Source organism: Pelodiscus sinensis, chromosome 30, assembly GCF_049634645.1.
Source record: "Pelodiscus sinensis isolate JC-2024 chromosome 30, ASM4963464v1, whole genome shotgun sequence".
Classification (NCBI taxonomy): Eukaryota; Metazoa; Chordata; order Testudines; family Trionychidae; genus Pelodiscus; species Pelodiscus sinensis.
Window position 1 is genome coordinate 6,900,842 of NC_134740.1, and position 119,231 is coordinate 7,020,072.

Below are 119,231 nucleotides of genomic sequence, written 5' to 3' on the forward strand. Positions count from 1 at the left end.
AACCGCTCACGAGGCAGCCTGATGAGCTAGATGGCCTGGAGGAGGAAGGTGCCCACGGCTCCCAGGAGTCGGACAAGACACATGGAAAAGAAGCCAAACAGGTAAGTGAAAGATCGAAGTTGGGGCATCATGGGGTTAGGAAACCGGGATTTTGTAAACTTAAAAAAAAATGACCAGAGCGTCTTACGTTATTTCTTTCTGGCAATCTTTTGACAGCTTGACAATGCCTTTCTAGCTGACCCTCAGACCCAGGACAGCATTGCATCGGACAAGGCAGACGAACCGGGCCCACCTTGTTTTTGCTCAACACCGATACAAAGCATTGAAGAGAACGCCAAGGATGACGGCCATGAAGAATTCAGGCGGTGGCTTGGCATTGACCTAGATGAGCCAGTGCCACATCATAAGCGTAAAAAAGTCGTGTGCTCCATTGTACGCATTGGTGTTTATACCGTCCTTAGTCACTGTCTTAGGGAAAAGCTTTTTGAGGACTGTGAGGGTTGCGTCATAGATGCGCCAGCCCAGCGGCACCATGACTGTGTGATTTGGACTCCGGAGGATATAAACTGCAAGCTCCGGGGCCTATGTGCTGAACTGTGTTTGGAAAGCTTATTAAATACTGTTATTGCCGTCGGTTATGCTATGCAATGTCTGTGCTTAACTCAAGAACACTTAGCACAAGGGGTGACTTTGGTAAATGCAGTGCAATTCAGTCAAGATCCTCACAGTGTTTTAAAGACCATGACCAAGCCAAAAGACGCCTGCTTAGAGCGTTATATTGAACGTCTGGTGCGTACAAAAAGTTACAGAACCCTGCTTAAGAAAAAGACTATTTGTAAGATGTCTAAAAGGATGAAGTTAGAGAATGGTGAGGGGACACACATGAGATATAAAACTTGGTAGCTGTAAAAATCTATTGAAAAGGGGCTTTTGTGACAATCTTCTCTCAGAAGGTTTGTGTGATCCTTACACGAGTAAAAGTTTTGGTGGAACACATGGTCTGTATGTCTTTTAAATAAAATCATTTAAAAAAATAAAGTTTGTGAGAATCCATTTTGTATAAAGGGGCCCATTTACTGAAAAACCCCTGAAAGATGTATGGTAGAAACTCGAGGGAAGGAAAAACCCCTCAAATATTTTGTTTTTTAAATAAAAGGAAAAAATTACCACCACCACCCCAGTTAGGATTTATTAGACATGAACTCAATGGTTTAACCGCACCTCGCTGAATAGCCAGGGGCTCCAGTCAATGATTAGGTTTAGGTGTGACCACTTACCCTTGTTGAGGGTAATGTTTAGTAATTAAATTTGATGGGTTGGATGGGTGGGCTCTGATGAATATCTAATTAAATAACACCTCAGGAGTTTGCAGATGGTATTGGACAGTTTAAATATAACCCCTGGGGCTGGTAGAGCACTATTGGACAGTTTAAAGGACACAGGCGTTGGTAGAAACGCTATTGGACAGTTTAAATATGACCCAGGAGTTGGTTAAATGCTATGGGCTACTTTTTCAAGCCATTAAAAGTTAAAAAAAAAATTAAGGATCTAACCCAAAACTGAAATGTTTCCAACTTTTACCCATACTTTAAAACAAGCATTTTCTCTAAAGACAATCAAACATTTAAAAGCATTTTATTTAAACCCCAAGCCTTAAGCATGAAAGAAGCATGTTTAAAAAAACCAAACCCCAAGACATGTATTGATATCTGCAAAGGGTCTCCACATGGAAATGGGTACAGCTGCATTAAGGATTGGTGCTTTTACTGTTAATACTGTAAGAAAGCCCTACAAAAAATGTATTTTAACTAAAAGAAAAAAAATGTAGCCAAAAGCAACTCAGGTGTGGAGACAGCTTAATTCTTCCACCCCCAGATCAGAAAAGGCCATGCTAGGGAGGGGTGCCTATGTCTTTAAGGATCTATTATTTCAGAGCTGCAGTGATCAAATTCACCTGCTAGCTACTACATTGAAGTTGTTTGAAACAATGGGCTAGGAGGGTATAAAAAACCTAGGTAGTTTGGAGACTGTCCTTTTCAACAGAAACTTTCTTGAATGGCTGCTGGACTGCAACAGGAGAAGGTATGTTCCCGGTTTGTAACTTTGAAAATATATATTCTATAATGCCACTCTTTGGCCATGCTCTCTCAGTAAAATAATGGTGGCTATCTTTATTGCAGTGTGATCTGTTTAACATGGAACCAGTCATTTTAAGCTGCAGTTCCCCACCAGGCCAAGGTAAAAACCATTTTTAACTGTAGTTGTGCTTAATACTGTTGAAAAAAAAACCTGGGTAATACTAACTAATTTTTGTGCTTATTCTTTAACCTTAAGGCCCAAGCACACATGGGGGGGAACAGAACAAGCATGTGCCTGCAACACTGTCCCATAGTGAAAGGTAACTTTTGCAATTGGCTTTTAAATGTATGTGGGGTTGGGGTGTGTGTGTGTGTGTGTGTGTGTGTGTGTGTGTGATGAGGTCTGTGCAAGACCTAGGTGTGTTTTTAAAATGGGGTTTGAAGCATTTGGGGGTAATCCTAACTCACATTTTTTTTGCTTGTTTTTTATTCCGTAGTCCCAAATATACATAAGGGAAAACAGAATAGCCCTGTGCCAGCATGCCTTTACCCTGTGGTAGAAAGTAACTATCCATAATCATTTTTAAAGCGTGTGGGTTATTTTTTTTTTCTTTTAACTAATTGTAATGTTTAAATTGTGAGTTGGTTTTTTTTCAAAACTTAATTGTGGGGGAGCTTATTGCTGTTTTTAAACTATATGTTGGCAAACTGCTGGGTGGTGGGTTGTTCTTTCTGTGCCAAATGTGTTTTCAAAATAAATGTTCAATTCTGAGTTGGGGGAGGAAGCGGTGCAGTTAGGCTAACAGTATCTGGGATGGTTACAAAAATGTGTGTTTTTACCTGGGGTTTTTATTTTAAAAAAAGCTGGCTGGGGTTAAGTTGTGGGTGATTCAGGGGCTTATGCTAGAGATAAGTGGTTTTTAAAAAACAGTTTGTTGCATACCCCTGCTTTTAAAAAATATAGTTGCAAATGGTTTTAAAACAGCTGTGGGGAGTTTTTGAAGGTGTGTGTGATGGAGTTTGTAACAGACATAGGTGTGTTTTTAAAATATATGTTGTCAAACTGCTGGTAAGGTGTGTTTGGTGGGTTGCTTTTTCTGTGCAAAATGTGCTGTGTTAAATGCATGTGGGTTTTGAAAAGTCTATGGCTGCAAACTTGGTTTGGTGTGTTTTTTAAAGCTGCTGTTTAGTGTATGTGTGTGGAGGGAGGGGAGAGGGGCTGTACAAGGCATAGGTAAAGGGTTTTTTTAAGTACTTGGTTTGTTTAAACTAACAAGGGGTTTTAAAAGCAGTCTTGGCTTTTATTCTGCAAAATGAGATGTATTTAAAAAATTGTGTGGTTTTTTGTTGCTTGTTTTTTTAAGTGGTAGAAACAAACTCAAAACTCATGTTGGTTGTACAGCCTGAAATGGATTATTTTGTTTTTAAAGCTATAACTTTTTAAATTTTACAAGAGGGTTTCATGTGTTTTATAATAATGTTGTTTGCTCCACAGTACAGTAAAAACATGAGAGGTCCTTAGACTAGAGGGAAAACAAGCTCAAAAGAAAAAGGAAAGAGACAGCTGAAAAAGAAAATTCACCAGCATCAGTGACTGATGGATCGATGAAGCCCAGTAAATATATTTTGCTTATTGGTTTGGTTGCTCTATGAGGTTTTAAGTAAATACACAGGTGTGGGTGAGAGAGATGGTAAAGTATACGTGTGGTTTTTTTTGTAAAATGTTTTTCCCCCACCTCACAGGCATGGACAACTTTTCTGACAATGCTGTAGACAGAGCTACAAGGACACCTCCTCCAGAACGGCCAAAGAACCAGGAATCTGCTTTGAGACCCTTAACAACGCAAAACAGCACGAGCGCAGATGAAGCGTCCGGGCGGTCGGAACCTCACATACGTCGAACCCAAGGACAAAACAAAAGACTCTGGTAAGAAACAACCATGCAACCACAACTCCAGTTCCTCAGCGGCCACTGCCACACCATGCCCTGAGAACTGTGAGCAAAAACGCCCACATTCACAAACCCGGAGCAGGCGCTCTAGGGGTTCTGAACGTGCGCAAAACCACACACATTCACAAACCCGGAGCACGCGCTCTAGGGGTTGTGAATAAAACACCAAGGACTGAAAACTCTTGCAATGCCGAGGTGCTGCAGCCACACAAACACAACTCCAGTTCCTCAGCGGCCACAGCCACACCAAGCCCTGAGAACTGTGAGCAAAAACGCCCACATTCACAAACCCGGAGCAGGCGCTCTAGGGGTTCTGAACGTGCGCAAAACCACACACATTCACAAACCCGGAGCACGCGCTCTAGGGGTTGTGAATAAAAAACCAAGGACTGAAAACTCCTGCAATGCCGAGGTGTTGCAGCCACACAAACACAACTCCAGTTCCTCAGCGGCCACAGCCACACCAAGCCCTGAGAACTGTGAGCAAAAACGCCCACATTCACAAACCCGGAGCAGGCGCTCTAGGGGTTCTGAACGTGCGCAAAACCACACACATTCACAAACCCGGAGCAGGCGCTCTAGGGGTTGTGGAAAAAAAACCAAGGACTGAAAACTCCTGCAATGCCGAGGTGTTGCAGCCACACCAACACAACTCCAGTTCCTCAGCGACTACTGCCACACCAAGCCCTGAGAAAACTGAGAGCAAAAATGCCCACATTCACAAACCCGGAGCACGTGCTCTAGGGGTTGTGAATAAAAAACCAAGGACTGAAAACTCCTGCAATGCCGAGGTGTTGCAGCCACACAAACACCACTCCAGTTCCTCAGCGGCCACTGCCACACCAAGCCCTGAGAACTGTGAGCAAAAACGCCCACATTCACAAACCCGGAGCAGGCGCTCTAGGGGTTCTGAACGTGCGCAAAACCACACACATTCACAAACCCGGAGCACGCGCTCTAGGGGTTGTGAATAAAAAACCAAGGACTGAAAACTCCTGCAATGCCGAGGTGTTGCAGCCACACAAACACAACTCCAGTTCCTCAGCGGCCACAGCCACACCAAGCCCTGAGAACTGTGAGCAAAAACGCCCACATTCACAAACCCGGAGCAGGCGCTCTAGGGGTTCTGAACGTGCGCAAAACCACACACATTCACAAACCCGGAGCACGCACTCTAGGGGTTGTGAATAAAAAACCAAGGACTGACAAACCATTCTCCCAAAACGATAAGCTCATCACAGCTCCCCCATATTCTAGTATGGGGGAAGAGTTTGATGCTTCATTCAGAAAACTGGTGCACTCTGTATCCTCGGGGCCTGAAAGAAAGGGGCCTGGGCAAAGGGGTCATCCTCAGGGGTTCCCATCAGATAAGGTGTAAACAAAAGGGGGGGCAGCATTTGGTGGATAAATGGGTGGCTACCAAAAAGTTCCAGGCCAAGATCACTGCAAAATTTTGAAAAAAGGCTAAAGAGGTGATGAGGAAAAAATACCAAAAAAGGATGCCCCCTACTGGAGGCTCACAAAATGGCTTATCTGACCTGCGGGGTGGTGATGAGCAGTGGCTTTAAAAAGCCAGAGCAGTGCAACCAGGGGAGCAAAGCGGACAGGGGACTGCAGACAGGGGAGTTGAAGAGGGAGAGCAAAGCGACCCCACCGCTGAAGAGGCTACCCGGTGAGTACAAGCTGTAGTGTGTGTGTGTGTGTGTGTGTGTGTGTGTGTGTGTGTGTGCGCGCCTGACGGTTTGAATTTTATAGTTTGAAGTGTGAATTGAGTCTGATTCCATGTGAGTGCTAGCAGTTTCAGCTTCTGTGGCACTTGGGACAGAGAGAGGTGCATCCTGGAGGTGAATGCCTGGCTGCGAAGATGGTGTTGCCAGGAGGGATTCGGCTTCCTTGACCACGGGGTGCTCTTCCAGGAAGGACTGCTTGGCGGAGATGGAGTTCACCTTTCCAGGAGTGGGAAGGCCTTGTTTGGACACAGACTGGCTAACCTTGTGAGGAGGGCTTTAAAGTAGGTTAGACGGGGACAGGTGAGCAAAGCCCACAGGTAAGTGCTGAATGTGTGAGACTGGGAGATGGGTTGGAAATGGGGGGGGATGGGACTACAGCCTATAATGGCAAGGAGAAAGGAGGGTCAGGGCACAACAGGGAGGCAAGATCAAATCAGTATCTTAGATGCCTATATACAAATGCAAGAAGTATGGGTAATAAGCTTTCTCGGCAAAAAAATATACAAATGAGATCGCGACTTTTTTGCTGAGCTCTCATGTTGCTGAGAAAACTCTTCGTAGTGTAGGATGGTGAATCGACTGATCCCCTTAAGAACCGCGTTCTCCGAGTGGCTCGGAGCCATGTCCTGCTGGGTTCACTCCCCACAGGGGGGGCCAGACCTACACGAGTCTGCGCTCCCATATCTCCACCTGACCGAGGGCCGGAGCGTAGCCATGTCCCAACACGGAGCAGCTCCTCTTGTCACCGTCAGGTCAGATTTACCCAGCAGCCCAGCCCCGACAAACCAGTTCTGCCAAATCTGACTCATATTAAGAGTTTTCCTAGTTCCAGCCCAAATGCGGCAAAGGGCACCTGACATGGACAGTCTAGATAACACGGATCCCTTCCCGGCGTGCGTGGAAATGGCCTCTCTAAACCCCTTCCTGTCCCGTGAGTTTATGTCCTGAAGAACAATGAGTTTAACGCCGGGTGTTCCTGTCCCAGTATCTCCTGCGCGCCGGTGGGTGGGGGTGCTCGTGCCGGTCTCTCTAGCAGGGACCCAGCTCTGTCAGTGTCCGTGTGGGGCAGGGAGGGGCTCTGGGCTCAGCTCTCCCTGCTGCTCTGGCTTCACTGCCCTGCTCTGAATCCGCTTCCCCTTTTTGTACTCCCTGCTGAGCTCCGTGTCACTGTGTCTCTGGCACAGAAATACGTGGCGGTGTCTGCAGCTGTCAGCGCGCTGAGCCGCAGATAATACTTGGTGCTGGAGGAATCCACGGTGATGGTGATGCGGCCTTGCAGGGACGGGTTGTAGCTCGTGCTCCCGCTCCAGTATCCCATCCACTCCAGTCCCTGGCCTGGAGCCTGCCGTATCCAGTTCCACACGTAGCTGCTGGTGACGGTGCCCCCGGTGACAGAGCAGGTGAGTGTGAGGGTCTCTCCGGGCTTCACCGCGCCCGGGCCGGACTCCTGGAGCCGGAGCTGGGACAGGGCACCTGGAAAAAGCAGAAACCAGTCAGACTCCAACCTACCTTTACTCTCCCCTCCCCCATTCCCCACAGCCTCCCTCAGACTCACCCGGGGCCAGGGCCAGGAGCAGCAGCGGGAGGAGCGGGGAGTTCATGGTGCGCGAGGAGGGGACAGCGAAGGGCTCTCAAGAGGCAGATCAGGTCCTGGGAAAACAGCGGCTGTGGGCGCCCCGGAGGCCGCTACTTTAGCCCAGAGCCCGGAGAGGTGATTTGCATAAGGAGGCAGCGCCCAAGGGAGGAGCTAGAAGGAACCGATCAAAAGGCCCCTCTGCCTCCCTGTCACCTTCCTGGACAGACATGGTGTGTCTCACACACACACACACACACACACACTTTGCTCGTTGCTGCAGAAGAGAAAAACGCAAAAGCCCAAGTGAATTAACCTGTCCCACCCCGCTGCTGTCTGTCTCCGTGGTGTCTGGTGTCTGTTAATTCATGTGAAAAATTCCGAACAAATGGAATTCTGGGCCCTGGGACTCCAGTTATTCCGAACCCTTCCCTGTTCCAACCGCCTAACACTTATGCCTGATGCGTCCCGAACTCAACCGTTATTGATTATTGACGTCTGCTTATTGATTATGGATTGGGGGCAGAGGTAGGTAGCTAGGTAGGCGGTTAGGTGTCCCTGTTGCCTTATTAAGGGGGGGGTCTTGACGCCCAGATCCCCTAGAGATCTTAGCAAATCTCAGCCTGATATTCCCAAGGACAAGGCGCTCCGTTTCTGGAGGGGTTTTGGTCGCTGCTCTTTCTCCCTCCCCCCCCCCCCCCCCCCCCATAACCACACGCTGGCACAATGGTTTGTGACACTGTAAATGTGCTCCGAGTGCTTTGATTGCATTCGCTGGAGGGAGGTGGGTCACGTTGGGTGGGCGGAGCAGGGGAGTAACCTGGAACTGGCACCAGAATCTCGGATCCGGACACCCCGTTTTGAAGGTGAATAAATGGGGATTTTAACCGCGGATTCCAGCTTCGTGCTCAAACGTGACACTTTGCTGCTGTCATGTGGCTCTGTCCCATTGGTGCGCGTGTGAACTATTTCGCTCTTCTGTTCTTAAATTGCATGCGACACACAAGCAGAACAGACACATGCGATTACTTAGTCGTTCTTAATTCCCGGAATCTCTCCCTGCCAGATCCCACAGGAATGTGAAGGGGCGGAAAGGCCTTTGTTTAACCAGCGAGTGTGCCAGCGAGTGTGGCAGCCTGGGACAGGCGGGGAGAGCTGGGCATGGAGCGAAGCTGCGGCTTTCGGGCTCACTCCGAACCAGGCCGGTTACTGGAGCTGGAGCAACTGCGGAGGAGACGGACACCGGAGAAACCAGCCCTTAATGCGGGGGCTTTTCAAATAGTCTGGGGGGGGGGAGGGGTGCGGTGCGATGCTCCTCTGGCCAATAAGTCTCTCTCCAAATCATTCTTTAGTGCTGCTAACTACAAAGTGCCCCGAGAACCACGAACATAGTTCTCAAGGGAAACCCGCGCCTGGCCAGTGAGAGATGCGAGTGTTGACTATCTAGGGATCGGACCCCAAATGTCTCGGGTAAGTGTCCAAAGCCTGTGTTACCTCAAACGCTCCCCCTGCCCCGTTGACTCCCTGGAGGCACATTTCTGGGCGCAGCACGAGCAAGCGGAGGGTTTGGAATTCCTTCGTGGGGGGGGGGGGGGGTCCGAGAGGCGCGCGGGGGTGGGGTGGGATACAGGGGAGAACCGGAGCTGGCAGCGCCGCGTCTGTCCGACGAACCAGGGCACAGACCGAGCGCTGCAGCTGTTTGGCTGTTCAGAAATCCGCTTCCCCTTTTTGTGCCAGGCCGGGTGTTGCTCCGTGTCACTGTGTGTGCGTGTCCGGCACAGTAATAGGTGCCGGCGTCTGCAGCTGTCAGCGAGCGGAGCTGCAGCAACAACTGGTTCTTGGCGGTGTCTGCAGAGATGGTGATTCGGCCTTGGAGAGACGGGGCGTAGTCTGTGCTCCCCGCGCCAGCTGGATACAACCGCCCCATCCACTCCAGTCCTTTCCCGGGAGGCTGCCGGATCCATTCCCAGCTGTAACCGCTAGCGATGGAATAACCCGACACAGCACACCTCAGGATGAAGGTCTCTCCCGGCTTCACTACGCCTGGGCCGGACTCGACCAGCTGCACCTCAGCGAGGACACCTGGGAGCAGGGAAACAGATCCGGGAATTAATTAATCACTAAATTAACCCAAGGGTCCGTCCCTGAGTCCCCCACGTACCCCACGGACACTCACAGCTGGGGGCGGCGAGCAGGGCGAGGAAAAGCAGCAGCGGTTCCATTCTCGGTCTCAGGAACTGAGAATAACTCCCCAGCGGGCAGGGCCGGGCCGGTCTGTGTCTGGGCAGAGACGGGAGGTTCCTAGAACCAGGGGCTGGTATTTCACCAGGCAGGCGGGTTTCCAGGCGGATATAAAGGGAGCGACACCCCCAGGCAGGGAGCGGTGCATGGTGGGAAGCAGGTTCACACATCCCCTGCCTGTCCGGGCGTGTGGCTCTGAGTTAATTGAAGCTCGGAGGGCAATTGTCAGAGGGCAGCTCTGGTCTGTGGCTCCAGCCTCCCAGCCGCCCCTGCTGCCTAGCGCCCGGTCTGCCAGCAGTGAGGCGATGGCCCGAGAGGTGGCTGCAGTTTGTCCCCGTGCCAAGGAGAGAAAGAATCTTCACTACCTCACAGAGGTTCGTGGCTTTGAGGCTAAATGAGCCCTCGAGGTGCTGCGGTGCCGGCGATGGGTTTGGGCGATTCTCCAGCTAAAAAACTGAATTGAGTATTTGACAGACCAAACCAAAAGTCCGCAGCCCCGTTGTGCTCGGCGCTGCACAGACCCAGAGTCAAAGAGAGATCGGCCTTTAGGAAGGGGCCACATCCCCACGCTGAGGTGTCTGCTAGGGGCCTGCGTATATGGGTGAGCCTCGGGTGGGGAGTGTGTGTGTGGAGGGGGGGGACACGATTTATTACAATTTTATTGTTTATTCATTGCGACCAGAAATCTCTGCTGGGATCCTCCAGTTTGGCCTGCAGACCCGTTCGCGCCACGCCTGCACTGCTGCGTACGGAGCCGGCTGGTCTGTGAGGACAAAGCACCAAGCGGGGCCCAGGAGATGTGGATGCGGTTCCTGGCTTTGCCCCTGGCTCACTGCGGGGAAGTCTCTTGTGCTCTCTATACCTCAGTTTCCCCATCTGTGAAAAGGGGATAAAGCACTAAGTGCTCCTTAGAAAGAGCTTCCAAGTCTGATGAGATGTGATGACACATTGGGGTTCCCCGACTCCTGGACCCCCTTAGTGGCATGAACAGACTCCAACAGCCAGTAGGATTGAGGGAGTTTATTGCTTCTCCAAAGATGCAGCACAGCACAGATGTAATCTGGTTACAGGGCAGGCCTAGGATGCCTCAGCCCCCCCTTGAGGTGGGGGAGACTGGGACCCTAAATCCCAGGACCCCTTGCTTAGGCTGCTTCCTCCATGATTCCAGACAGGAAACTGTCCAACTTCCAGCCCTGCCCCCCAGCTAGGGCTGCACTTCGCCTTCCTCCCTTTTTTCCTCTCCCTGGGAGGCGACCGGTCAGACAGGTTGGGAGACCCTTGCCTAGTGACTAATCTTCTGTCCTGCTGGGCCCAGCTGCCAGTGGAGGTCACCCACAGCCCGCTGCCCAAGCCCAGCAACCAGCAAGGCCCCCACACTACACCACACCAGAGCTCCTAGGGATAGACATGTAAATGGGACTGGTCCATGGACACATGAGGGAGGTAAATACCTCACCTGACCTGCTTGTGATGGGGGGAAGATGGAAAAGAAAGGTAGGAAGAAGTAGGAAAGACATGAACCCCAGCCAAGCAAGCCTGGTTCGTGCCCAGAAACAGGCTCCCAGAGCCCTTTGGGGAGAGCATGGGTTCACTTTTTTCAGTTTAGAAAAACGGAAAGTAAGGGGGGATATGATAGAGATCTATAAAATCATGACTGGTGTGGAAAGTATGATTAAGGAAAAGTTATGTACTTATTCCCACAATATAAGAACTAAGGAATCAACAAATGAAATGAATAGGCAGCAGTTTCAAAGCAAACAAAAGGAAGCTTATCCTCACCCAGCACACAGTCAACCTGTGGAACTCCTTGCCACGGGAAGGGGTGAAGGCTAGGACTTTAACAGCTTTCAAATAAGAGCTAGATAGATTAATGGAGGATAGGTCCCTCAATGGCTATGAGCCAGGCTGGGTAGCAATGATGTCCCTAGCCGCTGTTTTTCCAGAAATGGATGACAGAAGAGGGATCACATGAGCATTGTGTGTTGTGTTCCCTGCCTTTGGGGCAGCTAGTATTGGCCACAGTGGGCAGACAGGATACTGGGCTAGATGGACCTTGATCTGACCCCGTCTGGCAGTTCTTATTCTGTTCTTGTGTTCTCTCTGGCTGCACTTTGCACTTCTGCTCGCAACAGTGTCACTGGCTGTAGGAGTCCCAAAGAAATATGTGTCGTGTCCCTAGAACACAGAGAGGTCCCGAAATATTCACCCGCTGCTCTGGCACCGACCTGCCCGTTCACACCGATCCCTGCGCTGACCGGACAGAACAACCTGGAACTGCGAGTCGCTGCTGCCCCCTGCCGGGCGCTGGCAGAGCGGCTCCCGCTGCAGCTCAGTTTGTGTTCGGGGCTGGGCAGCTTTCTGCTCACTGTGCGCCTGGCGCAGTAATAGCGGGCGGTGTCCTCGGGCTTCAGGCCGGTCAGTTGCAGGTGCAGCAGGTTGCTGGGGTTGTCCCTGGAGATGGTGAATCGCCCTTTGACTGAGTCTGCGTAAACTTGGTGGCTCCCATCAGAGTAAATATGTGAGACCTACTCCAGCCTCTTCCCAGGAACCTGCCGGAACCAGCTCATCTCGTAGCTGCTGAAGGTGAAGCCGGCGGCTTTGCAGGAGAGGCGCAGAGATTCTCCGGGCTTCTTCACATCCCCCCCGGACTCCACCAGCACCTGGGACCTGGCACCTTTGGAATAAAGACCGGGTTTTAATAGGGGGATTAAAGCTGCGATAACACAATATTATCCCGACTCTTCCCGTTATTCGGAGGAAGAAAATACCTCGCAAAGGTGCTACGGCGAAAAGCAAAAGCAGAAACTTTTTCATTTTTCTGCTATTCAAGGACCTACGAGGGAACTGACTGGTTCCAGCCTAGACCCCTGCGGATTGTCCCTGCGGGTGCAGCCTGAGCAGAGACAGGGACAGATATAAGCAGGACACTGAGTCCCTCATTTGCATACACCCCCTTATAAAAGATACGCTCCTTCCCCAGTACGTCCCCATATCCCCTCGCTTGGGGCAAAACTTGGAAAGGTCTCAATTCTGCCTTCTTCCTGTTCTACCCCTATCATGGTACTGCTCTGCTACCTATATATGCACCAGCAGCAGACACAATTTTCTACACTCTGGGTCCTAGTGGTGCCCCCCACCCCCTCAGTCTGGCACCTGAGGTGGCTGCCTCAGTTCGCCTCATGGTAAGACCAGCCATGAGACCGGGAGGGAGAGAGCAAGGGCAAGTGAGGGCAATCCATCTGCCTCCCACCGCCACTTACCTGTTGCCAGCTGACTGATGCTGGGACTTTGCTGCTCACACCTAATTTGTAACAGTAGGGAGTAGGGAGGGGACGGGTGGCTGGCATCACCCACAGAGACAGGCTCTGCCGGTTCTTTGGGGCGGGTATATAGGATGCCAGCAGTGAGCGCTCAGTACACTGCCATGCGTCCTCAGCAAAAGGTGTCTCCTTTACCCCCCAGACACCATGCGCTGAGCTCAGCACACTTGTACTGACAGGAGGTGGCTGTGAGACGGTGGGAAGGAAGGTCCAGGGGGTAGGGCCCTCGCTTGGACCAAGGAGAACTCCACGGGCTAGAGACTGACACTGGGTTCCCCAAGGTGCGAGAAACAGGCCGGTCTGAGGGAGATTCAAATACCCCCTTTCGTGTCTTTTTAGCGAGGGGCCTGCTGAACTCAATACCTGACTCGCAAATGCAAAAGTGGCTGTTGCGAAACGTGCTGGGACTGGGAAAAGGCCCGGGAATGAGATTCCCCTGGGATTGCATCATCATCAGAAGAAGGAGATGGAGCTGCAGAGCAGGGATGGTGTTAGGTATCAGAGCCTGATGCGGCCCTTTAGTGAACGAGTAGAGGACGGGAGAGGCCAAGGCAGCCTGTGACTGCAGGGACACATAGAAAGCGACACCAGAGGGACACGAGATGCTTGGATTTGTTAGAAGCCAAGTAGCACAGAGCAGCCGCTGGCTCCCGCCCCTTTGGGAGCTATTAAGCTTTGAGGGGCGAGTTGCGGGGTAAAGGTGCAGGCTGATCCCCTCTCCTTCAAGGAGACCTTTGTGCAGAGAGCCAAGCGCCTGCTCCCTGTGTGACTGCGCATCGGGTTTTTCCGTCTCCTGCGCCCCCGTGATGGCACGGACAGACTCCACCAGCCAGTAGAACAGAGGGAGTTTATTGCTTCTCCAGGATACAGCACAGCACAGATGCAATCTGGCTACAGGAACTGGGGCTAGGAGGCCTCAATGCCCCCCTTGAGATGGGGGGTGGCTGGGCCCTACAATCCCAGCCCCCTCCCTAGCTCCTTCTCCCCTGCTTCCCAGACCGCAACTAAAGACCGTCCCTTCCAGCCCTGCCCCGCCAGCCAGGGGCAGCATTCCACCTTCCTTTGTTCCTCTCCCTGGGGGTAACCGGTAGGACAGGTGACCTTCCTGTCCCATCAGCTACTCGGCTGGGCCGTGGTACAGACAGTAACCAGTGAGGGTCACCCACAGCCCAAGCCTAGCAACCAGCAAGGTACCCACACTACGTCACACCCTGCACTCATCCTGAGCTGCTTGGTTTCCTGGATTAACTCTGTGTTTCCCTGGGTCGGGTCCTAACACCCGCTGGCTGCGAGCAGAGAGATTTATTTCCCGGCTCGGTTCCCTCCAGCCCGGCACGGTAAACGGCGTGAGGGAAACTGGCAGCTGCCGGATGCATTTTGAAAAGGGCTGTGATTTTGCTCGGGTTCCCCGTTCGGCTCGCTGCTCGCTTGCCTCTGTGTCGGAGCGATCCCTGCTCATCTTGCCCCGCCAGGCGACATCGGAGCATCCCCTTGTTGTACCTGTCCCGCCGCCGTTCCCTGTCACTGTGTATCTTTGGAGCGGCAGTAAGGGGCGGTGTCCGCAGCTGCCAGCGAGCGGACCAGACTGGACCGCCCGTGGGTCTGGAGATAGTCTGGAGGCCCTGGACTGGAAATACCGAGCGGAACCTGTGCCCCCACCCGCCCCTTTGTCTGCGCTGCGTGTGGGGGCGAGGGAACTGGGCAGTTGGAGACGCTGCAGGTTTTGGGAAGCAGGGGAGTCTGGACCAAGTCCTGGAAAGAAACGGGTGTGTATGTGTGTTTGTGTAAATCTGGCAGAGACACTCCCAGGCCAACAGACGTGTGTGTGTGTGTGTGTGTGTGTGTGTGTGTGTGTGTGTGTGTGCTGGGAAAGGCCGCTGGGACAGGCCGCAGACTGCAGCTTGAGGTTTGGGGCTTTAATTGTCTTTCTCGTTCTAGTCTCCCTTTGCTCTTCATCTTCCCATCCGCTTCCCCGTTCTGTGCCGGTTCCTGCTTTGCTCTGTAGCACCGTGGTCCTGCCGGGCGCAGTAATAGGTGGCGGTGTCTGCAGCTGTCAGCGAGCGGAGCTGCAGCGAGACCTGGTTCCTGGCGGTATCTGCAGAGATGGTGACTCGGCCCCGGAGAGAAGGGGCGAAGTCTGTGCTCCCGCCGAATGAATACACATGCCCCATCCACTCCAGCCCTTCCCCGGGAACCTGCCGGATCCAGTGCCAGTCACCGCTATCGACGGAGTAACCGGACACAGCGCAGCTCAGGGTGAGGGTCTCTCCAACCTTCACCTTGCCCGGACCGGACTGGACCAGCTGCACCTGAGCGAGGACACCTGAGTACAGGGAAACAGAGCAAGGAAATAATTAATCTCTGAATGAACTCAGGGGTCTGACTCTGATTCCCCCACGTACCCCAGAGACATTCACAGCTGGGGGCGGCGAGCAGGGCGAGGAACAGCAGCAGAGGTTCCATTCTCGTTCCCAGGCACTGATGGAAACTCCCCAGCGGGCAGGGCCGGGCAGGGCTGTGTCTGGGCGGAGACTGAGGATCCTAGAACCAGGTACTGGAATTTAACAGGAACTCCCCGGGCAGGGATTTGCATGATGGTTTCACCCAGAGGGTATAAGCGAAGCAGACCTTTAGCAGGGAGCGGTGCGTGGTGGAAATCTGAGTCACAGTCCCCTGCAGCGTGCGACTCAGAACCAATTCGGGTGGATTGGAGGTCCTCAAAGGGAATAATTTTTCTTAGTGTCTGTTCCTAGGCGAGTTGGGTTTCGAATCCCAGCGACCATCTGCACCTGTTACATAGAGCAGAGATGTTCAGAAACCGCTCACGGGACTAGTCTGGGAGTGTGTGATGGAGAAGGAGCCACAACAATCCATGTCCAACGGGAGTCGCAATCTCTAGGGAGAAGGATCATTCTCCCATTGGACGGAAACAGCAATCCAGGGTAGACAGGAGCTGTAATTCCCCTACCTGCAGAGGTAAAGTTAAGGTCACCTACACTGCACCCTACACTGGGAATATTGCAAAGATTTTTCATTTTATTTTGAAATTTGAAATGTGATGCATCTACATGGTGCCAAATGTTGAAATAAATCACTATTTTGAGCCATCCCTATCCCTCGTGCAACGAAGTTCACTGGGCTGGCCAAAAAGCACACCTGTTATTTCAAAAACTGCTTCAAAATAATGAGTAGGTGCAGAGTAGCATGTCTCAGTCACGCAGAGAGAAGGTGACAGAAAAGTCCCCTTCCGGCCAGGCAGTGGGTCCTGGGGAAACCTTGTCCCCTCTGCAGCCCCTGCCAGCCTGGCCCTAGGGTGCCCCTCACACCCAACTTGCAGCTCCCTATTGCCTGCTCAGATACCTCCCAGCTTTACCATGCTCCCCACTCTCAACCTGCAGCCCCTGCTGCCTTCTTAGGTACTCCCCAGCTCCATGGTGCCCATCACTCCTGACCTGCAGCCCCCTGCTGGCAGACAGAATCCCTCCCTCACTTTGGTGCCCTTCAGTCCCAACCCTCAGCCACCTGCTGCGTGATCCATGGCTCCCCTGCTCCACCTTGTTCCACTCTCTTGACCCACGGTCTGCTGCCTATTCGGCTATGGTGCCCCTCACTCCTGACCCAGGGGGGCCAAGAAGCTCTTTCAGGAAAACGTCCTGGGAGCTGACAGTATTTATAGGGTAGAAACTAGGGGTGTAATAGTGCAGTCGATTCGCGGATAAGCAAGAGCTTACAAGCTAATGTTATAGACTACACGCATTCCCCCTCCCCCAACCTTGCCAACACATGTTTAGCCGGCTGACCAGCAGCCTGTATCAATCTTAGCTCTCCATTTAAATTGTATTAACAGCCATTGCTCTGTCCCGGCGCATGCAGGCTCCCCCCCCCCCCCCCCACCTCGGACAGGGGCTGCTGCCACCCTGCACTGCTGCTTTTGTATGAGAGGCCTCAGCACAGGACAACAGGCAGCTGGTCCACTCACTGCCCCAGACCCAGGGTGCTGCGGTTTGACCCTGCGGGTGCATCCTGGGCAGATACAGGAACAGATTTAAACAGGAAACTGACCCTTCTATTTGCCTGTCCCGCTCCTTGTAAGAGCTACTCCCGCCTTCTCACACTCTGAAATCCTTCCGCGAGGCTCCAGACAGTTGTGCTCGCCCCGCCCTTCCCGTGGGACCCTGCAACACAGCGCGGGGGGATACCGAGTGCGTGTTTCGCTCCAGGGAGCAAGAAACAGCTGCCTTGAATGGGTGAAGGTCCGGGACAGGTGTTAATGGTACCGGGACCAGCAAATACCGGAGTCAAGGCAAAGACATCCCAGTCTTCGGGATCAGACCCCCAGACAACGATTTGCTGCTAGAACCTGGGAGTTATGGGAAAGAAAGTCCCGCAACTTTCTCTGAGTATTAGGCTGGTGAGTGGGTGAAAATTGCCGCTCGCTGTCGCTATTGGGTTAGGAATGTGGCTGCGAAATGTTTCCTCCTAGACGCCCAAGGCCTGTGGATACACAGCACCCAGCACATCCGCTCTGATTGTAGCCCCTCTGGTAGCTGCCCCTGGACTGACTGTATCTGTCCGTTTCTCTCCCCGGCGTCCTCCGCCTCACGGGCACTAGCACAGAGCCAGGGGCAGAAGGAACCGCTGTCACCACGCCTGACTTCCTGCAGAGCGCAGGCCACCGGACATCTCAGTCCCGGGCAGGGCCGGGTGCGAAGAAGCTGGGGTCGGGTTCCTGCGGGGGAAGGGTCCCATGAACCACGTTCTATATCAGCGCAAGTGCCCGATCTGCAAGCCGAGCCGGACCGTGGGAACAGGGCTCCCGCCTCAACGGGACTGGCTGAAGCAGCCGGCGATGTCTGCCCCGCAGGCCCAGGGAACCTCCTGCAGCAAAGGGGGATGTTACTAAGCAGTGAAAGGGTTAAAACTTTGAGGCGGGTTTGTATTTCATCCACCGCAGCGTGTTCTGAGGTCTGTGTCCAGCGCCCCGTTGTGTGTCTCTCTGCTGCCCCCATGCGACTGCAGCGGGGTCTGCAGGCTGGATTTTTGCAGAAGCGTCAATAGGTTTCGTGTCGCTGTGCATCTCGCACAGTAATAGCGGGCCGTGTCCTCGGGCTTCAGGCCGGTCATTTGCAGGAACAGCAGGTTGTTGGGGATGTCCCTGGAGATGGTGAATCGGCCTTTCACGGCATCAAGGTAGAATGTAGTATCCCCATAGAAATAAGAGACCCACTCCAGCCCCTTCCCGGAAGCCTGTCGGACCCAGCACATCCGGTAATCAGCGAAGGTGAAGCCGGAGGCTTTGCAGGAGAGGCGCAGAGAGTCTCCGGGCTTCTTCACGTCCCCTCCGGATTCTACCAAGATGATCTGGGGCCGGACCCCTGGGAACCAAGACGCGATAGGAACATTAGTATCAAAATATAAAATACAAAATCTCCTTCTGCTTCTCCAGCGTGTTTAGCTAGAAAATACCTGGCAAAGCTCCCACCACGAAAACTAAATAGACCCAATAATCCATTTTCCCCGTTGCTGGGGGGCGGAGCTGGCTGGTACCTGCACAGACACCGAAGCTGCGGGGTGTCTCTCCGGGTGCAGCCTAGGGAGAGAGACACCGATTTAAACAGGCACCGGTCACTACCATTTGCATATTCCCCTCCTTATCAGAGACACAAACGCCTTCCCTTAATGAACCGAGTCACTACCATGGAGTCTGCGGGAACTGCAGAAAGAATCTCCTTCCTCCTCCCTGTGCGTTTGTGCAGCGTCTGGCACAGCGCGGGGGGACCCGATTGGGCTCTCACAGCGCTGGGGAGATAAGGAGAAATGACGTCACTTAGCTCGCCATTGACGTCTAAGGGTTGCCGGGGAAGGGAAATATTTATATCGGCGTTAGGGGCGTCGGCTCATGGTGCGAAGGGGAATCCGTGTTTCTTGTGAGCCCGGAGGTGCTAACATGTTTCGGTGGAAATTGTAGCTCCAGGCCTGGGGGCCAAAAGTGATGCAATGCAATTCGGTGCCTGGATCCGACAGATGCTCAATGAGATTCTTGCTCCTGCATGTCCCTTGGGCCACTCGAACCCCAGTTCGCACCGTGTCTGTAACTTTCCCCCGATCCCTTCCCGCTGCGCTCGGTGAGTTCGATGCGGTGAGGGGCCGAGGCCGCTGGCCTATTTCTGGCCGCTCACCCAGACCGGGATGCTTCCCAGCTTCGCGAGGCCCCTCAATCCCGATCTGCAGCCCCCTGTTGCCCTAACCCGATTGTGCCCCTCACTCCTGAGCCGCAGGAGTCAAGAGGCCCTCGCAGGGGAAACCCTTGGAGCCGGTAGAATTTCTAAGGTACAAACTGGGAGATCAGTTTTGATCTCTCCTGATTGGCTGTGGACAGACTGGAGCGGGGCTCTTGGCTTTAGCGGCCTTCCAGCCCGGCTGCTCTATTCTTAATTCCCTGCTCTAGGGAAGCGACCAAAGCTTTCACCTCTGCTCAGGACGAAACCCTGAGACTAAGAGCCCCGTGTGACGGCGCGTTGGGGGTTCCCCGTCTCCTGCACCCCGAAATGGCACAAACAGACTGCACCAGCCAGTGGAATTGAGGGTGGTTTATTGCTCCTCCAGCACAGCGCAGCACAGATGTAGTCTGGTCACAGGAACTGGGCTAGGATGCCTCAGGCCCCCTTGAGATGGGGGAGACTGGGCCCCTAAACTCCAGCCCCTTCTCCTAGGCTCTTCTCCATGCCCTCCGACAGCCAGCAACCAACTCACTAACTTCCAGCCCTGCCCCCCAGCCAAGGCAGCATTCCACCTTCCTTTGTTCCTCTCCATGGGGGGTGTCTGGCCACTGGTTTGCATAGTGACTCATCCTGTTTTGCTGGGTCGTGGTACCCACGGCAGCCAGTGGGGGTTCCCCCAGAGCCAGCAGCATAGAAACCAGCCAGGTACCCCCACTACGTCACACCCCGCACCCTGGATGATCCATGTTTGCTGCGCTTCTCCTTCCCCCTGCACCTGCCATACCCCAGGCAAGGCCAAATTTCTCCTGGGAAACGAGCCAGAATGTACCTGTCCGGATGCCCCGAACTCACATTCCTAAGCGCGTGTTCTTGGAATGACAGGAGGGACATGGAAATCAAATTACTTCTCCATACAGCAAGCAAAGGCAGTGACCGGAGCGGGCTTTGAACCCCAGGCTCGGTTTGGAGACCAGAACACCCAATGAGAGGACAGATAGGCCCTGGAGTGGCCGCTTTGTTAGACCACTCGGCCGCACTGACAGCGCCCGCGGGCAGTTTCTTTCTAGCTCCGTTTTCTTAAATGTTTGCGCGGCTCGGGAGTGGCCAACATCCAAGGCAGGGGTGGCTCTAGGCACCAGCAAACCAAGCCCGTGCTTGGGGCGGCACATTGCCAGGGGCGGTGTTCCGCCCCCCCCCCCCAGAGACGCTGGTCGGAGAACTCCTCAACTCCTGACTCTTACGGCCCGACGCGGGCCTGCCTGTAGCCATTGGAGGGGGGGGGGTGTGACGTAGTGGGGGTGCTTGCTGGGCTGTGGTGACCCCTGCTGTCTGGAGCAAGACCCAGCAGGGAAAACCTCATTATGCAAAGCTAATGCCAAACTTGTTGAACCAGTGGCCAGACACCCCCCCCCCATGGAGAGGAACAAAGGAAGGTGGAAGGCTGCCCTGGCTGGGGGGCAGGGCTGGAAGTTAGTTAGTTGGTGGCTGGCTGGCTGTGAGCATGGAGGAGACAGCCTAGGGAGAGGAGCTGGAGTTTAGGGGCTCAGTCTCCCCCCAACTCAAGGGGGCCTGAGGCATCCTAGCCCAGCTCTGTGACCAGACTACATCTGTGCTGTGCTGTATCCTGGAGAGGCAATAAACTTCCTCTATTCCACCGGCTGGTGCAGTCTGTTTGTGCCATTTCGGGGTGCAGGAGACGGGGGACCCCCAACGCGCCGTCACAGGGGGGGCGGAGCGCGATGGGCCAGCAGCGAACCACCCTCCGCAGGTGGGGTGCGAGGGGCAAGTCGCGCTCGCAGCCCCGCCGTGATTGGTGGAGGCGCCATGACATCACGGTTCCGGGGCTGCCTCGCTGCCTTCCCTGGCACCAGGGAGAAAAGTGCGCCCTCTGGTGAGCGCGAGAGGGTGTCGCAGCGGGGCCGGCGGGGAGTCGCGGGCGGGGCGGCCCCGGCAGGAGCGCTGGCCACGCGCCCATCCAGTCACCTTCCCGGCGCAGCTGCCGCTGCCCAGCACCCAGCGGCCGTGGGGCGGGGAATGCCCGAGGGAGCCTCCCATGAAGCAGACTCCGGCGCCCGGGATCGTTCGCGCTCCTCTGACTGGCACCAGCCAGCGCGGCCCGACGTGCAGGGGGCGCACCCTGGGCTCTGAGAACAGCAGCGGCGCCCGAGAGCTACGGCCCTGGTGGGGAACCGCTCTCCCCGGGCTGTGCGGGGCAGGCTGCACAGAGCGATCCGGGGCCGGGCAAGGGGCAGCCCAGGTCACTGCAGCCAGGGACCGCCCTGCGAGCCAGGTGCCTTCAGTCATCGCTCCGCCTGCCTTGCGCTTACTAGTGACCCCTCCGGCCGGAGCGGGCGCCCGTGGCCAAGGCGTATGCGGGAGTGTGTGTGGGGGGGGGGGGGGAGCGCGCATTGGCAAATGGGGGGCGACTCTCCCCCCCTTTTCTCTGCCTCAGTGCTGGGCGCGGGGGGAGGGGAGAGCTGTAGCCTTGGTGGGGGCGGGCAGAAGGAAAGCCCTGCCTGGGCCAGAATGATTCAAGCAGAGGTGCGTAGGCTGCGGGGAGGGGAGAGCTACTTTGCAGCCAGATCTGGTTGGTCTGGCGGCGAGGAGCCGCTGGAGGGGGCCGCGACTCAGAGATTGAGGGGGAGAAGGTGTCCCTGGCCTTGCCCGTTATGTTTCCCAGCTGTGTCCCTACGCATCCCCTGGGGGACCCTTGCCACTTTCTCCCCTCCCCTAGGGCGCTCCGACGTTTCCTCGCGTGCTGTGGGGAGGGGACATGAGGGTTTGGCGGGGAGAGAGAAAGGAGACAAGACGGAGTTCGGTCAGTGGGGGGGAGGTGGGAGAGGGGAGCGGACTGGATCTGGTCAGGGGCTGGAATCGGATTTGTCTGGGAGGGAACAGAGGACGCAGGGTGGATTAGATGGGGGACAGAACGGGGGGGGGGGGACAGACTGCATCCAGTCACTGCGTCCGGTCTGGAACGGGAGGGGGGATGGAAGGGGTACCTTAGTGCCAGGAGCTCTGCTGTAGCAGAGACACGACTCCAGACAGCCTCCTTCCCTTTTTTTACCAGGGAGGAAGAGGATGGGGTGCTCATGTCAGGGTGTCCCCTCCTACCCTGTATCCTAACTCCACAGAATGGAAGGGGGCACAAGAGAGTTTGGGATGGAGTTTTCTGGTTGCTTTTGAGAGTGGTACAGGGCTAGGCCAGGGTTGAGCCTTCCTTAGCCCCACTGCACCACCTCCCCGGAGCCACCTGTGGTAACCAGTGTCCAGCTGGAGCCAGCTCTGAACACCAGTCTCAGTCATGAATCCCCTCCTGCACACCAGCTCCCTGCCCCAGGCTTAGCTCAGAGCTCATCTCACACTCTAAATCCCTTGGCCCAAAACTAGATCTTGTGCCCCAACCTTCTTGCCCTGTCGGGTGAAAAGGAGGAAGGATGGCAGGGAGGGGGAGAGGGAGGATGGAGTGAGAAAGGATGGGGCTTTGGAGAAGGGGCAGAAAGGAGGTGGGGCAGGGGTATCTGGCTTTGAAGTAGAGCCTGGATTACATATAAATTTGAAAAGCGATCTTGTGCTTAAAAATGTTGGAGACTCCCTGATTTAGGGGAATGAAACCTACAGCAACTGTGCTTCCTCAAAAAGGGACTGGGAGACTTGCTGGGTGAGAGAGAAAGAAAATCCTTTGTGGTGACTGTGACGTAGTGGGGGGTACTTTGCTGGTTGCTATGCTGGGCAGTGGGTTGTGAGTGACCTCCACTGGCTGCTGGCTGCAGCACTGCCCAGCAGGGCTGGGGATGAGTCATTATTCAAGGGGGCTTCAAACCTGTCTGACCAGTTAGCTCTGCTGGAGTGGAAAAATGGGAAGAAGGGGAGTAGAGCCCTGGCTGGGGGCAGGGCTGGAAGTGAGGGAGTTAGTTTCTGTCTGGGAGCATGGAGGAGACCGCCTAGGGAAAGGGGCTGGAATTTAGGGGCCCAGTCTCCCCCATCTCAAGGGGGGGCTGAGGCATCCTAGTCCTGCCCTGTAACCTGATTACATCTGTGCTGTGCTGTATCCTGGAGAAGCAATAAACTCCCTCTGCTCTACTGGATGGTGGAGTTTGTTCGTGCCATTACGGGGTGCAGGAGACGGAAAACCCCAACGCGCCGTCACAGTGACACCCCTGAAACATAAGAAGGAAAGAAAAACCCTTTACTTGTGGGGCACGGCCTGGAGGTGGCACCCCCGGAAACCCTCACAGCCCCGGGGCTGGGCACTCACCCGGGTGCACTGGATCTCCCTGGCAGTCCCTCCTCTAGCTGCCGGGTGAGGAGAGAGTCCGGGCGGTGGGTTCGAAGCTGTAAGTTCCATGGGGAGCCCCCCGTTCTAAGAAGGAGCCTCAGCCCCTTGTGAGACTGGAGGCGCAGCGCGCTCCCGGGCACTGGCATAACCAGGGCTGCCCCAGGGGCCCGTTTGTGTCTCTAGCACAGTAACGCAGGGCGGGGTCCGCCGCTCTCAGGCTGAGCTCTTTGTGGATCTGCTGCCCCCTTGTGGCGAACGGGGAAACGCAGATGCAGTAGCCCGGGTTTTTGTCTGATCACCAGCCGGTTTCGTGTCTCTGTGTCGCTCACACAGTAATAGCGGGCGGTGTCCTCGGGCCTCAGGCCGGTCATTTGCAGATAGAGCAGATTGTTGGGATTGTCCCTGGAGACTGTGAATCGGCCTTTAACCGAGTCTGCATAGCGCTTGGTGCCCCCATCCGCACTAATGTCAGAGACCCACTCCGGCCCCTTCCCGGGAGCCTGCCTCACCCAGCTCATCCAGTAGCTGCTGAAGGTGAAGCCGGAGGCTTTGCAGGAGAGGCGCAGAGAGTCTCCGGGCTTCTTCACATCCCCTCCGGACTCCACCAGCTGCACCTGGCACCGGGCACCTGTGAACAAACACGCGACACAAATATTAATATCAAATAGGAAAAACAAAATCTCCGTCCGCCTCTCCAGCGTTTTTAGTTACAAAATACCTGGCAAAGCTGCCACCACGAAGATTAAATAGACCCAGAATTTCATTTTCCCCGTTGCTAGGGAGAAGAGCTGGCTGGTAACTGTACAGACACCGGGGCTGCGGGGTGTCTCTCCGGGTGCAGCCTAGGGAAGAGAGAGACACCAATTTAAACAGGCACCGGTCACCGTCATTTGCATATTCCCCTCCTTATCAGAGACACAAACGCCTTCCCTGAACGAGCCGAGTCACTGCCATGGAGTCTCCGGCAGAAGGAATCTCCTTCGCCTCCCTGTGCGTTTGTGCAGCGCCTGGCACAACGCGGGTCCCGGGGCTCTCACAGCGCTGGGCAGTTAGGGAGAAATGACGTCACTGAGCTCGTCATAAATGTCTAGGGGTTCCTGGGGATCGGTTGTGATGAAGGGAAAGATTTTCACTGGTGTTCGTGGGTTTCGGCTCACTGGGGGCGGGATCCGCGTTTGTTGGGAGCCCGGAGGTGCGAACATGTCTCCGCTCTGGTCAGGTTCGGTGGGAATTGCAGCTCCAGGCCCGGGGGCTCAGGGCGCTTTAATTCGATTTGGTTCCCGGATTCCACAGACGCTCAATGCGATTCCTTTACGCCGCTTGGAACACGCGAGCCCCAGTTCGCACTGTGTCTGTGTGACGGCGCGTTGGGGGTCCCCCGTCTCCTGCACCCCGAAATGGCACAAACAGACTCCACCAGCCAGTGGAATTGAGGGTGGTTTATTGCTCCTCCAGGATACAGCATAGCACAGATGTAATCTGGTTACAGGAACTGGGGCTAAGAGGTCTCAGTGCCTCCCTAGAGATAGGGGAGTCCCAGCCCCCCTCCCCAGCTCCTTCTCCCCTGCCTTCCAGACAGGAACTCACTCCCCCTCTTCCAGCCCTGCCCCCCAGCGAGGGCAGCATTCCACCTTCCTTTGTTCCTCCCCATGGGGGGTGTCTGGCCATACTCATTTGCATAGTGACTCATCCTGTTTTGCTAGGTCGTGGTACCCACAGCAGCCAGTGGGGGTTACCCCAGAGCCAGCAGCATAGAAACCAGCCAGGTACCCCCACTACGTCACAGTCTGTAACTCCCCCTCCCCCCATGCCATCCCTTTCCCGCTGCGCTCGGTGAGTGGCCAAGGCCGCTGGCCCATTTTTGGCCGCTCACCCGGACGGGGATGCGCAGCCGGAGGGAAGCTTCCTGCCGGCAGCCAGGCTATCCGTAGGCAGAGAGGCAGGTTACCGGGGCTGGCTCAGGGCGTCCCTCCCCCCCCCCCCAGCCCCACCCCACCTCACTCCCCGTGTCCCGGCAATCGTTGGGCGGGGGAGTTGCAGATGCCCGTTCCGAGCCCTGGGGGGGTTGTTTCCGTGTTCTCTGAGCCTAGGGAGCGAGGGGAAAGTGCTGCGGAGCCTGTTGCGTCCCTCTGCCCCTGGGCATCCATTTGCCCTCGGTCCCTAGTCACAGCCCCAGGGAGACACCCACGAGGGCCAGGTGAGAGCAACTGCAACCGCCCAATAGTGCCCCGCTCCGGTCAGGGCGTGGGGCGGTAACAGGCCATCGCGGAGGGGCCGGACAGTTCCGACGGGAGGCGCATGCGCGGTGACAAATGCATGCCCTGTGCGGACCCTGACTCGTCAGCGCCCCCGGTGGATAATTTCTTCCTCCCGTCCCCTCCCCCCAACCTCAGGTGGGTTTTGTGCAGGCGGAGGGCCCAAAGGCTAGGAGTAAGAGGTCAGTCTTCAGGAGTAAGGGCTCCCCTCCCCTTCTATCCTCAGCCAGCGTCTGCTCTGCCAGCAATGGCCCCGCTTGATTTGCATGTTCCTGGACCAGCGCCATTTTTTTTAAATTTACAAGCTCAGGACTAACTGCCCGCATCTCCACCTAGCAGGGAAACAGGGCGTTTGAAATAAAGCCCTAGTTCTAATGACCTGTTATTCCTCCTGCAATGAGGTTTAACAGGTAGTTCGAAACAGGGCTTTATTTCCAACTCCCATTTCCCTGCCACATGTTGACTTGGGCAATTAGTCCAGGCTTGTAAATTTTGAAAATGGCGCTGGGCTGGGAACATGCAAATCAAGTGTGGGATATTTAAATCCCAGGCTTGATTTGCAATTCTGAATTCCTACATTTGCAGCCCTAGTTCGAATCAGTCTGCAGGTGTAGACATACCCACAGGGTATTTAGAAATAATGTTGCTGTGTAAAGATTGCCTCTTCTCTGCTCCTGCCTCTCTCTGAGAGAGAGGAAAAGAGGCGTTAAATGTCCTGAATGGCTCCAGGGAAAGCCATTTTTGTATGGGCCCTGCTGCGCTCTGTGTCACTGTGTGTCTGGCGCAGTAACAGGCGGCGGTGTCTACAGCTGTCAGCGAACGCAGCTGCAGGGAAACCTGGTTCTTGGCCGTGTCTGTAGCGATGATGATTCGGCCCTGGAAAGCAGGCGCATAGTTGGTGCCCCCATTGGGTCCATAGATTTTCCCCATGTATTCTAATCCTTTCTCAGGAGCCTGACGGTTCCAGGCCCAATGGTAGCCAGAAGAGATGGTATAACCAGACACAGAGCAGGTGAGAGTGACGGTCTCTCCAGGCTTCACCTCCCCCAGACCAGACTTGAACAGCTGCAGCTGAGTGAAGACACCTGGGAAAATCAAAGCTGAGGAAAGCAAGAAATAGTCACATAACTAATGTCTGGTTCTGCTCTGAATTCTCTTACGTGCCCCCACGGACACTGACAGCTGGGGGCGGCGAGAAGAGCAAGGAAAAGCAGCAGAGGTTCCATTCTCGTTCCCAGGCACTGAGGGAAACTCCCCAGCGGGCTGGGCCCAGCGAGTCTGTGTCTGGCCAGAGACTGAGGCTCCTATTACCAGTGGCTAGAATTTAACAGGAACCCCTGTGACGTAGTGGGGGTACTTGCTGGGCTGTGGTGACCTCTGCTGTCTGGAGCAAGACCCAGCAGGGAAAACCTCATTATGCAAAGGTGACTCAAAAACCTGTCTGACCTGCGGCCCCCCCATGGGGAGAAACAAAGGGAGGTGGAATGCTGCCCTGGCTGTGGGCAGGGCTGGAAGAGGGGGAGTTAGTTCCTGGCTGGAAGGCAGGGAAGAAGGAGCTGGGGAGGGGGCTGGGACTCCCCTATCTCAAGGGGGCACTGAGGCCTCTTAGCCCCAGTTCCTGTAACCAGATTACATCGGTGCTGCGCTGTGCTGGAGGAACAATAAACAACCTCCATTCTACTGGCTGGTGAAGTCTGTTTATGCCATTTCCGGGGTGCAGGAGATGGGAAAATCCCGACGCCTCATCACAACCCCCAGCAGAGATTTGCATGCGGGTTCCCCCAGCGGGTATAAGGGACGGCAGAGGAGTGTGTGTTGGGGGGGGGGGTTAATGAGAGCTCAGTACATCGCGATGTCCCCGCGGCATCCTAGAGAGGCCTGTCGCTAGGCTCAGCGCACAGGGAATGGCAGGAGCGGGCTGTGAGATGCAGTTCGGAGGGGGCAGAGGACTGGGTCCCGCCGTGGGTCCCAGGATACGCCTGTGATCAGGTATTTGCTGGCGGGGACTCCTGTAACCCCCTTCATCTGTGGGGGGAACACTTGTTACCAGGCGGTGTCTCTGTCTTGGCGCATTGGCTGCTCCAAAACGTGCCGGGCACCTGCCATGCTACAGACGATGCCCAGTTGGTGCCCAGAGGCGGGAATCTGTCCTGGGAGGGGCAGTTGGGGAAGGAACCGCAGCTGCAGGGAGAGAGGCTGGTTTCTGCCCCAGAGAGGGACAAACCGCTTTCTCGAAGGGGAGTCGGGGGGATTAAGTTGTGTCTCATGGAAGCTGCGGCAGAGAGTCGTAGGAGTGGAAGGGAACCGAAGGTGTCCCCTAGGGCAGCGCCCTCTGCTCCTGGAGTGTGACCAATTATCTGGTGTTCTGCGATTTCAGGGGCAGAGCCACTAGGGGGAGATGGACCTGCTCCCGCTCTCTCGGAGGAAGTCAGAGCTGGGTCATTAGCAGGAGGGGCCGGGGTGCACATAGGGAATGTCTTGGTGAAATAACCTCACATTGGCCCCGCAATCTCTGCTCCCTCCTTGGCACTGACGTGTCCGTTTGGAATCTCCTCTGAGCGGGAGGGTCACATCCGGGAGCAGCTCAAACATGCAAAGGGTCTGGCCAGCGGTAGACTGGTGAGTCTGCACCAAGGGGACCAGCGGGCAGATGGCCTACGCCCAACTCTTGAAGGCAAAGGTGGAGCGACAGTGACATCACAACGGCCTTTGGCTGATTGGCTAATGCCATGTCAGGAGATAGTGACCTCACAGGGAGACTATGACAACAGCCAGGTGGGACAGAAGCAATCTGAGACCTTCGTGGCTTTGCAACAGGAAAGAGATGGTCCCAGATGTGGGCGCAAGCGAAGAGGTGCCTCTATGGAGATTTCTCCCCCCTTTTCCCAGGCGAGTGTGATGAAGCATCGCGCTGTTCTGTCTCCTGGCAGGGGGGTTCCAGAGTCTGGCTGGACACAGAATGTCCCGCTGCTGTTTCCTCCGCCCACTGGCCAAAGGGCAGATGCAGTAACTGAATGGAGAGTGCCCGTCTGTCTATCTTTGTCGGCCTGTCAGTCTGTGTCTGTCTGTTACATATCCTATGACACAAACACATGGGAACAGATATGCGGTGCTAGTGTAGGATTTCGCGAGTCTTTCCCTGACAGGATTAACAACCAGGGCCGGATTAAGAAGGGTGAATTATCTCCCCACCGTGGCTGTAGTGTGCAGAGGAGGGGTGGAGGTCTTTTTCCTTCTCAGTCAGGACCCACATCACTGAGGATTTCTTTTTTTCTTTTTTTCTTTTTTTTTTGCTTCTCACTTGTGTGCCCCTCCCCCAGCTGATTTTTTGTGGGTCAGCAACCCCTGACCCCCAAAAAGGTTTCCCAACCATATTGTAGGCCTATAGTCTTCTCTGCTCATGTTTTCCTGTGGCCCTCTGGGAAACAGCAAAGATCTGCGTTCCAAGCCGTTGCTAGTTCAGACCTGATCGCACAAAGACACAGGGAGCTGGACCCAGATGACTTTGTTTTTACTCCGCTTGCAAACCCCGTTGCTGGGCGCGGGATTCCCTGTGGAAGTGCTGCCCCCGCGCGGCGCAGGGGAGCACGACTCTGCCGCTGGAGTTTTTGTATCAGCTTCTCTCGATTCCCCTCGCTGTGCGTCTCTAACATACAGTAATAGCGGGCGGTGTCCTCCGGCTTCAGACCGGCCATTTGCAGGTGCAGCAGGTTGTTGGGGTCATCTCTGGAGACGGTGAATCGCCCTTTTACCGAATCACTGTAGTATGGGCTAGACCCGTGAATCCGGGCGAGCCACTCCAGCCCCTGCCCGGGAGCCTGCCGGACCCAGCCTATCCAGAAGCTACTGAAGGTGAAGCCGGAGGCTTTGCAGGAGAGGCGCAGAGAGTCTCCGGGCTTCTTCACATCCCCCCCGGACTCCACCAGCTGCACCTGGGAGCGGGCACCTGGGAAGAAAGAAGCGATACGAACATTAGTATCAAAATGCAAATGCAAAACCTTTGTCGTTCTCTGCGACGTGTTGAGCTGTAAGATACCTGGCAAAGCTGCCAAAACGAAAACTAAATCGATCCAAAACTTCATTTCTTTCGTTACTGTGCGGGGCAGAGCTGACTGGTGACTGCACAGACCTCGGGGGCTGCGGGTTGCTTCACCGATGTAAATAGGAGCCGGTCACCGTCATTTGCATATTCCTGTCCTTATCAGAGACACAAACGCCTTCCCGTAATGAGCCGAGTCACTGCCATGGAGTCTCCTTCCCCCTCCCTGGCTGATTGTGCAGCGCCTGGTACAGTGCGGGGTTCCGATCCAACAGACGGTCAATAGGATTCTTGCTGCTTTATTCCCCTAGGGCAGTGGTCACCAACCAGGAGATGAGGGTCTACGAGTAGATCTTGGAGCCTTTGACAGGTGATCAGGACTGGTTGGCCAAGAGGCTCTCAAGCCCAGCACCACAGCTACCCCTCCCCTCACTGCTGTGCACCTCCTGCCCTTTCCCTTGGAGCCGCCTCTCCCGCCAACTCCCAGGAGCCTCCTGCTTGATCTTCGGAGCAGGGAAGGGAGAAGAGGGGGCACTGATGTCAGGGTGCCCCCTTTCTCACTCTTTATCTTCACAGAATGGAGAGGGGGCATAGCAGGGCTTGGGATGGGTGGAGTTTGCTGGCTGCTTTTGAGAGTGGGGTAGGAGCAGGGTAGTGATGAGCCTGCCTTAGCCCCACAGTGCCACCACTCAGGAGCCACCTGAAGTAAGCAGTGTCCGGTTGGAGCCAGCTCCGCACCCCTGCCCCAGTCATGAACCCCCTCCTGTACCCCAAATCCCTGTCCTAGCTCTGAGCCCCCTGGACCTAAACTCTTACAGATCCTGTACCCTGAACCCCCTCCTGCACTGCAAGTCCCTTCTCCAGGCTTAGCTCAGAGCCCCTCTCTCACTCCAAATCCCTTAGCTCCCCCTTCCAGAGACTGTGCCAAAAGCTTCTGCCTGGTGAAAGGGAGGGATGATGGAGTGAGCAGGGGCAGGGCCTTGGAGAAGAGGCACAGAGGAGACAGGTGTGACGACGCTTCGGGATTTTCCCATCTCCTGCACCCCCGAAATGGCATGAACAGACTTCACCAGCCAGTAGAATGGAGGTTGTTTATTGTTCCTCCAGCACAGCGCAGCACAGATGTAATCTGGTTACAGGAACTGGGGCTAAGAGGCCTCAGTGCCCCCCTTGGGATAGGGGAGTCCCAGCCCCCTCCCCAGCTCCTTCTTCCCTGCCTTCCAGCCAAGAACCCACTGTGACGGCGCGTTGGGGGTTCCCCGTCTCCTGCACCCCGAAATGGCACAAACAGACTGCACCAGCCAGTGGAATTGAGGGTGGTTTATTGCTCCTCCAGCACAGCGCAGCACAGATGTAATCTGGTTACAGGAACTGGGCTAGGATGCCTCAGGCCCCCTTGAGATGGGGGAGACTGGGCCCCTAAACTCCAGCCCCTTCCCCTAGGCTCTCCTCCATGCTCTTCCACAGTCTAACTAAATTCCCCTCCAGCCCTGCCCCCGCAGTCAGGGCAGCATTCCACCTTCCTTTGTTCCTCTCCATGGGGGGTGTCTGGCCACTGGTTCAACCAGTTTGGCCTTATCTCTGCCTAGCCAGGTTTTCCCTGCTGGGTCTTGCTCCAGACAGCAGGGGTCACCACAGCCCAGCAATTACCCCCACTACGTCACAGTTCTCCCCCCTCCGAGAGCGAACTGAGCAGGGTCACTCCGCTCGTGACCTAGGGAAGTTCGGTTCCTCTGCGTGGGAACCCGCCCCGGGGACATGGGTGCTCCCCTTGACTCAGGCCGGCCGTGGCAAGGCCCCACATGAGCTGGCTTCCCTCTGTCCACTCGCCGCCCCGCTCCAGGGCGACTGGCGCAGGCCTGTCCTCGGGGGTCACACCCACCCTTCCGCTGGCCTTGATCTCTGGCCAGGGTCTCTCGGGCCGGGGCCATGAGCCCAGTGAGCCTTCTCTGGACAGCCAGGGCGGCTTCCACCCCCGAAGCTCCATCCAGGGAGGTCTTCCCCTCCCATAACTCTCTCAGCAAGCCCAGAGGGTCTATCTGGGGTAGAGACCCCCAAGCCGCTTTCCTCCTGTCTTGGGCCTTCCCGCCCCTCTGGCAGGAGTCACAGGACCGGCAGTACCGCTGCACGGCTGTAAAGATTCCCGGCCAATAGAAGTGCTGGAGCAGCCTCAGCCGGGTGCTCCGGATCCCCCGGTGGCCCCCAACGGGGACATCGTGGGCCAAATACAGCAGCTTGAGGCGATACTTTCGGGGGACGACCAGCTGCCGCTGGACACCCCATGCCCTCGCCTTCCTGGGGGGGAGCCACTCACGGAACAGGAGCCCACGCTCCCGCAGGAATCTCTCCTGGCCACCTCTCCCCCGGGGCTGAGCTGCATGGAGGCCAGCCTGGTCCCTCAGCCTCTGCAAGGAGGGGTCTGCCTGCACCTCAGCCTGGAATTCAGCTGCTGAGGCAGGGATCGGGATCTGTCCCCCACCTCTGCCTAGGTCCGGAGTCCCAGCCTGGCTGGACCCCGTGTCCACTGGGATGGGACCCTGAGGACGCTGCCAGGAGTCCTTCCCTGGACCCACGTTGTCGGCCCCCCGCTGGCTCTGGCTCTGGCTCTGGCTCCGGGTAGTGACTAGAGCCCGCTGGGATCCATGGGGCCACTCCTCTAGGTCATTCCCCATCAGCACCTCGGTGGGCAAGTGCGGGTGCACCCCCACTTCCTTGAGGCCCTCCTTGGCCCCCCATTTCAGATGCACCCTGGCTACAGGCACCTTAAACGGGGACCCGTCTATGCCCTTCAGGGTCAGCTGCGCGTGGGGTAGTATCCGCTCCTGGGCCACTATGTCGGATCGGGCCAGAGTCACCTCCGCCCCCGTGTCCCAGAAGCCCGTCACCTTCCTACCATCCACCTCCAGGGGTATGAGGCACTCGCTCCGCAGGGGCCGTCCTGCCCCCACCCGGTACACGGAGAAATCCGCCTCCTGAGAATCAGACCTCCCAGGGGAGGTGCACTGAGCATCCTTCCCCTCTCTCTGAGCTGAGGTTTGCCTGCCAGCCCCTGCCTCTGGGGCAGCCTGCCCTTCCTCCCGCCCCAGCCAGTTAACCCTGGAAAGTCCCCGGTCCCGGGACCTGGTGCACTGAGTCCTCTTGTGGCCTTTTTGCCCACAGCGCTGGCAAGTTAGGCTTTGGGCTGTCTCTGTCCAGGCCCTGGCTGGTTCTCTGGGGCGCAGACGACCTGTTCCTTGGTCTCGCCCCGTAGTTGACTCCCTCCGTCGCTCAGCCGAGATCCGGTCTCTGCGCGGTTCCCTTTCTCTCCGGGACTCCCGTTCACACCCGGACCGGCTCTCCGTGAACTCATCCGCCAGCCTCCCGGCCTCCTGGGGGTTCTCTGGTCTCCGGTCCTTGAGCCACAGCCTCAGTTTGGGTGGGCACGCTTCATAGAACTGCTCCATCATGACCAGCTTGAGCAGCTCCTCTGCGGTCTGGGCTCCGACTCCAGACACCCACTTGCGGCAGTATTGCGCCAGGCGGGAGGCCAGATCCACATAGGTCTCCCGTGGCCCTTTCTGTACCCCCCGGAACTTCTTCCTGTACATCTCGGGGGTCAGCCCGAACTTGTGCAGCAGGGCCTCCTTGACTCGGTTGTAATCCCCGGGCTGTAGGTCCTCCAGCTGACTGAGCACTCCGGCCGCCTCCTGGCTCAGTGCGGGGATGAGCTCCTGCAGCCAGTCAGCTGGGGGAACCCGTTGCAGTCCACAGGCCCTCTCAAAGGAGCTGAGGAACCCGTCTATGTCACCCATGTCCTTCAATTGGGCCACCACGGGCCTCTCCAAGCATCTGGCAGTCCTGGGACCCTGGGGCCCATCCGCACTTGGCGCAGCCGGTGCCCCGCCGGTTCTCCGCTCTGCCATGGCCAGCTCATGCTGCCGCTGCCTCTCTCGATCTTGGCGATCCCTTTCTCGGTCCTGGCGGTCCCTCTCTCGGTCCTCTACTTCCAATTCCTTGATCCGCAGCTGGATCTCCAGCCGCCGCAGCTCTGCTTGGCTGGCCCCTGCCCTAGATGGGCTGCAGCTTGCAGGCCTCCTGGGGGAAGCTGTCTCATCTCTCCTGTGGGTTCCAGCGCTCCTCCCCCTCTCTGAGCCTGACACACTCTCAGGGGGGGTCTGGCTGCTTCCCCTGGGGACAAGATCCTGGCCCTGTGGCTGGTCGTTCTCTTCTAGCTGAGCAATCAGCTGGGCCTTGGTTGCTTTCTGCACAGGCAAGCCCCTCTCTCTGCACAGCCCCACCAGCTCTGCCTTCAAGAGTCGGGCGTAGGCCATCTGCCCGCTGGGCCCCTCGGTGCAGACTCACCAGTCTAGTGCTGCAGCGCCCCACGATTCCCAGGAACCGCTTCGCTCTGTCTCCAGTACGCCTGGCTCCAGGGCTCTTGCTTCTACTGCGCCTTGTCGCTCGCCGCTGGAAGCTTCATCCACGGGGTGCCGTGGATCCCACTCCTGACACCAGTGTGACGGCGCGTTGGGGGTTCCCCGTCTCCTGCACCCCGAAATGGCACAAACAGACTGCACCAGCCAGTGGAATTGAGGGTGGTTTATTGCTCCTCCAGCACAGCGCAGCACAGATGTAATCTGGTTACAGGAACTGGGCTAGGATGCCTCAGGCCCCCTTGAGATGGGGGAGACTGGGCCCCTAAACTCCAGCCCCTTCCCCTAGGCTCTCCTCCATGCTCTTCCACAGTCTAACTAAATTCCCCTCCAGCCCTGCCCCCGCAGTCAGGGCAGCATTCCACCTTCCTTTGTTCCTCTCCATGGGGGGTGTCTGGCCACTGGTTCAACCAGTTTGGCCTTATCTCTGCCTAGCCAGGTTTTCCCTGCTGGGTCTTGCTCCAGACAGCAGGGGTCACCACAGCCCAGCAATTACCCCCCACTACGTCACACCCACTAACTCTCTTCCAGCCCTGCCCCCCAGCCAGGGCAGCATCCACCTTCCTTTGTTCCTCTCCATGGGGGGTGTCTGGCCACTGGTTTGCATAGTGACTCATCCTGTTTTGCTGGGTCATGGTACCCACGGCAGCCAGCGGGGGTTACCTCAGAGCCAGCAGCATAGAAACCAGCCAGGTACCCCCACTACGTCACAGTGCAAGGGTATTTGGGTTTGAGGTAGATCCTGAGTTGCATTTAAATTCAAAAAGTGATCTTGTGTTTTAAAAGGTTGGAGACCACTGTCCTAGGGGCACATTACTCCCAGTTCGGTCTGTAATTTGAACTCCTATGTCTTTCACCCTGTTTTCTGGCTTCCCTGGGGCCGGCCACGAGTGGGCCGGGCTGTTTACCGCCCTCCTGCTTCTCCCAGAGTTGGCCCACCGGACGGGACCACGCCCCCTGCCGCAGGCTTATCCCTGCAGTAGGGGCAGCTCTCCCCATTGGTTTCTACGCAGGGGGCAAAAGGACTGTGTTTATTTTTCTTTTGGGACTGCGGACATAATTAGGTCACCTCGCAGGAAAGCAGCTAGTTTCTGTGCCTCTGTGTTTCGAACATACTGTTACTGATACTGTTTTAAGCGGAGGATTTCTCCTAATGAAGATGTCCCCGCAGCCCTGTGATGTAGTGGGGGTACCTGGCTGGTTTCTATGCTGCTGGCTCTGGGGGAACCCCCACTGGCTGCCGTGGGTACCACGACCCAGCAAAACAGGATGAGTCACTATGCAAACCAGTATGGCCAGACACCCCCCATGGAGAGGAACAAAGGAAGGTGGAATGCTGCCCTGGCTGGGGGGCAGGGCTGGAAGTTAGTTAGTTGGTTGGGGTGGCTGTCGGTGAGCATGGAGGAGGCAGCCTAGGGAGAGGAGCTGGAGTTTAGGGGCCCAGTCTCCCCCCAACTCAAGGGGGCCTGAGGCATCCTAGCCCAGCTCTGTGACCAGACTACATCTGTGCTGTGCTGTATCCTGGAGAGGCAATAAACTTCCTCTATTCCACCGGCTGATGCGGTCTGTTTGTGCCATTTCGGGGTGCAGGAGACAGGGGACCCCCAACGCACCGTCACACTGGTGTCAGAAGTGGGATGCACTGCACCCCGTGGATGGAGCTTCCAGCGGCAAGTGACAAGGCGCAGTAGAAGCAAGAACCCTGGAGCCAGGCGTGCTGGAGACAGAGCGAAGCGGTTCCTGGGAAGCGTGGGGCGCTGCAGCACTAGACTGGTGAGTCTGCACCGAGGGGCCCAGCGGGCAGATGGCCTACGCCCAACTCTTGAAGGCAGAGCTGGTGGGGCTGTGCAGAGAGAGGGGCTTGCCTGTGCGGAAAGCAACCAAGGCCCAACTGATTACCCAGCTGGAAGATAATGACCAGCCACAGGGCCAGGATCTTGTCCCCAGGGGAAGCAGCCAGACCCCCCCTGAGAGTGTGTCAGACTCAGAGAGGGGGAGGAGCGCTGGAACCCAACGGAGAGATGAGACAGCGTCTCCCGGGAGGCCTGCAAGTCATAGCCCATCTAGGGCAGGGGCCAGCCCAGCGGAGCTACGGCGGCTGGAGATCCAGCTGCGGATCAAGGAATTGGAAGTAGAGGACCGAGAGAGGGACCGCCAGGACCGAGAAAAGGAGCGCCAAGATCGAGAGAGGCAGCGGCAGCATGAGCTGGCCATGGCAGAGCGGAGAACCGGCGGGGCACTGGCTGCACCAAGTGTGGATGGGCCCCAGGGTCCCAGGACTGCCAGACGCTTGGAGAGGCTCGTGGTGGCCCAATTGAAGGACATGGGCGACATAGACGGGTTCCTCAGCTCCTTTGAGAGGGCCTGTGGACTGCAACAGGTTCCCCCAGCTGACTGGCTGCAGGAGCTCATCCCCGCACTGAGCCAGGAGGCGGCCGGAGTGCTCAGTCAGCTGGAGGACCTACAGCCAGGGGATTACAACCGAGTCAAGGAGGCCCTGCTGCACAAGTTCGGGCTGACCCCCGAGATGTACAGGAAGAAGTTCCGGGGGGTACAGAAAGGGCCACGGGAGACCTATGTGGACCTGGCCTCCCGCCTGATGCAATACGGCCGCAAGTGGGTGTCTGGAGTCGGAGCCCAGACTGCAGAGGAGCTGCTCAAGCTGGTCAAGATGGAGCAGTTCTATGAAGTGTGCCCACCCAAACTGAGGCTGTGGCTCAAGGACCGGAGACCAGAGAACCCCCAGGAGGCTGGGAGACTGGCAGATGAGTTCACGGAGAGCCGGTCCGGATGTGAACGGGAGTCCCGGAGAGAAAGGGAACCGCGCAGAGACCGGATCTCGGCTGAGCGACGGAGGGAGTCAACTACGGGGCGAGACCAAGGAACAGGTCGTCTGTGCCCCAGAGAACCAGCCAGGCCCTGGACAGAGACAGCCCAAAGCCTAACTTGCCATCGCTGTGGGCAAAAAGGCCACAAGAGGGCTCAGTGCACCAGGTCCCAGGACCGGGGACTTTCCAGGGTTAACTGGCTGGGGCGGGAGGAAGGGCAGGCTGCCCCAGAAGCTGGGGCTGGCAGGCAAACCTCAGCTCAGAGAGAGGGGAAGGATGCTCAGTGCACCTCCCCTGGGAGGTCTGACCCTCGGGAGGCAGATTTCTCCGTGTACCGGGTGGGGGCAGGATGGCCCCTGCGGAGCGAGTGCCTCATACCCCTGGAGGTGGATGGTAGGAAGGTGACGGGCTTCTGGGACACGGGGGCGGAGGTGACTCTGGCCCGATCCGACATAGTGGCCCCAGAGCGGATACTACCCCACACGCAGCTGACCCTGAAGGGCATAGATGGGTCCCCGTTTAAGGTGCCTGTAGCCCGGGTGCATCTGAAATGGGGGGCGAAGGAAGGCTTCAAGGAAGTGGGGCTGCACCCGCACTTGCCCACCGAGGTGCTGATGGGGAATGACCTAGAGGAGTGGCCCCATGAATCCCAGCGGGCTCTAGTCACTACCCGGAGCCAGAGCCAGCGGGGGGCTGACAACGTGGGTCCAGGGAAGGACTCCTGGCAGCGTCCTCAGGGTCCCATCCCAGTGGACACGGGGTCCAGCCAGGCTGGGACTCCGGACCTAGGCAGAGGTGGGGGACAGGTCCCGATCCCTGACTCAGCAGCTGAATTCCAGGCTGAGGTACAGGCAGACCCCTCCTTGCAGAGGCTGAGGGACCAGGCTGGCCTCCGTGCAGCTCAGCCCCGTGGGAGAGGTGGCCAGGAGAGATTCCTGCGGGAGCGTGGGCTCCTGTTCCGTGAGTGGCTTCCCCCCAGGAAGGCGAGGGCATGGAGGGTCCAGCGGCAGCTGGTCGTTCCCCGAAAGTATCGCCTCAAGCTGCTGTATTTGGCCCACGATGTCCCCGTTGGGGGCCACCGGGGAATCCGGAGCACCGGGCTGAGGCTGCTCCAGCACTTCTATTGGCCGGGAATCTTTACAGCCGTGCAGCGGTACTGCCGGTCCTGTGACTCCTGCCAGAGGGGCGGGAAGGCCCAAGACAGTAGGAAAGCGGCTTGGGGGTCTCTACCCCAGATAGAGGACCCTCTGGGTTTGCTGAGAGAGTTATGGGAGCGGAAGTCCTCCCTGGATGGAGCATCGGGAATGGAAGCCGCCCTGGCTGTCCAGAGAAGGCTCGCTGGGCTCATGGCCCCGGCCCGAGAGACCCTGGCCAGAGATCAAGGCCAGCGGAAGGGTGGGTGTGACCCCTGAGGACAGGCCTGTGCCAGTCTCCCCGGAGCGGGGTGGCGAGTGGACAGAGGGAAGCCAATTCATGTGGGGCCTCACCACGGCCTGCCAAAGTCAAGGGGAGCACCCATGTCCCCAGGGCGGGTTCCCACGCAGAGGACCCGAACTTCCCTAGGTCACGAGCGGAGTGACCCTGCTCAGTTCGCTCTCGGAGGGGGGAGAACTGTGACTTAGTGGGGGTACCAGGCTGGTTTCTATGCTGCTGGCTCTGGGGGAACCCCCACTGGCTGCCGTGGGTACCACGACCCAGCAAAACAGGATGAGTCACTATGCAAACCAGTGGCCAGACACCCCCCATGGAGAGGAACAAAGGAAGGTGGATGCTGCCCTGGCTGGGGGGCAGGGCTGGAAGGGAATTTGGTTAGTTCTGTCTGAGAGCATGGAGGAGAGCCTAGGGAGAGGAGCTGGAGTTTAGGGGCCCAATCTCCCCCCAACTCAAGGGGGCCTGAGGCATCCTAGCCCAGCTCTGTGACCAGACTACATCTGTGCTGTGCTGTATCCTGGAGAGGCAATAAACTTCCTCTATTCCACCGGCTGGTGCAGTCTGTTTGTGCCATTTCGGGGTGCAGGAGACGGGGGAGCCCTAACGCGCCGTCACAAGCCCAAAGAACGCCCCGGGCACAGAGTCACTGACTGACTGCTAGAGTCACTAACATGCCTCCCCTCCATGGCGCCTTGGGCAGGACACACACGGGTACCGGCAGGGGGGGAACAGGACCAGAGTCGCCCCCAGGTTCACAACTTGCTCTGAACGCAAAACCCCACCGCGCTGGGGCAAAACCGCTTCCCCTTTTCTATCAGTCCCGGAGTGGCGCTGTGTCCCTGTGTCTCTCGGAGCAGCACTAGGGGGCGGTGTCCGCAGCTGTCAGGGAGCGGAGCTGCAGCGAGACCTGGTTCCTGGCGATATCTGGTGAGACGGTCACTCGGCTCTGCAGCGCTCTCGGATACTCAGTGAACCACCTACCAGACCGGTACCATGAGCACCCAGCCAATCCGGCCGCGGGCTGCCGGGCCCAGTCGCAGGCGACTCTGGTGCTGGAAACCGAGTCTCCGAGATGGTGCAAGTGAGTGTCAGGGACTCCCCGGGCTTCGCCGCTCCCGGCCCGTTTCCTTCAGCTGCACTTGGGAGAGGACACCTGGGAGGGAAACACGGAAATGACAGAGTGAGCCGGGCCCTGTCCTCTGGGAGCGGGGAACATGTGAAGATCAAACATCCTGACACTGCACCTAAGGGAGTGAGGCACCCAACAACCACAGAATTGCTTTCGAGTCCGGGCATCTCATTCCCTTAGGCTGCTTGAACAGCTTCTCTTCTGCAGTCAGTGCAGCAGGGATCAGCCCGGATCCGCAATAGTCACGTAGCTGAAGAAGCCTCCAGCAAGAAGAGGAAAATCAGTAGCAGGTTCATCTCCAGTGAAGGTGCAAACGGGCCCCCAAATTTAGGACCCGGCATTTTTCTGCCTAGGGGGAGACTGAGGCTCCACCCAGCAGAGGCCAAGGGCTCCGGGGAAAGGATTTGCATGCAGGTTTCCCAAAGTGACCATAAGGGATGACGGGGTGTGAACTGTGTCCACGGGTGGGGATCTGTGTCTCGGACGCGTTTTCCGCGGGGACAGGGAGCTCAGCTCAGCAGCGGGTGTGTGAAAATGTTGAAATTGCCTCAGGTACCTGGGAATCCGAATTCAGGGTGTGTAAATGGAATTCTGTAGTTTCACACTAAAATTCTCAGCCGCAAAGGCAAGCGCAGGAAGGACCCTTGTGCTGCATGAAGGTATTTACGGTACATGCCACCTCACTTGTGATTTTCGCTCGTGTTGGGAAGGAACACGGGGGAGTTAGGAACCCTGCGACACACAGTTAGAGTTCGGCCACCTAATGCACGTCTGTGGGCGCGGGGCGGGGAGAAGGATGAGGGGAGTGACAGAAATCAGGGGGGACATCACAAAACGGGTGACGTCACCGCAGCGACTCAGCGAGTCTCCTGCTTGTGCGGTGGATTTGCCGAGAAACCCCCCGCCCCTCTGCCGAGCCGCCGTGAGGAAAAGTCCCGAAGTCTCATTGTCCCTGCGGTGCGGGAGGGGAAAGTTCTGGTGGCTGCACAGAGCCAGGGGGCTGAGGGTTGTCCCTGCCGGTCCCTCGTGGGTAGGGAGCGAGAGCGATTCCGGCAGGAAACACGCACTGGCCAGGAGCACGCTTGGGAGCCGCCCTGGACCGGGCTCTAGCTGGCGGGTTAGTTTGCCGGGCTCACTAGCAGGTGTAGAATGGAGGCCGGGAGGGCCTTGCCGCTAGAATCGATCAGACATGGACAAGGACGGATCCGAGAACTGCCTGTGTCCCGCGCCGCGACAGCGGGCGGGGTCCTCGAGCTGCAGGACGGTCAGGGCCGGGCACGGAGGGGTTAACACGGGCGGGAGGTTTTTGTGACATTCACACCGGTGCCTGGTCCCCTGCCAGAGCTCGGAGGGGCGGTAATTCGGAAGCCTGAGTTTTTGCATGATCGCAGCCTGGTTTCGTGTCGCTGTGTCTCTCGAACAGTGATAGCGGGCGGTGTCCTCGGGCTTCAGGCCGGTCATTTGAAGTTGCACCGTGCTCTGGGAATTGTCCCTGGAGATGGTGAATCGGCCTTTCACGGAATCCGCGTACGCGGTACCTAAACTGGGGTTTATATGAGCGACCCATTCAAGCCCCTTCCCGGGGGCCTACCGGATCCAGTCTATGTTGTAGCTAGTGAAGGTGAAGCCGGAGGCTTTGCAGGAGAGGCGCATAGAGTCTCCGGGCTTCTTCACATCCCCTCCGGACTCCACCAGCTGCACCTGGCACCGGGCACCTGCAAATACAAACCGGTTCTTAATATCGCTATAAAATCAGCCCTAACGCACCATTCCTCCAGCTGGGCCAGTGACTCAGAGGCAGAAAATACCTTCCAAAGCTGCTGCGACGAAACACAGAAGGCGCCAAAGTGCCATTGTCGCTAGTGCTGGAGGGGAAAGTTCTCAGCGTGGTAAACGCACAGACCCAGGGAGCTGCGGATTGTCCCCGCGGGTGCAGCCTGGACAGAGGCGGGACAGATTTAAACAGGACGCCGACTCCCTCATTTGCATACCCCGCCTCATAAAAGACGCACGCTGCTCCTGCCGGGGATCTGAGTGACGTGCCCAAGGGCCCGGGTGTAGGAGTCAGACCGCCCTGGCCTGGGTGTGTGTTCGTAGCGCAGGGCACTGGGCGCTGGGACGCTCCTGACGCTTTCGGACCTGGAGGAGCGAGCAGCTCCCTGCAGTGACTGTGTCTCCTCACGCAAGGGAGGGAGGGACTGGTGACTCTCAGGGGTTGGGGGGTGATCTCTGGAGCCCCCTCCCATGCGCAGAGGGCCCATGGAAGGCCGGGCGGTGGCTCTGTGTCCGGGAAGGAGCCGTGCCCACGGAGCCACCGGGCCGACACCCCGCTGGAGAGGGGAGATTTCCAGCCCCACGGAGGCATCTCATTCCCGTAGGCTACCTGGAACAGCTCCTCTTCTGCAGTCAGTGCAGCAGAGACGCCCAATAGCCACGCACTTGAAGGGGCCTCCAGCTTAAAATGAAAATCAGCAGCAGCTTCATCTTCAGTGAAGGCGCAAACTGCTCAGCAGCCAGGCCCGGCCAGGTCTGTGTCTGGGGGAGACCGAGTTCCTAGGGCCAGGGGTTGGTATTTAAAGAGGAACTTCCCTGGAAAGGTTCCCCACAATGAACATAAAAGGGGGCAGGGTGTGAGCTGAGTCCACAACTGGGGTCCGTCCCTGGGACGCGACCTAGTCCCAGCCACTGTGTTCAGGTCAGCGCAATGTGAAGCCACGTGAGGTATTTGGTCGCTCAAACTCAGTTAACAAACATTTAACCCTCTGAAGAGTCTTTGAAATTTTCCCCCAAATGTAAGCGCTGGGGGCGACTTCTTAGGAATGAAGGACATTTCTGAGAAGAGAAATTACACCCCTTCTCCTGTGGCTTTGGTGGGCATTTCAAAACGTCCCACGGAAATTAAGGACCCAAATGGCATCGAAATTCAGTAGGATCTGGGACTTCAACTCTCAGTCTCAGTTTTTAAACATTTTGTTCAAAATGTCTCCATTTGTGCATCCCAAAATTTCCAGGCAATTCACAATCACCATTCGGAAGTTTTGGCCTCGGGTCCTTATCTGATCCCTACCGCTACGGGATCCGCACCCTTCACAGGCTGTTACGGGTGCAGGCTCGCTACAACCCCAGCCTCCGGCGCGCTGTTACTTCCCTTCTGCGGGGAACTCCTAAGAAGAGTAAGGAATCGAACCCGAGAGCCTATTTCATGCACTAACCATTAGACGGTTCTCCCTCTCCCCAGGGCAGGGCAGTGCGATGGGAGCCGTGCGTTCTATGCATGCTGGAAGAGGCTAGGACAGACATTTGCCAAGGCAAACAGTGTTTATTTGGAGCTGTCCGGAGTCTGCGCTTACTTTGCGCTCCAGTCACCTGATCCAACGCCCGTGGAACAGAACGGGGGTGCCTGATTCAACGCCCGGAGCAGCTCCCAAGTCGCAGAGGAAATGTGTGTGAACAGGTCTCTCCCCGCAGGGCAGAGCGGAGCGGAGCTTCCCCTGCAGCTGCCTGAGAGGAAACAGCCCGTGACTCAGCGATGGCTCTGCCAGGCAACGCGGGTTTGTGTCCTAGCCCGGCGGGGCTGTCACTCACTGTGTCTCTCGCGCAGTAATACAGGCCCGTGTCTTCTGCCGTCAGGCCGGTCATCTGCAGGCTCAGCAGGCTGTTGGCGTTGTCCCTGGAGATGGTGAATCGCCCTTTGACTGCCTGGGAATAATATATATATGTTCCGCTGGTGCCACTAATGTAGGCGACCCAGTCCAGTCCTTTCCCGGGAGCCTGCCGGACCCAGTGCATCTTGTAGTCTGCGAAGGTGAAGCCGGAGGCTTTGCAGGAGAGGCGCAGAGAGTCTCCGGGCTTCTTCACATCCCCTCCGGACTCCACCAGCTGCACCTGGGAGCGGGCCCCTGGGAACACAGACCGGTTATCAGTATTGGTATCACGAAAGGAGAATGTAATATGCTCCCACCTCTGCCGTTATTCAGAGGAAGAAAATACCTTCCAAAGCCGCCACAGCCCAAACTACTAGGAGCAAAAGATTCATTGTCCTCGGCGCTAGCGGACAAAGTTCTGCGGGGAGTAGCCGGTCACTGCCCAGACCCAGGGGGCTGCGGATTGTCCCTGCGGGTGCAACCTGGGCAGAGAGAGGCTCTGATTTAAACAGGAACCTCTCTCCGCTATTTGCATCCCCCGCTGCTTATAACGGACCCAACCTCCTTCCCTTAACTCTGAATTTCTGGCTCGGGGCGGAGTCAGACCCTCCCCCGCTGTGTCAGAGCAGCGCCAGCTCCGGGGCGCTGGGTTAAAGGGGAGAGAAGCAACTGCCGGGTGTGAGCCCAGTTCCGCGGTATTGAATTTAGGGCCCGAATGTCAACTAATTATCCCGTCGTGGGGAGTGAGTCCAGGACTCTGCCCGTGTGCTCATGGCGTCAGGGGGTCAGTGCCTGACGATGGGGGGTCGGGTCACTGGGTGGCACGGCGCTGGGACACTCACCGGAGGGTTACAAGTCAAGGGCTGGCGAGCGCGGTGTGTCCGGCAGCCTGTCCCCAGGTGCGGGCGGGGAATGAGGATTTGGAATCATTCCAGGGGAGTGACCCGGGTTCTCATAAACCGCCGGGGAAGGCAGCGAAGGGGAAGCAGCAGGAGTCGGTCACTGGAGCGGGGATTTGTGCAAAGGGGATTCGAAGGGGGAGGGTCTGTCCAGCTGAGAGGCCGCCTAGTGCGACGGGCAGAGCGAGACAGCCTGGATTTTTCCCAGTCACAGCAGCGAACAGCGGGAGGGAGGGGCGCTGTGAGGCTGGAAAGTTCTGGGTTGTAGCCAAAGGAGGCCTGGGATTGTGGCAGGTCATTAGCGGGGCTGGGACACACACTGCGGGCTTGGGGGCTTTTGCCAGGGGTGTTAAACCTTTTCCTGCAGGGCTCGCATCTGTAACAACGCTCAGGGTTTCAGAAGGCAAATTAGCGATCAGCACTGCCCCAGCGAGCCAGTCTTCTGAGAGACGGGACATGTATATATAGAGAAAAATATTGATATTGAATATAATAATGTATATTGCCCAGGTCCAGATTAAGAAAGGCGCTTCAGTGGCTTCATCCCAGAACCCTGGAGTTGCGGGGGGAGGGAGGCGGGGAGAAGAGACATTGGCTGGGACTCATGGAGCTGTCCCGGGAACCACCTCGCACCTCAGCACCCTATCCCAGCCCTGAGCCCCCTCCCGCACTGCAAACCGCTTGGCCCCAACCAACCTTGGCCCCGTCTGCACATTAGAAATATCACCCCAACCTCAGTGCAGAGCGTGCACCCCTAGTCGGAGAACTCAGCCCCTCCCTCACACACCTTCTGAGACAACACGGTTGGGGTTCCCCCATCCTGCACCCCTATAGCAGCGAGAACAGGCTCCATCAGCCAGCAGACTAGAGAGGGGTTTATCGATTTTCCAGAATACAGCACAGCATAGACTTGATGTGGCGATAGGAGCGGGGCTAAGATGCCCCAGACCCTTTAAGGCAGGTGCCTGAGCCCCTAGTCTCCAAGCCCCATCCCTAGGGTGTTTCCATCATGTTTCCAGCCCCAGACTAACTCTTCCCCCCTCACATACTTCCTTTGTCCCAACCTCCTTCCCTCCCCGCAGCCAGAACCGGTCAAGCCAGTGTCTGGCCCCCCTGCTGGGCGTGCTCACAGACAGGACCAGGAAGGACAGCCCAAGCCTAGCGACAGCAAGACACCCCTCTACATCGCACCCTCCTCCCTCCAGCCACAGTCCGGTCTCTCTGAACCCCGCATTTTTTGGCCTTCCCCGCAGAGCCTAGGAGCTCCCGGGAAATCGCATCGCCCCGGGCCCCAGAAGAGTTTTTCCTGCTCTGCCTGCGCCTCTCACGTTCTCACCGCCAGTCCGTGTATCACGTGGTGCGAGTGGGTAACTGGCCCGACCAATCAGCGAGCGAGATCATCCGGGCAGGTTACCCGGGTTGGTAAATAATCCGCTCGCCCCGCGTTCTAACAGCACGTGCTGCAGAGGGCGCCGGGAGACACGTTTTGGCGCCACCTGCCGGGCCAGCCCCGCAGTCTGAGCGACGCTGGTTTCAGCCGGGCTCTGTGGGAGACCGGGCCAGGCCCGATGCGCAGGGCGGAGCGTCTCAGTCAGACCCTCCGTGCGGGGCCCTGCTCGGAGACAGGGGATTGGGCTCCGCGGAGCTTGACTCGCCTCCTTTCCCTTCCCCTCCTCAGCCCCTCGGCCAGTGTCTCCCCGCTTCTGATGCGGACTGAGTGTGACCGGGCCCCAGTGACCCCAGACAACGCGCCTCCCCTTTCGCACTAGCCCCGCTGCGCTCTGTGTCCCTGTGTCTGGCGCAGTAACGGGGCGGTGTCTGCAGCTGCAGGGAGACCTGGTTCTTGGCGATCTCTGCAGAGACGCTGGTCCGGCTTTGGAGAGACGCGGCAAACCACTTGCTCCAGAATATCCAAGCTACCCACTCCAGCCCTGTCCCGGGGTTTGGGAGCTGCCGGACCCAGTTCCATGAGGATAGAGACCCGGTCACAGCACAGGTCAGGCTCAGGGTCTCTCCGGGTGTCCCTGCGCCTGGCCTGACTCGACCAACTGCACCTGCGAGCGGACACGTGGGGACAGGGAAACAAGACCATGGAAGAAATGAGCCAGCCCACGAATCTCTGGCCCTGACCCCAGTTCTCCTGCTCCCGAACACACACTCACAGCCGGGGGCCGAGAACCGGGAAAGGAAAAGCCACAGAAATTTCATTCTCGCTTTCGTGCACTGAGGGAAACTCCCCAGCGGCCTGTCCCGGCAGGTTTGTTTTTGTTCATTCCCTCTGGGGCACCTCGAACTGGCCACTGTGGGCAGACAGGACACTGGGCTAGAGGGACCTTTGGCCTGACCCAGTCTGGCCCTTGTCGTGTTCTCAAAAGAGAGAATCTTGTCGCAGCGCGTATCACGGTGGGTCCCAGCTGGGGCAGTGATACGTGCCGGTGTCCCCAGCGCTCAGCGAGCGGAGCTGCAGGTAAAACTCGTTCTTGGCGTCATCCTTGGAGATGGTCGCTCGGGATTTCAGGGCCGCCGCGTAGTTTGTGCCCCCGGAGAAATGGACGCGCCCGACCCATTGCAGCCGGTGGCCGGGCAGCTCCCGCACCCAGTTCCACCAGGCTTGGGTGGAGATGGAGTCCCCGGATACCGCACAAGTCACTGTCAGGTCCCCGCCAGGGGCCACCAGTGCCGGGGCGGACGGGACCAGCTGGATCCCGGAAAGGACACCTTGGAGAGGGGAGAGACACCGAGAAGTGAGGCCTCAGGGAGAACCCAGATCATAAGCAACAAACAGAAAGAAGGTGGAATCTCTCTCTCTCTCTCTCCTCTCTCTCTCTCTCTCACACACACACACACACACACACACACACTCCCTCACACACACACACACACACACACACACACACACAGACTCACAAGGCCACAGCAGGGGGAGGACAAGGGCAGTGACCGGAGCTTTCCTCATTATTCCAGATGCTGACGGAGAGAAACCTCTGGGGGTTTCTGTATAAACAAGACCCCAGGTGGCTGATTTGCATGAAGCGTCCGTGCTTCAGTGGCGGGTACAAAAACAGGCCAGCGGCTCTTTGTGGCCGCACCCTCCCCCCCCCCCCTCTGTGTTTTAGGGGACGCATCTGTGCAGCTCGGGCCGGGCCATTCCTAGGGAGCCAGAACCGGCGGTGACTGGAGAAGGGGGCGGGGTCTCCTCTTTTCTCCCTGTGGAACCGGTCTGGTGGCTCAGAGCCGGGGGCCGGGAGTCAGAACCCAGGTTTCTTCTCCCGGTTCTGGGTGGGGCTGGGGTCTGGCATGTGAGCGCAGGGGCAGGCGGGAGCCCGGACTCCTGGGTTCTCCCCCAGCTCCGGAGGAACGTGGGATCCAACGGGTTAGAAAAGGGGGCGGGGGTGGAGATTAGGATCAGGAGCGCACAGAGCAGGGGGCCATGCGTGTGGGAGTCCTGGCCCCTGTCCCAGATCTGGGAAGGGAATCGGCCCCGCTGGCTCCTGGCAGACGGTCTTTGAGAACCAGGAGCCCGTGGCCCTGTCCCCGGTTTGGGAGCAGATGAGGGTTTATGGGGTAAAGCAGAACGGGCTGGAAGATCTGGCTCCTGAGTTGTTACCAGCTCTCAGAGGGCAGCGGGCGGGAGCGAATGGTTAGAACAGCACAAGGGACTTGATGGGGCTTCTCTTCTGAGTGAGGCACCGACTGTATCTGTGACCCGGGCAAGGTCCCTTAAAGGAAGATTTTTCAAAGGAACTGAACATTCCTATTAAGTTAGGCTGGAGTCTTATAGAAACCTGGCGCCTAACTCCCTAAGGTCCCTGGGAAATTCTAGCTCTGATTTCAGAACACCCCCTCCAGCACCCTCAACCCCCTGCCTTGGAGGATCTGAGCAATGCTGGGTAAATCTTGTAGTATTTAATTACACCCAATTTTCTTTTCTTTTCTCCTATTGCACTTAGCAGCACACTCTGCAGAGCCTAGGTTTGAAGGAGGAATCGAGACCACTGAAAGCAATGGATTTTGAAGGCAATAGATAATTTATTCCGTGAAAACCCCTTAGGCCATTGCCCAAATATACACAAATCTAAAGTAAAAATCTCAAAAGCACCTCATAAATTACAAGCCTAAGTCCCATTTTCAAAAGTGACCTTTCATTTTGGAAGCCCTCAGTGACCCAAGAAACTTTGCCCCATTTTTCAAGAGTGATTTTAAGGATTTAGGGCTTTAAATCCCGTTGACTTTACAAGATTTAGGGAAACCTTCTTCCGAGCTCCCCTGTGACTCAGTGCTCAGTTTGGAGGGCATGAAAATCTGGGGAAAATGGCCTATGGGGCCCAAGTTTGAGGCAGGGGTGGTTGGGCAAATACCAGCGTCGAGGCCGGATCTGGTCCTACAGGGCTAACCACTGCTGTATTTACCTGCGCCGCTGCAGGTCTGGGGGAATCCGAGCTCCTATTGGCCACAATCGGTCCTTCTCAGCCAATGAGAGCAGCGATCGCTCGTAGCGCAGCAGCAGCGGCCCACCAGGGGCTAACTCTGCTGAACCGCTGGTTTTCTTGGTCCACTCTTTTCCTGAGGCCTGTTTTTGTGCTAAGGCGCATCACTGGGGTTTATTCTGCCGGTAGGTGCTCCTAGCGCAGTAGTAGGTTCCTGTGTCTTGTGGAGTCAGATTCTCCACTCGCAGGGAGAACTCGTTCTTGGAAGGGTTCACAGAGATGGTGGCTCTTTTGTGAATGTCAGGGAGATAGATGGTGTTTCCATACCTGTCTATCAATGCCAGCCACTCCAGCCCTTTCCCTGGGGGCTGCCTGAGCCAATGCCACCAGTCTGAGCCAGTGGAGAGGGCAGACTCCGAGACAGCGCAGGTCAGACTGAGGGACCCTGAGACCGTCACCTCTCCTGACCCGGACTGGGTCATCTTAAAACCCAAGATGGGGGCTGTCAAGAGAGGGGTAAAGCGTCAATGGAAGAGGTAATAAACTGAAGGGTGGTTTTGTCTAAGAGACTCCCAAGGTCCCACTGAGATTGACTGGGAACCGGGCACCTAACTCCTCGACACCCAGCCCAAGTAGAGTTCTCCCCACAGTCAGCCCCCAGATACTCACAGGCCTGGAGGGCTGAGATGAAAACGCAGAACAAGGGCAGGTTCATGGTGTTTCTTCACTGGAAAAAACCCACTTCGGCGCAGCGAGTAAGCAGCTCAGTTCCCTAGAACTGACTCTGGTCTTGCCGTTCTGGAGTTTCTCTTTAAAGAGGGACCCGGGGAAGCGGTTTGCCTGCATGTTTCACAGAGTGTCACACCCCGGATGGGGTGGGGCTGAGCAAGAGAAATCGGTCGGTAAATTCCTCCAGAATCTCAGTTCCTTGTTGGTGCATCTGTCCAGGGGGTGAAACTGACTCCCGTGTTGTGTGCAGAGGGACAGCAACATGCTGGGAAAGGGGGGAGGGGTAACGCGCTGACCCGAAATCCCACATCCCCACTGTTTCCTATCGAGACGGGACCAGGTCCCACGTGGGTTTGCTCAGGGTCCAGAAGAAGGGGAACCCGGCCTGCCTGGCTCAGGTAATTGGCTGTCAAAGCAGAACGAGAGGGACACGGGGGCGGGGTAACCTTGACATCAAACTAAGCCGCAGCCCGCGGACAGTTAAGCGCTTTAAAGTCACCATCGCGCTGTTCGGACTCGGTCCGACTTCACCCACGAGTAGAAATCACAGAGGCGCTTCCGCTAGTTCCTCATCTCTGGCCAGGGGGTCCGGGCGCCTCCCGGTCTCGCAGAACCCTTGTGACCGCAGCGCCACTGAGAAAACTGAAACTTGCGGGGGCCCCTGCTCCCGCCAGCTGCTCCGAGAGAACAGCGACCCCTGCAGGGTGACTGGGGGTGTCACTGCGCGCGGAATGTGACGCAACCAGGGAATCCGAACGGCCTGAGCATCTGGGCTCCAGTGCTGAAGCCCAAGGGGGGTGGCCCGCTCCGCCCCTTGCCCGTGTAGACAGAGGGCCCCTGTCTGAGTGTTTGATCTGGAGAAATGCCCCGGCCAGGAAATGGCTCAGATGCTGTGGAGCTGGGGACTGAATTCCCACCGCTAGCACGAGAGCGGGACCTGGGCTCTCCAGCCGGCACCGGATTTGCAGCCTCCGGCTCGGTCTTGCCAGCCCGAAGAGGAAGGCGCCGGCCAGTGAGCCCGGCTGCAGTAGCCAGAGCTCGGAGTGACCCTCCCTGCGGCCTTTCCCCGCTCGGAGGAGAGAGGCCCGGACTCGCAGCCCCAGGGGTTCTGGGGCTCGGTGTCAATGGGGGGAGATGGGGTTTGTCCCACAAGTGCAGCGCCTGGCCGGGGGATGGGGATGAAGCCACCAGGCAGGGAGACCGCTGGGCGGGCAGTGGCTGCCCCCTGCCGCTCGCTCGCTGAGCCTGGTTCTGCGCACGGCTGGTTTTAGCGCTGGCTCCGGGATGTTTCCCCTCACTCTGTGTGTCTGGCTCAGCGATACTTCGCGGTGTCTTCGGGCTGCAGACCGCTCAGCCGCAGGGACACTTGACTTCTGCTGTGCCTACACTGGCTTGCACAAGAGCAAGTCCTAGGGACCGACCGCAAAGCCTTATAGACACCGGCTGTTCCAGCTGGGCTAGGGATCGGTTTCTTTCTTTCTTTCCTTCTTCTCTCCTCCAAATCCCACCCAAGCCATTCACGGAGAACTGGATTTTATTGACTAATATCATGGCAAGATCCTCGGAAGTCCGATACATTTAATTCCCAGGAGTGCTCTCCGCGGGTGACCCGGTGCGTGTCACTGAATTTCGGAACTTCTGTTTCTGCAGCATCTTGCTCAGAAAAGCAATCACGAAACTGCCTATCTGCGATTCCTCCTCTTCCCGTTTTTTCCCCATTGACTGGGAGGTTGGTTCGGGAAATCTCTTTGCTCCGAGCCTGTCTGCGCTGTTCGGAATCCGCTTCCCCTTTTTGTGCGAGTCCCTGCTGGACTCTGTCAGGAGTCGCAGGGTCGGGTCCCAAATCACCGCCCTCCGCCCCCCCCCCCCCACTTTCTCTTTGCTGGGGCTCTGTGTGCGCAGGCTGAGGGCAAAGGCTAAGCCAGGAACCCGGGACTGGCAGCCTTGGCAGGCGGGGAAAGCTGGGCATGGAGCAGAACCAGGCCGGCTACTGGAGCAATCAGCGAAGGAGCCAGACACGGGAGAAAACAGCCCTTTATGCGGGGTCTTTTCAAATAGTCTGGCGGGCGGGGGGGGGGGGGGGATGCGATCTCTGGGCTCCTCTGGCTAATGAGTCTCTCTCCCGGTCACTCTTTCCTGCTCAGATCACCAGGACCCGAGCCCTGCGAGGCAGGTGGGTGCGGCAGTGACAGCAGAGTCCCTGACAAGGGCCAGGGTCGGTCTCAGCTTCGTGTATTTGCCACGTGAAATCTCCTCGTTGAGGTTTCGCTGGGAGGGCCGAGAGAGGATTTAGGGCCACAAAGGTGAGCACAAGGAGCAGAGTTTTTGCATTTTGCTTCCTTCGGGAGGCCTCGGTTTGAAGGAATTTGTGTGGAAGCAGCGTTGGGTTCTGGCTCGGCTGCTGGCTCGGCTTGTTCTCTGGCTCCCAATTGGTGCCAGGGCGGGGACACAGAGAAGGGATTTATCCCCCTTCTCACAGGTACAAACTGCCCTTCTGACCCCTAGGGGGCAGCACGTGACCAGGCCGGGCTCTCCCGCCCACCGCTGCCCCCACCCAGCCTGCGGTGTGCGAACCTGAAGGTTTATTACCAAGGGGGGAAAGACCATGGCGAGTCACGTGCCTCCAGAGACTCCAACATCCATCGGATTCCAGGCCGGGCACCAGGCCTGTGCTGTTCTCGTGCAGCTGGCCGGTCGCTGCTGCTACTGACCCGCAGCCCGGTGTCTTGGGCTGCTCACGGCACCTGCTGGGTTGGCTCTCGGCGCAGAGCCCGCCCAAGGCACAGAGCACGCGACCGACCCCTGCACCTGTCTCTGAGCTCAGTCTCCCCAGCTCTTTTCATTTCGAGTAGCCACCAGTTCATGCCCCCTGCAGCCCGTTGGTACTTCCCCGGGGGCATCGGCCATTGGCCCTAAATATAATGGAGCAAGGGTTTGGAAAAGGTCCCTTCAGCCCCGCTGCTCCCAGGGCTGTGACTCTGCAAGCGCAGGGCAAGAAGCTCACAGAGGCGAGTGGAAATAGAACCTTCTATTTGGTAGGGTTTGATTCTGGCCCTACCCCCGCCCATGCTGCAGCTATTCCATTTCACCTAAGCAAATCAATGGGCCTGTATCTTGGAACCCTTAATGGAATACTGTGCACAGCTGTGGTTGCCTCATCTGAGAAAAGATCTATTGGCATTAGAACAAGTAAAGAAAATAGCAACAGAAATGATGAGGGGTTTGGAACAGGTCCCATGTGAGGAGAGATTTAAAAAACTTGGATTTTTCATCTTAGAGAAGAGGAGACTAAGGAGAGTTATGCTAGACGTCTATAAAATCATGACTGGTGTGGGAAAAGAGACTAAGGAAAAGTTATTTATTTATTCCCAAAATATGAGAACTAGAGGTCACCAAATGAAATTAATTGTCAGCAGGATTAAAACAAAGAAAAAGAAGTTTTTCTTCATTCAGCACATAGTCAACCCCTGGAACTCCTTGCTAGAGGATGTGGTGAAGGCTAGGACTTCAAAACGGTTCAATAAAGAGCTAGAAATATTCATGAAGGTTAGATCCATGGATGGCCATTTGCCAGAATGGGTAGGAATGGTGTCCTTAGTCTCTGTTTCTCTGGGAATGGGTGAGAGGAGAGGGGTCAGTGAAAATTACCTCATATGTACTCTCCCTCTGGGGCATCTGGTATTGACCACTGTTGGCAGACAGGATACTGGGCTAGATGGATATTTGGTCTGACCCAGTGTGGAAGTTCTTATGGTCTTAATTCTCTGCAAGCTTTGCACAAGGCCTCCTGGACCTCTCTGTTTCTCAGGGCATAGATGAGTGGATTGACCAGAGGTGTCAGGACGGTGTAGGAGACCGAGAGAACTTTCTTGAAGTCGCTCAGGAGGTCGGTGGTCGGGAACATGTAGGCAATCATGAGAGCTCCATAGTAAATGCTCACCACGATGAGGTGGGAGGAGCAGGTGGAAAAGGCCTTTTGCCTCCCAGTCATAGAGCGGATTCTCAGGATGGTCCTGAGGATGCAGATGTAGGACCCCAAGGTGAGCACGAAGGGGACTAGTAAGAAAATCAAGGCGACTGTGAATGCCAACGTGTCCATCAGCAGAGGGTCATTGCAGGAGAGTTTTACAAGGGGAATAAAGTCACAAAAGAAATGGTCGATACCGTTGGGGCCACAGAAGTTTAACTGGGATATTGACACTGTGTTTATACTACAGCCAAGCAAGCCACCTATCCATGATCCTCCGGCAAGCTGGAGGCAAGACCTGCCACTCATCCGGGCTGTGTAGTGCAGCGGGTTGCATATGGCTAGATACCGGTCGTAGGACATCCCCAATAGGAGGAGGCATTCTGAGCCTGCCAGAGCACCAAAGAAGTAATATTGGGTGAGACACCCTGTGAAGGAAATTGTCCTATCCCCAGTCAGGACCCCAGCCAGCAGCTGGGGCAGGAGGATGGAGCTGTAGCAGATCTCCAAGCAGGACAAGTTGCCCAGGAAGAAGTACATGGGGGTGTGGAGGTGTCGATCAGCCACAACCAACACCACAACAAGGATGTTCCCGGCCATGGTCACCAGGTAGATCATGAGAAAGAGCAGGAAGAGAGGAACCTGCAGGCCAGGAAGATCCCCAAATCCCAGGAGGATGAATTCTGTGACAGATGTTTGGTTTCCTTGTTCCTGGCTTGCCATGGGGTATGTCTGAGGAACAGAAAGAGGGTCACTGTGAGCAATAACTAACATTCATTGCAAACATGTCAGCCTTGTCTTCATCGCCTCCTTCTACTGGTCCTCCACAGCAGCATAGTAGGGAATGGAGGCTGGGGAAGGGAATTACCATCTCTTGGCCTCAGGGACAGGTTCGATATCTGAGCCAAGCGCAGGTGAAAAATCCAGTGTTTCTGCACCCTGGGGAGGGTCTAAAGAGATGGCACTGGACACTCAAACCCTCGGGTGCTGGGCTGAGACAGGGGGTACAGACACCCTGACAGATGTGACAGATGCTGGTCCAGACAGTCACTCCCGTCACTGCCTGCTGGCTAAGAGCCAAACAAGGGAGGTGCTGTTCCACTGGGGAGCTGGGCCAGGAGGGAATATTTGACATGGAGCTCTAGCAGAGAAACCAACCAAGCAAGTGCGCCTGGGACTTGTAAGGGCTGGGTGAGGAGCTTCCCTTTGGCCTGGCCCCTGGTTCTCCTCCTTTAGATGGAAAGCAGCAGGGCACATGTAGGGGAGCCTGGACGGCCCTTCCTTGAGCAGAGCAACAATGTCTCCAGTGCCAGGCCTCATCCGGTCCTTGGATCTCTAACAAAGCAAAGCCGAGGTCTGACTCAGCTCTGGTGCATGCAAATAAGGTCAAAAAGTGGCAGGGGTGGGGAGATGTAGCCAGACAGGAACCCCCCTGTAACATCCATTTTTGTTTGCCTGGAGCATGCAGGGCACACAGAACAGTGAAAGCCTTGAACAGAAGGCCCAGGCTGTGTGACCGTGAATGGCTGTAAACAGAGATATGCCAATTGCTGACCAAGAGGCTGCCAAGGAGTGCCCTTGACTCAAACCCATATTGATACGAACACACAGCCGTCCGCGGGGGGAGGAATCTCTCGCCCAGTAAAAAAATGCCCAGAACTTACAATTTAGTTCTCTCTCTTGCAAGTGTAAATTAACTTGAAACTTGCTTGTAAGAACTGGTGCCACAAAACGGACCAGTAAATTTGGCATCTTAGATAAGAAAGAGGATACGGGCCCCCAGGGGTATAAAGATGGGTCCAGCAGCACATTTACTCTGAGGCTACGTCTACACTGGCACCTTTTTCTGGAAATGCTTAAAACGGAACAGTTTTCCGTTATAAGAATTTCCGGAAAAAGCGCGTCTACATTGGCAGGATGCTTTTCTGGAAAAGCCCTTTTTCCGGAAAAGGATCCATGGCCAATCTAGACGCGCTTTTCCGGAAAAAAGCCCCGATCGTCATTTTCGCGATCGGGGCTTTTTTTGCGGAAAACACTACTGTGCTGTCTACACTGGCCCTTTTTCAGAACAGTTTTTCCAGAAAAGGACTTTTGCCCGAACGGGAGCAGCATAGTTTTTCCGGAAAAACACTGACAATTTTACGGTAGATCGTCATTGCTTTTCCGGAAAAGCAAGTGGCCAGCGTAGACAGCTGGCAAGTAATTCCGGAAAAGCGGCTGCTTTTCCGGAATAAGTGGCCCAGTGTAGACACAGCCTGAATGTCAATCTACCATCTAGCTGCTGGTCGGGTTAGGTGTTTGACCTCCCGAAGTTCCACGGGGACGCCCACCTCGTATTCGTCTTTCCTAGGAATTGAGGGACCGGCCCTAGCTTGACCCGCTGGAGTCGACAGGCACAGAAAGGGGTAAAAATTGTACCTGGATGTGGTCCTTTGTCTTAAGTATACACATAGACTTCGAGCTCTTTAAAGATTAATCTGTCACTTGGTACCATTATTTCTATTTTCTATCTTTATTTTCTTTGTAACCATTTTTAAGATCTGTTAAGAAAGAGAGCAATAGCCATTGTAACCATATGCTTTTTATAAGTTTTTTTTAATAAGCCTGTAACTGTTTGGGCTCGTCTACACTGGCCCCTTTTCCGAAAGGGGCATGGTAATTTCAGAGATCGTAATAGGGAAATCCGTGGGGGATTTAAATATCCCCCGCGGCATTTAAATAAAAATGTCCGCCACTTTTTTCCGGCTTTTAGAAAAGCCAGAAAAGAGCGTCTACACTGGCCCCGATCCTCTGGAAAAAGCGCCCTTTTCCAGAGGATCTTCAAAGTAGGAATAAGATCCTCCGGAAAAGGGCGCTTTTTCCAGAGGATCTGGCCAGTGTAGACGCTCTTTTCCGGCTTTTCTAAAAGCCGAAAAAAAGCGGCGGACATTTTTATTTAAATGCCGCGGGGGATATTTAAATCCCCCGCGGATTTCCCTATTACGATCTCTGAAATTACCATGCCCCTTTCGGAAAAGGGGCCAGTGTAGACGTAGCCTTTAAGTTTTAACCTGACTCCTTCAGTTGCTGTAACAGAATCAAGCACAATTTAAAAGAACTTCAGCCGGTCATAAGGGATAGGTATAGGGAGAGCTTGGGCGTTTGGATCGTGTCACTCCCAGGTGACAGATCCGTTGAGGCATCTCTCAGTCTTCCCTAGACTGCCCACTGCGAAAGGATCCTGTATCCTATCAGCTAAAATCTGAGGTGTAATAAGCTCTTCCTATAAACAGGGGCGCCTGTCAGCCTGTTGGCTGCCCTCTGCGATGGGACCCCGGTCCTAGCAGTAAAGTCACAGACGTTAAACCTTTTCTCAGCACACACACACACACTGCCCTGACCGTCGGCTGACAGGAGAGCGTCAGGACGGCGAGACCAGGGCAATTAACAACCTAGTTCTAGTACATGCAATTTTTTATAAGAAATATTCCAGAGCCAGTCGAAAAACTATTCATTGAGCACTTTTGCAATATTTTGGCACAGGAGAATGTTTCCTAAATATTGGCATAATAGGTATCGTACACGATATGCAGTTGATGGGTAGATATGACTAGAACCACCAAGTCTTGCTTTGCTATAAATTGGGTTTAGTAAGAAGAATCAATGGCAGGAAATAAGCAGGATGGACCCACAGGTCTTGCTTTGGATGTAACTAGAAATAATGGACCCCCTCACCATGCCTGCTGTTCAAAGGGACCACTACCTCCTGCCTGGTTCTGTAGGTGGTATATGGATGAAGTGTAAGCAAACTAGGCTTAATTATTGTATTATAATAATCTTCTATTACTTACTTTTTATCGCTTTGGGCTGTATTGTTTTAGAATTTAGAGTACTGAAGGTTTAAAGAGCACAGTCATTGGTTTTAAGGCTGTAAAACTTAAACAACTGCATTAATTGCTTAGAGCTTGCAATAAATAAGAAAGTGCTTTAATCTTCCTGGGCTGCGCTGGTTTCTCTTGGATCTAAAATAAATGGAACCACAGGACAAAAGGATCATTAACAAGGCCGTGAATACCATGATGCCACAGTATAAATCCATGGTACGGCTCCACCTTGAATATTGCAAGCAGATGTGGTTGTCCTGTCCCAAAAAATCTCTATTAAGTATGGAAAAGGTCCCGAGCGGGTACTAAAACATGAGGGGCTAGGAAAGAGTTTCAAATGCGGGGAGAAGAAAAACATCAGAATTGTGCAATTATGGATGGTCTGTGAAATCATAATCATGTACTGCAGGGGTGGGCAGTAAAACCGGACCGTTTCACCAGGGTTAGCTCCTGCTGGGCTGCTGCCACCATATTTACCTGCACCGCCCCTGGTCCTGGTGATTGCAGCTCGCAGTGGCCAATGGATGAAGTGTTCGCTGTACCTGAAGAAGTGCAGGTAGATGTGGTGATGGGGCCTGCCAAGGCTTAATCCTCTGAGATCGAACCCAGCCACAGGACAGTACTTGCCCACCTCTGCCCCAGAAAACCATCCACCTTTTATTTAAACCTGACCAGAGAAGGAGAATCTCCCACAAGACTGGGTGGGTTCTTCAGATGGCTCACTCCCCTCACTATCAAAACTGGGAACCTTTGATGCCGTCTCTCTTTTTCTTGCTTCCACTTCCAGCCATTTCAATACATGACATTTCTGTCTGCTGGACCCAGCTCTGTCTTCCCCAAGTAGATACCTACAGGCTGTGCTCAAGTTACCCAGCCAGCTTCTCTTTGCTAAGAAGAGCATACGGAAACTGTTACTGTAAGGAAACTTTCCAGAGCTTCAACTGTTCTCGTGGCTCGTTATGAATGTGCCTCTGTTTCTCAGTAGCTTCTTTCAGCTGGGCACTTCAAAATGGGACATGGGATTTCAGCATGTGGCAAATACAGGGGAGAAATGACACCTCTTCGCCTAGTAACTATTCCCCTGATTTTACAGCCAGGAGTTATGTCAGCCTCTTGGGTCACAGGGTGACCCCTGCACCTGCTGGGTGTGGTTCACTGTCCCATCTAGTGGCACTGACACCACCTAAAGTGAGTGAGAGAGAATTTGCTAGAGTTTGCTCTGCAGCCTGAGCAGGGAGCCAGCTGGCTTTTTATTCAAGCAGTAGAGCCTCATGCCCAGGTTCAATTCTGCCTCTGGGCGATACAGCAGCACCAAACTGGAAGCTCCTGTTCTGCTGATTATTCACCAGGGATCTTGAGATTTTTTTTTCAACCTCAATTTTCCATAAGACTTCTCCTAGAATATCTCACACAAAGCACTTTCAAATGCAGATGGTCCCCATTGCCCCTCATGTGCAAGACACAGAACAATATTTTTTAGCATTTCAAGCGGGGAACCCTGACATGAAAATCTGTTCACAATCCCACCATGGTAGATATAAAGAATAAAATATTTTATCAGTGACAACAAGAAGCCTGTTTAATACAACTACTACGTGTGAGCTCAGAAACTTTGAAGCTTTTAATGACCCCAAATTTATTCTAAAATATGTATTTTCATTGTATCAGAAATATACCATATTTTAAAATGTCAGTGCCTTACATCTACCCCTCTCGGATTGCCTCTCATTTCACCACCCCGAAAACAGTTGCCAAAGAAAGATCTAATCTGCTCTCAGCATCACATAAACCATACAATTGTATTACAATTTTACCAGTCAACCCACAACTTGAATTTGAAATAGAGGATATCTTTAGGAAAGGTATCTAGATTCAATTTAAAGATTTCACGCGATGGCATATTTACCACCTCCCTAATCCCAACCCTAACAGCCTTCATCCTTTAAAACACACACCTTACCTCTTGTTTCAATGCGTCTAACTAGACACTAATTTCTGCTAGATTAAGCAGTTTTCAGCTATCAGAAATCTTTTCCTCACAAAGTCTTCTCTCCACCCGTTCTTCAATAATCCATTTGGATTGAATTTAATTGCTTTTTTTTCTCTCCATCATTCTGTATTCCTTGCTAAATTCTTCTTTATCCCTTTCATAGAGCGACAACATCAACACAGCAACCAGCCAAATTCCCACTTACATCTGCCTTCTAGGGATAGACACCCAGGAACTCAATCCATTCACCGTAACACAGATACGTTTCAGAGATGACTTGGCTGCACGCCTGTGGTACCTACATGAGGAGCAAATGGACTCTTCAATCTAACAGAGACACTCAAACATGTCCCAATGAACGGGTGCTGAAAGAAGACAAATTCACACTGGACATAAGATGCACATTTTAACAATAAAGATAATTAACAATTTACCAAGTTTTTTCTGTGAAGTTCTTGGGCAGTGTCACACAGTATTTCAGCCTAGGAGATCAAAACGGTCCCTTCTTGTTTGTGAAATTGTGAGCCATGGAACATCAAAGCGTAGGAATAGGTGTGGATAGTTATACCGATCTCACCTTTTCAGACTGGCTCTACCGAGCGTGTTGCCTTTGCCCATCTGGGAAATAAACTTTGCCTGCATCTATTCTATAAATAAAGTTTTGAAAGTGGGATGATTTCATCTGAGCTCTGCCAATACCAGTGGGAAATTACAAATGCAAAAAGTCTCCTAGGATCTGTTGAGCTATGTAAACACATTGAATAGAAAAATGGTCATCTTCTTTATGGATGACATTTAAAAAAAAACCTAAAGAACTTAGGTACAAACCTCCTATGGAATTCAGATGCTCAAATCCCATAGGAATCTTTGAAAATCCTACTCTGTCATTTTAAAACAGATTTGGGTAATTAATTCAGCTTTTTTGAATTTCGAATTTTGATTTTTTTCAATATTTTTCCCCCATCAAAGTTTGGAAGGATGCTCTGAAAACACACTGGAAAATATTTCCTTTCAAGAGTCGCCAATTCTTTATCCATTTTCAAGCACTTCTATTGATTACATTCTTAAACACACTAGAGACTGTAGGGCTACATCTAGACTGGCATGATTTTCCGGAAATGCTTTTTACGGAAAAGTTTTCCGTTAAAAGCATTTTCGGAAAAGAGCATCTAGATTGTCACGGACACTTTTCCGCAAAAGCACTTTTTGCGGAAAAGAGTCCATGGCCAATCAAGACACGCTTATGCGCAAAAAAGCCCCGATCGCCATTTTCACGATAGGAGCTTTTTTGCGGAAAACTTTCGGGACTTTTGCACAAATAGTATTTCTGCAAAAAGCACTAATTTCTTACAGTAGGAAGTCAGTGCTTTTGTGGAAATTCAAGTGGCCAGTGTAGACAGCTGGCAAGTTTTCTGGAAAAGCAGCTGATTTTCCGGAAAAATGGCTAGTCTAGACACAGCCTAGGAGTTGTAGCAAATGAGTGTGTGTGAGGGTAGCGGTGTGAATGAAGGTGTTCAGTGACCTTGCAACTGAAAACAATATGTGAGGATGAAACAAAAATTAATTTACTTTTGTGAAAGCAAAAGTAAAAACAAACAAAACTCACAAAACTCTTCTTCCATCAAAGTCACTCTTGAAATGAATTACTTCAGGGCTACGTCTACACTGGCATGATTTTCCGAAAATGATTTTAACAGAAAAGTTTTCCATTAAAAGCAATTTCGGAAAAGCGCGTCTAGTTTGGCAGGATGCTTTTCTGCAAAAGCACTTTTTGCGGAAAAGCGTCTGTGGCCAATTTAGACGCGCTTTTCCGCAAAAAAGTCCCAATCGCCATTTTTGCGATCGGGGCTTTTTTGCAGAAAACAGTACTTTGCTGTCTACACTGGCCCTTTTGCGCAAAAGTCTTTTGGAAAAAGACTTTTGCCCGAACGGGAGCAGCATACTATTTCCGGAAAAGCACTGATAATCTTACATGAGATCATCAGTGCTTTTCCGGAAATTCAAGTGGCCAGTGTAGACAGCTGACAAGTTTTTCCGCAAAATCAAATGATTTTGCAGAAAAACTTGCAAGTCTAGACATAGCCCAGTTGTTACTATTTTAGAATGTTTCTAGGTACTCCACTTAAGAAAAAACAATCAGTTTCACACACACTGAGGGTATGTCTACACTACCCCGCTAGTTCGAACTTCATTTGCATGAAGCTGGCCAGCACCATTTTTAAATGCCAGCTAGTTCAAACCCCATGCCGCGCGGCTACACACGGCATGGAGTAGCTAGTTCGGATTAGGCTCCATGAGGAGTACAGCTAGTTCGGATTAGAAGCCTAATCTGAACTAGCTACTCCATGCCACGTGTAGCCGTGAGATCTCGACCCCCTACAGTCGGTCATGGAGTTGACACAGTGACAACTTGTGACGTAGTGGGGGCGTGCTGTCTCCTCTATAACCCAGTGTGGTATGGAGGTACCTTGCTTGTTGCTGGGCTTTGGCAGTGGGTGACCTACAGTATGGGGCTGTGTCTAGACTGGCCACTTTTTCTGGAAAATCAGCCACTTTTCTGGAAAAACTTGCCAGCTGTCTACACTGGCTGCTTGAATTTCTGGAAAAGCACTGACGATCTCATGTAAAATCATCAGTGCTTTTCCGGAAATACGATGCTACTCCCGTTCGGGCAAAAGTCTTTTTCCAAAAGACTTTTGCGCAAAAGGGCCAGTGTAGACAGCACAGTACTGTTTTCCGCAAAAAGTCCCGATCGCGAAAATGGCGATTGGGGCTTTTTTGCAGAAAACTGTGTCTGAAAACTTTTTTGCAGAAAAAAGTGCTTTTGCGGAAAAGCATCCTGCCAATCTAGATGCGATTTTTCCGAAAATGCGTTTAACAGAAAACTTTTCCGTTAAAATCATTTTCAGAAAATCATGCCAGTGTAGACGTAGCTGCTAGCCAGTGAGGGGAATCCCGACAGGCTGATATAGAAACTCAGGCGGCAGAGTCGTTCTCCCCATATGTGTAGATGCTGGTGGTGACAAAATTGTCTTGTTCTGTGAGGATGTCCACATTAAAGCAGTGAATAAGCTTCCTATTTTATTAATAATCTAACGTTTTTATACTGTGGGCTGTACCATCACACAAAGGTCAAACAGCTGTACTCCTTAAAGTATTAGATACGAGTTTGTGAAAGGAAGGTATTGAGGCCTACCCAGAATATGTCAAATGAGCACCAGTTTAATTGTAAGTGGAAAGGAAAGGCAGCACTCTCAGATGCAGGAGATAAAAATAAAAACAAAATTTGATTGGTTGACCAACAATAACCCCGCTTTTAGGGAAGTAAGTAACTCAGACAGCAGTATGCAACAAAGTGCTGATTACCCCAAATGGAGCAGACGAAAGTTTTTTGTAAGGGCAGAATGAGACAACAAAAATCTAACGTCAGCAATTGTCAGGCGAGTGGAGGAGTACCAAAATACCGAAACAGGGTATATAAGGTGGGCTGAAACAGACCACGAGCGGACGGGTTGCGAATCCGAAAAGCCAGGTCTGATCAACCAGGGCTCCCTCCCCGGCGCTGAATCTCGCTGCCGCACATAAGCTCCGAAAGGGGAACAAATACCGGTCGTAAGTTGCAACGAAAAATCCAAAGAAAGGAAAAACATAAAGAAAAGAATATCTCCTGAATCTAAGCAATGCTTCTATCTTTCTTAACGTGAGTATTATATAACAGTTAACTCCATAAATTTCTTAAAGGTAACTCAGGAGGGTATATCAGTAGGAGAAGTTATTATTTCTTGTTATTTTTAACTGTGCTGTTTTTCTACTTTTTCTTTGTATATTATATTGTCTTAAAAGAATCAAAAATAATGAATTGATTTAAATGGAAAATTGATTATAAAGTAAATAGAAAAAATAAATAATCTTTGTTTGACCCTAAAAAGAAGTATTCCTCTCTCTGTGGTTTCAAATCCTTTAAAGAACCAAACCCGGTTACCGAAAGCACCGACCTGCCCTTTCACACGGATCCCTGCGCTGACCCGGCAGAACAGCCTGGAACCGCGAGTCGCTGCTGCCCCCTGCCGGGCGCTGGCAGAGCGGCTCTCGCTGCAGCTCGGTTTGTGTTCTGGGCTGAGCAGCTTTCTGCTCTCTGTGCCCGGCGCAGTAACAGCGGGCGGTGACCTAGGAGATAGAGGCAGGAAGGGCGGGGGGGAAGAAGAGGGGTACTTCCAATTGTCAGCTCCCTCCCCGCCCTCCTGGCCCAACTCGGCGCCTCCAGCCACCGCATCTACCTGCTACCAGCTGATTGCTGCTCACACCTGGCTTTTGACAGCGACGGGCAGGGAGGGGACGGGCAGCAGGCAGTACCAACAGAGAGAGGGTTGTGCTCCCTCCTGCCCCCAATCCCTGGCCCCGTGTCCAAAGCCTGAGCTATCCCAAATCCTCCCCCAGCTCCCGTGTCTCCCTGGGGGCACATTTCAGGTCGCAGCATAAGGAAGCAGAGGGTTGGGAATTCCTTAGGGAAGGCGGAGAGGAGAGGGGAGCTACAGGGGAGACCCGGGGGTTGCAACGCTCTGTCTTTCCTATCCACGGTCCCCGCAGACACCGAGCGCGGGAGCTGTTTGGCTGTTTAGAAATCCGCTTCCCCTTTTTGTGCCAGGCCCGGCGTTGCTCCGTGTCACTGTGTGTGTCTGGCGCAGTAATAGGTGGCGGTGTCCGCAGCTGTCAGCGAAGCAAACTGCAGATAAACTTCCTCCTTCGAGGTGTCCCTGGTGATGGTGACACGAGGTTTGAAAGCCGAGTTATACTCCGTGGTCCCCCCGTTCGCTGTATCTCGGATAAACCCGATCCACTCCAGCCCTTTCCCGGGGGGCTGCCGGGCCCAGCTCCAATAGTAGCTGCTGACAGAGACACCGGAGACTTTGCAGGTGAGACTGAGGGTCGCTCCCGGCTTCACCGCCCCGGGGCCGGTCTGGACCAGCTGCACCTGGGAGAGGACACCTGCGGAAAGGGAAACAAAGGGAGGAATGAATCACAGAACGAATCTGCGGGTCGGGACCCCATTTCCCTCCTTTCCCACAGACACTCACAGCGGGGGGCGGCGAGCAGGCAAAGGAGAAGCAGCAGAGGCTCCATTCTCCGTATCCAGCAATGAGGGAGGCTGGTCTGTGTCTGGGCAGAGACTGCGGCTCCTGGAGCCGGGGTTCGTATTTACACAGGAACCGCCGGGGCAGGGATTTGCATGCGGGTTGCCTCGCCAGGTATAAAGGGAGGGACGCAGCTGTGCAGGGAGCGGAGTGCGGGGGGCGGAGTCACACTCCCCTGCATGGCCCAGGGTGGGACCCAGAGTCAAGTCAGGTTCATTGGAATCCCCAGACCTGCCATTGGTAAGAATGTGCCTGGGGCTGCAAACACACGAGCGCCGCTAGGCACGGAGCATGCGCACAAACACACTGTGGATTGGCCAGCTCCAGGAGCCCCAGACGGGCCACTGGCCCGGTAGCTGCTGTGACGAATCCGCCGGGACCCCTTGAAACTGCCCAGGCGAGCCGCAGGCATTGGCGTGTGGGGCGTGGGTGGAGCCCCACTCCCTTTCGGGGAGGCCAACTCCCAGCTCCGCTCCTTCCACCCGCACCCTCCCTCGGGGGCCAGAGCTGACCCAGCAGCCCGCTGCACCTGCACGCAGGTCCCGAGGTTGCCAGACCAGGGCGGTTCAACCTGCGGGTTCTTGTGAAGGGTCTTTGCGATCCTTGCGGCCAGAGGGGTTTTATGTTCTAATGAGAGTGGAGGTTCTGGACACAACACAGAGCCTGCGGGAAAAGAGCCAATCACCGAACCGCCCGGAGTTCACTCATTGCCCTAGAGCAGGGGTCTCCAAACTACGGCCCGGGGGCCGGATGCGGCCCGCGAGGCCCTCTCATCCGGCCCGTGGAGACCTTTTTGGATTCAAAGGCAGAAGAAGTGAGATTGTTTCAAAACCCATTTGAAGCAGATGTGGCCAGTTGCCCAGATGAACTGCAGCTGGAAGTCATTGAGTTGCAAGCAAATGACCTCCTTAGGGACAAGTTCAAAATAGGACTGGTGGGTTTTTACCAGTTTTTGCCCAAGGAAGACTTTCCTAATGTCAAAACTTTTGCATCAAGGTACCTTTCAATCTTTGGAACAACATACCTGTGTGAACAAACATTTTCAAGAATGAAATACGTGAAGAACAATTTGAGAACAAACTTGTCCGATGATAATCTCAGGTCACTGTTGATGTTAGGGACAACAAATCTAAAGCCAGAAATGTCTGCTATTTTGGCATCCAGGAAACAATTTCACCATTCACACTAATACAGGTGTTCATGTGTAGTGTATGAATGTGTTATTAAATAATAACTGAATAAAATAATATTAAATACATAATTAAAAACAACATCCATGTTTTGATTGTTTTTTATTTGGACCTCAAGTGTGTAGTCGGCCCCCGAACTGCTGTTTGATAGTTAATGCGGCCCTCGGGCTGAAAAGTTTGGAGACCCCTGCCCTAGAGGAAGGGGCTTTGCTTCATTCGCTTTGGTGAGAGACCAATTTACCGAACAAACCACTTGCATGTGTCTGGAGTTAGGGGGCAAGAGGAGTTTTCTGTTGACAGCCTCCTTCCGTTTGCCTCTCTTGGTGGAGACGACCTGGCCTTTGTCTCTGACCCAGGGTTCGGTTCCCGCGATGAGGGACCTTTAAGGAGAGAGGTTTCAAATCGGGCGTGTTTTTAGATATAATTTCTAATCACATCTGCAACAAACTGCAGCTTTTAAAAAACTGATTTTGACAACGTTTGGGAAAAGTCACTGTAGGACATGACATGACTGTGATGGCAACTGCTAAATTGTTTAGGATTGGGGAAAGTAGCTATTTATGGGACAATGTCAGACTGGAGGAAGGTCTCTAGTGGGGCTCCCCAGGGATTTATTTTGAGTCTGGTGGTTTTTATTGTCTTTAGGAATAACCTGGATGTAGCAATAAGAGCATAAACCATTATAAAATTAAAGACATTCAAGAAACCATTTGTCACAGGAAACGGTTTATAACACACTGGAAAACCTGAGTTTCCACAAAACACGAGAAACGAAAGGCTGCTTTGGAGCTTTCAGTACAGAACTCTACATTAAGCCAGCAGAAACCATAAAACGAACTTAAAGTAAAGTCCGGTGACATAGCCAATAAGCAATATTATTACAATCACTACTTTTTTCTTTTGTTGAACAAAGCTGTCCAGCCTCCGCAGAGACCACCAAAAATTGCCGATGCCGACTGTATTTCAAGTCGTCACAGCGGGGTATTGGGCAAAGTTTTCAATTAGCAATAATCGCACCTCGGATTAACCTCATCGGTTACGATATTGCCACTGCGCAAAGATAATGAAACAATCCCCGGCGCGGTGACCCCGGGCCGGCCACGGGCTCCCAGCTTAGGGCGCGGCCCGGTACCGTGGCGGGAAGGCGGGTACGAAGTGCCCCAGCACCGCTGCCTCCGGAGCCCGGCAGCCCAGCCAGACCCAGCGGGCTTGCGGGGTTCAGCGCTTCTGTGCCGCCCAGAACCCTCAGCTGGCCGCAGAGGCCTCTGGGAGCGCGAGGAAATGTGAGACTGACGTCACCAGGCGGGAGGGGTGAGGGTGGGAGAGGCTGTTTTGTCTCATTGCAGCTGAAATGCTTGGAAATCACAACACCACGTGGGGGCTGCTGGGTGATTCCCGCCAGATTTTCCAGGCAGTTCGACATGGACGGAAACCAGCCCCCACTGCGCGTGCGCAGAACAGTCGCCTCTGGGGCATCAATGCTTTGTGCTCAGCCTGGCACGGGACATGGGAGCTGAAAATCGCAGGGCGCTGGGCCATTCCGCAGCCGCCCGGAGACTGACAGCGCGTGCGGATCGGCCCCTGCAGTGGGGGAGGGGAAACACCCCCTAGAGGGGGGCGCCATTTACACACACAGCAGCTGTCCCCAGGGATCGCTGCCCCAGCGCCGCGCAGGACATTGCTCCGCCTGCCTGGGGCTTCCCATCGCGCAGGGGCTGGACGCTTCCGAGGGGAGGCGCCCGGGCGGTGATCCACTGTCGGAACCGTCCCTGGCCGCCCCTTCCGCAGGACACGCGCGGGGATGGCCGCGCACGGGGAGCGGGTCTCACGCCAAGGGCAGCACCGACCCCATCGGACTCCAACCTCCAGTTCGCAGCGCTGCGCCGCCAGTTCCCATCGACCCGCCTCTGACCAACGCCCCTTTCCCATCCCCAGCGCACCTGGCGAGCCGGTGACCGAGGGAGCGTTCTCGGGAATGGCGTTTACAGGGAGGCGATGCAGCATTTGTGAGTTGTGGGGGGTGCGCAGAATGCACCAGCCCGTTTGTCTCTGCGAGTATCTGGGAGGAAATAAATAAATAGACACCAAACCTCCCTCGTTCTCGGCATTCCCTGGAATGTGACCCTGCTCCGCCAGCACCGCCCAGCACAGAATCCGAACACAACTCCTGCAACCCACCTGCAGCAACAAACCAGGCCACGCTGAGTGCAAGTCTCCAGTCCCACTCCCAACGGATCGGGTAGTGCTCGTGAATTATATAATACATACTCCTTGGCAGAGACCCACAGTCCATTTCCCGCAAGTGTCTCTGCATTGGAAATGACTAGAGAGAGAACAGCCACAAAGGGGTGCGTGACCGGGTGGGGTCATTTATGCGGGGATGCCCTGTTCACACCTGTGCACCATTGAACTGTTCACTCCACCGGCTCCCCAGAGGGGCTTTAGAAGTCGGAGAGTTCGGGTTAGTGGCAGCTGAACAGAGTCAGGGACATTCGCGTGACAGGTTAGGAGAGAGACAAGGTCACTTCTGCAACATTAGCAACCAGGGTCGCCGATTTCCTACTTGCCGTGTGTGTGCTGGGAAGAATGTGCAGCAGCATCTGCCCCCCACCCCCCACCCCGCCCGCACACAGAGCCGGAGGGAGCGACACGGGCTGGGCGTTGGGAGGGGCCATGGGACGAGAGGACGTAAATAATCTCTGCTGGAGAGGAAACAAAACCTCTGCCACAGGTGCCCTGAACCGGCAGATTCCTAAGCGCGTGTCCTTGCAATGACAGGGGGACATGGACATGCGGTTACTTCTCCGGAGAGGAAGCAAAGGCGGTGCCCGGAGCGGGATTTGAACCCACGGCTGAGTTCGGAGACCAGAACACCCATGAGGAGACAGAGAGGCCCTGGAGTGGGCCGCTTTGTTAGATCACTCCCCGCCCTGACAGCGGCCCGGGCAGTTTCTTTCGACCTTCGTTTTCCTAAATGTTTGCGTTACTCGGGGGTGGCCAACATCCAAGCCAGGCCCAGAGCTGCGTGGGGGTGGGGAGCTTGCAGCTTGGACCACAACTTCCCAGAGGGTCGGAGAACCACGCGGTTTCGGTCAGACCATTGTCCTACCGACAAGAGAGATACAAAGGAACAGAAACAAGCAACGAGCCCAACCCAGCAAGGAAATAAACTGATGATGCTTTACGGGGATGATAAACTGAATCTCGAGGGCAAGTTTCAAAGCGGAGAAAACACAACCCCCAGCATCAGACACTGCCCCGCTTTACAGATTCTGACAGGGTTAGCTTTTGGGGAAATCTATCTCACAGTATTTATCTGCAACGCGTACAGAATAGATAAGAACTGTTTCTCTCGATTTAATCCTGTATTCCTGGAACAAATTATCTTTTTTTTTTCAACAACAATATCAGGGGAAAGCGCGCACGCAGTCCCCCACTACCACAAATTGTGCAGTCGAGTTTTCTCTACTTGAGAAAATCGCAGGGGTCAGCGCACCCGTAGTGCAATGGATGGGCCTCACCCTGGGAAAACCACCTTCCTGAGCGTGGTATTTCCCCTGCCAGGTAAGTATAAACTCTTGTCCCAGAGCCCCCGCCAGCCCTCAAGCGCCCCGAACTCTCACATCACGGTGGCTCCCACCTCCACCTCCAAACAACCCCGCCGGCACCGCTTCCCGCTGCTGCCAGCTGCCCCACCCCTGTCCCCAGACCCCACCCAGAGCCCCGCTTGCAAATTAGAGCCCCGCTCGTCAGCCCGCTCCCACTCCCACAGTGCTCCGCTCGCACACACATCTGCATACGTGCACACGCGGCTCCGCCCTTCCGGATGGGCCACGCCCCTGACTGCCCTTGGTCCACACTCTCCAGTCCAGCCAGACCCGGCTCTTCAGCTGCTCAGCGCCCGATAGACAGAGCCCAGGCCCCTCTCTCAAGTGCTGCCCGAGGGGCGGGGGGTTAAGGGAAAGTAGCAGGGCGGGGGACAAAGGGGCGCAGCAGGAGAGGATGCACCTGGCCACACGCCCGGGCGCTCACTGTCACCGGCGGGGAAGCCACGTGGCCGCAGGTTTCCCGCCGGTGTGGTCCTGTCCCCTCCCCGGAACGAACCACTAGAGGAGCAGATGGAGCCGGGGGCGTGTTGCTCTGCTGCTCCCGCCGGGGCCAGTGAGTGGTGTTTGAAAGACGGAACCAATCGATGCGGTTGCCCCTTTGGAAATATAAATATTCACAAGTTGGGGCGAGTCTCAGCTCTGCAGCTCCGGCCCATGAGCAGGGAGGGGGCTGCACTGGGGGTGGGGCTCACAGGGTCCCTGAGGACGGGGACACCCCTGGCTCTGGCAGGAGGCTGGGAATGAATCCCCGGTCCAGCACGGACCCGCCCCATTGCCCTGTGCAGGGACAGAAAGAAACACTGTCCGGCAGGTGCAACCAGAGGGAGACGGGGCCCCTCGCGCCTGGCTTCGCTCCCTGGGATCCCTTTAGCTTCACTGAGAGGAGCCGTTTGCAGAGGCTGCCGCGCTCGGCCAGGCAATGGAGTCAGGACATGAAAGAGTTAATCCTCAACATCAGAGTGTTGTATCCTGCCTGGCCTTCGCTCAGCGCGCCCAGGCCGGGCTGTTCGGCGCGTGTCTCTGCTGCCCCCGTGCGGCAGACGCGGGAAGTTCCGCAGCTCTGGTTTGTGTACGAGCAGCCGCAGGGTTCGTGTCGCTGTGTATCTCGCACAGTAATAGCGGGCGGTGTCCTCGGGCTTCAGGCCGGTCATTTGCAGGTGCAGCAGGTTGTTGGGATTGTCCCTGGAGATGGTGAAGCGGCCCTTGAAGGCCTGGGCGTAATTGATGGAAGATGAACTTGGATTTATTTCCCCGATCCACTCCAGCCCCTTCCCCGGAGCCTGACGGACCCAGCTCATCCAGTAGCTGCTGAAGGTGAAGCCGGAGGCTTTGCAGGAGAGGCGCAGAGAGTCTCCGGGCTTCTTCACATCCCCTCCGGACTCCACCAGCTCCTGGGACCGGGCACCTGCGAATAAAGGGATAAGAACCGTTAAAAAAAAAACCAATAATTGTCTGGGCTTCTGGCTCTGTCATTTCATCAGGGGCACAAAATACCTTCCAAAGCTGCTGCAAGGAAAACAGCTGTGACCCAAAGTCTCATTGTCCCTGGTCCTGGAGGGGGAGGTTCTCAGGGAACTGGCTGGTCACTGCCCAGACCCAGGGGGCTACGGATTGTTCTTGCGGGTGCAGTCTGGGCAAAAGGGGGGACAGATTTAAACAGGAAACTCACTCCCTTATTTGCATATCCCCTCCCTGCGACACATAAAACCTTCTCACTGAACGAGCCCAATTCACCTCCGCAGAGATGCAGAAGGGAGCAAGCCAGGATCACTCAGCGGGCAGGGCGCTCACCTGTTACCCTGCAGGTCCAGGCTCGATTCCCTGCTCTGGCCCAGACTCCCTGTGTCGCCCAAAGCAAGGCGCCTGGGCCCTATCTGAAACACCCAGGCGCCCAACTCCTATACACTGATGCCAGAACACCCCGATACAAGGTCCTGGCGGAACCGCCCCCGCTGGAGAAGACGCAAGGACACCCCAGCCCCTCGTACCGCTCAGGGGATGGTAGCAGGGAGGGGATAGGGATGGTTGGATTGAACCAGCCTGCACAAGGCGGAGGGCGAGGACTTTCCCCTTCTGCGTGGCGACACGCGACTTGTTTGTGTCAGTGTGAAGAAGAGGGGCCAGAGGCGGAGCCTTGTCTGGCTGAGAGGAGACCCGGAACTTTCACGGGTCTCTGAGCCGGGCCATACTCATGGGCCCGTCAGGCCGCCGGGGCCCTGAGCCAGGCACATACACTGGAGCTTTGAGAGCAACAATCCCGAATAAAGGCAATGGAGAGTCACAGCCAGAGCCCCGCCCCCAGTGTGACCAATGGCCCAGTCCCCAGTGTCTCCGCACTGTTGAAAACCCGCCTCCCTCCCTAGTGCAGGCCCGGCTCTGCCCTGTCACTGTGTGTCCGGGGCAGCACTAGGGGGCGCTGTCTGCAGCTGTCAGCGAGCGGAGCTGCAGCGAGACCTGGGTCCTGGCGGTGTCTGCAGAGACGGTGACTCGGCCTTGGAGGGCGGGGGCGGAGTTCGTGTTCCTGCTGCTCGGTCTGTACCACGTGCACCCCGCCCAGTCCACCCCTTCCCCACGGCTGCCGGACCCAGCCCCAGGCGGCGCTGGCGGTGCAAACCGCGTCTCCGGAGATGCTGCAAGTGAGTGTCAGGGACTCCCCGGGCTTTGCCGCTCCCGGCCCCTTTCCTTCAGCTGCACTTGGAAAGGGCCTGAAGGTAGGAATAAGAGATCCTCCGGAAAAGGGCTTTATTCCGGAGGATCACGCCAGTCTAGACGCTTTTTTGCTGGCTTTTCCCCAAGCCGGAAAAAAAGCGGCGGACATGTTTATTTAAATCCGCGGGGGATATTTAAATCTCCCGCGGATTTCCCTATGCTGACTTACCTGATTTGCATCCCTTTTCCGGAATTTGTGGCCAGTCTAGACGTAGCCGAGGGGAACAGCCTGAGCTGAGGGCTGAGGATTTAAGGGGGGAGAGGGGAGATAGATTCCCTGACGCAAAGGGTCTGAGGCATCCTGACCCTGACTCCTGTAGCCACATTAGGTCTGTGCTGTGCTGTATCCTGGAGAAGCAATAAACCCTCCTCTCTACTCTACTGGCTGGTGGAGTCTGTTCTGGTTGCTACGGGGCTGCAGTATTGTGGGGAACCCTGACGCGGTGCTACAGTGTTGCACCCCCAGGGGTGGTGCACCCCAGGTTAAGAACCCTGCTCTAAATAATTAATGAAGCAAATCATCCAGTTCAGTCCAGCTCTGACACTCATACCAACAACCCACAGAACTCAGCTGCTGCCAGCCGAGTGTCACGTCTGGGCCTGGTACCCAGCACAGTGAGTTCCAGCCCGGGGACTCGTTAGCAATGGCAAAGTTTTAATTAATCCCAAGGCCCCTTGAATGCCATGGAGTGCTGGGCTGGGACTGGGGATAACACATCGACAGAGATTAATCACTACATCTGCCCCCGCATCCCAGCTCCCAAGCGAGGTGCCCACCAGGGAAGGGCAGGGAAAGAAACCAATTAGCAAAATCTCTGGGGGCCTTATTAGACCTGCAGGGCTGGGACACCAGCAAACGGCTGGATGAGCTCACTGGTGGAACCCCCAAATGTAGGGGCCTGTCCCGCTCCCCTCCCTCTGTGCGGTGTCTGTGGCTTTGTATCCATTACACGGCGTCCCCCCATGGAGCCAACCCCAGGGTGCAGGTGCACAGTGCATGTGTCTGGCGAGGCCTGTGCCCACCCCACTGCCCTGGCTAGGGAGGGAGCAGGTTTCCTTGAGTCCAATCAGCCATAACGCGCTAAGGGCCCTTCCTCCTGGATCCTGGCGGTGCAAAGGGGAGGGGAACAGAACCCGCCCATGGCTCGGGAAGATGCGGAGCGACGTCTCTCCCAGTGAAGATGGGGTGGAGGTGGAGAACCCTTCCCCCGATGGGTCACTCAGACACAAGCTCTGCAAGGCCGGTCTGGCTTGCTCTGTGTCTGCTCAGAACAAGAGTGTCAGGGTCTGCTGGGGGAGGTTGGGGGAGGGGCGGCTGTCCTGCCCAAAATGGCTCAGTTCTTTACACTATTCAGCATCTCTGCTGTCCTGCCACAAGGGCTGTGCCATATTGTACGGGATGGTTGGTTTCTCCACCTGCACAGCGGGGGATGTCACCCCCACCCGTCCCCACCCCGCTGCACGAACACATCCCTGTGCGCACAGAGAGGGGCCGGGGAACAGGCGGACACACACCCAGGGGAAAGCTCAGCTGGACTCAGGCCTCCAGCCCAACCTCTGGCCCAGCTCCCTGCTATTTCACCCCATGAGGGGATTCTCTGGCTTGTGCCACAGGAGGGCAGAGCCCAGACGAGCATCAATGTCCCAACCCCCTTAACAGTGCAGGGTGTAGAACAGGCATCTCATGGCTTCGTCCTCTGCTGGAAAATTACACGGCTCCTTCAGTCCCAATGGTGTTTCTCCTGACTCACACCCATGCGCAGGGTGGGCAGAAACAGCCCCGGTGAACCCAACGGGACCCCCAGGAGTCAGGCCAGGGGGCCGACAGCAGAATCCAGGCCCGGTGGAGCTGGGGATTGGGCCCTGCTGGCTCCATGCCCGGACAGTAGTTACCGGTCTGAGTGCCTGGCCCCGGGGGTGTCTGGGCATCTCCAAAGCGAGGCCGAAACTCTGTTACTTAGCGACTCTGCCGAGGGCTCAACCAGGAGCCCAGTGGGGTTCAAAGCTGGTCCCGAGGGCCCCAGAGGGGATTTAAGGCCCAGGCAGAGCCAGGAGACTGTAGGAAGCTTTGGGCTCGGAAGCAGCACGGGGCGAGACTCAGGGGCAGCCCTGGCCAGGTTGGCAGTGGATTAGGGTGGGTCCTGGGTGGGTCCCAGCTGCTGTGGCAGAGGGACACTGGGCAGGGATGGGAAGGACACGGGATTGGGACACAGGAGTCCCGGCCGGGGCAGAAGGGAAGAATCCCAGTCAGCTGGAGCTGCCTCTGCCCATGCAGCCAGTGTAAGGCACCTGCTTTGGTACCGATCCACTCGTGCTGCCCTCAGTCTTCACCTGTCTGTGGCCTGGCCCCACCGCACCCCCAGGGCTTGTCAGCCAGGGGTGTCCTGTAGAGAACCATCCACCCAGCTCCCTGGCCCTTGTCTGGGCAGCGCCTGCCTCAGGGCTGCATCTCTGTGTCACTGATCTCTCTCTCCTCGTCGGCCATAACCCCACCACCAGCCTCTGCCCTGCAGCCCTGGCTCCCGCCTGGGGAATCTCCCTGCGAAACGCCACCAGACACTTCACCATCGCCCCTCAAATCTCACTGTAAAATTCCCATCCGGGGTGACATCTGCACAGCCCAGCCTGCCGACCGCAGCCAAGCAGATGAGAAGCTGGAGCGGGGGTGGTGGTGCCTGGAACAATGTCTATAGTGAGGGTGGGGGGAGAGGGCTGAGACATACTGAACCAAACTGAGAACCTGTGTATGACAGGAACCACATTAACTTAGCGTCTCTCTCAGCAGCCCTGGATTCAGCCCCCCCTGGCTGGGCTGCCCCCTTTTCCTTCTCCCTCCAACCCCAAAATAGCCCCACGACTCCCGTCTTTCCCACATTCATCACTTTGCATCTCTGAGGCCACATCCCTGCTCACTCCATCCCTTCCCCATCCTCCCTCACTTGCACCAGTCTGGGGCAGAGGGTTGGGTGCAGGCTCTAGTCTTGGATTAAGGGATTTGGAGCATGAGAGGGGCTCTGAGCTGAGTTTGGGGCAGGCAGTTGGGGTACTGGAGGGGTTCTAGGTGCAGGCTCTGGGTGGGTGTTTGGATGCAGGGGTGCTCGGGGCTAGAGCAGGGACTTAGGGTGCAGGGGGGTGGTTCACGACTCGGGTAGGCCTACAGGATGTGGGCTCTGACTGGGCACCACTTACCTCAGGTGGCTCCCGGGTGGTGGTGCAGTGGGTCTAAGGCAGCCTCACCCCTGCCCTAGCCCTGCACCACTCCCAAAAGCAGTCAGCAAACTCCCTTCCAAGTCCTATTGTGCCCCCCGCCCTGCTCTGTGGAGATCGGATACAGGGTGGGAGACAGGGCACCGTGACATCAGCGCCCTCCTCTCCCTCCCCTGCCCTGCACAGCGAGCAGGAGGCTCCCGGTTGTGGGAGGAGGCAGCTCCAAGGCAAAGGGCAGGAGATGCGCAGCAGTGGGGGGAGGGGCAGCTGAAGCGCCGGCACTTGATAGTCTCTGGGCCAAATCAGTCAGGATCCCCTGTCAGAGGCTCCAAGATCTACAACTAGATCCCAATCTACTGGCTGGTGGCCACTGTCCTAAACAATCCCTCCGCTGCGCACCAGGGCCAGCCCTCTGCAGGGAGGTCCCAGAGGGGCAGCTCTGTTGCTCTGTGTCTGCAAAAATGAGGAGCCCTGAGGCACCTTGAAGTCCGGCCGATTTATTAGGGAATAAGCTTTTGAGGCAAAAACCACTTCATCAAACACATGCAGCCCTTGTGGGTGTTTTCACTGTCAAACATTGGATTGGAGAAGATGCCGTTGTACCTTAGGGCTTGGCTGTAGACAAAGGGTCTTATGATGTGTCCTGGATGGAAGCTAGAGGCATGTAGGTAAGGAGAGAGGTCACAAGGTTTCCAGTGCAGGCTGGTATTTATATGACCATCATTTATTTGTTCTGGACACCAGGCATTTGAAAAAGTGATTTTTATCCCCAAAATCCAGGTATGTCTACACTGCATGACTATTTGGGGATACCAGAGGTATCCCAAAAGAGCAACCCCACATCTGAAGAAACCACCCATTTTTTCAAAATATTTTTCAAAATAATGGGTGCACTACTTCAGAATTCCTTAAGGGATGTCTCAAAATAGGATGTTGTTTTGAAATCTGGCATTGTTTAAATGAGACAAATTTCAAAATAAGCTATTTGCATGTCTTGTTTTGAGTTTAGAGTGCTGTGTAAATGCACCGTAAAGTGTCACTGTCTTCTAGTTTCTGAAGAGAGGGTGAGAGAGAACCACTCCCCAAAGGTTAGCCACAAACAGAAGGCTCCGTGTTACTGTGGTGAAGAGGCTTAGAGAGAAAATGCCTGAAGAAATTGTCATTGCACAAGGAGAGAAGAAGCCTGCGCAGAGCAGACCAGAAGAGATTCTCAAAGAATCGGATGATCTCCTTTGTCTGGTCTGTGTTGACTCCCCGATATCCATGGCAGGCACGTTCTCTCACCATGCTCAGCAACAGCACAGTGAGGCCAGGCCCCCAACTGGCATTACAAAGACAAGGAAAGTGATTCCTGGGGGTTGTGGATGGAAGGGGAGTATTGTAGCTAGGATATGTCGAGTCTTTTTGTTCTGTAGCTCACTGGCTGTATTTCTCTCCCTTTGCCCCAGGAATGAGATCCAAATGGGGCTGGTGAATCGCACCCAGGTGACTCATTTCATCCTCTTAGGGATCCCCAACACTGAGGGCTTCCAGACCATCCTCTTCTTCACCTTCTTAGCCTTCTACCTCTGCACCCTGCTGGGCAACCTGCTCATCTTCTCAGCCGTCCTCGCTGACCCCCACCTGCACACCCCCATGTACTTCTTCCTCTGCAACCTCGCCGTGCTGGACATTGGCATCTCTTCCATCAGCATCCCCAAATTGCTGGACAACCTCTGGGCCAACAGTAGAACCATCTCGCTGGGTGGGTGCATGGCCCAGATCTTCTTCTTCCACTTCCTGGGCAGCACTGAGTGCCTGCTCTTCACCGTCATGGCCTTTGACCGGTACGTGGCCATCTGCTACCCGCTGCGCTACCTGCTCATCATGAACCGCAAGGTGTGTGCCCTCCTGGCCACCAGCATCTGGATCGCCAGCTCCTTCCACGCCACCATCGTCACCAGCCTGACCTTCACGCTGCCCTACTGTGGGTCCAATGTGGTGGACTATTTCCTCTGTGACATCTTCACTGTGGCCAAGCTGGCCTGCGCGGACACGTACATCTTGGAGACTGTGACCTTCACCAATATTGGGGTAGTGCCCATGAGCTGCTTCCTCCTCATCCTCATGTCCTACACACGGATCATCTCCTGCATCCTGAAGATGAATTCAGGTGAAGGGTGGCACAAAGCAGCCTCCACTTGTGCCTCCCATCTGGCCGTGGTCACCATATTTTTTGGGCCCTGGACTTTGATCTTCTTTCCCCCAGAGATGAGCAAAGTGCTGGTGACCCCTGTGAACACTTTTGGCAAGCTGGTCACGCCCATGGTGAACCCGGCCATCTACACGCTGCGCAACAAGGAGGTGAAAGCAGCTCTGAGAAAACAGAGGGGGGGTCAGAGGCCTGCAGGTTGATGTTTGCAAACTCACCTATAAATACATTGGCATGGCCCATCAGTGGCTTTTGTGACTCTCCCTTCACCCATCCCAATACAGCCCTATGTATCTCCCTGGAGCTCTGTCTGTCATAGAAATGCTTCGACAATCCCAAAATGTCTGCCACGCTGCCAGGCTGATATTTTCAACCCTGCCTGAGGAACAGGCGCACCCAGTTTGCACTGGAATGAATCGGAACTGGAGCCACAAACTCTGCAGAGGTCTCTGAAAGTCTCAGTCTCATAGCACAGGTCTGTAGAGCTTGAGCTCTTTCTGTGTGTCATTATAAGGCAGGATTTCCACTGCCAGGATTCTCATGGCTGCTGTGTGAGTCCTCTCCAAGCAATCCGCTCCTGGCTTGAGTTGTGGACGCTAGACCCAAGCAGAGTATTCAACCAGTGCTGGCACCAGAGGAGGAACCGCCTCTCTACTACTCAGAAATCTTCCTTTGTGTGTCCCATGGTCACATGAGCTTTGTGGCCCCAGTTTTGTCCTGGGAGCTCTTGCTCAGCACAGTCTACAACTCTGCATTGCTGGGGGAGCTGGAAGGTGATGCCCTTGCACTGGCCCCGGGAGCCAAAGTCCAAAGAGCCACAACCCCAGACTCTGGTGCCTGGGAAAAGCAACGCGGGAATAGAAGGTCGGTTCACACAAGGTGCACAACAATTTTAAAATCAAGGCAGCTTCTGATGCTCAATGGGACACGTCCTTTGATCTCCAAGCCGTGGGGACTGGGTGGCCCTAGAATGAAAAGCAGGGACAGTTGGTGCTTATAGTGTTGGTGCTTAGAGTAACTGAAAGCCCCAGGAGTGGATGAGAGTTTTGCGAGGCCCAGGGCAGCACAATTTCATGGGGCCTCCCTTTGGAGAAAAAATTAGAAAAAAAGAGTCAAATGCACAAATTGAAGGCTATTTTCATATTAAATGTGAATTGGGTAAATTTAATAGAAACTTAATTTAGCTGGATATTTTTCATTTTAATTATATTGTAAATCATTTGTAAACAAAATTCTGCATTAATAATTAAACATTTTCATTTGTATTTAAGACTATTATAGCTGTCTAGCTCTTCTGGCAGCACATTCTTCAATTATGTCAGTAAAATCCATTTCTTTACACAGGTCATTTTCAAAAAAATTTAAAAATCCTTCTTCACAAACAAATACAACAGCAACCACATGACAAATACGTGTGACTGAGGACTACAAACATTAAGCTGTACATTCACCTGCCAACATAATTTTTAAACCCCTGCAGTACTCCTATTAATCTGCATCCTTTTAGACCTTCAGAGAAAGGTTTTCAAAATCACAAATAGCAATAAGGCTCAACTTAAATAGCCAAATTCTAATGAAAACTCAGAGCTGGAAGTCCAACTTTATCAGCTATACCTTTGAGAAAAATCTCCCATCTTTATCTATGTGACAATGTTTCATTTAAGGAACACATTTTCAGAAATATGCAAATGAACATATCACAGATTCAGCCCTGTAGGCTATCTACATATTACTTCTTAGCTGGCTACAAAGTGAGACAAAGTTTTAATGTGTTACATGCACATGCAGTATAATTATTTGCAATGTAATCTGGTGGAATATGCATTGCCTGTTGTGACGTAGTGGGGGTACCTGGCTGGTTTCTATGCTGCTGGCTCTGGGGTAACCCCCACTGGCTGTCGTGGGGACCACGACCCAGCAAAACAGGATGAGTCACTATGCAAACCAGTGGCCAGACACCCCCCATGGAGAGGAACAAAGGAAGGTGGATGCTGCCTTGGCTGGGGGGCAGGGCTGGAAGTTAGTGAGTTGGTTGCTGGCTGTCGGAGGGCATGGAGGAGAGCCTAGGGGAAGGGGCTGGAGTTTAGGGGCCCAGTCTCCTCCATCTCGAGGGGGCCTGAGGCATCCTAGCCCAGTTCCTGTAACCAGATTACATCTGTGCTGCGCTGTGCTGGAGGAGCAATAAACCACCCTCAATTCCACTGGCTGGTGCAGTCTGTTTGTGCCATTTCGGGGTGCAGGAGACGGGGAACCCCCAACGCGCCGTCACACTGGTGTCAGAAGTGGGATGCACTGCACCCCGTGGATGGAGCTTCCAGCGGTGAGCAACAAGGCGCTGTAGAAGCAAGAGCCCTGGAGCCAGGCGTGCTGGAGACAGAGCGAAGCGGTTCCTGGGAATCGTGGGGCGCTGCAGCACTAGACTGGTGAGTCTGCACCGAGGGGCCCAGCGGGCAGATGGCCTACGCCCGACTCTTGAAGGCAGAGCTGGTGGGGCTGTGCAGAGAGAGGGGCTTGCCTGTGCAGAAAGCAACCAAGGCCCAGCTGATTGCCCAGCTGGAAGAGAATGACCAGCCACAGGGCCAGGATCTTGTCCCCATGGGAAGCAGCCAGACCCCCCCTGAGAGTGTGTCAGGCTCAGAGAGGGGGAGGAGCGCTGGAACCCACCGGAGAGATGAGACAGCGTCTCCCAGGAGGCCTGCAAGCCGTAGCCCATCTAGGGCAGGGGCCAGCCCAGCGGAGCTGCGGCGCCTGGAGATCCAGCTGCGGATCAGGGAATTGGAAGTAGAGGACCGAGAGAGGGACCGCCAGGACCGAGAGAGGGAGCGCCAAGATCGAGAGAAGGAGCGCCAAGATCGAGAGAGGCAGCGACAGCATGAGCTGGCCATGGCAGAGCGGAGAACCGGCGGGGCACCGGCTGCGCCAAGTGCGGAGGGGCCCCAGGGTCCCAGGACTGCCAGATGCTTGGAGAGGCCCGTGGTGGCCCAATTGAAGGACATGGGTGACATAGACGGGTTCCTCAGTGCCTTTGAGAGGGCCTGTGGACTGCAACGGGTTCCCCCAGCTGACTGGCTGCAGGAGCTCATCCCCGCACTGAACCAGGAGGCGGCCGGAGTGCTCAGTCAGCTGGAGGACCTACAGCCAGGGGATTACAACCGAGTCAAGGAGGCCCTGCTGCACAAGTTCGGGCTGACCCCCGAGATGTACAGGAAGAAGTTCCGGGGGGTACAGAAAGGGCCACGGGAGACCTATGTGGACCTGGCCTCCCGCCTGGCGCAATACTGCCGCAAGTGGGTGTCTGGAGTCGGAGCCCAGACCGCAGAGGAGCTGCTCAAGCTGGTCATGATGGAGCAGTTCTATGAAGCGTGCCCACCCAAACTGAGGCTGTGGCTCAAGGACCGGAGACCAGAGAACCCCCAGGAGGCCGGGAGACTGGCGGATGAGTTCACGGAGAGCCGGTCCGGGTGTGAACGGGAGTCCCGGAGAGAGAGGGAACCGCGCAGAGACCGGATCTTGGCTGAGCGACGGAGGGAGTCAACTACGGGGCGAGACCAAGGAACAGGTCGTCTGTGCCCCAGAGAACCAGCCAGGGCCTGGACAGAGACAGCCCAAAGCCTAACTTGCCATCGCTGTGGGCAAAAAGGCCACAAGAGGGCTCAGTGCACCAGGTCCCAGGACCGGGGACTTTCCAGGGTTAACTGGCTGGGGCGGGAGGAAGGGCAGGCTGCCCCAGAGGCAGGGGCTGGCAGGCAAACCTCAGCTCAGAGAGAGGGGAAGGATGCTCTGTGCACCTCCCCTGGGAGGTCTGATTCTCAGGAGGCGGATTTCTCCGTGTACCGGGTGGGGGCAGGACGGCCCCTGCGGAGCGAGTGCCTCATACCCCTGGAGGTGGATGGTAGGAAGGTGACGGGCTTCTGGGACACGGGGGCGGAGGTGACTCTGGCCCGATCCGACATAGTGGCCCCGGAGCGGATACTACCCCACGCACAGCTGACCCTGAAGGGCATAGATGGGTCCCCGTTTAAGGTGCCTGTAGCCCGGGTGCATCTGAAATGGGGGGCGAAGGAAGGCCTCAAGGAAGTGGGGGTGCACCCGCACTTGCCCACCGAGGTGCTGATGGGGAATGACCTAGAGGAGTGGCCCCATGAATCCCAGCGGGCTCTAGTCACTACCTGGAGCCAGAGCCAGCGGGGGGCTGACAACATGGGTCCAGGGAAGGACTCCTGGCAGCATCCTCAGGGTCCCATCCCAGTGGACACGGGGTCCAGCCAGGCTGGGACTCCGGACCTAGGCAGAGGTGAGGGACAGGTCCCGATCCCTGCCTCAGCAGCTGAATTCCAGGCTGAGGTGCAGGCAGACCCCTCCTTGCAGAGGCTGAGGGACCAGGCTGGCCTCCATGCAGCTCAGCCCCGGGGGAGAGGTGGCCAGGAGAGATTCCTGCGGGAGCGTGGGCTCCTGTTCCGTGAGTGGCTCCCCCCCAGGAAGGCGAGGGCATGGGGTGTCCAGCGGCAGCTGGTCGTCCCCCGAAAGTATCGCCTCAAGCTGCTGTATTTGGCCCACGATTCCCCCGTTGGGGGCCACCGGGGGATCCGGAGCACCCGGCTGAGGCTGCTCCAGCACTTCTATTGGCCGGGAATCTTTACAGCCGTGCAGCGGTACTGCCGGTCCTGTGACTCCTGCCAGAGGGGCGGGAAGGCCCAAGACAGTAGGAAAGCGGCTTGGGGGTCTCTACCCCAGATAGAGGACCCTCTGGGCTGGCTGAGAGAGTTATGGGAGGGGAAGTCCTCCCTGGATGGAGCATCGGGGGTGGAAGCCGCCCTGGCTGTCCAGAGAAGGCTCGCTGGGCTCATGGCCCCGGCCCGAGAGACCCTGGCCAGAGATCAAGGCCAGTGGAAGGGTGGGTGTGACCCCCGAGGACAGGCCTGTGCCAGTCGCCCTGGAGCGGGGCGGCGAGTGGACAGAGGGAAGCCAATTCATGTGGGGCCTCGCCACGGCCGGCCCGAGTCAAGGGGAGCACCCATGTCCCCAGGGCGGGTTCCCACGCAGAGGACCCGAACTTCCCTAGGTCACGAGCGGAGTGACCCTGCTCAGTTCGCTCTCGGAGGGGGGAGAACTGTGACGTAGTGGGGGTACCTGGCTGGTTTCTATGCTGCTGGCTCTGGGGTAACCCCCACTGGCTGTCGTGGGGACCACGACCCAGCAAAACAGGATGAGTCACTATGCAAACCAGTGGCCAGACACCCCCCATGGAGAGGAACAAAGGAAGGTGGATGCTGCCTTGGCTGGGGGGCAGGGCTGGAAGTTAGTGAGTTGGTTGCTGGCTGTCGGAGGGCATGGAGGAGAGCCTAGGGGAAGGGGCTGGAGTTTAGGGGCCCAGTCTCCTCCATCTCAAGGGGGCCTGAGGCATCCTAGCCCAGTTCCTGTAACCAGATTACATCTGTGCTGCGCTGTGCTGGAGGAGCAATAAACCACCCTCAATTCCACTGGCTGGTGCAGTCTGTTTGTGCCATTTCGGGGTGCAGGAGACGGGGAACCCCCAACGCGCCGTCACACCTGTAACCTGGAGTGATTTCTATCATGAAGACCATGTAGCTCAATGAAAGAAATAGTCTGTAGAATGTAAAGGGAGCCCCTCCCCCATAGCTATTAAGCTGGATTTTTGCAGAAAAGCGCGTCTAGATTGGCACAGATGCTTTTCTGCAAAATGTTCTGAAAACTTTTCTGTTAAAAGCATTTCCAGAAAATCATGCCAATCTAGACGCAGCCCAAATGTATTTGCATATCTCCTGCCTGATAAGATACAGCAAGGCCCTTCGCGAGCTATTCCGCAGTGTGGGGAGGTGGATTAAAGGAAGAGGGAGCATCCATTGCCAGAGAAATAAGGCACGAGATAGAAAAATAGATAGGCAGGTGCTGCCATGTTCACTCAGACCAATGCTCTGTCCAGCTCTGTACCTGTCGCCATGGCCAGTACCAGAGCTGCGGGTGGAGCGCACGGTGCTGAGCCCCTCGGACAAGCCCCAGAAAAGCCCTTCCGCATGTCTGTGCTCTGGGAGCAGGGGCTGCCGGCCGCGTGCCCACCGCTGACCCAAGGGAACTGTGGGTGTTTCCCTGACAGGCTGTATAGGATTAACTCTCTGCCCCTTTGGGATTCCGTGATCCTTGATTAGGGTCAGTTGAATTCTGTTCTACTTGGGTGCAGCGCCTCCTGCTGGGGAGACCTGCGGCTGCTGCTTTGGAAAAGGGGCATTTGGTGCTCATTCCCACCTCCCAGATGTGATTTATTTCCTTTGCAGGCTGGATGAAGAAGTGGGGTTTAGAGGCAAGAGCTCAGGGCCCCTGGCTAAGGGAGGGAGGCAAAAAGATCTCGGACCACCAAAATGCAGATCTTTCTTCCGGGGCCCTTAGCCCAGGGCTGCAAGGGCCTCTCTCCATTTTGCATCTTTGAGCCTGGAAGACTCGTTCATTTACTTCATAGTAGAGAACCAAGATAAGAAAACTCTTCAAGTTACTCAGAGTGTCTGTCGTAAAAGGTCCAGCCCCCTCTCCCTTTCCCGTATACACCCCATAAATACCTGTAGCACCCCCTCTCCACCTGGTTACCTTCTTTAATACCAATCTGCTTACAGGTTATGATGGACAGGTCTGGGTTCTTCTGGATCCCGCCCCACACTCACTTAATTTTTTTCCTATAGATGTATTTGGAGGTGCCTCCATCCCCCTCACTCCTTCCTGGTAAGGTCACCAGGGCAGTTTTGGAGGGAAATTCTATCCCAGGGTAATCCCCACGTACTTGCCAGATAGTTGGAGACTCCCAGAAAATAACACAAACACATTCACTATATTAAACACAATGGCTACGTCTATACTGGCCCCTTTTCCGGAAGGGACATGTAAATTTCATGAGTCGTAGTAGGGAAATGCGCGGGGGATTTAAATATCCCCCACGGCATTTAAATAAAAATGTCCGCCGCTTTTTTCCGGCTTTTAAAAAAGCCGGAAAAGAGCGTCTACACTGGCCCCGATCCTCCGGAAAAAGTGCCCTTTGAAGTACTTTGAAGTAGGAATAAGATCCTCCGGAAAAGGGCACTTTTTCCGGAGGATCGGGGCCAATGTAGACGCTCTTTTCCGGCTTTTTTAAAAGCCGGAAAAAAGCGGCGGACATATTTTTTAAATGCCGCGGGGGATATTTAAATCCCACGCGCATTTCCCTACTACGACTCATGAAATTTACATGTCCCTTCCGGAAAAGGGGCCAGTGTAGACGAGCCCAATGGCTGTGTCTACACTGGCACCCTTTTCCGGAAAAGGGATGCTAATGAGACACTTCAGAATTGCAAATGCCCTGGGTGTTTAAATTTTCCCCGCGGCATTTGCATGAACATGGCTGCCGCTTTTTTCTGGCTCGGGGCTTTGCCGGAGAAAAGTGCCAGTCTAGACGGGATCTTTTGGAAAATAAAGCCTTTTCCGGAAGATCCCTTATTCCTGATTTTAAGTAGGAATAAGGGATCTTCCGGAAAAGGCTTATTTTCCAAAAGATCCTGTCTAGACTGGCGCTTTTCTCCGGCAAAGCCCCGAGCTGGAAAAAAGCGGCAGAAATGTTCATGCAAATGCCGTGGGGAAAATTTAAATACCCAGGGCATTTGCAATTCTGAAGTGTCTCATTAGCATCCCTTTTCTGGAAAAGGGTGCCAATGTAGACATAGCCAATTATATTAAACAGGAGACAAATATATCATAACACTATAAACACAATTTTTAGGTTCACTGGTGCCCAGAAACTGTAAGATTAGTGTCCTGTTGCTACGCTACTTTGTTGGGGTCCTTGTTGACTGATGACCACAAAATTCTTCTCTGCAGTAGTTTAGCAGTGGGGCTGACTGGGTCCAGTGCAGCCCAGAGGACTCACAAATTGTGAAAGGTGGTAAATCCCTCCACAGGTTTAATATGCAGCAGGTTATAAAATCCCCAAACAAATTCCCTGACTGACTAACTAAAAGATGATGCACTCACACACTCCAGCTATGTCTAGACTGGCAAGTTTTTCTGCAAAATCATATGATTTTGCGGAAAAACTTGCCAGCTGTCTACACTGACCATTTGAATTTCCACAAGAACACTGACGATCTCATGTAAGATCATCAGTATTCTTGCGGAAATACTGTGCTGCTCCTGTTTGGGCAAAAGCCCTCTCGCGCAAATCATTTGTGCAAGAGGGCCAGTGTAAACAGCACAGGACTGTTTTCCGCAAAAAAGCCCCGATCTCAAAAATGGTGATTTGGGGCTTTTTTGAGGAAAACCGCATCTAGATTGGCCACAGACACTTTTCCACAAAAAGTGCTTTTGCGGAAAAGCGTCCTGCCAATCTAGACACAATTTTTCCGAAAATGCTTTTAACGGAAAACTTTTCTGTTAAAAGCATTTCCGGAAAATCATGCCAGTGTAGACGTAGCCTCCATGAATGAGCCTCAGGTTCAGAGATGACTCAGTCCCTGCAGAGGGGCTGGTCTCTGCTGGCAGGGATCCTCTTCAGGCAGGAATCAGGCTGCTTCAGTCCCAGGATTTCCCTTCACCACAAAGGGATGCAGGGCTCAAGGTGTGGGTTACACAACTGCACTAAAATCCAAACTACAGTCTCATAGCCCAGCTTTCACTCACACACACACAGAGCCCATCTCTCTCTCTCTCACACACACACACAGAGGAGGCAGCAGCCCGCAACTAGCAGACAGAGCAGAGCTGACCATATGGTGACTGGTCTCACCTAGGGAGCTGGAGGGCTAACTCAGCCTGGCTGGGGAAGTTTCCCAACAAACTCTACAAACCGGGAATCAGAAGCAGAGAAGGAAACACAGCCGAGGGATCTTGCTTTCAGGTCCCTAGAGGCCAGTTCTCAGGGGGAAGCCTGCAGGCAAGCCTGGGGCTTACAAGCTCCACACACAAACTCCTGCCCTTGCCCTGGCTGGCTCCAGACTGACTCAATCAATGGCTTCTCCCCTGTCCCGAACTGCTTGGGAGGAGCATTTCACTCCCCACTGGTTGCTGGGCAGACTCTGTCCCTGGTAGGGAGGAGAAGCCAAGGCAAACTCAGTGCACCTCTCCCTGAGCTGCCCCCAGACAGAGCCCCAGGAATCTAGGTAATGCCCTCGGGGGTTCCATACCATCAGAGAATACATCCCAGAACAGGCATGTAAAACAATCTGACCCTAGATTTCCACTGTTCATTTCAGAAGGTTTGGAAGGGGACTGTCCACCCAAGTCTCCTAGGGCAGAAACTCTCATCACAGACATGTTTTTGGAACGACCCTACTAAGACTAAACGGATCGATCCCTGGTGAGGTTTGCGGGAAATCTTCCGGTCTGGGAGGCTCGGTTCCCAGTTTCTGGCTTTTTTGCTGCTTCCTATAAAGCAACGGGCTCGGGGCCGTGCTGAGGCGGCAAACTGGGCTAAAAAGGCCTGGGAGATGCCGGGGGCTGGCGATTGGTAGGGCCCCACGTTTCCGTGGCCGCTCGGGGATTACTGCAGCGTGGGAGCAGGAGGCTGGTGACACTGAGATGCCAAGAGCTCACGATCTTGCCGGCTGCTCGGTCTGAGTCCATGTCCCGCGTAGCTCCCGGCTCAGGCTCCTTGTTCCCGTGCGGCCGGGGAACGGATTATCCACCCGAGTTTGGAGGAAGCGGCTTTGGCTTGGGCAGCAGGAGCTCCGGGTTCATCCGCCCGCACCGGGTGGGAAGAGCCGTCCCGGGGGCGCACCCACAGGAAGGGACTCAGCGCTTCACTCCGCGGCAGCAGGAGGGAAAGGCGGACGGGAGAGAGCAGGGCCCGGGTGGCAGCGCTCCTGGGCTTCATTGCCCGCTCCGGGGGCTCCGGGTCACTGACCGACTGTGTCGCTCACAAGTGCTTGGGACGCGCTGTGGGATGGAGCGAGCAGCCGAGCAGAGACGCTGGGCCCTGAGGCGCTGCCCTCTGCGGTTCGCACAGGAAGCCTGGTTCTCTGTTTTTGTGCTGGCTCCCAGGGGTTTCGCCTCACTGTGTGTATCTGGCATAGTATCTGGTACAATAATACAGGGCGGTGTCTGCGGGCTGCAGGCCGCTCAGCTTCAGGAACACGTGGCCTTTGGAGTTGTCTTTGGTGATGCTGAAGCGGCTTTGGAGAGCATCGTTAAGAGCCGTCCCGCCACCCGTCCATATGGCTCCCACCCATTCCAGCCCCTTCCCCGCTGGCTGGCGAATCCAGTGAATATCGTTATCAGTGAGAGAGATTCCAGACACGGCGCAGGTCAGGGTGAGGGTCCCTCCGAGCTTCTTGACTCCCCCTCCGGACTGCACCAGGCTGATCTGGGACCAGACACCTGCAGAGAGAAGGGAAACAAGGGGGAAATACGACAGTGATTCCTGCAGGCGCAGTTTTTAAGGGACATCCGGTCCCGGCGCCCAGCTGCAGCGCAGCCCCCGCTCTTACCCACGGGGAGCAGCAGGAGGAGGGCGCTGACCAGGCTGGGGGTCATGGCTGCGGCTGGCGGCTCGTTCTCCAGGCAGGATGAGAAGCTGCAGCCCAGCGCTGGCTCTGAGCGGTGGGAGCGGCTCGCGGCCGAGCTAAGAACAGGCCCCGGGGAGCTAATTTGCATGGGCCGGGGGCGGAGCCAATAGAACGGGAGGACCCAGGCGGGATGTGACGCAGCATCGCGCTGAGCTATATAAGAGCAGGAGGGTCCGTGAGTCCAAATGCAAACAGGGAAACCTCCCTGGACGTGTCTATTGTAGCCTTCTATGGTTTGGGCAATTGAAAAAAACTCAGTGAAAGATGATGTGATCTCCCCCATAAACCCCGATTCCCCCCCCCCAAACTCTATCTAGCTATTTCTCTATCTAATCTCTCTTCCCCCCAATGCTGGGCCAATGTTCTAGACCCGCCATTAGGTCACTCGCAGATCACAGAATCGCCCCCTCCTCCCCAGGGACCCTCTCTCCGGCTCAGCGCTCCCTCGGATGCTCGCTGTGGGCCCCGCTTCCCCGCTGCCTTCCCGGGGAGGAGGGGGGAGCCTCACACTGGGCAGCGTCTGAGCATCGAGTCCCTGGGGCAGCCGCAGCTGGAGGCCGGATGCAGCTGTTCGTTCTCCCTGCGCCGGGAAACACCCGCTGGGCATCCGCTCCCTGCGCTCCCGGGGGAGCTGGGCTCAGCAGCGCCTGTCTCCGCTTCCCAGCTGGGCGCAGGGTCCGTAGAGGGGAACGACACTTCGCATCTGTTCTCATTGCGGTGGAGCGTGAGCGCCACTCCCCGGATATTCCTTCCCGCAGGGGGCGGTTTCTGCTGGAGCTCGGATTCGCTTCCCCTCGCTGTGTCCCGGCCCAGCGTTACCGGGCGGTGCCCTCGGGCTTCAGGCAGGCAGGTCACTGTGATGCAAACACGCCCGTTTGTTTCCTCGGGGGGGATTGGCAACTCCTAGGGTAGGTGAAAGGCAAACAGCGGGCAGGGAGAGGGGCAATTCCTGGATTCAAGGGAAACATCTGTTTGTATTTACATTGTTGTTCTCGTTTTGTTTTGTTTTTCCAAATCGATTCCGTGAGGGTCGCTGGGGATTTAACTGTCCCTGTAGCTCTGACCACTGCGCTGCGTTGTTTATTCACCTCGTTTTGTACCAGTCGCTGCGGTGCTCTGTGCACAAGGGCTGCGTCCGGCGCGGTGATTCGCGGCGGTGTCCGAGGCGGCCACGGAGTGGAGCTGCAGGTTTACATGGGTGAATGTCTCCCACTCATTGCAGCCGGGCCCAAGAAGCTTCCGGTCCTGGCCCAGGTGTAAAGTGATGCAGACTGGAGAGGTGAAGGGGAAAACCCTTTAATGGAAACAGAAAGGTGTGGAGGCCAGAAGGGGCTGATCCGATTGTCTGGTCTGACCTGCTGCTTAGCACCGGGCACTGAACGTCCCTCTGGGACTGTGACATGAGCCCTTAACGGACCTGTGACCTGTAGCACTGTGTGTTTCCCTAGAGCCAGTGTGGGGTGCGGATGTCTCCACTCTGCTTATTCTGGGTGGGTCTGAGAGACCCACCTCTGAGAGACGAGCTTGGGGGAGGTAAAATCTTTTACTGAGCCAACTTTTGTTGGTGACAGAGAGGAGCGCTCTGGCTAGACAGGGTTGTTTCCTGGACTTGTAGAGCAGCTCAGGGTCCCTCGAAAACGTGTCCCTCTCAGCAACAGCGCTAGTCCCACAGAAGATATCCCCTCCCGCCTTGTCTCTCTCATTTCCTGGGACCAACTGGGCTCCAGCAACCCCGCAAAAACCTCCCTCGGAAGCATCAGCCTCCGTTCGAAGTAGGACATTGGACTGGGGGGCCCTCAAGTCTGATCCGATGTCTAGTCATCACTGAGAGACGCTGTAGCGGTGCGTTGGGGTCCCCCGCCTCCTCCTGCACCCCCGTAGTGGCACGAACAGACTCCACCAGCCAGTAGAATAGAGGGAGTTTATTGCTTCTCCAGGATACAGCACAGCTCAGATGTAATCTGGTTACAGGAACTGGGGCTAGGAGGCCTCAGTGCTCCTCCCTTGAGATGGGAGGGGGTATCTGGGCCCTACAATCCCAGCCCCCCTTCCTAGCTCCTTCTCCCCTGCTTCCCAGACAGAAACTAACTCTCTTCCAGCCCTGCCCCCCAGCCAGGGGTGGCATTGGGGGGGGGGGGGGTAGCTGGTCAGACAGGTGAGAGACCCTTGCCTAGTGACTCATCCCCTGTCCTGCTCAGCCCTACAGATAGCGGCCAGTGGGGGTCATCCACGGCCCTGCATAGCAACCAGGAAGGTACGTCCACTTGCTCCTTTACAGAATGTTGGCTTCTCTCCCTCCCTCTCTGGGGAAGTGTGCACTACCGCGCCCCCTATTGGGCAGAATGATATCTGCGCCAATGGGGGGGAGGGGAGGAATATTGCATCTGTGATGATGTAAAACAGTGGTCACCAACCAGTAGATCAGGAGCTACCGGTAGATCTTGGTCCCTGTGACAGGTGATCTTGACTAATTTAGCCAAGTGGCTCTTATCTAGAGCAGCACTTCAGCTGCCCCTCTCCCCACTGCTGCACACCTCCTGTCATTTGCCTTGAAGATGCCCCCCAGGAGCCTCCCGCTTGCTGTGCAGGCCAGGGAGGGAAGAGGAAAGGGTGCTTATGGCAGGGTGTCCCCTCTCCCATGCTGTATTCTATCTCCACAGAACGGAGGTGGGGGGAGGGGCACAACAGGGCTTGGGATGGAGGGAGTTTGCTGGCTGCCTTTGGGAATGGTGCAAGGCAAGGGTAGGGATGAGCCTATCTAAGGCCCATTGCACCACCACCAAGGGGCCAACTGAGGTAAGCAGTCCAGCTGGAGCCAGCTCTGAACCCCTGCCCTTGTCATGAACCCCCTCCTGCCCCAGCCCTGAGCCCCCTGAACCCAACTTCCCTCCCAAAGCCTGCACCCTCAGCCCCCTCCTGCACCCCAACTCTCTGCCCCAGGCTCAGCTCAGAGCCCCCTCACACTCTGAATTCCCTAGCCGGGGACCAGAGCCTGTGCCCCCACTCCCTGGTGAAAGGGAGGGTGTGACGTAGTGGGGGTACTTGCTGGGCTGTGGTGACCCCTGCTGTCTGGAGCAAGACCCAGCAGGGAAAACCTCGCTAGGCAGAGGTAATGCCAAACTTGTTGAGCCAGGGGCCAGACACCCCCCATGGAGAGGAACAAAGGAAGGTGGAATGCTGCCTTGGCTTGGGGGCAGGGCTGGAAGTTGGTTAGTTGGTTGGTGGCTGTCTGTGAGGATGGATGAGACAGCCTAGGGAGAGGAGCTGGAGTTTAGGGGCCCAGTCTCCCCCCAACTCAAGGGGGCCTGAGGCATCCTAGCCCAGCTCTGTGACCAGATTACATCTGTTCTGTGCTGTATCCTGGAGAGGCAATAAACTTCCTCAATTCTACTGGCTGGTGCAGTCTGTTTGTGCCATTTCGGGGTGCAGGAGACAGGGGACCCCAACGCGCCGTCACAGAGGGAAGATGGGAGAGGGAGGGGGGATGGAACCCATTCACTTGCTGTTTGGGAACATTTCTGTGCCTTGGCTGTAGCCCTCAGCTTTCAGCATCCCCTCTCCCCACACACACACTGAAACGCCATAAGGAATCTGAATCCGAAATAAGAGAGTCCACAGGCACAAGTGGCATCCCTTTAACTAAACTGGTTTAATTTAAATCCGTGTAAACTGCTGTTCGTTGACTAGTTTCCAGGGAGCAAAGGGGTTGCTGTTTCAAGATCACCATGCCAAGATTTCCATCAATGTTTAGCACCAGCCAAAGGACTCTGTTTTGGGAGAGGGGGCGGCGAAAGGGAAACCACGCGCTGCCCCTTCATTTCCCTCTAGGGAAAATGACACGTGCGTGTTTCCCCTGGAGTAGACAGACAAATCACAGCCTCAGAGAGGCCTGAAACCCCGGCGAGAACCCGCTTCCCCTTTCTGCTGGATCCCTGCGTTGCTCTGTGTCATGGTGCCTCTCTGGCGCAGTAATAGATGGCGGTGTCCGCAGCTGTCAGCGAGCGGAGCTGCAGGGAGAAGTCGTTCTTGGAGGTGTCAGGGGAGATGGTGACCCGGCTCTGGAAGGACGAGCCGTAGTTTGTGCGCCAGGTAGAACTGCTGTAAAATCTCCGCCCCAGCCACTGCAGCCCTGTCCCGGGAGGCTGCCGGACCCAGTGCCAGCCGTGCCCAGTAGCGATGGACTGACCCGACACAGCGCAGGTCAGGGTGAGGGTCTCTCCCGGCTTCACCGCTCCAGGGCCGGACTGGACCAGCTGGATCTGGGCAGGGACAGCTGCGAAAAGGAGGAAATTTCAGGAATTCTGACGCCGTCACGGCCACCCCGGGGACTCGCCCTGCTCCGCTGAAGCGAAGGGAATTTCTCTCCCCCCCCCCCCCCCCCCCCAGTACAATAGGAGCAGGAATTTCCCTGCCGCGCCCCAGACACTCACGCGCCAGGGAGGCCAGGAGGAACAGGCAGGCGAAGAACCAGCCCATGATGCTCGGAATGAAGGAACAGACTCCCCGCAGCCGGGCCGGGCAGGGCTGTGTCTGGGCGGAGACCAAGGCCCCTAGAACCAGGGGCTGGTATTTTACCGGGAACCCCCGGGCCGGGATTTGCATGCGGGTGGCAGCCAGCGGGGGTGGGAGATGAAAGGGGCCGGTGGTTCGGGGCTAACTGGGGGAAACTCAGTGACGTGCGGCAGCTGCTGCCCTGCCCCGGGACACTAGAGAAGTGACTCGCGGATCCGTTAGGCCAGTGTCGGGCCGGGATCTCTCTGGGCCTGGCCCCTGTTACCAGGCAACACTCGGGCCTCTGGTCAGGGCGGGAGGGGAGGCTCTCGGGTCAGTGTCAGACGTAGGAAACGAAAGACCTTTATTCTGGGGAACTGGGAAATTTCCTTACATATAGTTCGGGCGGCTCCTGCTCCCAGCGACATCCAGGGTGCAGCTGCCGGATCCGGCCCCGCTCCAGTGGCTGGGATGAACATCCCCGATAAAGTGTCTCGCAGAGACCAGTGATGTCACGCTGCGTTTGTATCCGCAGGGTCCAACGTGGTTACCACTAAGAGCAGGATTGGTCCAGATGGAGAACGGGGTTGGTTCCAGTAGAGCAGGTGGGGAAATGGGTTGTCCTGCCCCCGCCCTTCCCGGCCAGGAAAACATTAGAAAGAAAGAAAGAAAGAAAATGCCTTTTTTGTGGGGCACGACCTGGAAGTGACACCCCCGGGAATCCTCCCAGCCCAGGGGCTGGACACCCGCCTGCGAGGCACAAGATCCCGCTGCGGCCCGTCTCTGGCTGGGGGCGGGGCTGAGGCCGGGCGGTGGGTTCGAGGCTGTAGGTTCCATGGGGAGCCCGGCGTTCTAAGAAGGTGCCTCAGCCCCTGGTGTGATTCGAGGCCTCAGGGCACCGGCAGCGCCAGACGCCCGAGCGCACCTGGCACCGACATTTGTCAGGAAATGCTCCCTGGGTGCCGATGTGTCTGTGTCCCAGCGAGCCCTTTGCAGCCCGGGATCCCGGCCACACGCTGCGCAGCGCCCCACAGGGCTGCACCCTCGGGAGTCCCCACCCTGTTGTGCGTCACCTGCCCCGTGGAGACACCGCTCCTGCCCAGAGACGCTGCTCACACGTAGCGGGGCAGGGAGCGCTCCGAGCTGGGGTGCGGGTAGGTTTTGGGAAAGAGACAAACTCCCAGGCTTTCCGAGTCTGGCAAATCCTTGAGGAGGGGGGAGGAGAAATCTCCCCTTTGGGGCGGGTGAGTTGGTAATTGCCAAATATTTGGCTGCTTCCTATACAAGCTGGTGTTGCCCCTGCGGGAGGCTGAAGGCTCAGCTAGGTTGGCCCTTGGGCAGAGTGTGGGGATGGCTAATAGGAGGGTCCCACATCTGCGCTGGCTGCTCAAAGCTAACAGTGATTCCCGCAGGCCAGCTGAGGGTAAAGGCTCTGGGCGGATCCCAGGCAAGGGAAGGAGTCTGGAGAGGAAGCAGGAGGAGTCTAGGTGGAAATATTCCAGCTGCCCCCGACGAAGACTACAAGGGGGTTCCAAACAGAAGCAGGTAAATTAGTGGGGTTAGGTGCATTGGTGGCTGTTTGTCAGAAACTGCAAATGGGCGTCAGGGGAGGGATCACGTGAGGATTCCCTGTTCTGTTCCCGTCCTCTGGGGCATCTGGCATTGGCCACTGTTGACAGACAGGACACTGGACTGGATGGACCTTTGGTCTGACTCAGTGCGGCCGCTCTTATTTTCACTGAGACAAACACCAACCCAGCAGCTGCTGCTCCCTGGGGCTCACAAAGCCAGACCCGTTCTCCGCCTGGAAGTTTCTGTTCAGGCTTCCCTAGGTTCCCCCTCGCTGTGTGTATCTGACGCAGCAATACAGGGCGGTGTCTGCGGAGCGCAGGCCGCTCAGCTGCAGGGACACTCGGTTTCTGGAGGTGTCCCTGGTGATGCTGAGTCGGCTTCTGAGAGCATTGTTATAAGCAGTGCCTCCATCAGCCCAGATACCGCCCACCCATTCCAGCCCTTTCCCCGCCAGCTGACAGGACCACTGCCCTCCGTAGCTAGTGAGAGAAAGAGAGAACTAGGACACGGTGCAGGTCAGTGCGAGGGTCTCTCCACACTTTTTGACTCTGCCTCTGGACTCCACCTGGCTGATCTGCAGAGGGGAAGGAAATGAAGGGACAATATCCAGCAGAAGAGTCTGTCTTTTCCTGGGGTCTCTCTTTCTGCCCTTCGTCCCCCACAAACTGGATACGATTTTGTGGTGACCTTGAGGCTTTTTTTCACTGCCTCCGCCTCCGAGAATATTTCCAAACCAACAATGAACCTCAATCTGACCTACCAGATCCCCCCTATCAACACCAAAGGAAAAATAATTCTATATGGACTCCCCCTGATGGTCGGAATTACAATCTGGATTTCTATATACAAAGCTTCCGAAACATCGTACAGACTGACATTATTCGCAAACGACAACAAGCGACACACAATCTCATCCGAGCTGAACACCATGCCATCCAGTGTCTCAAAAATAACCTGGACATTATAATCAAACCAGCTGACAAAGGGGGTGCTGTGGTCATTATGAATAAGGCCAACTATAACCAGGAGGCAACCAGACAACTCTCCAATACCACATTTCACAAACCTCTCTCCTCTGATCCCACCTCAGAATAACAAAAGAAACTACACTGTCTCCTTAAAAGCCTCCCTACAGCTACTCAGGAACAAATCCACACAGAAACACCTTCTGACCCCAGACCAATATTGTTCTATCTGCTTCCCAAAATCCATAAACCTGGACACCCGGACGTCCCATCATTTCTGGTATCGGCACACTCACTACTGGCTTATCCAGTTATGTAGACTCTCTTCTCAAACCCTACACAACCAACACCCCCAGCTATCTCCGAGACACTACTGACTTCCTAAAGAAACTACAAAACATTGATAACCTGCCCAATAACACTATCCTTGCCACAATGGATATAGAAGCACTATACACCAACATCCCACATGAAGACGGATTACAAGCAATTAGAAACACTATCCCAGAGGACACCACTGCCAATCTGATAGCAGACCTATGTAAATTTGTTCTCACCCACAATTATTTGCAGTTTTAGAACAACTTATACCTCAAAATCAGCGGCACAGCCATGGGTACGCGCATGGCCCCACAGTATGATAATATCTTTATGGCTGACCTCGAACAATGTTTCCTCATCTCTCGCCCCCTTTTACCTCTTCTCTACTTACGCTACATCGATGACATCTTTATGATCTGGACACATGGCCAAGGATCACCGGAGACATTCCACAGAGATTTTAACAACCTACACCCCACCATCAATCTCAGCCTGGACCATTCTACACGAGAGATCCATTTCCTGGACACCACAGTACAAATCAGCAATGGAAAATTAGACACCACTCTCTACAGAAAACCCACTGACTCATACAGTTACTTACATGCTTCCAGCTCCCATCCAGAACACACCATACAATCCATCATCTATAGCCAAGCCCTTCCATACAACCACGTCTGCTCTAATCCCACTGACAGAGACCAGAAACTTCAGGATCTCTACCAAGCTTTTATAAACCTCAACTACCCACCCAGAGAAATAAAAAAGCAAATTGAAAGAGCCAGAGGAATACCTAGAAACCAACTACTTCAGGACAGACCCAAGAAAACCAACAGTAGAACACCACTTGTCATCACCTACAGCCCCCAACTTAAACCTGTCCAATACATTATCAGTAAACTACAGCCTATATGGGAATAGGATACTAAACTCCAAGAGGCTCTGGGAGACGGACCCATAGTCTCCTATAGACAACCACCTAACCTCAAGATGATTCTTACCAACCACCACAGGACATACCACACTAATACCAACCCTGGTACCTTCCCTTGCAACAAACCCCGTTGCCAGCTTTGTCCACATATTCATTCTGCTGATACCATTATTGGACCTAACCAAGTGAGTTATAAGATCAAGAACACATATTCCTGCGCATCCAGAAATATAATTTATGCCATCATGTGCCGAAAGTGTCCATCTGCTATGTACATTGGACAAGCGTCTCAGACACTTCGCCAAAGGCTCAATCCCACAAAACAGATATTAGACAGGATCACAAAGAAAAAACAGTTTCTTGCCATTTCAACCAGAAAGGACATTGTCTCAACTACTTGATTACCTGCATCCTGCTTCAAAGACCTTTTAAGTCTTCACTTCAAGGGAATCCTCTGAATTGTCATTCATGCTTAAATTCCACACTTTACATTCAAATTTGAATAAAGACGCTAATTATCTTACCCACTACAAAGATAGCTTATCCAATTATCACCTCTAATATCATTAGCTCACAGACATTTACCTCCCCCCCTTCCCCTCCCTCCAGTTCTGAAATTTGATTTGTCCTTTTCATATGTGTTCATTTTTTTAATTGTATCCTTTGGTATATATGGTTGTGACTATTTTCTTCCACAAATTGATCTGAGGAAATGGGTCTGGCCCACGAAAGCTCATCACCTATTAAACCATCTTGATAGTCTTTAAAGTGCTACATAGTCCTGTTTTTTGTTTCAGCTGCACCAGATTAACACGGCTACATTTCTACCACTAAGGGGAAATACGGCAGTGATTCCGGAGGTGCAGTGACTAGGGGACATAAGGTTCTGATGCCTCACAACAGCACAGCCCCGCCCTTACCCGCGGGGAGCAGCAGGAGGAGGGCGCTGGCCAAGCTGGGGGTCATGACTGCGGCTGGTGGCTCGTTCCCGAGGCAGGATGAGAAGCTGCAGCCCAGCGCTGGCTCTCAGTGGTGGGAGCTGCCCGTGGACGGGCTAAGAACAGGCCCCGGGGAGCTCATTTGCATGATCCGGGGGCTGGGCCAATAGAACGAGGGGACCCAGGCGGGGTGTGACGCAGCATCGCGCTGGGCTATATAAGGGCAGGAGGGTTCCAGGGAACAATTCAACCAGGGAGAGTCCCTGAGAATGGTCAGTTTGCCCCCGTGTGATGGGACAATTCAAACCCACTGAATGACAGCGGCTGTACGATTGGTCTGTCTGTCTCTGCAGCGCTGTGGGTAACGTTACATCCCAGCCGCATTCTCGCTCTGCTGTTCCACTGCAGAATGTCCTAGATCAGGCTTTAAAAGGAGGATCGAAGGGCTGGTGGCGATAACACGTTCAAGTGGGGTGGGAATCAACTCTGGGCTGAAGGGCGGCACAAGACTGAGCCACAGACGGGCTAGAGGGGGTGGGATTGGAGGTTCAATATGTGCGGGCCCCTCGGCAAAGCCCTTTTCCAGGGGCTGACGGAGACGGTCATGACACCTCTTGATCCGCTTCAGTCAATGACCCAGCGCTGCACGGTCACTGCTGCCCTCAGGCGGCTCAAGGCAGAGGGTGCAGCCTGGGTTCTTGTAGAATCTCTACTGAGTTTTGCATGTGTCACTATGTGTCCATAGCACAGTAATAGCGGGCGGTGTCCTCGGGCTTCAGGACGGTCGTGTGCAAGTACAGCAGGTTGTTGTGGTTCTTCCTGGAGACGGTGAAGCGCCCTTTGACCGAGTCTGTATAGTGGATTGTTCCTGTATTGTGCTTGATCCAGGCCACCCACTGCAGCCCGTTCCCGGGAGCCCGGCGCACCCAGTTCATCGAGTAGCCGGAGAAAGTGAATCCAGCGGCTTTGCAGGAGAGTGTGAGGGACTCGCCTGCTTTTCTGAGTCCTCCCCCAGACTCGAACAGCTCCACATTGCACCGGGCACCTGAACAAGCCAGTCAGGCACCCAGCGCACACACAGAACTGATCGGCAAACCGGTGTAATTCTCTGGCGCAAAAACTAATCGGAAAGAGCTGTTAGCAAGAGAAGAAATCTCCACCTGGACAGCATGGCAAAGGGGTGAATGGAGAGAAATGGTCCCAGTGACTGCAAAAAAGGGGGTAGGTTGGAAAGTGTCTCTCGCCGCCTGGGCTTTAAACGCAAAGCTCCGCACTGAATTTGCCCGGTTTGCTAGTGGTACCCGAGGCGGACCTGGAAGGGCTCGTGAGTATGAAGAACTGAGCTCAAAGAGGGTTTACACACACTTGCAGGAAGAGAACCGCGTGGGTTTCATGCGCCCCAGTCCCACCCTGAGGCAGATCACAAGAGAACCTAGCCCTGTTCACTGTGGACAAAGCGCATCCCCGCCGGGCCCGGCGCTGGAACGAGAAAGGGTTAAAATCAGCCGGTGATTTGCGTGTAGGCCCAGGGCTGAGGGGCGGGTGTCGGTAGGAACGTGACCTGCCTGGCTCAGGGCCACAGGGCTAAACGGGCGCTTTGAAAACCTGAGAGCCAATGGCAAGTGGAAATGGCTCTGTTGATTGGTCACGGAAGCGAGGAGGGCGGTGCGCAGGGGCGCCAAAGTTCACCTAAAGCGCCAAAAGATTTGGACCGACTTTTCCCTTTCCTTTCCCATTCCCTGTCCCTTTCCTTTCTCTCTTTCTCCCTCATAAATGCTCTGAATGTCTCTTCCCCTTTTTGTACGGGCCCTGCTGCGCTCTGTGTCACTGTGTCTCTGGCGCAGTAATAGGTGGCGGTGTCTGCAGCTGTCAGCGAGCGGAGCTGCAGCGAGAACTGGTTCCTGGAGGAATCTACCGTGATAACGATCCTGCTTTGGAGGGATGGGGAGTAGCTTGTGCTTCCCTCTTTAGTTATGCGTCCCATCCATTCCAAGCCTTTCCCGGGGCTCTGCCGGATCCAGCTCCAGTAGCAACAGCCACTCGAGATGATCCCGCTGGAGTCTCCGGACACGGCGCAGCTCAGGGTGAGGGTCTCTCCGGGCTTCACCGTTCCCGAGCCGGACGGGACCAGCTGGACTTGGGAGTGGACACCTGGGAAGAGGGAAGATGGTGACGGATCTTATTATTCTTACCCCTCTTTTACTCCTCAACTTAGGATGTGAACGCTCCCCGAGGTCCCCAGAAATACTCACATGTCATGGCAGATAAGAGCAAACAGAAAAGCAGCCGAGACCCCATGGTGTGTCGGGGCAGCTAGTCCGCTATCGCCTTCTGACAGAGAACCAGAGGTTTGTATTTAAACAGGGTGGAGCCCCTCCTCCCCCCCGCCCCGAGCAGCGATTTGAATGCAGGTTTCACGGGGGGATATTTGAAAAGGCAGGAAGCTGTCTCTGCGCCGGGAGATCTCCCCCAGGACATGACCACACCGCACAGAAGGCTCTTGCGTAAATGAAACAAAATACAGGCCTATGTAGCACTTTAAAACTAACAAGATGGTTTATTAGATGATGAGCTTTCGTGGGCCAGACCCACTTCCTTAGATCAAATAGTGGAAGAAAATAGTCACAACCATATATACCAAAGGATACAATTTAAAAAAAATGAACACACATGAAAAGGACAAATCACATTACAGAACAGAATTTGTCCTTTTCATGTGTGTTCATTTTTTAAAAATTGTATCCTTTGGTATATATGGTTGTGACTATTTTCTTCCATTATTTGATCTGAGGAAGTGGGTCTGGCCCACGAAAGCTCATAATCTAATAAACCATCTTGTTAGTCTTTAAAGTGCTACATAGGCCTGTATTTTGTTTCAGCTACACCAGACTAACACGGCTACATTTCTATCACTATTCTTGCGTAAATGCATCTTGTAGGAGGCTCAGCCTGCATTAACCAAGGCCTTGTCCAGAAACCCGAGGAAGGACCATAAAAGCCACAAAGGAGGCAGTATGGTCTAGTGGATAAAGCCACTGAATTGACACGCCAATGACTTGCAGTCTGTTGTTGGCTCTGCTGCTGCTGACCTTGGGTTTCTGTCCTTCACTTTTCCCATCTCTAGAATTACTTTCTTTGGAAAGCAGTTTGAGAGCTATTGTTACCCTAAGAAATGATGAAAAGTATCGAACGAGTTACTACTGCTGCCCTAGCTCGCATTGTCTGAGTTTAGTTGATTCACACCTGTCCAGACTTTTCTTTTCTTTTCTGTTCTGTTCTGTTCTGTTCCACTGAGTGACTATAGTGATTCTTTTGCAAAGGGAAAGAAGGGAATATATTTAAATCTATCATTAAGTTATTTCCTTCGTTCGTTTTTCCTTAAAAATATGGAGACAATTCTGTTTTGCCAAGTCAATTTTGAAACATTCGAATCAAGTCACACGTATAAAGGTGCTTATGTTCCCACAGGTTATCTTCAAAATCACCACAGGGCTCAACATCCTTGCTTGCAATGGGAAAAAAGGCCCCTCTATGAAGTTTGAAAACCCCAGTATGAACCTAAATACTTTCAAAATGTGTCCTCAGATGCACTAAGTACCTGCACCTCCCCTTGGTTTTTATGGTGCCCAACACTTCTACACAGACTAAAAGGTCTCCATGTTGGATTGTCTGAAGGACTTGTGTAGTTTTGGAGAAATTCCTTTGACTTTCAATGAGGATTATGCTACATACTTACGAGGTGTTTGTTTGTGCAGATGAAGTTAGGTGTCCACTGGGAAATGCAAATATCCTTAAGCAAGTGTGACGTAGTGGGGGTACTTGCTGGTTTCTATGCTGCTGGCTCTGGGGGAACCCCCACTGGCTGCCGTGGGTACCACGACCCAGCAAAACAGGATGAGTCACTATGCAAACCAGTGGCCAGACACCCCCCATGGAGAGGAACAAAGGAAGGTGGAATGCTGCCTTGGCTGGGGGGCAGGGCTGGAAGTTAGGGAGTTGGTTGCTGGCTGTCGGAGGGCATGGAGGAGAGCCTAGGAGAAGGGGCTGGAGTTTAGGGGCCCAGTCTCCCCCATCTCAAGGGGGCCTGAGGCATCCTAGCCGAGTTCCTGTGACCAGACTACATCTGTGCTGCGCTGTGCTGGAGGAGCAATAAACCACCCTCAATTCCACTGGCTGGTGCAGTCTGTTTGTGCCATTTCGGGGTGCAGGAGACGGGGAACCCCCAACGCGCCGTCACAGCAAGTTAGGTACCTGAGTCTCAATGGGAGAAAGGGGTCTAAAGTACTTCAGTGCTGTTGTAAATGCTTCGTGTTTTTCTGCATCTGCAAATACTTCGGACCAGACTTTTGGAAGGTTGTCAATTTTCAAACTCCTCTAAGTACCTAAATACTTTGTAACTCAGGCCCTACGTTGCTTTTGAAACTCCCAGGCTTCATTCTTGTGTTTTTCTTTAGCAATCAGTGATGTCGCAGGCCAGGCTGGCGGAGTTGTAGCGCTGGCTGAGACATGCACTGAGCCAGTGCTGAGTTCTTACAGGCCCATGTGTTTGTCTCGTAGCAGGTGAACAAGCGCAATTTTGATCCTGTGGTGTTACACCAAAGTACACACCCCCATTGGATTGTGACTCTCCTTTTTCCTGTTCCATTCCTGTTGTGATCCATGGATATACCACTCCAAGGTCATGAAACTATTCTTCTTGAGGTATAATAATCACATAAATATTTGCAGGTAAACGCACGTGTGTGTGCATGTGTGCCCATAAACACTCTGGCACCATATTAAATTCAGGTAATGATAATAATCCATCCATCCATCCATCCATCCATGCAGTCTTTCCGATTGAGGGCGTGTGCAGGGAGATCTTATTAACAGAATGAAATTAATCTAGTCTGTTTGAATTAGTAAGAGGAGTTTGATATACATCGAGTCCCCCTTCTCTACAGTGGACAAACACAGTGGCATCCCCCTTTTGCACTTTGGGGGCTTCTGGCTAATGTAGGACTCTCACAGAAGAATTTGGGACGTCCCTAGGATTTATGGGACCCTGCTCAGGATTATATGCCCAGGGCCTTTATGTATCGGGGCCCATTTTCTGTAACTATTGAGGCAGATAAAAAAGTAGGTTTGTGCATAGTGGGATTTTTAAGAAAACTGGGACACCCAACCTATACTGAGATTTATGTGATTTAGACACCTAGCTGATTCTGAGAATCCCACCCGGTGCCTGTTTGATTCCCCAGGCAGCTACAGACCAGGGGTTTCGAGCTATTTGGACGGAGAGATTCCAAGTGACCCGGCATCGCTGCATTGGGGAACTGAGAATCCAGAATCTTTTGCTCAGCTTTGCAAACCCATTCTCCATAAGAAAAAGGGGCGGGGAGGAATAGAGGCACAGAGCGAGGCAGGGACTTTCGCAGCAACAGGGGAGTGACAGAGCCAGGAACAAATCCCGGCGTCTGACTCTCAAGTCGCAACCCAGATGCCTTACCCCTCAGTGCCCACGGTAAGATCCCAATGAGTCATTATGCAAGGGGGCTTGGAACCTGTCTGACCAGTTATCCCCCAGGGAGCGGAACAATGGGAAGAAGGGGAGTGGAGCCCTGGCTGGGGGCAGAGCTGGAAGAGTGAGTTAGTTAGGTTGCTAGCTGGTATCATGGAGGAAGCAGCCTAGGCAACAGGCTGGGATTTAGGGGCCCAGGCTCCCCCTACTCAAGGGGGACTGAGGCATCCTAGGCCTGGCCCTGTAACCAGATTACATCTGTGCTGTGCTGTATCCTGGAGCAGCAATAAACTCCCTCTATTCTACTGGCTGGTGGAGTCTGTCCGTGCCATTACGTAGGTGCAGGAGACGGGAAAACCCCAAAGCGCCGTCACAGCCACTCATTGAATCTCTGACGCTGTCCCCAATTCTCTCTAAAACACTCACAGCTGGGAGCCGAGAACAATGAAAGGAAAAGCCACAGAAACTTCATTCTAGTTTTCATGTAATGAGCGGAACTCCCCAACGGGCAGGGCTGTGTCTGGGCAGAGACTAAGGGGCTGGTATTTAAGCAGGCAGTTCCGGGGCAGGGATTTGCATGCGGTGAGTATAAACAGAGTGGAGCACTAGGCAGGGAGCGGTGTGTGGTGGGAAATAGAGCCATACGTGTCCCAGCGTGTGACTCAGACTCAATTCGGGTTCATTGGAGCCCTTCAGAGGGAACCATTTTTCCGAGTATCTTGTGGCTACGCTGTTGGGGGTTTGAATCCCACCTTCCTGCTGCACCTGCTTAATACAGCGGAGATGTTCAGGGATTCAGCTGGCATTGTGTGATGGAGAAGGAGCCACTACCGTGCTATCGCTGCTTCGGAGTTTATGCCCCGAAGAGCTTTCACTGTACCCAGGGAGTGCGAGGGGAATTCGATTCTGTCCCTTTCCAGTTACGGGTTTCTCAGTGACCACTAGAACCACTTCATCTGACTCCCCGCCCAGCACCGAGAGAGTTCCTGCTCTCTGCCGGAGGAGACGGGAATTGCTTTCTCTCCGGGTAGGCGTGTGTGGGGCGGGTGCTTGTGTCTGTCACGGATGGACCCCGTGGAAGGGGCAGAGCCCAGTTCGACGTGTCTGTGAGACTCGCTCTCTCTTTCTGTCCGTGTGCCGCCCCCTATTGGAGGTAGTGAGAGCTTCTCACTGTGCGTCTGTGTGCGCCTTTGTGTACTGAGATCACATTGACCCACATCTCCGCATGCTAGCTTTTTCATATTATTTTTGTACCACTTTCCATGCCTGAGCCATCCCTTATATTATTTCTCTTTCATGAGAGTCCCATGTTAGGCCGGATTATAAAGGCCTACATTTGGCCAGAATTTATGGTTCATGGCAGAGCTTCGGGACAGTGTATTGTGGGACACTAGGCAGACCTTGTTCTGGAGAGGTGTGTAGAGTGTTTCTGTTTGTGAGTCTGTCTGTACGTGCCTCTGTGAGTCTGTTAGATCAAGAACTCCTGCTAACCCATAAGAGCCAGGCCGGGCCAGCTCTAGGCACCAGCCAAGGAAGCAGGTGCTTTGGGCAGCACATTACCAGGGGCAGCATTGTGGCCCACAGGAGTAGCAGGCAGGGGAGTCCCGCGGAATGAGTTTCTCCAAGAGTCTGGCCACCCCTCACTCCCTGGGGTCCTCCCCACTCACTGCAGCTGGTACCCCTCAGCTTCTCTGCTCCACCATGGCCAGCTCATGCTGCCGCTGTCTCTCTTGGTCCTGGCATTCCTTCTCTCATTCCTGGCACTCCTCTCTACCACTGTCTAATTCCTTTAGCCTCAGCTCAATCTCCAGGCACCTCAGCTCTGCAGGGATGGACCCAACCATGGATGAACCACTGCTGGGAAAGCATGGCCTGGTGGGCACCACCTCTGTCTGGTGGACTCCAGCCCCCTGTCCAGTCTGAGAGCCTGAGATGCTCTCAGGAGGTGTCTGGCTGCTCTCTGCTGGGATAGGATCCAGGCCCCTGGGCTGGTCATTCTCTTCCAGCAGGGTAATCCGCTGGGCCTTGGCTGCTTTCCCTATGGCCAGGCCCCTCTTTCTGCACAGCCCCATAAGTTCTGACTTCAGGAGTCAGGCGTAAGCCATCTCTCCACCAATCCTCAGGGTGTAGACTCACCGACTGAGTGCTGCAGTGCCCCACGACTCCCAGGAATCACTTTGCTCCACCTCCAGCACTCCTGGCTCTTTCATGCCCCTTCCTTCTACTACTCCTTGTCACTCACTGCTAGAAGCTCCATCCATGGGGTGGAGTGCATCCCACCCCTGTGGCAGTGTTTCGGGGACCCACCCATGTGATGGCACATTTGGGTTTTCTCATCTCCTGCACCCCCGTAGTGGCACGGACAGACTCCACCAGCCAGTAGAATAGAGGGAGTTTATTGCTTTCTCCAGGATACACCACAGCACAGATGTAATCTGGTTACAGGGCAGGCCTAGGATGCCTCAGCCCCCCTTGAGATGGGGGAGACTGGGCCCCTAACTCCCAGCCCATTGCCTAGGCTGCTTTCTCCATGATCCCAGACAGACACTAACTCACTTTTCCAGCCCTGCCCCCAGCCAGGGCTCCACCCTCCTTCTTCCCATTGTTCCACTCCCTGGGAGATCACTGGTCAGACAGGTTCGAAGCCCCCTTTGCATAATGACTCATCCCCTACCCTGCTGGGCCGTGATGCAGACAGCAGCCAGTGGAGGTCACTCACAACCCACTGCCCAGCATAGCAACCAGCAAGGTACCCCTCACTATGTCACAACCCAATCCTGCACCCCTGTTGCAGAATGAACAGAATCTGCCAGGATACAGCACAGAATGGATGTGATTTGGTTACAGGAGTTAGAGCCAGGATGCCTCAGACCCCTTGGGTTAAGGGGTCCATCACCCCCTCAACACTCAGCTTAGTCTGTTCCCTCTTGTTTCCCAGCCAGAAACTGCCTTGCTACCAGACCCTGCCTCCCAGCCAGGTGTTCATCTCTGCCTCCCTTCCTTTGTCTCTCTCCCTGGAAAGAGTTTTACTAACTGCTCAGGCTGGGCCTAGGTGTCTGGCCAATACACATGTGGGTGAGTCAGTAAGAATCTCCCATCACAGCGCAGGGGAACCCCTGGTTACAGAGCTGACAGCACTCCCACCATGTCACAGTGAGTGCCCTAACAGTCTACACGCAGGAATTGCAACCCTGCAGGTGTCTGTAGGCCTGTGTGACTGTAAATGAAACACCTTCAGGTGCTGAGTGGGGCTAATTGTATGAAAAAAAAATCTATTTCATGGAACTGTTATATCCCTCTTCACCTTCTGCTTATTGTTTTCAACACCCTCTCTATACAGGCAATTATAGAGAGAAAACAGTCTTTAGAACATAAGAATGACCAGACTGGGTCAGACCAATGGTCCATCCAGCCCAGTGCCCTGTCTTCCGACAGTGGCCAATCCCAGTTGCCCCAGAGGGAGGGAACAGAAGAGGGAATCGTCCAGTGATCCCTCCCCTGTCACCCATGCCCAGCCCCTGACAGAGGCAGGGAAACCTCTACACATTCCTGCCCATTCTCCCTTAAGGCTACGCCCTGAAATGCCGCAGGCAGCAGGTGCTCAGGGGCTGGAGCACAAGGGCGGGGTTTAATCCAGACAATTGTCAATGGGCTGGGAGGCGGGAGCAGCCTCAGGGATCAGTGAGCCCACCCTGCTTGTCACCCAGCCTCAGGGCTCAGCCCGCCCTCTGGTTGCTTAAGGGCCCCGCTTCTCCCGCTGCCTTCCCTGGGAGGAGGCGGGAGCCTCATACTGGGCAGGGTCTGAGCAGAGAGTCACTGGGGTAGCCGCAACCCGAGGCCGGATGCAGCTGTTCGTTCTCCCTGCGCCGGGAAACAGGCGCTGGGCATCCGCTCCCTGCGCTCCCTAGGGTGCTGTGCTCAGCAGCGCCTGTCTCCCCTCCCAGCTGGGCGCGGGCCGGTCTGAGATGGGGTGAGAGGAGGGAGAGCAGTGTCCGTGTTATTGTGCGGGGCGTGAGCGCCGCCCCCAGGAAATCCCGCCGGGTCCCTGCAGGGGGAGGTTTTTGTGCGAGCTCAGATTCGCTTCCCCTCGCTGTGCCCCTGGCGCAGTAATACCCGGCGCTGTCCTCCGCTCTCAGGCTGGTCATTTGCAGGTAGAAGTTGGCGCTGTCCTTGGAGGCTGTGAAGCGGCCCTGCACGGAGGCGGCGTAGTACTTGGTGTTCCCCTCGTCGTAATAAGTAGCCACCCACTCCAGCCGCTTCCCCGGCTGCTGCCTGACCCAGTTCATCCAGTAGCTGCTGAGATCAAACCCGCTGGTGGCGCATTGCAGCTTATGGGCCTCTCCGGGCTTCTTCAGCGCTGGGCCCGACTGGGTCAGAACCACCTGCGAGCGGGCCCCTGGGGAGAAGGGAAACAGGGAAATTGGAAATTAAAATAATAGGAACGGATTGAAGCCGCGAATTAAAATCAGCAGGAGTAAAAGGAGCCGCATGAACCGCATTGTCCAATGAAGAAGGTGAGGCCCCAGAATTAAGCAGTGTTATAAATCCCGTCCCACGGAACTATCCCTTGTCCCTGCCGTGGGGGTATCGAGGAGAAAAATACCTTCCCAAGCCGCAGCGAGGAAAACTAGAAGCAGCCAAAGTCCCATTGTCCCTGGCGCTGGAGGAGGAAGTTCTCAGGGGACTGGCTGGTCACTGCACATACAGAGGGGAACTGAGTGCAGCCTGGGCGGAGGGAGAGAGAGATTTAAACGCGAAACTCAGCCCGTTTGCATATCACTTCCTTGCGATACATAAAACCTCCTCACTGAGGGAGCCCAGGTCACCGGCCCGGGGACTCAGACAGGGGCAGGAGAGAGCGACGGAGGGTCACTCAGGGACAGGGCGCACCTGGCATCCTGCCTGGCCAGGCTCGGTTCCCTGCTCTGTCCCAGATTCCCTGTGTCCCCCGGTGAAAGGCGCCTGGCGCCGGATTGTTGCAAGTATCGAGGAATCAGGTGCGGCTTTGTCAAGCACCCGGGAGCTCAACTCAGTCCTCAGTCTGTGAAATGGGGGACAACGGGAGTTTCCCGGCTCAGCGGGGTGCAGTGAAGGTAGCCGCAGTAAATGCCCAAGGTGCTCAGATCTGATGCACAGGGGGAGGGGGACATGAGTGTATCTCACAGCCCATCTACTGAGATCAAACCCGCTGGTGGCTTATGGACCTCTCGGGTGGGATGGAGAAATCCCTGACATGAGCAGAACGAACCCTTGCGCTGCCTTCATTTGCCCCTGGGCCTTTCCCTAGTGCAGCAACTGATGGATGTGCCTCCCCCTGGGAAACATGCCGGTGGGTGGCCTGGTTCACTCGAGCGAACACCTGTATGAAAAGGTTCCCCAGCCCTGGCAGGGCCCGAGGTGGAAAGTCCCTTCGAGTTCCCTGGGGCCCAGCTGGTAGCGCACGCGCCCCGCTGTGCCAGGCCCTGGGGGTCAGAACCCCGAGACTGAACGTTCTGGGCTGGGGCCGGAGTCTGTGTCCCGCGGGAGGCAAAGCCGGAGCTGATTTTGGTGCGTCCCCCACAGTGGGAGCAATTGCGCGTGGGGCAGAAAACACCGGGAACACGCAGGCTGGTAGAAGCGGCCTGGTCAGTTCCATGGCTCTTCCCCAAAGTGTCTGATTGTACTGATCCTGCGGGCGGCCTGAGGAGTTAAACCAGCGGGAGGAAGGTCAGGGGCCTTCGCCTGCCATTGCTGTTTCAGCTGGGGACAGTGATAAATGCTGGCTCCCCGCACTGGATTTCATGGGAAGGTTTCACAGGGACTTTACAAAGGACTGTGACGTAGTGGGGGTACTTGCTGGGCTGTGGTGACCTCTGCTGTCTGGAGCAAGACCCAGCAGGGAAAACCTCACTATGCAAAGGTGATGCCAAACCTGTTGAACCAGATACCCCCCATGGAGAGGAACAAAGGAAGGGGGAATGCTGCCCTGGCTGGGGGGCAGGGCTGGAGGAGAGTTAGTTCCTGTCTGGAAAGCAGGGGAGAAGGAGCTGGGGAGGGGGGCTGGGATTCCCCCATCTCAAGGGGGGCACTGAGGCCTCTTAGCCCCAGTTCCTGTAACCAGATTACATCTGTGCTGTGCTGTATCCTGGAGAAGCAATAAACTACCTCAATTCGTGCCATTTCGGTGGTTCAGGAGATGGGAAAATCCCAACGCGTCGTCGCACCATTGACCATCCAAAGGGAGGCGAGAGGACAGTAACTCCCCATCGCTGCCTGATATGCAGAGGTTGCGCTTTCAGGGCGCTGACACCCCCAGGGAGTCACAAGGGATGTGACTCTGGCTCTCCTCTCCCAGCACTTGCAGTCAGAGCCCTACCTTGCCAAGGCCAGTCCCAGCAGCCTCCTCACTAGCTCCAGACTTGTAGTTTCATTCTTCCCAATGCTCCTCTCCAATAAAACTTTTGCTTAACAAGCCATTAATTGGGTGGCCAGTGGAGGCCTCTTCCTTTCCTCAGAAGGACATTGGGAAAGGGGAGCAGAGAAGAGTAAAGGCCACAAAAAGTCACCTCTGGGAGTTGAAACCAGGATTTCCCGCTTACAAGGAAGCCCTTTAAGCAGGCTAAGCCACGCGCCCTGTTGGGAATCTGTGTTCAACTGTTCTAGTTTATGGACCGAGAATTCTGTTTCCAAGGTGCAGACATTCCCCATTTCCCTCAAGACTTCCAGACCCACTCGAAGAGAAACCAGAATGCACCATCCAGGTGCCCTGAATTGGCTGAAGATATTTGAAGTCTCTCTAACTTCTTCTGCCGCTACTGTAAGGGAAGCCCGAAGTGCTTGGGGGAGGGGGTCACTGAAGTGAGGTCGCTTCTCCACATCGAAAACAAAAGCCATGTCGGGGAGGGGGATTTGATCCCCTATCTTTTTCTGGCGACGAAATCAGCCACTCTTGCTTCTGGTGCCTTACGCCACTCGGTCGTCTTGACAATAACACAGTTTTCTGAAATACTGGAGTTGCTCAGCGAGGTCGACGTGTCGCCTCTTTGCCCCCTCCCAGCCATGGCCGCTAATGGACACACACAGCCACCCTCCCTACAGCGGTGCGGTGGTTTGTGGAGAGCGGCAAAGCAATGGGGGGGGGGGGGCGGGGCCAATAGAACGGGCCGGGTGCCGGTGGGTGTGTACGGGAGGGGAGGATGGGGGGAGGCTCCGGCTGCTCCCTTCTGGAGAATTCAGCCCTGTCAGTGTGGGGAGGGGAGGGGCTCTGGGCTCGGCTCTCCCCGCTTCACTGCCCTGCTCAGAACCCGCTTCCCCTTTTTGTGCTGGTCCCTGCTTCGCTCCGTGTCACTGTGGAGCCTCTGGCACAGAAATACGTGGCGGTGTCTGCAGCTGTCACCGAGCTGAGCCGCAGATAATACTTGGTGTTGGAAGAAGCCACGAGGATGGTGATGCGGCCTTCCAGGGACGGGTTGTAGTTTATATCTGAACTCCCGCTCCATACTCCCATCCACTCCAGCCCCTGGCCCGGAGCCTGCCGTATCCAGGCCCGCCCGTAACTGCCGGCGATGGTGCCCCCGGTGACAGAGCAGCTGAGTGAGAGGGTCTCTCCGGCCTCCACCACGCCCGGGCCGGACTCCTGGAGCTGGAGCTGGGACCGGGCACCTGGGAAAAGCAGGGATCGGTCAGACTCCAACTCACCTGCCTCCTTCCCGAACTCGCGCCGCTTCCCACTGCCTCCAGCCGTGACTCACCTGGGGCCAGGGCCAGGAGGAGCAGCGGGAGGAGCGGGGAGTTCATGGTGCAGGAGGAGGAGGCAGCTCGGCGGATGGGGACACGGTGGTTGTGAGCTCCCGGGGGCCGCTACTTTAGCCCAGAGCCCGGCGCGGGGATTTGCATAAGGAGGCATCGCCTACGGGAGGAGCGAGAAGGAGCCGATCAAAAGGCCCCTCTGCCTCCTCGTGCCCTTCCTGGACCTTCTCTCTCTGTCTCTCTCTCACACACACTTTGCTCCGTCGCTGCAAAGGAGGAAAACACGAAAGCCCGCAGGGAATTAAACTCTCTCACCCCGCTCCAGTCTGTCCCATTAGTGTCTGGTTTATTCGTGTGAGCAAAGCAGGCGCCGAAGAAATCGAGTTTCGGCCCCTGGGACTCCAGTTATTCCGCACCCTTCCCTGTTCCAACCCGCAAACACTTACCCCTGATGCATTATTGACCTCCGCTTATTGGTTATTGATTATCAGTTGGAGGCACAGGTAGGTAGCGAAGTGGGCGGTTAAATGTTTCTATTGCCTTATTAAGGGGGAGGGTCCTTGGCGCCCAGATCCCCAGGAGAAGTTTGCAAATCTCGGCCTGGTATTCCCAAGGACAAGAGGCTCCGTTTCTGGAGGGTTTGCCCGCTGTTCTTTCCCCATAACCACTCGCTGGCCAGGAGGGTTTGTGACACTTTAAATGGGCTCCGAGCGCTTCACACTGGTGGGCGCAGGGGCGCAGAGGCGGTGCCTTGGAGGGCTGGGAGGGGATCGGGAAATGTTACGTGACTCTGAGCCGGGCCATTCTCGTGGGGTTGCTGGACCCTGAGTCCGGCACATACACGGGAGCTTTGTGAGCAACAACCCCCGGTAAAGGCAATGGAGACTGACAGCCAGAGCCCCGCCCCCCAGTGTGACCAATGGCCCAGTCCCCAGGGTCTCCGCACTGTTGAAAACCCGCTTCGCCTTGTTAGAGCGGGCCCGGCTCTGCCCTGTGTCTCTGTGTCTCTGGCACAGCACTAGGGGGCGCTGTCTGTAGGGGTCAGCGCGCGGAGCTGCAGCCAGACCTGGTTCCTGGCGGTGTCTGCAGAGATGCTGACTCGGCCCTGGGGGGAGGGGGCGTAGACTGGTTCCCAGTCCTCGTTTTTGCTGTCATAGCACCTCTGCCCCATGCACTCCAGCCCCTCCCCTGCAGGCTGCATGATCCAGTTCCAGCCAGCGCCGCTATCCACAGTATCAGAGACAGCGCAGCTCAGGGTGAGGGTCTCTCCGGGTTTCGCCGCCCCCGAGCCGGACTGGACCAGTCGCGCCTGACCGAGGACACCTAGGAAAGGAGAAAACAAGCCAAGACAATAGTAACCCCCGAACCAATCCAGGGCTCTGTTCCTAGTTCCCCTTCATCCCCACGGACACTCACAGCGGGGGGCGGCGAGCAGGGCAAGGAAAAGCAGCAGAGGTTCCATTCTCGGTCTCAGGCACTGAGGGAAACCAGCAGGGCCGGGCTGGTCTGTGTCTAATCAGAGACTGAGGCTCCTAGAGCCAGGGGCTGGTATTTAACTGGGAGCCCGGGCACGGATTTCCGTGCAAAGGCGCTATGAAAGATGCCAGCGGCTGAGCTCTCATGCGGGTTCCCCAGGTGAGTTTAGGAAGTGGCAGAGGGAGATCGCCGTACTGGAGGTGTCACTAATGGTGTCCACTCGACACTGGGAAGATGGGAATATCCAGCTCCTAGGCCACAGTGCCCTCCCCAGCTGTGTCTTGGACCCAGGGCCCAGTATGGACCCTGGAGAGGGAGTAACCAGACACAGCACAGATCCGTGAGACAGGCCTACAGGGCTTCCCCCTCCCTAGCGCGGACTGGACCAGCTGAGCTTGGGAAAACACAGCTGAGGGGGTGATTTTTTCAAAGCTATTGATCGAGTTGTGAATTACATCCCATAGCAGCTGTTCTCTATTACCGTAATCTCTGTAGTGTGCTTGTTCTCGCAGCAGCCTTGTGAGGCAGCGAGACGCTCTCAGCCCCACTTCACACCAGGTTCCCCACGGGACGGATTTACACAGGTGCCTCAGTACACAGAGCGGTACCTAAGGGCTGTGCCAAAGAGCCTGAGCGATGGAGGCGGCTAACTCCCCCTGCAGGTCAAGGGAAATGAAGCGTCTGCTCCTTCCATGTGTGAAATCCGCCAGGGCCAGGTTCTCGGGGCTTTGCAGGCCCCTGAAGACACCGACAGATGCCGAGTGAGGGTCACCAAAGGGACGTGCAGCTCCCAGGTAAACCACTGGGCGTTAGACACCTGGACACTTCTGAAAATCGCGCCAGGCCCCTCTCTGCGTGTCTGGGTGGGCGGACACCTCTAAAGATCTGGCTCTGCGGGACTTGTCAGCGGTGACACGGGGAGGCCGCGAGGGATCAGGGAAGCGAATCCAAGTGTGTGAGCCCCAGGCTGGAGCCCTTAGCTCCGGATGGAGGCAAAAGCGGGCCGAGGGGGAAGGGCAGGGATTCCTCATTGGCACCGAGACACGGAACAGGAGTCTAGTGGGTCTGTTCTCCGGGTCCCCGCGAGCTGCTATTGAAACAGGGCGACCTGAGTGAAACCGGACACCGCCCAGCCTGTCTGTCTCCGGCCCAGTGTGTCCGAGACCTGCCCATCCCCCTCCGTCCCCAGACGCATTAAGCCACCTCCTCTGTGTCTCCTCTCGTCTTCTTTCCTTCTCGTGCGCTTCTCCTCCACGGGCCCAGAGGGACTTTGGCTGCAAACAGGGGACGTGGCTGGGCAGTGAAAGGGTTAAAGCCCCGGGGCAGGTTTGTGTTTTATTCGCCTGGAGGCGCCTTCTCCGTTCTGCGCCCCGCGCCGGGTTGTTTGTCTCTGCTGCCCCCGCGTGGCCGCCGCGGGTTCTGCAGGCTGGGCTTTTGCAGGAGCATCAATAGGTTTCGTGTCGCTGTGTCTCCGGCACAGTAAAAGCGGGCGGTGCCCTCGGGCTTCAGGCCGGTCATTTGCAGGGACAACAGGTTGTTGGAGTTGTCCCTGGAGATGGTGAATCGGCCTTGAGCAGCCGGGGAATACAACTGTTCACTCCCACTCGGGGAACTGAGGCATGCCACCCACTACAGCCCCTTCCCGGGAGCCTGTCGGTCCCAGTTCACGTAGGCGTTGCTGAAGGTGAAGCCGGAGGCTTTTCAGGAGAGGAGCAGTCCCATCTGTGGAAGGGAGTTAGGTACCGAACTTCAGTTGGGATTCACAGCCCTGTCCTGGTGGGAGGTGCCTCAGATGATGCTTAATTACCCCTCCAAGCCCCTTGTGCGACAGAAGGAGTTGCTGGTGGCTTCCCTTAGCTGTTAGCCTAGTGGTTAGAGCTTTAAACAGGCAGCGTCCGCCCGGAATGTGCCTGGCTCGTTTGGGGGTAGACAGGGCCCCTGGGCTGCGGGCGGGGTCACACCCACAATTACTGCCCCGCACGTGGGTTTGCTCCTGTCGCGCCGCGGCAAGTCGAAGATTGAGGCAGATCCCTCATCAGGATCCGGACGGAGGGTCCCCGCCCTGCCCGGCACCTCCGCCTGGAAGGTTCCGCTTCACTGCAGGGAGCGGGGTGCGAGCTCCTGACCAAGGTGTCACGGGCAATAGGAAGTCACTGGGGAGTCACTGGCCAGCCAGACTGAGAGTCTCAGACCGGTACCGTTCTCTGGCTTGGGCCCTGCAGAAGCTTAGACCGGGTCCTTAACTCTCTGACCCTACGAGAGTGTCCTAAGGGGGTTAGGGACAGTCATTTCATTTCTTTCCGCTTTGCTGCAATTTGGACACCTAACTCTCGGGTTATCTACCAGCCCGGGGCCTTTATGTATCGGAGCCCATTTACTGTAACTACTGAGGCTGATAAAGAAGCAGGTTTGTGCTTAGTGGTATTTTAAAGAACGCTGGCACACCCAGCCTGCACTGAGATCTATGGGGTTTAGGCACCCAGCTGATTCTGAAAATCGCACCCGGTGCCTGTCTGATTCCCCAGGCAGCTACGGACAAGAGTTTCAAGTATTTGGACAAAGAGTTCCCAGGTGACCTGGCATCGCTGCATTCGGCGGTGCGAGGCCCGATCCATGGAGAAGTCTGAATCTCCTGTTCTAATCCCGCGAGACCTGGCGCCATCCGCCCGGGCGAGAGGGCTGCAGTTTGCCCCCTACGGAAAGGAGCGATCCCGGCCCGGGGGCCCCAGGGACAGGAAGACCAATCGGTGCTTGAGGGCCTGCGATTTGGAGTCGATGGGTTCGGGCAATTATCTAGGCTGAGCTCTGACTGGGCGAGTCCCAACTTCTGTGTCACTGATAGAAAAGGCCTCAAGCCAATGGGGTCTGTGTGACAAGGGACCCGAGAGGGACCAGCTGAGATTAAGGTCGTGAGACCCTCTTGTGCACAAAGCTCCTACCGCCCAAGGCCGGGATGTTTCCAAAGCCTCCTAAGGGGTTTGGGTGCCCAAATGGAGACGAATTGAGAATCCAGAATCTTTGTTCAGATTTGCGAAAACGCCTCCCCTCCTTAAGGGAAAGGGGCTGGGGGAAACAGAGGCTCAGAGCCACTACCAGCAACAGGGGAGTGACAGAGCCAGGAACCAATCTCTGCGTCTGACTCCCAACTAGTGCCAGCCCAGCCGCCTCACCCCAGTGCGCACGGTGGGATCCCCATGACACCGCCCAACACACACACAAGGCAGAGCGAGTTAATTCCAGTTGTATCGCTTGGATTTTCTTGGGTAGCGGAGGGCGGGGATGGTGCTTCCCAGACCCCTGATATCCCGTGGGAAGAAAGACCCGGGTCTCAGACTGTCCCTGCGCTCTGTGTTCTCGTTCGACAGACAATCGCCCCGCCCCGGTCACTGCCCGACAGGAGCGTGTGGGCTGTTCGCATCCGTCACCGTGTGTGTCCTGATCTCTGAGGGGCCCCGCTCGCCCTGCTCCTCTGGCTTCTCCAGGCCGCTTAGACACCGCTTCCCCTTTTTGTGCAGGGCCCGCTGCGCTCCGTGTCACTGTGACTCTCTGGCGCAGTAATAGGTGGCGGTGTCTGCAGCTGTCAGCGAGCGGAGCTGCAGCGAGAACTGGTTCCTCGGAGGGTTCACGGAGATGCTGATCCGACTCTGCAGGGACGCCGCGTAGTTCGTGCTCCCCCCTTGCGCTATGCGCCCCATCCACTCCAGCCCTTTCCCAGGGCTCTGCCGGACCCAGTTCCACCAGCAGCAGCTACTGCCCAGGGTGTCTGAGGAGGCTCCGGAGATGGAGCAGGTGAGGCTCAGAGTCTCTGCGGGTTTCACGGTTCCGGGCCCTGACTCCAGCAGCTGCACTTGGGACAGGACCCCTGTGGAAAGACAGAGCCGAGTGAGCAAAGCCCAGATTTAGTTGGGATTGGTCCTGCCCTGGGCAGCGGGCGGGACTTGATGACCTTCTGTGGTCTCTTCCAGCCCTACTATTCTATGATTCTATGAATCCGCCCGCTGCCTGGGTGACTCTCAGATCAGTCCCACCCAGCACTCACCCGAGCGGGCGGCCAGCAGGACGAAGAAGACCAGGAAGGGCCGCATGGTGCCGCTGTCCGAGCACAGAGCAGCTCTCCGCTGGAGACAGCCAGAGCGCTTGGGCTCTCCACCGCCAGGGGCCCGCGTTTATATGGGGCTCGAGCGTCAGGGATTTGCATGCGGGTGTCAGGGCGAGGATATGAGCGAGGAGCGGGGTAGGGAAAGTGACGTCCAGTTCAGAGCTAGCGCTCGACTCTGACCCCCTGGGGTTCTCCCACAGAAGGGCAGCGGCCCGGGCAGTGCTGGGCTCGTGTTGGGCTCCTTGTGGGACTGATGTGGGACTGACCGAGATTGCAGGGAGAAGCGACTCCTGAATTTGCCAATAGGGATGATGTTCCGGTCTGTCCCAGAGTGGGACTAAGGGAATCTCTCCCCCTGTTGCATGTCTTCTGCCCGATCCGGCACTTCCCCAGCGGGCTGCCAGACCCCCTTGCGGGAGGGGTAACAACTCCGAGGCATGGACAGATCTGAGGCATCACAGATCAGCCTGAGCTTCTCTCCTTCCCTCCCAGTTCCCGAGGTACACGTGGGCCTGCCCCAGCCTGGGGGCGGTGGAGCAAGGCACCGGCTGTGGAGATCCCATAACTTGGGTTCTGTGATGGCGGGGTAGGACCGCAGCCGCGGGATTTCAGAGAGGACACGTTACCACCCATTCAACCGGAGGGGACCTTTGTCATATGGAACAATTAGAGGCAAGATTCCAAAATCCCTGCAACATCGCTCCTCTATGGGCCAGTCTCCATCAGACTAGGTTCCTCAACACACTCCGAGGGCGGGCGACCTCTCCTGTCATTCACAACCCGTGTGAAAACTAAGTCTGTTGGAATGAATGTGGTTGTATCTCCGCTCTGTCTCTCTAGTCCTTAGAGGTGTGTCTCCTAGCACAACAGGGGTTGTGGCAAATCAGAGGCACGTCGGTTGTCTACCAGCCCGGGGCTTTATGCATCGGGGCCCAGTTACTGTAACAACTGAGGCAGATAAAGAAGCAGGTTTGTTCTCAGTGGGATTTTTAAGAGCACTGGGACATCCAAACTGCACTGAGATCGATGGGATTTAGGCACCCAACTGATTCTGGGAATCCCACCCGGTGCCTGTCAGATTCCCCAGGCAGCTACAGACCAGAGGTTCTGAGGTATTTAAACAGATTTTCCAAGCGACCCGGCATCGCTGCATTCGGCGGTGCGAGGCCCAATCGATGGAAGAGCCTGACACTCCTCTTCAAATCCCGCGAGACCTGGTACAATCCGGGCCCGAGGGCTGCAGTTTGCCCCCTGCGGAAAGGAGAGATCGGGGCCCCCGACCCCAGCGATAGGAAGGTGCTTGAGGGGCTGCGATATGAAATCGATGGGTCCGTGCAGTGATCTAGGCTAAGCTCCGAGTGGGGGATTCCCGCCTGCCCTGTCACTGACGGAAAAGGCCTCAGTCCAATGGGGTTTGTGTGACAATTGCTTCGGGAGGGGCCAGCTCAGTGTAAGGCCCGTGAGACCGTCCTGTGCACAAAGCTCCTACCGCCCTAGCTGGGATGTTTCCAAAGGCGCCTAAGGGGTTTGGGTGCCGCAATGGACAACAATTGAGAATCCAGAATCTTTTGTTCATCTGTGCAACCCCTCCCCCTAAGAAAAGGGGTGGGGAGAAATAGAGGCACAGATAGTCCCAGCAACAGGGCAGTGACGGAGCCAGTTACAAATAATTGCATCAGACTCTCAAGTCCTAACCCAGGGCCTCACCCCCACACCCCTAGTGCGCACGGTGGGATCCCAAAGAGCCCCGCCCCACCCCGCCCCTCGCGCTGTACGAGGCAGAGCGAGTTAGTTTGGTATCCTTTGGTGGGGGTCGCGGATGGTGCTTTCCAGACCGCTTATATTCCGTGGAAAGAAAGAACCGGGACTCAGACTGTCCCTGCGCTACGTGCTCTCATCTGACAGATAATCGCCCCGCCCGGTCACTGCCCGACAGGAGCGTGTGGGCTGTTCGCATCCACCCCCGTGTGTGTCCTGATCTCTGAGGGGCCCCGCTCGCCCTGCTCCTCTGGCCTCGCCAGGCTGCTTAGAAACCGCTTCCCCTTTTTGTGCCAGGCCCTGAATTGCTCAGTGTCACTGTGTCTCTCCGGCGCAGTAATAGGTGCTGGTGTCTGCGGCTGTCAGCGAGCGGAGTTGCAGCGAGAACTGGTTCTTGGCGGTGTCTGCAGAGATGGTGACTCGGCCTTGGAGAGACTGCGCGTAGCCTGTGTTCCCATCATATGGATGCACATACCCCATCCACTCCAGCCCTTTCCCGGGGGGCTGCCGGATCCAGTACCAGTCGTAATACTGAGTAGAGATGGAGAACCCGGAGACAGTGCAGCTCAGAGTGAGGGTCTCTCCGGGCTTCACCGCCCCCGGGCCGGACTGGACCAGCTGCACCTGAGAGAGGACACCTGGGAAAAGGGAAAGAAAGCAGGGAACAAATTAGCCAGTCATTGAATCTCTGGCCCTTTCCCCAATTCTCTAAAACACTCACAGCTGAGAGCCGAGAACAATGAAAGGAAAAGCCACAGAAACGTCATTCTCGTTTTCATGCAATGAGCGGAACTCCCCAGCGGGCAGGTCTGTGTCTGGCAGAGACTGAGGCTCCCAGAACCAGGGGCTGGTATTTAACCAGGCAGTTCCGGGGCAGGGATTTGCATGCGGGTTTCACTCAGGGAGTATAAACACAGCAGAGCCCTAGGCAGGGAGCGGTGTGTGGTGGGAAACAGAGTCACACTCCCCTGCGTGTCCCTGCGTGTGACTCAGACTCAATTCCGGGTGATGGGAACTTTTCACAGGGAACAGTTTTTCCGAGTCCCATGTTGCTACGCTGGTTTGGGTTTGAATCCCACCTTCCAGCTGCACAGGGACCTCTCATGAGATTGACCTGCTATTGTGTGATGGAGAAGGCTGCACAACTGTGCTGTGGCAACTCCCATTGGCTGAGAACAGCGATCCCCAGGGTGACCATCCAGCCCAGTATTAATGGGACAGTCCCTTGTCTAAACCCTCCTGCAGGTTTCCCGACATTTTTAATAGGCAAAGTGTCTCGTGTTTCTGCTGCCCCTGCTGGTCAATCGCAGTCAGTGCAGTCGCAGCAGCCGCCTGTTTGTGTGTCTGGCAGGTGAATACAGCAGGCGGTGGCCAGCAGGTGGCGCTCTCAGGCAAGCAGCAGAGGCCGGGAAGAGGACGGGTAGCCTGTGTGTGATAGAGGGGTCCGGCTGTGGGGGTGAGTCAGTGGTTTGTGTCACCCCTCCCCATGGGCTCCCTATCGCAGGGTTTTTCAAGAGGGGCCTCAGCCCTTTCTGTCTGCAGGACTGAAGCCCGATCCCTGACAGCCCCTGGTGCTGCCACCCCCTGAATTCCCAGCACACACCAGGCTGAAGACACGATCCCGCCCCCTCCCATCCTCTAAGCTGTGGGTCGTGGGGCTCATGCTGGGAGTCCTGCATGCCCACTGCTCCCTGTGGAGAGAAGCCAGCAGAGCCCATGGCCAGAGTTGTGGGGCTCTATCAAGTGCAGCGCAGTCCCCAGGAGAGCTCCACAGCCCTTCCTCTCTCTGCCCCCGGCGGGGTCACAGGCAAGAGCCCCGACCACAAAGCTCCATCCTCTGCTGCTGGCGCCGGTGCAGGGGCTTGAAG

At 55.4% G+C, this 119,231-nt stretch overlaps 2 protein-coding genes, 3 long non-coding RNA genes, 2 other non-coding genes and 2 gene segments (V, D, J or C); 2 read left to right on the top strand and 7 right to left on the bottom strand.

The window, feature by feature from the left end:
- Nucleotides 1–6,168: 6,168 nt before the first annotated feature.
- On the bottom strand, nucleotides 6,169–110,318 carry LOC106732485 (immunoglobulin heavy variable 4-59-like). The segment is given in 2 exon segments: nucleotides 6,169–7,232; nucleotides 110,033–110,318. Coding segments are annotated over 2 exon segments (411 nt in total).
- LOC142821224 (uncharacterized) lies at nucleotides 28,414–29,729 on the top strand. The gene is made up of 2 exons (XR_012898126.1): nucleotides 28,414–28,537; nucleotides 29,335–29,729. It is a non-coding gene; the product is annotated as an uncharacterized LOC142821224 (long non-coding RNA).
- LOC142821067 (olfactory receptor 10A7-like) lies at nucleotides 52,935–53,876 on the bottom strand. The gene has a single exon (XM_075911854.1). It carries the CDS (start codon nucleotides 53,874–53,876, stop codon nucleotides 52,935–52,937), a length of 942 nt encoding a protein of 313 aa, XP_075767969.1.
- On the bottom strand, nucleotides 66,250–66,390 carry LOC112544679 (U4 spliceosomal RNA). Its single transcript, XR_003088012.2, has one exon. It is a non-coding gene; the product is annotated as a U4 spliceosomal RNA (small nuclear RNA).
- On the bottom strand, nucleotides 68,737–68,900 carry LOC142821390 (U1 spliceosomal RNA). The gene has a single exon (XR_012898164.1). It is a non-coding gene; the product is annotated as a U1 spliceosomal RNA (small nuclear RNA).
- On the bottom strand, nucleotides 69,752–70,554 carry LOC142821188 (Ig heavy chain V region 3-like). The segment is given in 2 exon segments: nucleotides 69,752–70,341; nucleotides 70,431–70,554. Coding segments are annotated over 2 exon segments (510 nt in total).
- LOC102462315 (putative olfactory receptor 10D4) lies at nucleotides 76,314–77,246 on the top strand. Its single transcript, XM_075911855.1, has one exon. It carries the CDS (start codon nucleotides 76,314–76,316, stop codon nucleotides 77,244–77,246), a length of 933 nt encoding a protein of 310 aa, XP_075767970.1.
- LOC142821347 (uncharacterized) lies at nucleotides 91,212–92,114 on the bottom strand. Its single transcript, XR_012898146.1, has 2 exons — nucleotides 92,012–92,114; nucleotides 91,212–91,854 (listed from the first exon to the last, which is right to left on the bottom strand). It is a non-coding gene; the product is annotated as an uncharacterized LOC142821347 (long non-coding RNA).
- Nucleotides 110,319–110,879: 561 nt separating the features above from the next.
- On the bottom strand, nucleotides 110,880–112,893 carry LOC142821354 (uncharacterized). The gene is made up of 2 exons (XR_012898149.1): nucleotides 111,447–112,893; nucleotides 110,880–111,353 (listed from the first exon to the last, which is right to left on the bottom strand). It is a non-coding gene; the product is annotated as an uncharacterized LOC142821354 (long non-coding RNA).
- Between the last annotated feature and the right edge of the window lie 6,338 nt (nucleotides 112,894–119,231).

What these genes read in the sequence shown, in the direction of transcription:
- LOC142821067 (XM_075911854.1), bottom strand. Translation starts at nt 53,876, where the DNA reads ATGGCAAGCCAGGAACAAGGAAACCAAACATCTGTCACAGAATTCATC.
- LOC102462315 (XM_075911855.1), top strand. Translation starts at nt 76,314, where the DNA reads ATGGGGCTGGTGAATCGCACCCAGGTGACTCATTTCATCCTCTTAGGG.